This window comes from Pelecanus crispus, chromosome 1 (assembly GCF_030463565.1).
Source record: "Pelecanus crispus isolate bPelCri1 chromosome 1, bPelCri1.pri, whole genome shotgun sequence".
NCBI lineage: Eukaryota > Metazoa > Chordata > Aves > Pelecaniformes > Pelecanidae > Pelecanus > Pelecanus crispus.
The window spans coordinates 219099856-219244034 of record NC_134643.1 but is presented as its reverse complement, the minus strand read 5'-3'; the positions used below and the strand labels follow the sequence as shown (position 1 = coordinate 219244034).

Here is a 144179-nt window from a genome sequence, read left to right as displayed (position 1 = left end):
GCTCCCACGAACAGATTTTTGAAAGGGTTGGGGAACTTTCTCACCACTAATGTTTAACATGTGTTAAGATAAGGACAGTCAAATCTCTTCCTTTAGGCTATTTGTCCTGGAATCAGGAAAAAACTCTTTTCACTGATCACTGCACAGCTGGCATGTTAGGGATATTTTCCAGTATTTAGAAGCATCATCTACTGCTAGGTTTGATGAACTAGTAAAGGATGCCAAAACCTGTTCTCCCATTCATCAACATATACTGCTGTTAAGTAGTGTAAGAATTTTTTTTGTAGTGGTAGTAAGAAAAATTAAGAAAACAAGACAGTCCTACAAGGAAAGACAGCCCTGGTGTCTCCTCCTATGGAAGAGCCCCTTGTTTTGCACCAAGAATGCAAAAATTCATCTTATCTCTTGCAAACTGAGATTGCACAGATTCTTGCTGGCAACCCACAGCAAAGCATTGAAATCATCCTCTGTGTCATTCAGAAGCAAAAGAATCTGACTGGCAGCAAAGGAAGTTTCCTTTGTCTACTAGTGAAACATTCTGCCACGACATTTGCAGGAGGTTGCTCTATTATCAAAGTAAAAATTAATTCCTACACATTGTTAACAAAATAGATTGCCTTTTATTTTGCTTACAAACTACCAATTACATGATTCACAAGGAATTATTGTATATTGCAGTGTCTTTCCGTTCTGTATAAAAATAGCTTTTCATTCAGTGTTTCTTTCCAGACTCCCATGTTTTGAGCACTCAAGCCATCCAATATTCCCCAGTGATATGTAAGGATTTATAAACCTTCTGCTTTTCTGTGTTCTAAAATGCTCTTATACCAAATTTGAACAAAATCTGAAATTTAATGTCTCAGCCACTTGGGTAGCAGAGTTAGAGTTGGAATCTGTCCTTGACCTCCTCTGGGAACACAAAGATTTCCACACACTATCATCGTGCTTTTGCCTCTGAGCAATCTGGGCTGCACAAGACTTTGAGCTGAACCTGGATTGCCTGAAGGAGGTTGGGGCAGGTGAGGCAGGAGGAGTTAAAATGTCCAGAAAAACAAAGGTGAAATTTAAATGGACTACTTTGAGCAAAATCTAGGACTCCTCGTTAATAGAAAACCACAAAATGTCACAAAGACTCTATGCCTCAGGAATTGCCTAGCGGGGCAACAGTATGGTGCTCCTCAGCAGAAAATAACATTCCACTTCTTTCACCAACCCTGGCACATCTGGATGCATCATCATGAAGAATCAGAAAATCTACAATGAAATTCACACTAGCCCTGAATCACATCACTGATATGTTAACATCATTCGCAGTTTCCAGCCCCATGATAACTCTCCTTCTCAGGAGAGCAATAGGGAATTTCCATCAAAATATTTTTGATTAAGAAAAAATCAGTTTCTGCATAATCGAAGTTTTTTGTGAGAAGATTTTCATTTCTCACTGGAACCACTGATGTTGAACATGTTTTGAAATCTTTGGCTGCCTGAGCTGCTGCAGTATCTCTTGAAAGACGCAGTGCAGCTGATTTACCCTGCAGGCTGGATTATAGTGTTCATAATTTAGCAATGCCTCAGCTCATTCTGGAACATGATGGCGCGTCCCAGGACATGGATCTATCAGAATCAAAACTCTCTACCATCTCCTTTTTTCACCTGGAAAGTGTCCATCTGTTGAAAACCAGTAAAACAAATGACAAATAATCAAATATTAGTATCAATAATAAAATTTCAAATAAAAAATATCAAATTATTTGCATTTCTAGTGGAATTCATAATGAAGTCAATTGACTGAAACCTTAAAAACAAAACTGGGATTTTCTGAGGGAACAAAAAAAAACAAAATCAAGGCAAAATGCTACAAATATTCAAACACAACTCATGAACAAACTATTTAACTACAGTGAGATGTTACAGGTAAATATGCATTATAACCGGGTGCAGATTTTTTACAAAAATTATTGTACCATAGGATGAGATGCCATGGGTAAGGAGAATATTATGAAGCTAATGTGGCAGAGGGGAGACTGAAGCGGCTGCCTTCTTCTTCAGTATCCAAACCGCAATCAAAGCCTTTTCTTTGGAAGGTGATGAAATAAAATGGAATGAGTCTGAGGGAAAGGAGAGAGTTAGCAGGTTGGCAGCAAATCAAGACTGGGCAATAACCACAAATGGTCACAGGAGATAATTGCACAGACAGTGAGCTGTGGCCCCATCAAAGCACGTATTTGATGTATCGTCTCCACCTCTGACAGACCCAAGGGTCTTGTCCTTTGTACATTTTGGCAAAACTTGTATCACCAGCCATGTCAAAAAAGTAAAGGCAAGAACTGAATCTTTCCAACCTCTCTCATGAACCATCATAACAATATATTGCTCATATATACTTTTACAAACTTTATTGGCTTAAGCCACAGAACAAACCACAGAGACAACAGTATATATTTCTGCTTTCATTCCACAAGGGAGTAACTAGGGCTGAGAAAAGTGTAAAGAGTGAGATTTGTTGTATCTGTCTTTAAGATAACGATTCAATAAGACACTCAGCCATCTCCATTTAGGTGTCTACACCTGTGCAGTTGCTTGCACATAGATGTCTAGAGTCATTCGAGACACCTTAAGGTACTTTACCTGCTGGGTACCTCAGCTGTTTACTCAGCTGCTGGTTCAGAAGGGCACAGGTCTCCTATAAGTTATGCATCACATTTGCCAACCCCATGCAGATGTTTCAGATGCCCTAGAGCCCCTCAGAAACCATAGATGTTTATGAGTGGGCCACTGAATTGAGCCCTAGATGTTTAAATTCCCCTGATATCAATGGAGAGTGATTCCATAGTCAATGGCCCCTGAAGAGTGATTCAGCTGGCCAGCTACTGGGTGTCTGCTTTGAGGTGAAACAATTTACTTTCTGGGATCCACTGACTGTCTTGACTAGGGCTAGGTTTCAGTTCATCAGGATGTCCTCTGCTACTTGATACACCCTAGGGTGTCCGAGATGTGCACTGATATGATGCAGCATTTAAATATTTCTGGAACAGCAGCTGGAAGCAAGGTGGGAACAGTGGGACATCTCAAATGGTACTGGATACCTATGTATGAGCAGCTGAGATGAGCTCTTATGGTACATCCTGGGTGCTTAGAGACCAAGTTAACATGCAGACACTTGCCTGAAGATACCTAACTTTAAATGTCTTAGTCTGGAGCTATACCCCACCCAAAGGACCCTATTTAGTTTCCAGCAATCAGCGTTCAGTACCATTTGAGACTCTGCAACCTGGCCTCCAGCTGCCACTCTTGAAAGACATGTGTCTCCTACTGGCCTCATGTCAACCCTGCCAATGCCATGCAGCTGTCTCAGGTCCCTAGAGCATCTCTAATTACACTAAAAGCCTCCATCTGGTTAACTGAGTTGTGGAAATGTCTGTAATATGGTTGCCTACACTAACAGAGCTAACGATTCAAGGTTTCCTTCATAGCCAGTAAAGGAAAAACTGGGTTTAGGATACATTTCAGTTGACTTATTTTAAAGATTTACTTTAGAATGAGATATACCATACCCAGAGGAGCCAATTTCTCTCCATTCTTAACAAATGGAAGGGCACCAGCTCAGAAGCAGATACTTACACTCAGTCAGCTGAATCCCACCTCTTGGGAGTTACCCAAGCCCCAAAGGGAGCTCCAATGTGAATTCTGATCCACTGCAGAGACTCAGCCAAGTCACCAAGGTTTGATGGACCAGACTAGACCATGGGACTGTGAGCCCCAGTCAAGCAGCACAACTGGCAGTGGCTGGGTTTCAGTTATGAGGCAAGATCAAATTAAAACCTCCCTGCAAGAGGTTTAAGATGATGAGTTTTAACCTGCATTTGTGATGGAGTAAGAAAATAATCACAGCCATGTACACTTCAGTACACGGTCAGCCGAGGTATAGCAACTGTGCGCCTGAGCCCAGAGCTGCAATTCTTGCTTTAACCCACCATCACTGTTTTTCTGTTAATATTACTAAGCTTTACCAAGAGGTGCCATGGTAACAGGCACCTTGGAATTACTTCACAGATTATATAGCGTGTTTATGCAAAGTGTCCTGGCAGGTTTTCTGCTTTTAATATTCAAAGGATTACCTTCAACGTAGCCCATATATTTTCAAATCCTTAAATCCCTTGACACCTGGACACTTTGTATGTAGCTCCAAACATACCATAATTTTGCTCCCAGACTTCAGAAAATCATTTAAAAGTAGATCCGGCGTGAACAGCACAAGGCAGTTCTATCAATTCCTCTGGCAGAGAGGTTACAAGAGGCATCGAGACAAAGACACAGGAAGAAAAACAATCTGTAGTTACCCAAAAGAAAGAGTCTGGCTAAAGTAAGGCATCAAGTCAGCAAAGGAAAGTTAGTCTGCTGGTTTCATATGAGGATAAGGAATGCTGTTTCTAGCTATGCTAGGACACAGCAGGCAGCATTTCTCAGCTCTCCCCACCGCAGGGGAGCACACCACATGCCGAGGGATGCACCCCTCGCCTGCCCTATCCGCATCCATGGCTCTCCCTCCACAGCCCTCCCCTGGGCTGGGGGGCTCTGGAGGGCAGCAGGAATTACTGGAGCACAGCACCAACTGCTCCTGCCTGCCAGCCTGCTCCTGCCCACCTGGTGTTACTCCCTCTATGAGAGTGAGTCCCAATAAATTAGACAAAACTTTCCCCAGGAGGCTGTTACAAAAGCAATGATGATTTATGCAAGCCTAAAAAATAGGCACTTGGATACCATGGTGATTAGCACTGTGAAAGAAAAAAAAAACACAGTTTTTCTTCTCTCTTTTATCTGATTTGTGAATTCTCTAGGGAATGTACATTTTTGCATATGCATGTACCACATGGACAGGCAAGGGTAGAGGCACGGTCTTTCTGAAATCCCTGATGTTCACCTGAATTATGAACAGTATGGAAATTCAGAATAATCTCAGCCAGCCTTACTTCCACCTTTATTAAGTGTCACAAACGCAGTTCTGGAGTGACAGGCAATTTTCCTGCGCCAAATGCATTCAGTTGCCCAGACCTGCAAGGAAAGAGTAAATACTCTAATTTGTTAAGCCTTCTACCACTGCCTCTTCTCCTTAGCCCTGGCAATGACATTATCCTCCCCATTGGTTCATTGCCTCCTCTCACCATTGTTGCTATACCTACCTACCTGCTGCATCCAAGCCTGATTCCATTAGGTTTGGAATCACCTCCCAAATTTTCTTGTCCATCTTCCACACCTGTGCTACTTAAATCTCTCCCAAGGAACCAGCTTGGCCACCTTTCTACCTGCAAAACACAAGCTGTTTGCATCCAAACTCCAACAGCCTGTATTCATGAGGCTTTCCCCACTGCCTCACTTCACTCAGGGACAGGCCTGTCCTCTCCTAAAAGTGCTCACAGAGAAAGCAAAAGCCCCTTCGGTGGCCTGACTTTGCCCCTGCATGGAGCCTCTTTCCTTTCCCTTTCCTCACACCTATGCAATAGAGGACAATGGGCTTCATATGTGTCTGGACCACTGTTTGGTGGGCACAGAGAGCAGATTACAGCAATGCTAACTGCAAACCACCAGCACGGAGGAGTATAGTGTGTTGTTCATCTAGAGAAAATACATTTGCAGGGTGTATCTGCACAAAGGTCCTGATTTTAAAAGGTAAAAACCTACAGGTCAGAATTGGGTGATGCAGAGCTGCGTACAGCAGTGACACAGATTGGCTATAGGTACCTTTTTGTCATAATAAGAAAAGTGTTGCCAGTTGTTTGTACACAGCCAAACTTACCATAGGTGGTCAGCAGTATGCCTGGAGCCATCATGCCCCTTTTCCATTTCAGGGTAACTGGGGGGACTGCCCTGGAAAATATATAGAATCATAGAATCGTTTAGGTTGGAAAAGACCTTTAAGATCATCCATTAACCTAACATTACCAAGTCCACCACAAAACTAATTAAGGGTAGAGTAGCAATTTCATATTTCCTGGCTTGGTGGCTGGATTATTTATAATGAAAGTAAAAACTAGGAATCATTAAGATTGGAAAAGACCTCTAAGATCATCAGTCCATTCCTCAACCCAACACCACCATGCCCACTAAACCATGTCCCAAAGTGCTACATCTACCCGCTTTTTGAACACTTCCAGGGATAGTGACTCAACCACCTCTCTGGGCAGCCTGTTCCAATGCTTGATTACCCTTCCATGAAGAAATTTTTCCTAATATCCAATCTAAATCTCCCCTGGCGCAGCTTGAGCCCATTTCCTCTCATCCTATCGTTAACTACTTGGGAGAAGAGACCAACACCCACCTCACTACAACCTCCTTTCAGGGAGTTGTAGAGAGCGATAAGGTCTCCCCTCAGCCTCCTCTTCTCCAGGCTAAACAACCCCAGTTCATTCAGCCACTCCTCATAAGGCCTGTGCTCCAGACCCTTCACCAGCTTTGTTGCCCTTCTCTGGACACGCTCCAGCACCTCAATGTCTTTCTTGTATTGAGGGGCCCAAAACTGGACACAGTATTCCAGGTGCGGCCTCACCAGTGCACCTTTGCATATGAGAAAGGCTGGCTGAACACAACTGACTTGCTGCAATGCTCCTGCTGTCCCTACAGCAGAATGAACACATCCTAGGGAGCTGAATAAAAAACCAATTCCTGACCACCACCAATATCCAAACATGAAACGCTCAGGACAACTGGCACATGAAATAGTAGACTGATAAATAATCAAAGCAAAGCCATGGCGTTTCAATGGGAGTCAGTTGTGGAGTTTTTTTCCTTAGGGAAAACTGCTCATACCCCTTTGGAAAAGAAGAATGAACAGGTGAACTTCACCAGATGGGACTGTGGGATCTGAGAAATGAAAATGAAGGGGGAGACAAACAAGCTACTTTGATGATGATACGCAGCCGCACATATTTCTTTCTGGGACCCTATGCCTCTCAGCCATTGCCCCATCTCTTAATCTCCCCAGGCATCTCCAAATTTTGGTCCTTATTCTAGACCAAACCTAGAAAGTGCCCACAGCTGATGAACAGTCTTGATGTTGTAAGCTTCCTCCCCCTGCCACACAAGAGAATCATAGAATCAATAGAATCAAGAGAATCATAGAATGCTTTGGGTTGGAAGGGACCTTTAGAGGTCATCTAGCCCAACCCCCCTGCAGGGAGCAGGGACAGCTTTAACCAGATCAGGTTGCTCAGAGCCCCATCTAACCTGACCTTGAATGTTGCCAGGGATGGGGCCTCCACTACCTCTCTGGGCAACCTGTTCCAGTGCTTCACCACCCTCATTGTAAAAAAATTCTTCCTTATATCCAGCCTAAATCTACCTTCCTTTAGTTTAAAACCATTACTCCTTGTCCTGTCACAACAGGCCTCGCTAAAAAGATTCTCCCCATCCTTCCTATAGGCCCCCTTTAAGTATTGAAAGGCTGCAATAAGGTCTCCCCGCAGCCTTCTCTTCTCCAGGCTGAACAACCCCAACTCTCTCAGCCTGGCCTCATAGGAGAGGTGCTCCAGCCCTCAGATCATTTTTGTGGCCCTCCTCTGGACCCGCTCCAACAGGTCCATGTCCTTCTTGTGCTGAGGGCCCCAGAGCTGGATGCAGTACTCCAGATGAGGTCTCACCAGAGCAGAGTAGAGGGGCAGAATCACCTCCCTCCACCTGCTGGCCACGCTGCTTTTGATGCAGCCCAGGATACAGTTGGCCTTCTGGGCTGCAAGAGCACATTGCCGGTTCATGTCCAGGTTTTCATCCACCAGTGCCCCCAAGTCCTTCTCAGCAGGGCTGCTCTCAATCCCTTCGTCCCCCAGCCTGTACTGATATCGGGGGTCTGCCCCATGCCAGGTGCAGAACCTTGCACTTGGCCTTGTTGAACCTCATGAGGCTCACACAGGCCCACCTCTCCAGCTTGCCCAGGTCCCTCTGGATGACATCTTGTCCTTCTGGCGTGTCAACTGCACCACTCAGCTTGGTGTCGTCTGCAAACTTGCTGAGGGTGCACTCGATCCCACTGTCTATGTCATTGATGAAAATACTAAACAGCACTGGTCCCAGTACGGACCCCTGAGGGATTCCACTTGTCACCGGTCTCCATGTGAACATCAAGCCATTGACCCCTGCCCTCTGGATGCGACCATAATGTAACAATAAGTGTTGAATAAAGCCCAAGACATCTTGCAGGATAGACATTCAGATCCAAACACTTTGCCTTTCAACAGATTTTGCTTTCTTCATGCCCATTTTCTAGTTGTAAATATTCTATAAGGCATGACTTCGATTTTCAGTTTTCACAGCATTGATAAGTAGTTTCTCAAACCCTGGACTATGCACAGTCCATGCACAAATAACTCTGGTATTAGCAAAGGGATTTTATAAAAAAAGTAAAAGGCTAAGTAAATAAATAGCTCCTGGTTAAGAATCTGAACCTCTCATTGGCTTTAATGCAAACATTTCCCCTTGAGTGTGTATCCACTTGAATCATTTATCTCTCTGAGGAAGCATTTTTTTACAGTTAAATGGTCCTCAAAGGCACAAAACATGGCAATGATTTATACATGCATGCCTGTGTTCTATGTATATGACCATTGTCTAGGTATACATATTGGTTGGTGGTAGAACCAGAGCAGTTCTGAAGATCTTTTCCAGACCTGTTTTTCTGTGATTCTGTGAGAAGAGGCTAATTAGGAACCCATTTTCAGAGGCACTGAGCAGCTCCTGCTGTCACCCCAAAAATGGCTTGCTTAGAGATCAACTTCTCTGAAAATCCTGGTCTTGAGTCTTATCTCCCCAGGAGAAGTGTAATGGTTTACATTAAAGCCATTTAAAAACAATTTAGTGTTCTTATTTTTTGCTAAGCAATGGGTTATATTGTTTCAATTTGAGTTAGTAAGGATTTGACTGAAATTAGTGTGAGCTGTTCTTCTGTTTAATGAGTTCATTCCTATTACAAACATGCCTTTATTAGGTTCATGGATGTTTCTTGTATAATTCAGACCTTAGAGCCTCTAAAGGGCTCTACGATGCACAAAGAAAACATAATGCTTATCTTTATTTCCTGTTTTTTCTGCACTAAGTTACCCAACAGCACATTGACCTTATATAGCACTATTTCTGCAGTCTTTGGGCATCTCACAATGCACCTGGGAAGCAGAGAACAATTTCCTTTCCAATTTACCTACAGGGAAGTGAGCTGGAGAGCAGCCCAAAGCCCTCACCGTACCCGAGCTGGGTCATGCATTCAGCTCACCAGCCACTAACCCATGAACTGCTCTTTTCCTTTCGCCCTACAGCACTGTCTCTGTTCCACTTGACTTAGCCCTAAAGAAGACACAAAGTCTCTGACAAAACCATGGGGCCAGGACACCCACATATCTAGTTACCCCTAAGACTAAGGACAGACCAGAGCATCTCCTGCTCCCGCCATCCACCAGGGTTTTCTTCCAAAGAAAAGGGATATGGCATCCCTTGGTCTTGGCCTGACTTGCAGTCTGGAAACCATCCCAGGACCTTGAAGCAGGAAAGTGCTCTTGGGCACTGACAGCTTAGCTATAACCTAGAACCACTTGCACAAACCTATTTTTGGCAAACAGCTTCCCCCGTTTCTGTTCAATGTGCTCCATTAAGTCAGGTGCAGTGGCTGATGTTTTAAGGGGGCCTAAGTGCCAACGCAGTCTGAGCTATGAGAACTTCTCCTGTGGCTGCCAGACAGGTTATGTGAAAAACATCACAGCAGAAGAAATACATTAAGTGCAGCAGGGAGCAGGAAAGATGAATATGGAGTTGAAAATGAGAGGAAATGCTCCAGTGCCAGATTTTAAACTGCACACAGGGGCATTTAGTCTGCTTCTTTCTTATGCAAAACTCAAAAATATCTGTAGTGCTGATGTTTCAGGAAGCCTCAAAAAGAGACTTGGTGGTACAGGCATTCAGTGATTTGGTCTCTTTTCCTTTCACTAGGACTGGAGACCTTCTCAAAGAAAATCACACTTGATTTTTTAGGAGGAAAAGTGTTATACAAGAAAGGAGGTATGACACACCATCCAAAGCCACATATACATTATTTATATAAGTACTGTATGTTAGGGAGACCTCTTAGAATGGTATTTGGAATTAAAAACAATCTGTAATACTGTGAAGCACTAAAGCATTCATCTGGAGATGCAGTCAGGAGAGAAAATGAAGAGGGGGAATCTGTAGGCAGATTTCTGACAAAAACTGCTGTTTATATCCAAGCAAGGCTAGGAGGCAAGTGCCAAGATTCCTGCAAGATTTTCCAAACTTGGTGCCTGCAGTTTGGCTTCCACATCTATCATTTGGCACCTCTTTGGAAGTGCAGAGCACCATGGCTGCTCTCCCCGGGATTTGCAAGGATGCAGCACGCTGACAGTGCTGCGTCTGTGCTGGAAACCTCACCGGCCCCATGTGTCCCTCCATTGCTGTCTCACACAGATGTGTTTCATTTGGAAGTCAGGGCAGATGGCATGAATTCATTTATTTCTACCACGTAAACAGAAAACAAAACCCAAAACGGGATGTGGAAGAGGAGGTTGTAACTCTGCATCCTGATCCCAACATCCACACAAATACAGCTCAGTCCTGCAGGATGCTACCAGATGGAGACTATGGTAATTTTAAAGAAAAAAAATACAAATACCATTTTGTGAGGTGGGGGGTGTACATTTAAGTTTGCATTTGGCAGAGCAACAGACCTTATCTGTCTAAAATACACTACCTAGAGTGGCACTCCACAAAAATAAGCCTTTGCTTCTGCCTCCCCCACTGCCCACTCTTTTACTGGAGCTCAGAGCTTGCTTAGGGCTTTGGGCGGTGGAGCCATCCACCTCCTGTAGCATCCAGAAGAGGAGAATAATTTTTCCAACAGAAAGAGGAAATTCAAGGAGGTTGACAGGAACAAGGACACAGAAGTGAGGTTCCAACATCCACCATTTCACAGAAAAGACCAAAGACCGGTCAGTGACTGTCAGTGGGTGGGACAACAGCTTTAAGCCGTATTTTAGAGAAAAGCCTGACTTCACCCTGGTCCTGTGCAGGACATACCATTCCAAGCCACACTCTCACCCAGCTAACCCAGTGTTTTCCTTGGTTGTCCCACCCCAGTACTGACCAGCTCTGGAGCTGTTCAACCATCCATAGTATCTCTGTCAATCTAAAATAGGACACAAAGCCCTTCTGTTACCAACTCTTCCTGAGTAAGTTTTCACAGTGGATCATATCCATCTACATACACACAGACACTCATTTCTGTAATCTAATAGAGGTATCTTTCTCCCAAAGGCTAAAAAGCAAAATCCAAAACAGCATGAAGAAAGATTATTTCTATAATCAAACACTCAGGAGTGTCTCAGATGGTACATCCAGTACCTGGAGAAACATGTAGGCTGCACCTGCACTTGTCCTGATCCCATGCCTATGGTGATGACTTCAAGCTTGAATTCCCCAGCCATTTTCACCACTTGGCTCTTGGATCCAGCTCTCCCTGTCTCCTGCATGTGCTCCAGCTGGGCCACCAAAGGAAGCATCAACAATGGTCACGCTTACCTGTCCAGCCCCTGCTGAGACCCTCAACACAGACAGACAATGTCAGATCACACCTGCACCCCACATCCTCACCCCACAGCCCCCACAAAGCGCCTCCTCATAGCTTCACAATGCTCAGCCTCCCAACGTAGAGGATGGTGCCACCATTGCAAGCCCATGGTTTGTCACCTCAGGGACACACTGGATTCAGAGGGCACTTCTTTTGTGTATGGTCAGAGCAGAGGACATGCAGAATACAGTTCAGGCAGACCATTCATAACAGCCACATCTGTAAGGACACTGCAGGTTTGATAGGTTATGTAGTCAAAAACTGAAGGAGCAATCCCACTGAAGGACCAAGGGCAGTGGGGTGGGAAAGAGAAGTGGCACCATTGCCTCAGGCAGGAGGTGCTTCAAGGAGTCCTCAGCAGTGAAGCCCCACGCAGCTTTGCTTGGCCAAGCTTAATTTCTGTCCTTGTGTAAACAACGTTAACTCTTACCAGGAAAACAAAGGAGAAGGAGCGCTATACTATCCTCCTGGTCAGGTATACCAGTAATGAGCAGCCTTCCTGCAAGGGCAGACTGTGAGGACCCCATCAAGGAGCATCCCCTGGCATTGACAGCCTGCAGGGGCAAATCATGAGCTCATTGCATCTCCTGTACACAGCCATGAGCTACCTCCCTGGCACTGTACACAGCAGCCAGGCTTCCTCTGGACCAGCTTGCAAGTCTGGATACAGCCCCATTACCCTTGCTGCTCCAGGCCAGAGGAGGAGACCTGATTTTGCTATGTACTTGCTCTTGGGACAAACCCAAGCCTCTACTTAGAAACAGTAGTGGAGGGCAAGTGAGTCTGTCTTTGAGTTACTGGTCTTCCCAAGGGTGGCTGATGGTTTCACAAGCACGTGTTGAGTCCCACATAGACCCTTTGCTCATGGACACCATGCACAAGCCACAAACTCCAACAATGGTGTTTATCAATGCAACCATGATCCAGACAGCAATTCCCACTTGGCACTGGACATGCCAATGGATGTGCCATTATGCCAGAGACAGCATCAGCACCAGCTTCAAACTGCAGGGAACAAAGATTACTTTTCCCATGTGAAAACCTGTGGCATGCACAACTAAGGTATCCAGCCTTGCCTGCAGCAGCAGCCTTCCTCCTCCCCCAAGCTATGACTCTGACATGGCTCCTGCTCTCTGTGTCACCCATCCCATAATCTGAGCTCTTATCACTTACTGGCTCAGGGAGATCTTCCCAAATGCCCTTACAGGGCTCAGTCTTGGAAGCAAGATGAGGACAGTGAAGATGTGGACATACATATCAATGGCAAAGCAAAAATTATAGCCTCACCTCATTGCCTAAATGTGGAAAGGCAAGAGCATAATATAACAAAGAAAAACATGGTCAGCCTGATTAGGAAATATTTCATGTGACATAGTAAAATGAGCTGCTGGCAAAAAAGACTGTGAAAAAAAAGCCACTCAGAGACTGGTATGAACCAAATGGAGAAAGGAGATAGCTCCTGCCTCAGGTCTTAGTGCACAGTCAGCCTATATGTCAAAAAAGTCCTGAATCTCTGTATCACAATGTCTGTGACCTTGACTGCTCTGAGCCATAAAAAATCACAACAGCTCATGTCACACCCAGTTCCTTCCAGGGTACTCAGACATCTTCTGGACATCCACATCACCCTGAGGATTATCACACCTGAGCACCACAGAACCCCATCACTGTAAACCCCACAAGCATGCAAAACCCCAGTGCAGAAACAAGATTGTCTTGTCAAACTCTCACATACACTTTCATGCCCAGCGTGACAGTCGTGTGGCTGGGTCTATTTGACAGGTTGTACTGCACTTCTCACCACATTCAGCACCGATCCAGCCCTCTGACTGTACCCAGAGATAATGGGTACAACAAAGGGGGTCACCTGCATGGCTGCCCCCAAGCCAGCTTCTGCAGCTTTATGAGAAGAGAAAGCAGCATCGCTGCCTTCAAATGTGAAATTGATCTGACCTTGTGTCTCTAGTGGTATGATTGTACAGTGTTACATTATGATCAGAAGTGTAAAGACAGTGCCTGATTCAAAGATTTCTCCATTCAGGTGAGAGATGCTGGGATGCCCTCATTCGTACATGACGCTTCATGGTAAGACAGAGGCAGGAGCTGGGGGGTTGATATGACAACAGGGAAAAGCCCTTCTCCATCAGTGGCTTCTGCCCACAAAACCCACGGCCACCTTTCCTTTCCTTCCTTCCCTACACTGGGAACCTTCCATGAGGTGGAAAGGGCATTATACTTGTGTTGTGGAAGATATTTTGAGCTGCAAGGCTTTCAAGGTGCATGAAGAAACCCAGCTGTCTGAGCAGGTGAGGTTTGCAAAGCTGGGATTTGCAGAAATAATGTCAGTAAAAGCAGGAAAAGGAAAACAGTTTCTACTTTTAATTTGAACCCGTATGAAATGCAAACACTGGGATACAATGATGCTGATCTTAAAGGTCTTTTCCAACCTAGACGATTCTATGATTCTATGATTCTATGATTCATAAAAGATCACAAGGGAGCATGAAGGGGATTTAAGTTATCACTTGCCCTGACAAGGCATACCTCCGAATCCAAGCACAGCCCTTCTCATGGCAAAAGAGCACTTGGCCAGGGAGAGGGGGCCACTGAGAGCAGATCTGGGATGGCGTTGGGTCAGTCTGTGTTGGAGATGGGTCACAACTGAGCAGATTCATCATGCTGGTCATTAAAAATCACAGCAGGTTCTCAAAGCAACTGTTAAAACCCCACCTGCTGAAATTTCCTCTTTCACTCTCCTGGAGGCCTTTCCTAGTCCCCTAACCATCATCTGCCCTTCATCTTCATGCCATGAGTTTGGCAGCAGGCCGCAGACTGGCTTTTCCATCCAGTTCTGCTCTGTGTCCTTGAGATAGTCCCCCCAGGGGAGAACCAGCTCCAGACTTGGACAACCATGGCTTGATTTAGTTGCCCACACATAAGCACTGATTAGCATTTTTACATGCCCTGAGATACCTGGAGCATTCCTATGGGGCTGCTATATATATTACAAGACCAAACAGAGGCACGTGCCCTTCTGCAGTGGCAGAGCAAGGCTGGAGAGCAGACTCCAGGGAATGCCAGTGGCACTAGGTGCTCATGTTTAGGTGGCTGAATCACATCCCATGTCTGCATTGCTTATAATAGCTGCTTAGGTCCCCAGGCACATGTGGGCAGATGCATTTAAGACCCTGAATCCAGAGCCGATTCCAGCCTTCTTTGAGTGCCTCAGTTTCCCCATCTATACAGTTGGGAGCACCTTGGAGAATGAGATGAAAAAGATGTTATCAGACTGAAACAAAAGCAATCACAGTGTGGCCTGTCTCACTTTCTTCACTGGGTTTCCCTCCTTCCACCTTGTACCTGAGTAACACAGCAGGTCCCCTCTGTGTGCATGGGTCTGCTCCAAAGCCCTCTGGGCAGTTAATGGTGTCTCATGCAAACAAAGGTGATTTTGGTGATCAAGCTCATAAAGAACTGTCCTATTTACCATGTGTGTAGGAGAAATGTTAAGATCCCTCGCATAAACTGGAACAGCAAAGATTTCATTCAGATTTTTTTTTTTTCTCAAAGTATGACATTGTTCTTGCCTGTGGTTACCAGGGAGAACGTTCGCTGCTAAACTGTTGGGTTGATGAGACTATGAGATGATAACGAAGCTGCACTGAATTTCAGCACTACAAAATGGATTTCCTGTTGCTGCTAGCTTCTTGGCTGCTACCCTCCCATGGCATGTCTTCATCAAATGCTACACTGTTATACATGTAGTGCCAAAAATTCTTATCTTCTTCTTATATCTTGGTTTCTTCCATTATATTTCTGTTTACTAATTGGAGCTGCCTTATATATTTTAAAAGCAGTAAATAATCTCAAAAATGGGGTAGCTGCTTCCATACCCATCTCCAAGCTTGACCTCTGAGCTGCTTGCCCTTGCCTCCATTACCCCCATTATCCCTTATGTTCCTCTTCAACTGGGAGAGAAACTCATTTTACTCCTATCAGTCTCACTCTCCTAATAGGGCAGAAGATTTCTGTGTGCATTGGTATTTTCTGTATTCATCTAACTTCATTCAAGGAGCACTCTGCTTTTTTGGGTAAGGACTCAGACAGAAAACTGACTCCTTTAGTCAATGGTTTAAGCTCACAGCAGAGTAGATGCCACAGAGCATCTCCCCCTGTACTGAAATAAGAATCTCTCTGAACTGGAAGCAACTTTTTAAGAATAAAAGAAAGTTTCTTTTGCCACTGTTTGAATTTTTTTTTTTTCCTGACAATTTTTGTCCAGTTGTATTATCTCATCATAATTCTTAAAGCTTTGCAGCTTTCTAAGCCTAGGAGTCCCCTTTTTGGCTCTGTATAAAAGCAAATATAGACATCGACAGCTCTAAAGTAGTATTTCTGGGTAACGCTTTTGCCTAGCCATTTTCCACCCCAGAGGAAAATGTTTCTAAGCAAAGAGTGTTACAGCATGAGACACAAACTGTGATCTCTGGAATGAAATGTTACATTTTATTAAACTCAAATATAAAGCCTCCCTGTGCTGGCAACGAAATTATAATGTTCTAACCAAAAGGAGGTTTTAATAATTACTGTCAATTAATTAACAAATTGTAAATTAGATACTGTGAGCACCTGCCCACTGCTGTAAATTGTTTGCTTTTGAAACAGTCTAGACCTTCTTCCTCTAGGTAAAAGGATAATGAGACTTGATGGTATAGTCTCATTACAAGAAAAAGGAGGATCTAATAGAATAATTGCATGAAACCAGAGATGAATGTCATGGCAACAGCCACAAAGCAGGAAGCTGGGAGGTGCTGTCAGGGTCTACAGGTCACAGTCAGTCTTCAGTAAGAAAAGACCTCATGGCTGGGAGATGTGACACTGCGCTGGGATGAAATGAGGCTCTTCCATGCAGCGGAGGATGGTGGCTGTCAGCAAACTGCCCATACAGCAGAAAGGGCAGAGCTTGAAGACTCCTGCCAGGCATGGGGGACAGGCTCGGAGGCAGTAACTGGGTGGCTCAGGAGCAAAGCAATGAAACATCCTGCTGAACAGATGGGCAGGGAGCGCTGGGAACAGGCAGCCAAAGTGCAGTGTTGACAAGGGCTGGGGACTTCACAAGCAAATTTAAAAAAAAAATCTGAATTATGCTGCTGGATTATTACTCTACAATGTTTCCAGTTTCACTTGGAATTACATTGCTGCAGATACTTTGCCTAATGCCTCAAAAAAAAAAAAAAAAAAAAGCAGCAAATAAAATATTCTTCTGAGTAAAAAATTGCAGAAAAATCTATGATTTCCTTTATATAACCTGATGCACATCCTCACCTGAAACACTCTGTTCTTTTCCAGCTCTGTTATTGCAGAGAATGCAGTGGAAAGCAGAGCAACTGAGGACAAGCAATGCAAATGCTTAATGGCACGTAGGAAGAGATCTGAGAAGACTGGGATGGCTTGGTTAGGGAGAAGACAGTGTGTACACAACATGATGTAGATGAAATGACGACTCAGACTCGAGCAGGTAAATTGATCTCCAGAGTGCCATAAACTGGAACAAGGGAATGTCTGATGACATTTATGGAGCACATCTGAGGAATGGGCTGCTAGTGGTACAAAGCAAAATTAGTTAAAGCTAAATATCCTGGGAGAAACAGCTCATCAGGATTTTCATGTGCTATCAACCACACTTATATTAAATTATAAAATTAAAAATAGAAAGATAGAAGATAAAAATAGAAATAAATTTAAAGGAATTAAAAGTTAAAATAAATAATAAAATAAAAATAGAAGAAAAGAAATCTTACCCATTTAGGGTACAAGCCTCTCTCAGGATTAGAAGGCTAGGCAGAAATCAGTGTATTGAGCAATTATTTCCGTGTTCTCCAAGAATCGATTTCAGTGACAAAATTAAGGACTATTTTTCTTCCAGAAGAAAGTAATTACAACATGCAGGGTCACTACTATTAAAGTACACTGTCAAGCTTGGCTGTAGAAGACAATGCTGGGTAGTTAGCTGTGGTGCCATTTGAGATGTGGCTTTCAGTAGTCATTTTTCTGTACTGCCTGAGCTTCTCTGTGTACAATCCTTTTCTACACAAAAGCAGCTGAACACAGGATACCCACACAGGCATAGAAAAGAGCCCCTCATCCCAGGTGATTTCTTCAATTGTAATGAGATGTGCTCAAAACAACTGCTGCATAGCTCTGCTCTGCTATCTGGAAGCTCAGCAAGAGCAAATCTGCCCACACTCCTCCTTCGCCAGGGCACCAGGACTCCTAAAGACCTCACACTTCTGCCCCTGCAAATTGCAGTTGCTTCTCACATAGTGACAGCACTGCCCACCCCATGGACAGAACAACGTCCATCAGCCTTGTCATTGCTGTACTTCTGAGCTGTGACCTGTGTCATCGTACTTCCATGCACAGATGCGGTGGACGAGTGGCATCGTTCCTTAGGTTTCAGCTCCCAGGTAAAGCCTTTCTGACTTTTTGGATGGAGCCACTTCAGAAAGCCACCAGACTGCAATAAACAGTAGCAATAATAATAGTAAGAAAGCTAAAAGCAATTGTCATTGGAAATACAGCCTATCAGTGTATCAAAGTGCAAGCAGCAACACTCATCAAAGCAACAAGCAATCAAGATACTGATGCATAATGAGCTGCTGCTCATGACTCAGCCATAGACTGATAGATGGCTCTCAGCCCATTAGAAAATATGAAGATAAAAGCGCTTGTTTCAACCCCTGTGGAAGTGTTTTCTTACATAAAAGCAGATTTGTGCTAATGGAATTTATTTTACATTCACAATGGCCTGAGAGTACACATTTTCTGCAGCTAATCAGATGAGCAATATCTTGGCAAATCAGAGTCACCCAGTGCCTTGTGACAGACTAGGCACACTGCGCAGATCCAGACCTGGCTCTGCGTATTGGACATCCCAAAGTCCCCTGATGGCTCACTCTACATTTTGAGACTAGTTCCAAACCAAAATCAAGCAGAACTTGATTCTGATTTGGACTCAACACTCCTCTCTCATCACCTTTGGGTATGTTCAGATCCAGGGTTCTGGTTCAGGTCCATTTGAGAGAAAACATAAGGAAGGATTTATCGAGAGCTGCTATAGAGGAACTGGCAGCAAGACTGGCAGGATCCTTCTGCTGTCACTAAGCTTTGATGAGCTGGCAGGAAGCAAGCATAGCTGTGATCAAATGACAAAACAGAGAAGCTCCCTTTTTCTTTTAATAGCTGAATTTTGTATTATAGGCCTGAAAGGCACCCAAAGAACAGTTCTTCTCTGAAGTCCACTGCTTTAACTGATCATGCTGCTTTGTGTCAGCAGAGGCTGCAGTAGGGAGAAAAGTCCCATCTCACTTCATCCCATCCTACCAATCTTGTGCCACAGGGCTTTCAGGAATGGATGGTGTACAAATATTTGGAAGTCAACAGTTTACAGTTGGCTGTAAACCCCAAACTTGACCTTTCTGAGATAGGGCAAGCAATGCAGTGAGAGATGCTCTCAGGGCCTGTGTTGTGAGAGTTAATGCAGCTCCAGGAGCAGGGTGGCCCTTCCACCAGGGTTTTCCTTACTTCACTGGGAGCCACCAACTTGGCTGTGGAGCTCTTTAGGGGCTGCACAGGCTTTCTGAGCTCCAGTGCTCTTCCCCTCATCCTGGCCAAACTGGTCCTCCTCAGCCTTCATGCCTTCATGTCTTCTCTCGTCTGCCCATCTCAGCTCCTCTTCTGCTCTCCCAGTTCCTATCTCCTCTGACACACACCTGCTGCTTTTTGAGGGTCCTTCTCTCAGTAGCATGGAAAAAACACAGTTCTGTGGGCAGCACAGCAGCTAGCCTGGCTCCTGGATCCTGTCCTTAATTGGTGCTGCCATTTACCTGCCTTTGTTCTGCTGCATAACCATGCAACCACACCATAAAATCCCTTCTACAAATAAGAGGGTACCAGGTTCAATAGTCTGCCCACATGTGATGTTCTGGTCTCCCAAACTACAACTTAGAGGGTTTAATCTTAACTCCGAAGTACCTCCATACCCAGTCTCATCCTTCTGTTTCCTCTTCTTGCCTTTTAGATAATCTGATCACGGCCTCTTGGTGACCTCCTCTCTCACTGTCCTACATCTCCAGGTGATTGAGTAGTTAATTGTTATGCCGGAGGCTTCAGAAACCGCTTTTTGCTGTGTTAACCTCTGTGGCATCTCCTGCATTCATCACCTTACAGAGACAGTGCAGAGTCCCAGGGGCTGAAACCAGTGTCACCTTTTCTAGTCCAGCCATGAAGAGAGGCACCGCAGTGTGCAGAGGAGCACTTTTCTTTGAGCTTACCAGGCTTTTCAGAGCTGCTGCATACCGCATTAAGTACAACAAAATGTATAAAGAGAAGTCTAGCTTGACCTTATTTTTTCCCTTTCAGGTGATCTAACCTTCTCCTTGCCAGTGCTCCTCTCCCCCTTCTATATCTTCCTCTGCCTTGTCTTTTTAGATGTAAACTCTTTGGGGGTTGAGACTTGCCATCAAGGTGTGCCTGATCTTATGAAGGCTCTTGAGACATACTTGTGATTAAACAGTGCACCAGCCTGAGAAAATCATATAGTTTCTCACAAATGCTAAATAAAAAAGGGTCAGGGAGACAGCTCATACACCCGACCCTGGATCCTCCCCCCTGCTCAGCTATTGACTCTATCCCTGGTCCTGTTTTGGACATTCCCTGCTGTCTCCAAAACATATCTCCTGAAGACAGCCACCAAAATTTTGAGCCTGTTTTATAACGTGGTTCTTTCTCAGGATGCCATTACTTAGCCAGTGTGTCCTCCCGGGAGCCATGAGTCCTCAAAGAGTGAGAATTTGCAGTGGGGATGGGCGAGTTACACATCTAGGCTTAAACAAACATATTATATTCATTTAAATTTGTATGGAAATGGTCTACACAGAGGCAGACACTTGCAAAGTGGCTACTACGATGACAAGATATTCCTTACGCTAACAGAGCTCCTCATTCAGCACAACTCTTCCTGTGATGTGTTGTCATTGTTACCAGACAGTGGTGACACTGCTTTAAAGCTCCTGTCTTCAAACACACACAACTGCTGTCTGAGGGTGATAATAGCACAAATCAGATCACGTTTGATTACAGTAACTATCTTTAGCTCATTGCAAGGGCTACTAAAATCAGAAGTACTAGGAAATTCATAGACTTTGCATCATGGTATCCATGTAGCATTAGAGAGCTGCCTTCAGGTAAATATACAGACCTTAGCTGGCAATCCCACTCTTTCTGAAGGTTGTGGCAAATCTCTTACATGCTCTGAAGAACTAAGACACTCTGGATTAGTAGTAGGATAGTGCTATCTATTTTAGCAGTTGTAGAAAATATTCAGCAATTTGGATGAGAAAGAGAGGGTGAAAGGTCTCTGCGTATCAGAGTAACAAAAGTATCAATAATAGAGCAGATTGATCAGCTCATGAACAATGATTTCCAAAAATTACCAAAAGTGCCAAGGCAGATTAATCAGTTTTGTTTCACTCAAAGATGTTTCAGAAAGAACTTGATGTGAAGGCAACCATGTGAAGCCAGCAACACTTCTGGGAGCCTAGGAGAAAAATTGAGTGGTTTTTTTCAGGATGGGAAGGGAAAAAAGGACACATTATATTTATGCTGTATATGTTTCCATGTTGACTGCATGACTACATAACAGATGCAGATATGTGTGGTGGAAATTTTAGTACTGGCCTCCCCCAGGAGGTTCCTGTCTGTTTTGGCAACACATGCAACACGTTGCCACTGAAGTGTCCCCCACACCACTCCCATCGTTTTCTTTCCTTGAACAACACTAACCAGTTCTGGAGTCTTTTGCACTTACAGAGGCATTTCTGAACTGCCCATCACTGGACTATCTGGACTGCATGTTATCCATGCCATGGATGCCAAGCCAGGGTATGCTGAAGAGTATGTATTAGTTCAGACATTGCTCCACAGAAATAAAGGCCATTTTTGTGTACCTGCTTCCTTGTGGTGCACAGTTGGCATTAATATACTTGTTGGACCCAAGCTGGTCTCACACAATGCTCCTTGGCTTTTGAAACTGGGATCATGGTGCAGGCAGCCTAGGTGGAGGCAGCTGTTGGCTATAACACATGCCTGCATTTCAGATCCAATAACTCTGGAGTGCTGGGCTCATCTTCAAAGGTCTTCCTGACCTCCAGTGGTCACTAAGACCACCAAAGATACATTTTGAAGATGTTTCAGACCTAAAAATACGAGGTCAAGAGTTTGCAGGCGAGTGTGAATGTTAACACCTCTCTTCCAGCATGGCATTAAGTAAGAAACAATGCAAAATCACATTCTGCACTGTCACTTCCTTTGTCACTTCCTTTGTCACTTCTTTCTCATTTGATGGATCTTGTTTTGCGCTACGCAGTGGCATGTAGCAAGCATAAAAAGCCCCCAGTGAATACAGGCTGATTGATTAGGTAGAAGAAGAAGGTTATTACAAGGACTGGTAGAAGTTTAGGCTGTAACTGCTGTGTAGATGGCACCTGTCCCTGCAAAACAGTATGGGCAATAATAAGGAATAAATAAATGTATCTGCTAAACAAGATGGGCAGTTTGGGGTTGTTTGTGTCTCACAAAAATAAATGAAATGGTTTGGAAATAGCATGAAGAGATATGAAGATGGAAGACTGCTAATGAACTATGAGCTGCTTCTTAAATCACTTACCGGGGTCCTTCAGCTCTGGCAGCAAATTCAGTTGCCAGACTGAGCTCGAAAGGCAAGCTGAACTGCTTAGAAATAGCTATGATTAATCTCAAATGGGATTTTATCTAGTGGTCAGGGTAAGGGAAAGGGAAGCAGAACAACAGCTTTATGTTTCCTATCTGCAAGGCAAGTTGCTGTGTGAAAACTGAAAGGTAGAGCTGTGTGAAAATTGAAACTGGCAGAGCTATCTTGGCATGGTGAGTCCTAGGGACAAGTGAGCTTTCCTGCTGGCTCACCTTAATGAAGGATTCAGCCATGAATACAGAAGTCCAAAACCTTGGCAACCATATTCAGCAGAGATGTAGGCCTCCAGGCTTACCAAAGAGCCACCATGAGTTTGTGAAGCCTGAGGAGAAGGCAGAGCTCACGAGGAGTGTGAGTTCACCATCCATCAGCCTCCAGCACGTGATAAAGCACAGACTATCAGCTATCATGCACTAATCATTTCCATAATTATTAGGCGGGGGTGAATGTTCCTAATGCTTTCTTCCTGTGGGGCAATTATCTCTTGGAACTGGCTTGTTGCTTATACAGATAGTTTTATTTTTTGTAAGAAAAGGACTAACCTGTTTTGCGCTTAAATAAATGACATCTGCCATTCAGTATGCTAAGCACCAGCTGTGGAATGCAACAGATTTATGATTTACATAGATTTCTCTATTTCTTCAAAGTTAGTCACTGGCTGTGCAAAAAGGTAGCTCAGAATCCATTATTTTTTCAAATAATTCTTATAATTGGATTATTCCCAATGTGAATTACTCACTAAAAGGCTCCCTCCCTTGCATGAGAGTACATTTTTCTTCTGCTTACTGCCAATGAATAAGCCTCAGGAAAATGTATGAATCTTAAAGGGAGTGAAGGAAAATGAAAAAGAAGCTCTAGCCAGCTAGTTTGGATCCAGACTTGAAACAGCCTGAAATCCAAGCATGTTTGGATTCAGGATTTTCATGTGTGCTCATCCATTGTAGGCAGTATTCTTTTATTTGAAAAAGAAGAGAGTCAATTTGGACTAGAAAATGCCTTCTTGGAAACTATTTTTAAAATGACCCTTAAGGAAGAGTGACTTCTTGCTGTGCAATTTGCAAGATAAGTGCATTTGAAGCAATCCACTGATAAAACAGCATGATGAAAGGTGGCAGTGAGTGATTGACTTCACGCTAGCCTGTGTCAGAAGCAGCTCAGGTAACTATAAATATATTATTCTAGAAAAATAAATATGAGAGAATTAATTTGTAGAGACACCACTGCTTCTCCAGTTGTGCACATGCACACACAGCTGAGAAATACTGGAGACAAAGAGTCAAGAGAGGAAAACTCCCCCAGGGGAGAACTGTTCCCAAAAAACCTAGCCCAAGCCATCTCGCTTTGGGCAAGGTGGGAGCAGTCAATGAAGACATCACAAGAGACCAACAAAAATAAAGGCTGGTGCACATGGCTTCACATGCTCCAGCGCACTACATTGCTACCACGGGTGGGCTCCAGCCGTACAGCAGCTCTTGGGGCAGGGCAGCTTCCCAACTGGGCAAGCGACACTGGTTACAAGTGCTGTCAAAAATGGTGCACGGTTTACTGATCACGTCCTGTGTAGGAAACAGATAGACTCCACTTGTGGAAGACTTCCGTAAGGAATCAGCAGGGCCATTGCTGCTTCCCTCGGACAGGGAGGGAGTGCTGCTGCTCTCCAGCTGCCACAGCTGGGACTGCACCAGAACAGCAGGAGAGCCACTCATGCCACTCTTAAAACCAGAAAGCCACTTATCTAAACCTAAACTTCTATGCGGAGTGACTTCACCTCTTTGGGGATTTGTTTAGCCATACCACTTGCCTGGTGAGTTCCTTTAAGTGTTACTCATGCCATCGGGTGATCTGCAGAGGCGTCACAGCCCACAGCCCAGATCTAAAGAGCTGGGACACAGGATGGTCAGCCTTCACAGATGGAAGCTGTGGCTCCCACTTGTCTGCTATTATATAAGGAGACCATGATTTGATGTGTTTGGCTTTCATGCCTTGCTCACAAGGTCACACTTCCTTCTGAGTCAGTGAATTTCTGGAGCTGATTGATTTTTCTAAAGTGCAGCCTTGCACTAAGCAGGTTGGTTTGATTTTATTTATTTGGAACTTTTTTCCTATTTGGGAGTTGCCTCCATTCAAGCTGCATCCTGGTGACCTTTAAAAACACCGCACACTACGCAGAATGAGATATTTGTTTTTCCTCTCAACGCCTTAGTGGAGACAATCCCGTGTCATTTTTTTCCTCAGTGTCATTGCTGACCCTGACTCCTCATTCATGTCTCCAAGAGACCCCCTGTCAATACACCAAGTAAGGGCTGTCTGGGAAATCCAGCCAGTGAGCTGAACTCCCACAATTGAAGTTTTGTGTCCCCACAAATAATTGTCAGCACAATGCAGAGGTAAGGCTGGGGGAAGGAGCTCCTCCAGCTTGCCTGGCAGCTCAGAAATCTGTAGCAGCAATAGATCCTGAAAGATCAAAAGCTCTTTTCGTGCTTTTCAGGAATACCATCGTATGCTACGTGTGCCACACCTAAATGTAGCATTACCATCCCATCAAACAGTTGGACCCTACTGAATTTAAATTTTAAATCCACCAGGAGATATGCTGCTGAGTTACCACCTTATTAAGCCCGAAGTGTCATATTTCTGTCTTTGGCAGACAGAAGATTATCAAGTTTACAATTCCTTGGAGTTTCAGCCCAACATAGGAGGTATGAAGGCAACAGACAGCCCTGTGCACTAAACAGAGCTATGTAGTATGCCACAGACATGGAAAAAAAATCCCCTATGTCCAAAAGAATAAGGAAGTTCTACGCAGACAGTCCCAAAATTGTCATACAAGTTAGAGGAACACTTCTATTTGACTAATTTCCAGAATCAGAAAGCAAAGCTCTGATTCCACCCTGGAGGATTTGTTCAAAAGACAGAGAATGTCAAAATCAAACTGATTTACTAGATAGGAGATTAATGGGTAAAGACCATGGATAACAGATAGGGGAGTTAATCGATCAGACAAGGGGAAAAAAAACACTGCTGAAGGAATCCTTTCTTGTGCTGAGGACAGGAAGAAAGACAGGCCTTGCAGCTATTATTTTCTCCTTTAAGTACACATACTTCAGTGTCAAGATATGCGAGCAGGGTAGTTTTCAGCCATGGGCCTCTCCAGAGAACTGAAATCTGTTGTTAGGAGATGACTCTCAAACTCCTCCTTGAGTTTGTCTAACACAACAGAATATAGAACAAATAGAGCCATGTAAATTTTAACAGGAGACTAATTATATATGGCATCTTATAGCCCTGTGTGTGCATCAGCAATTTTCTCTTACAAATTCCTACTTTCAAACCCTTTCTGTGACTGCATTATATTTTTTATCACCTGTGGCTTTGCAGATTTGTGTGTGCTGATTCACCCTTATGTGTATATACATGTGTATATGCATACACACATATTTATAGAGGAAAACTTCACATTCATCATGCATGTACTGTGATGGAATAGTAACGAGTACATCATATTCCTGGAAACAACTTCCAAACATATATATGAATGATAAGAATGTGCCTGGGAGTAGTCAGCATGGATTTAGGAAGATGAAATCGTGCTTGACAAATCTGACAGCCTTCTATGATGCAACGACTAGCTTGGTGGATGGGGAGAAGGAGTTGACATTGTTTACTCTTGACTTTAGGTAGTCTTTCGACACTGTCTCTCATAACATCCTCATAGACAAACAGATGAAGTACAGGCTACATAAATGGATGGTGAGGTGGACTGAAAGCTGGCTGAACAACTGGGCTCTGACGGTTCTGATCAGCAACACAAAGTCCAACTGGAGGCCAGTCACTAGTGGCGTACCCCAGGGATTGGCACTGGGGATAATACTGTTTAACATCCTCATCAACGACCTGGGTGATGGGACAGGCTGCACCCTGAGCAAGTTTGCAGATGATGAAGTGGGAGGAGTTGTTGATAACACCAACAGCTGCACTGCCATTCATAGAGTGACCTTGAGAGGTTGGGGAAATGGGACAATAGAAACCTCATGAAGTTTAACACAGGGAAACAGAAAGTCCTGCCCTTGGGTGGGATAGTCCCAGACACCAGTACGTGCTGGGGGCCAGCTGGCTGGAAAGCACAGCACTCCTGAATGGTGACTAAATATTACACCCATAGTAAAGACAGAAAAGCTGAAGCAGAGCAAGGACAGCAAAAGGGCATCTGGAGACTCCAAAACAGGACGAGTCTCGACTCTCCTGCTTTAATACCTAGACAATTTCCCTCCATTAACTGGATATCAAACAGACTTCTATTTTTTCTTTAGATGTGTCATCTAATCAGTAAAAGAATGACAGTGACTGCTTAAAAATTATAAATCAGACTGGTAGGAACGAGAGGGTGACATGACCTGAATTTCTGCTGAATCTACTGGTGTCTCAAAGGGCCTTAATCCAGTATTGCCTCTCTTGCCATTAACTGGACTTTTGCTATTGCCTCTGTTCTGACCAGGCCACCTTAATTAGGAAAACAATCTTTTCTTCTTCCCTTTCCTATAGATGAAGACTGGTGTATATCAGAAGGGATATTTCACAAGGACACGGAAAGCATTCAGATTAATAACTTTATTTCTCTTAATGAGAATAACTGCTTTTGAACTGGATGGGTGCAATATACAATATCGATCTGAGATCATTTGGCTCTGCTTTCTATGGTATTGAGTTACTTAAGAGATTGCTATTATGGCTTAGATTAGAAAAACATTAACAGAGCTGAAACCATCCAAATGGCTAATTTCTTTTTGATATAACAATTGATTTTTCTGGAACCATCAAGAGTCCAGGTGTAACCTGCATGTTCCTAATTTTGTTTGCACCTCAGAGGGAGCTGGAACAAATCTTTGAGGAGTTTGCTGGATGAAAGTCTATCTTAAACATGAAAAATCAGCACAGCAAACTTTCAGTGAAATAAAATATACACAGACTCAAACACTTGACTTTTACTGGTGGAAGGACCCATATCATAAGTGTCTTTGAAAATCTCCCAGAAGTTGCTATGTTTGCTGGTGTAAACCCAGAATTAACAGGGTGTTAATGCTGCATATTCAAGCTTTAACTGCTCTCCTGTTCTGGTCCTCTGAGCTTTGTTTGTTATGATTCTGCATGTTTTCCTGTTTGCTTCACTCTCCAAGTTCCAGGAGAATCCACATTCCTTTACGAAAAAGCACAATGCTTAGGCACTAGAGCGCAGGGGCAATGCTAGGTTAGCCCTTACATTCACACCTTTGCCAGTATATGGAGCTCACTGGTTTGCATATCTCTTCCCCTAAAGCCCTTGCAGCCTGATGCTGCTCTGAATCACAGAGGGCTCAGCAAGCACAGAAGGGCTGGGCTTCGCTAACTCAGCCTTCGGATCGCAGGACTCAAGAGGTCCCTCAAACCATGATGCAGACGCTTAAAAAAGGAGGTCATGGAAGAAGAAATATCTATCTGAGCCAGTCAGAAGCACCTCCTCTACAAAGGCAGGCATCGTTCATACATAACCAGGTCAGGCCTGGTGGCTAAAGGTTGCAAAAGGGAGGGACTGTTTTTCTATGGATCTTCAGATCATCCAACATTCTGGTGCCTGGTCTGACTAGGACTTTTACGGTCATTAAAATGCTGTAGCTGTTTGTATTGTAAGAATTTATAGGAGCAACATGTCACCACATAAATAGTATTGTGTTTCCATGTATTTCTATTCCGAATGCATCTGACTTGTAAAAAGGCTTAAGAGTCCTTTAGGGACTTATCCTCGTTGGTTTTACAGAGAAATACAATGAGACATTTCATGCAACTCTTTTGAGTGTAGCTTTTTCTCAATACTGTGATATGGTCAATTAATTTTTAAAGCAGCCACTAATAGAGCTTGCCTGTAAACTAGATGTTAGTCTTAGGAGAATAAATAGTGACAGATTTTTTTCAATTAACCCAAGAGCAGCACAGCAATTAGTGTATCAGTATTTGCTGTTGTATTGCGTGTCCTCTGCTGTCTGAATCATTCTTCTGCTTTTCAGTTTGCATGTCTGCAAAAGATTTCCAAGCACTCGCTGCTCCAGATAATAAACAGAACATTAGCTCGGAAGGAAAAGCTGGATTGTATTCAAAGTTCCATGTCTGCTTTGTTGTGGTTGAGCCCCAGCCAGCAACTAAGCACCACACAGCCGCTCGCTCACCCTCCTCGCCCAGTGGGATGGGGGAAAGAATCAGAAGGGCAAAAGTAAGAAAGCTCATGGGTTGAGATAAGAACAGTTTAATAACTGAAATATTATAATAATATTTTTTAAAAATTATAATGAAAAGGAGAACAATGAGAGAGAGAGAAACAAAACCCAGGAAAACCAAGTGATGCAACCACTCACCACCCGCCGACCGATGCCCAGCCCACCCCTGAGCAGCGATCGCTGCCCCCCGGCCAACCCCCCCCAGTTTCTATACTGAGCATGACGTCACATGGTACGGAATAGCCCTTTGGCCAGTTTGGGTCAGCTGTCCTGGCTGTGCCCCTTCCCAGTTTCTTGTGCACCTGGCAGAGCATGGGAAGCTGAAAAGTCCTTGACTAGCATAAGCACTACTTAGCAACAACTAAAACATCAGTGTGTTAACAACATTATTCTCATACTAAATCCAAAACACAGCACTATGCCTGCTACTAGGAAGAAAATTAACTCCATCCCAGCTGAAACCAGGACAGTTGTTAAGCTCTCCTTTCGGTTTTCAGACATAGCTCACTAGTGGACATTATTATCTGCTGACATTTCTGAGTAAGAAGAATTTTTTAGTATAAAAGAATCCAAGAAGTAAGGGTGCTGGGTGAGAAAGCTACTGAGTAATGTATCCAATCCTCAATGCTATTGCCACTAGTATTACTGCAAAAGCACTTGCCTAGTTAGGGGCCTATCAGTTCAGAAGAAATAAAAAGAGCTTAATTCTGATCTTGAACATGAAATTTTGTACTAGCATAATTCTATCAATTTCATTCTTGTTACCCCTTACTTAGTGTACACCAGCATCAAGTAAATTATGAGAATGTTACTGTCGTGGTTTAGCCCCAGCCAGCAACTAAGCACCACGCAGCCACTTGCTCACTACCCCTACCCCGATGGTATTATTATTGTTATTATCATTATTATATTGTTATTATTATCATTACTATTTTACTTTATTTCAATTATTAAACTGTTCTTATCTCAACCCAGGAGTGTTTCTCGCTCTTACTCCCCCGATTCTCTCCCCCATCCCACCGGGGCAGGGGCAGTGAGCGAGCGGCTGCGTGGTGCTTAGCTGCTGGCTGGGGCTAAACCACGACAGTTACCTGCCATGTCTCATGCTATTTTGTGAATACTGCTAAATCACAGAGAAGAAGCTGAAGGAAATATGTCTATAGATACTATTTAGCTGGTGGTGCCTCTGTTGCATACACTACAAAGAATACAGTAGATATTATTGAAACTACATAGAGGAGAGGTTAATTATAAACCATTATAGCCACTAGTATACTAGTATTATGCAACTTTGAGACAAAAGTTTTTTAAACTCTTTTGCCTTTGGAAAAAAAATGCTTCCCTTTATGAAAAGTTCATGACAGTGATTTCAGAGCACATAAGAAAAACATGAAAAGAAACGTAAGCAGCAAATCTCAATTCCAAAGCTCTTGCTGAACATTGCCAGGACAGGTCCTAGGGTCTTAATCTAGACTTAAACATCCACAGTTTCAATATCTATATCTGAAATACTCCCCATAGGCTGTCCTTCTACTCAACAGGGAGAAAAAGTCACTTGCAAATTGTGACACATCTGGCATATTTTCAGTATCTATTTTAGAATGAGCTGAAGTGCCCATTAGTCTCCCATTGATTATTAAAGCAGATTAGATGATGAGATCATATGTGTAGGTGTCTCCATTTGGTCAGATGAGGCCCACCTTTTAATGCTATTTTTGAAAGGGGAATGTGGAGAAGTAACAGTAGCGAACTTGTTTGAATCTATACCACTGACTAACTCATTAGTATGGGGAGCAGTCTAAGTTGTCCTTCACCAGGGAGCATCAGTCAAAATATTTCTCTGTACAAACACAACGAGTTTTGGACAGTCTGTTCCACCAACCTACCATTCAACTTCTCCAGGCATACATACCTTCTGCCTCACTTATAATATACAGCTGGCAAGACGCTAATATGAGATGGAAGGGAGGTTTGCTGAATTTGTCTCAATTCTGTTCCAGGGTCAAGAACAGTCAAGACGAAAGACTTACAAATCCTAACACAGTTCATAAATGCAATTCAGTGGGTAAGAGTCAGCAATGGGCATGTAGCTTCAGGTACTTCCCATGTACACAAAAGCACTCCCTCAGGATTTTGATGGCCACCATATAAAACTACTGAGTAGCCTCAAACATCCAGCCCAACCACCTCTTACATTGTCCTGGAGATAACAGATGTAGGAAGAAGTCCTGTGACAGTGACAACATAAGGTTTAATATCGTGTGATTCTACTGGACTAGAAAAATGAGATTCCAGCTCTCCAGCAGGGAACTGATCAATTCCTTCTAACACTTTGACACTAACAATGTGGCATTGTAGATGGAATTTCTATTTTAGGCCTTTTTTCATGGGTTTCTAAAATGTGTTAGTTATAAATTATCACTCCCTCAATGGCTTGCACAGCTAGACGCAGGGTGGTTAAGGCAATCATATTACCAGCAGAGGACAAAATCTTAACAACTCTTAGAAATTTTCTGTAGGCTTTCCCTGTTCAAATATATGGCACAGTGTGACATGTTCAATGATCCCAGAGTTTCATCTCTTCTCCCTACTCTCCAGCTAAGAGTTACAGATGAGAAGTGACAAGGGAAAACTTGCCCCAGACTTGGCACCAGATCAGCAACCTACAGCCTGGCCCTTGCAGTGCTGTTGAAGAGCATCCAGCATACCCACAGAATGGTCAGTTCAACACAGCCAGAGCAGTCTCACTCTCACTAACACTGTTCACCTTTTGCTAGGAATGGTGCTGCCTTATTTTAAGCAGGTCCCTACATTTTATTCAGATAAGATTTAGCATAAAAGGACTCATTTTATTCTATTAACCAGAAGATTAAAATGGATTAAAATTGCAAAAATTGGAAGAGTTATACAGGATAAGTCCTGTGTGACCCACCCTGGAAGGTTCTTAGATATATGTCTTGTTTTTACTGTTATCTTGATCTCTCTTATCCTGGGAATACTGTGGAGGTAGAGACCAAGATCTCCAACTGCTTAATTTGGCGGGGGCCTCCAATTTCTATTAATTTTTCCTTTCTAAAAAGTACTAACCATTGATTTTCCACAGGAAAGACAACATGGGAGTAAGTAACATGGGTGATCAGTTCTTTTCCTCATCTCAAGCTTTGTTCACTATCATTTTGATCTTCTGCAACTTTGTATGGGAAAAGTGGTATAAATTTGCTTTTCAAGGAATATATCAGACTGTCCTTACCTGAAGCTGGAAATTAAATGTTTCAGTTCAGTCCCAGTTCCTACCTTCATCTCCGTCTAGTACATAATTAACCGAAGGGTGGGAGGAAGATTGAGAATAATGTGGAGGTGATTCACTTTCTACATACACTAGCAAAAATACTGCATGCATCGGTGGAATTACAGAAGAAATTAGTCTGAGATCACTCGTAAACAGATCCAGTCAGACATGATTGTTGCATGAATGCAAATGCATAAATTAATCTTTGCCAAAGGTTACTAGTAATTTATAGTTCTGGCTTTTTGGAAGCTCCAAGCACCACGTTATTTACTTGTATTGTTTATTGAACAAGTATGCTTAACAGGGCAGTCACAGTATCTAAACACTACCTTGTCTCTCAAATATATCTCGATTGACAAGCAACTCTGAGATGTCATAGGCCAAACACTGCCTTTGAAGTTGGAAAACATCTATTGATTGATGCTTGCCTGAAAAGCCATCATAGGGAACATGGAAGAAAGAATAATTGTCATAATATGCCTAATATTGAAATGTGATGTGTTTCTTTTTCATCATTTCCAAACCACAGTAAACTGAAAGATGCCTGATGACAAAGCATTTAAATATGGATAGACTTTTTCGACATGTGTGTGGTAATAACTGATGACTTTGATTTAAAGAACACTGTAAATAAGTAGAAGAGCTAAAAGAACTAAAAGAAATGCAAAATAAGTATGTTTGGATCCCTTTGATCCCTGTCAGTCACTGGGGAATTCCACAGTTCTGCCCTGTGTGGGGTGCTAATTAAGACAGTAGCTCTAATTATTCCTTGAATATGAAGCCATGTTGGAGTGTGATCTTTTCTATAGCTTAGGAGCTTAGCAAATCAAAACCATTATCTTACCAGGAGCTGGATGGAAGACCTATTTCATGGAAGCAGGAGTTTAGATTCAAAAGATGGCATTCTTCCCTCACACCCATAAATGCCTCAACTTTGTGCTGAGGAGGTCTTGTGCTTTCTTAAAGATAAGGAGAAACAAATTGTGATCATTTGTTAGCCCCATGAAGTCATGATGATCAGCCCTCTTCCAACGTGAGCAATTACACTGACCGTATTTCACTAGGATGCGAGGTCTGTCTCTGAATTTCCCCTCTGATCTCTATTTACTGTCTGCAAACACCTCCTTCCCTCCTCTCATTTGCCACATCCTTGACTTGATGGCCTTCAAGCCATAAGGCTGGAGGCTTTTCTTGACTGCCTCATTGTTTGCTTTGACTTCACTTAATTACAAACTCCATCATCACTAGAGTTGACTTTGCACTGAACTCTCACTTTATCCTTATTTTCTGATTTCTGTTACACCAAATTTGAATACTTTCTCCTGGTCTAGAGTCACACTTCGGGACACATTGGTTCTCTACTTTAGTGATCTCATCTCCTATCTCAAACATGGGTTTTACATTTCAGGTATGGCTGAGAGATCCATGCATGCAGTCACCGAACTTGCAGCTATCGGTGCAGAGGGTAAGACAATGGAGAACATCAGCAAGCTGTTGTGGGGCAGCACGAGGAAAAGTGTGAGGAAGATACACTAGAGACGCAGATACCATTGTCAAACAAAATTAAACTCCCTCACCCAAGTGAGAGGAAGGAGAGCTGGCAATACCCCAGTTATGTGGAAGTCCCTTGCCTATGCAGCCAAATTAAACCCTGTAAGTAAGGTTTTCCAGAGCATAACTTTTTGCCTGAAGAGACTGCATGTCCATTGTCGCACAGCCTCTCTGCTGTTTTTGCCAGCACTGACGGGAAGTTATGGGTCAGGAACCTTCACTGCTCCTGTCACAGCTGCTGTCGCATTAGTGAACACATCAGTGGCAAATGGAAGACAAAAATGATGTGCTGCTTTATGGAAAGTTTGTTGCCTTGTGCTAGATGAGGGCATGTCTTTGATGTGCTCATCTTCTCTGTCTCTTCTTTAATAGCAGGAGAAACATGCTGCTGGAAACACTGTCATAAATCTTCATGCAGTCGTTGGGGAATGAGAGCTGATGTCATGTTGAGCCAAATGTTTTCAGTCACATAAACAACAGGAGGAAAACTTAACTCAAGGCAAAGAATTGGATTCAACCCTGACACATATAGTGGCAATTCAATTATAGAATAGAATAGAATCGTTTAGGTTGGAAAAGACCTTTAAGATCATCCAGTCCAAACATTAACCTACACTACCAAGTCTACTCTAAGCCAATCAAGGGTAGACTAGACTAAACCATGTCCTGAATTAGCTGATGAGTTTTTAGGGTATTAGATAACGACAGATGGAAAGACCCAATTTCTACCATACTCAGTAGCACTGAGCTGGGTTCTTTGAGAATCGTATTTGCATTCAGTCTACACATTTAGATGTTTAAACATTTTTTTTTCCTTTCTTAACTGTCCCCTACTTGCCCCAGCTCATGTTCTTCCTACAGAGAGTTTGATACCCTTCCTCTTATCCCTGCACCTAGCATCCCTTCCACTCCTGTCTGGAAGATGAACATGGCACAACGCTACCTGGCAATCCCAGGCAAGGCAGCTCTTCAGCAGCAAACCCACCTCATCCCAACACAGCAAGCGGTCCTCTTGCTGCACACAGCGTCCCCAACTGCTCAGACTCTTGTATCTGCCAGGGCAAGCTGCCCAGCACTCACTGGGCTCTGCTGAAATCAGCAGGCTGTGAAGTACAATGAAACACAGGCCGGTTCCCACCATTCATGACATCAGGTGCACTGTGACTGGTATGATGTATTAATGGGAATTAGGAACAGATGAAATGACATTTACTTGATGCCCTCTGCAAGAGCGCTGGGGAAGCAGCCGTGGTGCATGGCACAGCTCTGCAGCCCCAACCTTATCACTTGGACCTTCTTTCTCACTTGCCATTGCTTTGCCCTCCCAGCTGCTACCTGAAAGCGTGGATCATCACAGATGCCCGGACAACAGCTCACCTCACTCCATGGGGTGTGCGATACAGGTCTGCGTTGCGGGTTATTCTAGGTCTGTTCCACAGGAGGACGCTCAGCAAAACCGTGCATGATCTGAGATCCTTGAAATACAATTTAAGAGGTTTGTACGTTGTCCTGGGCATTGGTGTGGGGTTGACTTTTACTTTGAATAAACTTCCAAGCCTACAAGGCAGGTATTATTGACTGATTTGCTCTGCCTATGAGCAAGGAGTGTGTGTGAGGGATGGGGGAACGGCGTGGGAGAAGGGGAGGCAGGGAGACTATGTAGAGTCCAAGGGAAAACAAGTGCCTCTACGCCACGTGTAACGTCAGCAACCTGGCATCAGCAATGTTCCTTAGACCAGTAATGGCTTCAAGATGGGGTGTATGCCCTGGTCTCTTAAAAAGAATTGAAATGGCGTGTTACCTTTCCTACAGTTTTATTTAAAAAGCCAAAAACGTTTGTTTCTTCCACCCTGGAGGTGTCTGCAGCCTCTCCGCAGCTTGCTTCTTGGTGCACAACGTGATGTAAAATAACATCTCAGGGACCAGCTGGGAGGGGCCACTTCCTCGATGGTTTTTGACTGTTCCAAAAATAATGGCTGCAAGCTGTGTATCCTCACAGGAGGCATTCCTGCCCATGCACCATTCACCTGCACACCATTCACTGCAGCAACGCAGGTCAACTCGGGAGTCTCAAAGTGCAACTTTTAAAAGCTTTCTGAAATTAAGTTTCTCCTGCAGTTCCCCCAGCACACCTTGGTGCCCACAAGGCATGCATGCAAGGTCAGCTCCCTCTGCCAGTAACCTCCACTCTTGATTTCTGCTTCCTGAGCAAGAGGCAGGAAGGGCAGAGCCCTGACACCCTCTCTGGGGGGCTTTGTCTTTCATTGCCCTCCTCCCTTTAACCAGACTAGAGCTGCACGTTTCAAAAAGCCAATTTTAAGACTGATGACGAAGTTTCGACCCACCTTGAGTGAAGGTAACAGAAAATGTGAAACCAAGGGGCTATTTATTTGTAGGACAGTCAAATTCAATCATGCAGGACACAGCCTCACTGACATGGATGTTTCCCATTGTAGCTAAGATTCAGAGGACTCTGCTATAATCTTTAAATTAAATGCAATTTTTTATACCAGAACACAATTATCCTATTAAACACATCCAATGAAAGAATAAGCCTACCACATGCCATACACATCTGTTTAAACTCTCATCCATCAGTCACATCCAGGAGGCACAATGAGCTCTTTGCCAACTAATTACAGACCAAATATCACTCTGGAATTACTCATGTACCAATTTTAAATAAGGAATGAACTCTGAGAAAATTGTGAGCAACCAGCACCTAAAACCAGTAAAGTCCACTGAATAAATCATTCCCAATTAATTTCTTGCTCAGCACTGTTACAGTGCCAGGGATGAGTAGCTGGAAATTGGAAATAATTAGTGAGGAACTTTAGGATAAAAGATTTTTTACCTAAAACCCATTTTGGAGTTTCTTAACCATGGGTCTATCCAGGGAGCAGGTCTTGCTAAGAACACTTTGAGGGAACTTTGACTTTTATTGCATTCTAATGTGATTTTAAAGCTCATTAAAGCAACTCCTTTTGTGCTGCCAGCAATGAAAGCCTTAATGTTAAGAGTCCCCTGGAGTCCACAGTACAGATAAGCATGGTTGTTTTTCACTAAGCTCAGCCTCTTAAGCTACCAGCTCACAGAATAAAACAGAAGCTTGCTGCCAGCAGCAACCTGGAAGCCAGATTTCTAGATAATGTGCTTGCAGCAAAGACATGGCCCTTTCTGTACAAAAATGCTTTAGTCACAGAAAATAAGCAGCTGTGTGTTCCATGCTGTCCAGGTTGTAACACAGAATATGTGCTGACCATTTCTTAAAATCACTTCTTCCACCTTTTCTTTACCAAGAGTTCAGATGAGAAACATCCAGGTAATGTTATAGTTGCTTATATATTTGCAATGCAATGATGAGTGCATGTTTTAAAAGCCATAATTAACTTTCAAATATAATTCCTTTTTAGAAAAAAAAAAACAAACCAAAAAACACACAACTCTCAGAGCCTCTGTACTTGATCAATGACTCCACATCAAATTTGTCCAATTTGCAAGTAAAATTGATTGCGTCTTATTCCTAACTGACAGCATATTCAGCAAAGGATCGGAAAGTCAAGTTGGTTGGTTTTTATTGACTTGCAAATCACCCACTAGTGATAACGATTTTGTGATACAAAACCTAAAATAGATTGCAATGCATTCTCCTGTAGTGTATGAATTTTCCATGGAAATTAACAGAATTAAACTTCAGGACTTGATTTACCAATTTAAAATATGTCAGCATAGGTGGACAGATCTGTTGAGTCAGCAAGGGTGTGTGTTAGGGTTTCTTTATCTGTAACTGCACTAAAATGAACAATTACCAGTTTAATTGTTGAATAAACAGCTGTCCAAATAACAATTCTGCATTTTAGGTGAAGCATATTATGAACACCTGAAAAATAGATTTAGCTAAAATTTAGGGAGAGAATTTTCGAAGGTGAAGTTGGAAAGTCTTACAGCTCTTGTTTCTCAATGAAAATCAGATATCTGCACTGACTTCCCCTGTAACTCCGTAAAACATTTCATCTTGCCTTTACTATTAGACCTGGCAACCAGTACTACTCTTTTAAACTTCACAGGTGCAAAGGAGTGCTTAATTCAGCAAGAACCTTAAATGGAAGCAACAAGATCTTTCTTTCATTGCACATGCTGCAAACTGGAGAAAGTGCCCTATCCCCACTGGTGGGGTTAGCCACACTGTGTTGGCTCTGGTCCAGTCTCAGAGTCAGGACATCTCACTCATCCTCAGGTATTCTGCGTGGGTAAAGACCACGTAGGCTCTGGGCAGTGCAACGACATCATCTGCACATGTTGGCACAGTCCCAGGCTTGCTTTTGACTGTGGCCAGCTAGCCCTTGACCTCAAAAAGACGTTCTCATGCGGTTTCTGGATCAGCTAATTTAAGAGAAATCACTTTGGATTCTTTCCTAGGAGGGGAGTGCATAGGAGACAACACATCCACCATAGTTAGAAGCAGCCTCAGGTCCCCAGCTGTTCCCCCTGCTCCCCCTGGACACAGTGCTGCTGGTGTGGAGAATCTCTTTAACAGCATTTCCCCTAAGATAGTGGACCTCTTCAGGACATGAATAGCTGGTGAAAGCTGCAATGATTTATTGGCTGTGCACAGCGGTGAGGAGATATTTTAGTTTGACCAATGGCTTTGGAGTGTCCTTCCCTGCCCATCATACCAGACTCCCATAATTTATATGTGACTCTAGAGACCACGATGCCCTGGATCCTGGACTTCTGACTGACTCCAACCCATGCTAGCATGTGTCAAGACAACCCTCGTATCCTTTCACTGTATGCTTTGCTGCCAGGCAATCCCCAAGAGCTGGATTTGGGAGCTACCTGTCACCAGAGCCACCCCAAGGAGGACCCTTTGTGTAACACATAGTCTTCAACAGGCATCTAGAGTGCAGCACAACAGCAGGGACGTTTTCTCTTCTCAGAGTTGCTCTTGACATCTCTGGAAATGTTCAGGGCAGACAAATGCACATCTTTTCCCACCAACTATTGGACAATAAACTTGCTATTGCTCCCTGATCGCTCTTCAGAGTTATGTTCCTGAGTGTGGAAAAGAGGCATTTAGATGTCTTCCAAGTGAAAAGATGCTCCAGTCAAATTTCATAAATGCAAATGTCAATGTTCCAGTAGTGAGCAATATCGCACAATGACTATCCCCAATGTAAAGCTAAGTGAGAAACAGTTTACAACCAGCGTTAGTGCTGCCTTTCCCAAAATCATCTTATAATTCCCAACAGGGCAGTTCTCATTATGACTGTATCGGAGTGATGCAGCTCATCTGGTCTGTTTGGATTGTGAAGTTCCCCAGGTGCACAGAGCCCTGCGTATGCCCCCTCTCAGTAGTTTAGCACCTATTTCTACTCAAGCCAGACCCAAAAATTAGGCGAAGGAGCACACAGACCCCTGAGAGGCCTGATCAGATCAGCACATGCTCTCACAGCGTGCCTAATGGCCCAACAGCCTCTTCATAAAGTACAGGTGTAACTACTTAAAACACAGGAGGAAAGAGAGCCAATGTCAGCGTATCGCTTACATTTTATATAGCAGCTTCGTGTTACTGCATTCACCTGGGGGGTGAGAGACCCTAAACATCTGTCCTGTTTAGGCTGGGAAAACCACTCTCTCATGAGGAGTGTTTTTTACTCAAAAAGGGACTCCCCTTTGGCTGAGCTGAACACAGATCTCCTACATCCTGGGCAACCTCATTAACCCTTCAGCTATGCTAAGAAAGGTCATCAATATCTCTTCTTTAACAAGACTAGTTCTTTTCCCATTACTGATTATGGAGGTATACATCACATGCACAAAACTTCAGCAGAACAGAAATAAATGTAAGACCCTGAACATAAGTGCGTAATAAGAAAGCATCTATTTTTCTTAATTGAGTAATAGGACCATTAGTGTTAATAACAGCATCGCTGTAGACATTAATACGTTAGGGTTTAAAATGTCTCTATACTAAATCACAAGGGTATTTTAGATTAAGATGTGCTCATCAGACAGTAAATCTTACAACTACTTGCACTTGTGACTGGTGCTCAGGATTGTAACAAAGGATGAATGTAAGTATTCTAATAGCTATTGCAATACAATATTCAGAGAACAGACTACACTACACAATGGAGTATATAACTATTGGTTGTATCCTACAAACTTATATGGAAAATGTATGGTTTAGGGATAAAAACAATATTCTTGAAAGCTTAGAAAGAGACAACTGATTGCCCAAGATGAGATCTCTGATACTTGTCATTGGGGAGTGTGAGCATAATAACTGCCAGGATTTTATTTGGTTAATGTGCTTGCTTGATGCTAGTGCTAAACCTGTATCTAGTTTTTACTGCACATGCACCTATTTTTTCATATTACCATAGGACTGCTAAGGACAAACCTAATTTTAAAAAAATTATTATCCTATAGCTTATCTATTAGCTACTAATTTCTAACAAAATGGCCAAGAAGAAAAGGAAAACTGGAGCCTCTCTAATGCTGCCTAGACTTTGTTCATTATGGGAGAAGAAATATGACTAATATTTCAATCTCCTGTCCTATTGAATCTGATTGTTCTTACTCAGTGTCTTGCTTCTATAATATATGAGATAAGCTAATCTGTTTATCACTACTGGAGGATCATCCTTGCAATAACTCTTACACTGAAAGTCATTTATATGCATAGATGTCTCAGTGTGCCTTCCCAATAACTCCTGGGCTATGGCCAACATACAAATATATAAGCTTCCCTTGCTCGTTTTGGCTGTCAACAAAGAAAAATGGCAGTAATGACCATTTAGAAAGAACTTGTTTTCATACATGCTATAAAGTTCATGGTCTGAGGGAATCAATAAAAACCTCCTTGCACCCTTTTATATTCGCAGGACTAGGGTGGGATTTTTTGGTTATTTCACTTTTTTGTTCTTTCTCTGCTATTAAACGCTTCAATTCCGAGTATGTCCCAGCATCTCAGCTCAAGTGGGATCCTAAGCTAACATAGAGATGACCCAAATAGATCAGAATCAGTCACCTGGAGAAAAAGTAGTTATATTTTTTTAAGAAAAAGAAAAATCATAAAGATACCTATGTGCACAAAGCTTCATCATGACTTTGGTAAACAAAGCATCTAAAGCTCCACATGTGGTCACAAAACTATGTCATTGCAAGAGTAACGGGGACTTGGTGAGACGGTGAGACTGGTCACACAACTGGACTGCTGCCACAGACAAATACAAGCTCTTCAGAAAGGACCAACAGGAACAGTGAGGATGAAGGTCACCCATGTGAAGGAGCAGCTCAGACACATGCAGGGACCTTCTCTACAGGATGGACAACAGCCAGGTTAGGTGTGGGAAAGAGGCCAGTAAGGGCAACATTGTGGTAGAAGTGTGTTACAGACCACCTGATCACAGTAAGAAAGTGGACAAGCCTTCTCTAAACAGCTCTGGATCACATGCCCTTGTTCCCACCAGGGACTTTAACCTCTCTGATACCTGCTAGAAGAGCAACATGGTGGGATGAAAGCAGTCCAGGAGATTTCTGGAGTGTGCTGAGGACAACTTCTTTATAGAGGTAGTGGATGGGCCAGTCAGGGGGGACACACAGATGGATCTGCTGCTCACTGCCACAGAAGGACTGGTTGGGGATGCAATGATCATTGGCATGCCTGGCTCTAGTTACCATGAGATAGCAGAGACCTGACAGGCTTCATCCAAGGGGGCTGGGAGATCTGGCCAATGCCACAGCCACAGTCATAGCCATCTTTGAAAGTCTCCAGAGATTAGGAGAGGTCCCTGATGACTGGCTAATGACAAATATATTGCACCTATCTTAAAAAAGGCCAAAAGGAAGATCTGGGGAACAGCAGGCCAGTCAGCTTCACTTCAGTCCCTGGGAATTCATGGAGCAAGTCCTCTTGGAGCAAGTCCTGTTTGAAGCCGTGTCGAGCCCAATGAAGGATAAGAAGATGAGTGGGAACAGTCAGTATGGACTGACCAAGGGTGAATCACACCTGACCAAACTGACTGCCTTCTAGGATAAAATGACTGGATCTGTGGATGAGGGGGAGCAGTGGATATCATTTACCTCAATTCTAGCAAGGCTTTCATCATTTTCTCCCACAAGTCTCATATCCACTGGGAGGAGCCACTGAAACTCTTGAGGGCACAGCTGTCATCTGGAGAGACCCAGACAGGCTGGAGGAAGGGACACACAGAACCTTATGAAATTAAAAAAAAAAACAAATTGCAAAGCATAAGTTCTGCTCCTTGAAGAATGAGCTGGAGACCAATGGGTTGGGAAGCAGCTCTGCTGAAAAGGCCTTAGGTGTCCTGGCAGATGACAAGCAAAGAGACCAATAGCCTCCTGGGTTGACTGAACAGGAGCAGAGCCAGAAGATCCAGGGAAGTGATCATCCCTCTCCTAGACAGAATCAGAATCACAGAATGCTTTGGGTTGGAAGGGGTCTTTAGAGGTCATCTAGCCCAAGCCCCCTGCAGGGAGCAGGGACAGCTTTAACCAGATCAGGGTGCTCAGAGCCCCGTCCAACCTGACCTTGAATGTTGCCAGGGATGGGGCCTCTACCACCTCTCTGGGCAACCCGTCCCAGTGTTTCACCACCCTCATTATAAAAAAATTCTTCCTTATATCCAGTCTAAATCTACCTTCCTTTAGTTTAAAACCATTACTCCTTGTCCTGTCACAACAGGCCTCGCTAAAAAGATTGTCCCCATCTTTCCTGTAGGCCCCCTTTAAGTACTGGCAGGCCGCAATAAGGTCTCCTCGCAGCCTTCCCTTCTGCAGGCTGAACAACGCCAACTCTCTCAGCCTGGCCTCATAGGAGAGGTGCTCCAGCCCTCAGATCATTTTTGTGGCCCTCCTCTGGACCCGCTCCAACAGGTCCATGTCCTTCTTGTGCTGAGGGCCCCAGAGCTGGATGCAGTGCTCCAGATGAGGTCTCACCAGAGCAGAGCAGAGGGGCAGAATCACCTCCCTCAACCTGCTGGCCATGCTGCTTTTGATGCAGCCCAGGATACGGTTGGCCTTCTGAGCTGCAAGCGCACATTGCCGGCACATGTCCAGGTTTTTATCCACCAGTACCCCCAAGTCCTTCTCCGCAGGGCTGCTCTCAATCCCTTCATCCCCCAGCCTGTATTGATATCAGGGGTTGCCCCGCCCCAGGTGCAGGACCTTGCACTTGGCCTTGTTGAACCTCATGAGGCTCACACAGGCCCACCTCTCCAGCTTGCCCAGGTCTCTTTGGATGACATCTTGTCCTTCTGGCGTGTCAACTGCACCACTCAGCTTGGTGTCATCTGCAAACTTGCTGAGGGTGCACTCAATCCCACTGTCTATGTCATTGATGAAGATATTAAACAGCACCGGTCCCAGTACGGACCCCTGAGGGATTCCACTTGTCACCGGTCTCCATGTGGACATCGAGCCATTGACCACGACCCTCTGGATGTGACCATCCAACCAATTCCTTATCCACCGAACAGTCCACCCATCAAATCCATATCTCCCCAATTTAGAGAGAAGGATGTTGTGGGGGACTGTGTCGAAGGCTTTACAGAAGTCCAAACAGATGACATTCATTGTTTTTCCCTTGTCCACTTATGCTGTCACTCCTTCATAGAAAGCCACTAGGTTGGTGCTACAAGATAGCACTTGTAGATCATATCTAAAACGTAGTGTCCAGTTTTGCACATACACACATCCCCGATACAAGAAAGACATTGATAAAGAGGAAAAAAATTCCCCATGAGGACAGCTAAGCCCTGGAACAGGCTGCTGAGAGAGGTTGTGCTGTCACTGTTCTTGGATTTTTTCAAATCCCAAATGAGAAACCCTGAGAAACCGGTCTGATGCCTGGGTGACCGTGCTTTGAGCAGGAGGTTGAACTACAGACTTCCCAAAGTGTCTTTCAACCTGAATAATTTTGTGATTTGAGTGAGATAGAGAGAACCTCAAATGATACACATCATACAGACTAATCCACCTGTAAACAACAAATTCATGCATATTATGATGATTTGCCTCAGCCCTTTTCATCCTTTTTCCCAGACTGCTCTTCTTCCGTGGCACTTGATTATCTCCTGTAGCCATGAGCCACCCCCAAACAAAAGAAAGTGAAAGATAATCACACCCAGCAACACTGAAGATGTACTTTACACTTTCAATCACAGTTATACATTCAGGAGTGTGTCTTCTGTGTTTTGTTGTTGCAGCTGGATTTTTTTTAATGTGTTTTTTTTTTTCCACTCCCTCCTCCACCACCTCAATTTCAAATCAATCTTTACAACATCAACCATTTAGCCAAGCAAATTTGTTCCACATCTATAGGCTTTTCCCAGAGTCAAGGCATAAGTTGAATAGTAATATGATGGTTATACATCAATAAATGCAGTGTTTGCCATTATGTCTGACTCTGACTGTATATGTATAATGAGTATTTCAATTATGCAGCAACTGGAATTTGAACCTTTTGCGTGTGTATATCAATTTAATGGTCTTTAGCATAGATGCTTCCAGCTTATGAGCAATATACACATTTGCAAAGGGACAGTTACAGTCACAGTTAAAGTTATGGCTGGTAGATGAACCATAGCTACTCTTGCATTGAAATTCTCAACACAAACTGTAGTAGCAATATATATAAGTAGGGGTTGCACAGAATATATCCTACTCTCCTTTATTTGTATTTAATCAGCATTCCTGAGGCTGACTTAAATCATGTCACACTTATACCTTCATAATGTGGAGGGAAAAAAAAAAAAAAAAACCAAAAAAACCTTGCTTCCACATTGGAAAATAAGACATTATTTTATATTCTTCCCTGCAAGCAGGAAGAAACCTTCCCGTCAATGGTTACAAAGGTTGCTGAGCTGCTCCTGCTGAAATCTTCTGGTTGAACTAATGAGGATATCAGCTGATCTTAGAGTTGCTCCTTGAAAGCCCTTGATGCAATCAGGACATAGGGCTTAAGCTGTGTTTTACTCCATGTTCTCTAGCAGTGGTGATGGCTACAAGCTGCACCTATATTAAATAAGCCCAAAGTGCGGCGTGTGTTGTTACATTGTCTCCACAGGCTCGAAGGAGGCAGAGAGAACCTGCAGACCCAATCTTCAGCTTTATTCTAAGAGCACACAATGAAAATTGTATAAATGTCACTTGTGTAATCCTACAATTACAGACCAGAGGCGCACTCAGTTAATTTACTGAAGGCTGAAAACTCCTATAAATTACAGCATCCAGTAGCTCCAAAGAAGCTAAAACAAGAGGGAGCGGTGGGACACAGGGAAGGCAGTCATCTTCTGCAGCAGAAGCCAGGCTGTTGTGCTGGGACGTAAGGATTGCCTTGCTATCCCTCCTGATGCATACCCTACGTTGGCACCTCAGAGCCAGACACACTGGTACTGTGTTCAAGTCTTCTGAGCAGATTATTCCACGTGAAAAAGGTACTGTGTCCAGATCTATGCAGAGATAAACTCCAAATGTTCTATACAGCCACATATTCAGATACAAAGTCCCTGAGCCTGCCTGTCTCTTTTGCACTGCTTAAGAATTTTTGTGTCGTTATTTATCCTGATATAAAGTGGATCTGAGAAAACTAGTCTCATGGGAATGGGGGAGAGCTCTCATTTGGTAATGCTTTCTATTCCAATAGAAAGAAATAGAACCTCTTTTCAAGGCACATGGTTTTTTCTCCTCCCATACATAGTAACACCTGCATTGGAACCCTATGAATGGATATTACTGATCCTTACCAAGTTGACATTCAAAGTGCATTTATCCCAAAGTGATGGCATTGGAAAGAAGATGCAACACATGTTCCATACTGCAAAATGCCAGTCTTTCTCATTTCAGGAGCTGAACACTGTTATGCCATAATTTATCTCATCAAGTATGAGCCTAACTGCTGCTGAGTTCATTTATTCTGCACAGCACCCATTTCAGAGTCAGCTTGGAGCAGCTACAGCCCGAGTTCAGACATCCCAAAATGAGACGATCAGTAGGCACCAGCATATCTTCAGGGAAGAGCAACTGCATGCTCATGTCAGGCTGTTAAAATTAGCAAGACTTAGGGCTTTTGAAATCTCAACTCTCTGCCTTTATTTGGTTCACTAGTTTAGTGTAATTCTGTACCAAGTGAGCCAGGGACACTGATCTCATCACTCCTGGGTGCTGCACAGCTCTGCTCACATTCTGATTGGAGAAAATAGGCTTTGGTCCAAATGTCCATGATGTTTGGATTACAGGGGATTTTTTTAAATTATTTCATAAATTGAATATTTTTTTTTACAGAAGGCTGACACTGTTTTACATTCAATGAAAGCTGTTTAAAATTTTGCATCCTTCATTTCCTGTCCAGAGCTGACTTTTTAAGCATAGACTTATTGATCTGCTTACTCAAGTGGAGCTTACTGATCAGTTTTCTCCTGAGTTATACTTTTTTAATAAATGCTTCTTGATTTTGTCCCCCAAAGAAACCCCTTTGCAGCTGAAAGAACAAAAGGGAGAGGCAGAAACAACATCATCCCTATTTCTTCATCCACTTTCTCTTTCACCACACTGGAGAGAATGTCAGCGTGAAGCAGGGCTGCCATTCAGCGGGACCTAGACGGGCTGGAGGAAGGGAACAACAGGAACCTCATGAAATTCAGCAAGGACAAATACAAAGTCCTGCCCTTAGGAAAAAGAGCCCCTGGCAACAACACAAGTAAAGGACTGGCAGGCTGGGGAGCAGCTCTGCAGAAAAGTCCTTGGGGGTCCTGGTAGGCTGCAAGCTGGGCACGGGCCAGCCATGCGTCCTGGCAGCAAAGACACCAACAGCCTCCTGGGCCATTTGAACAGGAGCAGAGCCAGAAGATCCAGGGAGGTTATTACCCCTCTCTGCTCAGCATTCGTTGGACCACGTTGGTACTACATCCAGTTTTGGGGTGATACAGGGAATATAGGGAAGACATTGATAAATTGGAGCAAATTCAGGGGACGGCACTGGTTGGCACTGGAGCACTTGACCTGTTAGGAGAGGATGGGGGAGCTGAGCTTGTTGTGCCTGGCAAAAGGAAGACTTCAGGGGGCCTAACAGCAGTCCCCAGTGTTTAATGGGAGGTCATGAAGGAGACAGAGCCAAGCTCTTCACTGCGGTGCACAGCAGGAGGATGACAGACAACAGCTGTAAACTGAAGCAAGAGAAGTTCACACCGGATATAAGGAAAAGCCTTCCCCATGGGGACAGACAAGTACTGGGACAGGTAAGCCAGAGAGACTGGACAGCCTCTGTTCTTCAAGGTTTTCAAGACGTGACTGGATAAAGCCCTGAGCAACCTGGTCTGATCTCATAGCTGACCTTGCTGTGAGCAGGAGGTTCAACTAGAGAGCGCCTGAGGTTCCTTCCAGCTTCCGTTACCCTGTGACCCTGTGATAACTCACATACATAGGCACAGACAAGGAATACTGGAACTGCCATATTTGATCAGAGGAATAATTTACCTAGTCCAGGACCTTTTTCCTAACATTCACAGGCTTCTGAGGAAGACACAAGAAGCCCTACTAGCTACTGTAAGGGAACAGAGGGCACCCAGGAGAAGTTTCCTGCAAATGATAAATACAATGTCAATAGACAGCCCAATCATCAGCCTCTGCCTCCTGAGATCTGTGAGATAAATGGCAGCAAAGTCACCAGGCAGACCTCTCATTAGCCCAGTGTTGTCAGTATGTGAGTTAGAGCCACCTGGAGTGCAGACTTTATGGCGTGAGCTAGAGCCGTTAAGTCATAAGTTTGAAACTCAAATTTGTCCTACAGTTATAACTGTGGTGTAACTGGGTATCAAGGCTGTGCCTATGTGCACACCTAGTGCACTTGAGTCATTAATTCCCTGGGTGTCCAGAAAATCCTGAGCTCATTATCTGAAGGGATGAGACAATGGACTGGCTTGAGACAACAGTCCGACCTGAGACAAGGTGATTTATTGCCCTCCTAGAGACCCTTGCAACTAAACTCTTGACTAACTCAATATCAGAGACTCTTCCTCGCAGCTCCTGCTTGTGCCTAGACCAATTTGTCTGTCCCAATGTGCCGAGTCACATCCTGGGGTGGTGAATCTGGCTATCCCAGAGACTTCCCAGGCAGTTCCTGCTACAGAACTGACCTAACTGTACATAGATAAGATGCTTTAGTGTACACTGAAGTAGTAACTGTGCCTGCAGGTGCAAAAATGGCCACTTGGGAGAGTCTTCTGCACATAGTTAAAATAGTCCCATATTTTGTACAATGTTTAAGATAATCATAGAATAGAACCATAGAATCATAGAATCATTTAGGTTGGAAAAGACCTTTAACATCATCAGGTCCAACCATTAACTTAACCCTGCCAAGTCCACCACTAAACCAATTCAGGGTAGAGTAATAATTAGTTTCATGTTTCCTGGCTTGGTGGCTGGATTAGTTTTTAATGAACATAAAACTAGGAATCACTAAGGTTGGAAAGGACCTCTAAGATCATCAGTCCAACCATCAACCCAACACCATCACGCCCACCATGTCCCAAAGTGCCACGTCTACCCGTTTTTTGAACACCTCCAGGGATGGTGACTCAACCACCTCTCTGGGCAGCCTGTTCCAGTGCTTGACAACTCTCTCAGTAAAGAAATTTCTCATAATATCCAATCTAAACCTCCCCTGATGCAACTTGAGGCCATTTCCTCTCATCATATTGCTAACTACTTGGGAGAAGAGACCAACACGCACCTCACTACAACCTCCTTTCAGGGAGCTGTAGAGAGTGATAAGGTCTCCCCTCAGCCTCCTCTTCTCCAGGCTAAACAACCCCAGTTCCCTCAGCCGCTCCTCATAAGGCCTGTGCTCCAGACCCTTCACCAGCCTTGTTGCCCTTGTCTGAACATGCTCCAGCACCTCAATGTCTTTCTTGTAGTGAGGGGCCCAAAACTGGACACAGTATTCCAGGTGCGGCCTCACCAGCGCCGAGTACAGGGGCACAATCACCTCCCTGCTCCTGCTGGCCACAGCATTCCTGATACAAGCCAGGATGCTGTTGGCCTTCTTGGCCACCTGGGCACACTGCTGGCTCATGTTCAGCCGGCTGTCAACCAGCACCCCCAGGTCTTTTTCTGCCAGGCAGCTTTCCAGGATCATTCTTGTGCTGGAGTGGTCCCATAGGACCATTAACCAAGTGGATACAGGAATTCAGCAGAACAGCAGCTTGGGGAGTCTCACCCAGTCCAGGTGAAGACATCATTACAAGCACACCTGCAATCTCCCAGTAAATTACTTATCTTTATCAGAGCCTGTTCATGAGTCCGGTGCATCTACTTCATCTTCTACTCTCCATGCTGTTCCCTCCATGCTGTTTATGCAGGACATGCTCTGGTGCAGGTGTAGATCCAGCTCCAGAGCTCCCAGTGAGGCTAAGCAGGCAGACAGCGTGGGGACAGCTGAAGGCACACTTTGCACATAATCTCTAGCTTGTGCTCTGGATGGACTGGGGGTGGTGGTGAGGAAGCATGCCCACAATGAAGCACCACAGTTTGTTCCTCTGTAAAGGATAGTGATGGTATTTTGAAGCTAAAAGGCAGCAATATGTACAGAAGTACCCAGATCATGGAATCACAGAATGGTTTTGGTTGGAAGGGACCTTTAAAGATCATCTAGTCCAACCCCCTGACATGGGCAGGGACATCTTTCACTAGATCAGGTTGTTCAAAGGCCCATCTAACCTAATCTTGGACACTTCCAATGACAGGGCATCCATAACTTCTCCAGGCAACCTGTTGCAGTGTCTCACCACCCTCATCACAGAACTTAACTTGTCAAAGCCTCTTCTGAAGCCTTCTCTTCAGCCTCACAGCGCAGGGGCAAGTCCTTCTTGCTACCTTTCTGTGTTTGAAACTACCAGCTCCCACACTGAAACAACCTACACACTGTTTTGCACCAGGAGGTGCTGGTCCATTATGATCCCAGTTAGACCAGAATTAAGACTAGACTAGAATAGAATAGACTAGACTATTTCAGTTGGAAGGGACCTACAAGGATCATCTAGTCCAACTGCCTGACCACTCCAGGGCTGACCAAAAGTTAAGGCATGTTGTTAAGAGCATTGTCCAAATGCCTCTGAAACACTGACAGGCTTGGGGCATCAACCCCCTCTGGAAGCCTGTTCCAGTGTTTGACCACCCCCTCGGTAAAGAAATGCTTCCTCAGGTCCAGTCTAAACCTCCCCTGGCGCGGCCTTGAACCACTCCCACGCGTCCTGTCACTGGATACCAGGGAGAAGAGATCAGCACCTCCCTCTCCACGTCCCCTCCTCAGGCAGCTGTAGAGAGCAATGAGGTTGCCCCTCAGCCTCTTTTTCTCCAAACTAGACAAACCCAAAGTCCTTAGCCACTCCTCACAGAACACTTCTTCCAGCTATTTCACCAGCTTTGCTGGCCTGTTCTGGACACATTCAAGGGCCTGAACACCCTTTTTAAATGGTGGGGCATTCAGACTCTGTAAAGTATCATTTAAGATGTTATTTATCAGAGCTAAGACTGTAAAGAAAGAGAATAGTACAGATAATCTTACACCCTTTGAGATACTGGGAACCCCGAGTGGTATAGCACCAAACAGCCCTCTGATCCACGCACAGCACACTGTGCAGATCCCATCCATAAAAGAGATTCTCCCATTTTGATCATTTGAGCTATTATAGGATTTTTTCACAAGGAAACAACTCTATTCATCATTTCTACTGTCAAACAGGAAGGATGTTTCCATGAGAAGTTCTTGCTGCACTTTTTAATAAAGGCAAGGCCACGCAGGTGGTGTAATCACTGATACCAACTGAGAACTGCCTGCAGGCTCCTCCATTACAGTGAACTGGCTATGTTAGGGATTCATGCAGCACAACACATGCTGAACGTGCAGCACAGTGCAAGCCACAGCCCTCCACATGGAGAGCCCCCCATTCACATCAGCTTGCTTTAAACATGAAGGCAAAACCTGACATCCCTGAGACAGACTTGCTCTTCAGTCCTCCCCACAAGTACCATGGCACGGACTACTAATGTCAGGAGGAAAGCACTGCGCTGCCAGTGCTCATTTATCTTTTATAGGCCTCTGTCTCCTTTGTACTGGAGCTTTCACTTGCATGAACATTCTCCTTTTTCTCTTGTGGGCTGGAAGGATTGTTTAACTGTGTCTGCTCTGGCATACAGAAACACGCCCCTGTGCAGCTTGTAGCTCTGCTACCAGACTTCTTTGAGCAGACTGGCATGAAATGTTTTGGTCAGATAGTTTAATTGTCATAAATTACAAATTCAGACACTGTCAACTACTAAAAGTGTCAAGTCCTGTTTCCATTTTTTTTTTTTAATGGGACATTTGGAATTTTCTGTTACAGAAACAAAGTTTTGAGACCTATGTTTTACCTAAATGTTCGTTTTCAACTGTTAAAAAAGAAAATGAACTGTTCCAAATGATATGGAATCTGTTTGGTTTTACTGTTGGGTTTTTTTTGCTTTGGATCAAGCCCAAGTAAATTAATTTTAGTGTTTTTCACTCAGGCCATGAATACAAAAAATCAGCTGTTTCCACAGTTCTGCCCCTCAGGACAATGAGAACAGTTTCCTTCTATAGCAGGAGTTGACCACCAAATTTTCACACTCCAGTTAACTCCTACCAGAGTTAAATGAAAATTGATTTTTCTCTCACTCCACTGCCTTGCCATGTTACTCTCCTGGATTTGCTTGGCAGCGTAAAGGAGCTCTTCAAATTTAGTTGCTATTCGTGACTTAGGACATTTTTTTATGATGCAACACTTACAGTTCTGCCTGCACAGTTGCTCTGGTTCAAGCCAGTTGCCTACCTGGCCTTCATGTCTGCAAAGCTAGAACACATACTTGGTCTTCGGTTGATATAAATTGAAATAACATTAGGTCTGTTTCTCAAGCAGACAGGGCTCTGCTGATGTGCTGGTCTCAGAGACCAGAAGGTATGAAGACCTCCTAGGCTAGGAAACACTTTGGAAAGTGTTTTCTGACAGATTCATGAAGAAATGGATGTTTTTAACCAATTTTGCCTATGTTGAATCTGCTATTCAAACCTGTTATTGATGTCTAACACAGGAGCAGCTATAGAAATGTTTGGCTCTAAAACAGCAACTAGGAAGTTCATTGCATCCTTTTGAATTGCTTGCTGTCTCTTAAAGCTGCCTCCTGGCTGCTGATGATCAGACTCACAGCTTATCTGCCCGCGTTGCTGATCTGCCCAAGGACCAGGCAGCGGCCATCATGTCCAGCCTCACAAATGCATCCCTAGAAACAACGATGTCCACAAGCCTCTCCTCGTGCCCCCAGTGTGTCAAAGGCTTCCTGAAGAAGGCAGATGCTAATTTCAGCCTACAAAAGAAGAGATCCTTCCTTTCCTCCCAAAAAGGGAGAGAGAGTAGAGAAGAAGGAAGCTAAAACTGTTAACTCTACGCTCCCTCCCACCACCAACCCAATTCCAAGGAAGGAAAGAGTCATGACTTTAAGCTAGTAAAAACTGTAGTAGGTTCTGCTTATCTATCTACCATTGAATAATGTGATTCTTGGTCCTGGTGGATAAAATCCCACTGACCCAAATGGGAAATATGGTCTTTGGTTAAGATACTGGTCCAGGCTTTAAGAGATTTCAGTTCAAGGCACATAACCATCCTGGCTGTGCCTAACTGATAGCCTGAGCCCATGCTCTCCTTGAATGCAAACTATTTCAATATGAAATTCACTCTCAGGTATCAGTTTCCATTACATTCTGAAATAAAAAAGGTTTAGCCTAGTCTGCTTGTTAGTGAAAGCCCATGCACATCCTTCCTCATCGTTTAGGTGCCTGTAAGTGCCCATGGCATTATTTGAGATGCAGGCTGCCAACCCACCATACGCAAAGCAGACAGCATGGTGCATAAGTGAGGATGCACCCTGCATTTTATCCTGCTCTCCAGGTGTTTCTGAGGACAAAAGGAATTGTTCAACTTCTCCATCTGTGTCTGCTGTCTGTAAACCTAGTCTTTAGCTCCTCTAGGGAGAAAATTGGCAGACGGGAGGGAAATATCTGATGTACTGCCAGCTGGGTACAATTCTGATTTAGGACTTACATTCCTAGACCCAGATTAACCTTTTTCTGAGCAAGTATCTTGTCTAGTTACAGAGGGAGATAATTTCAGATGGAACTTCTGTAATGTAAACAAATAGCAACCAAATGCTATCTCTCTATCAGGAACATGAGAATGGCCATTTAGAATTTTCAGCTGAATCATCCACATACACATACCTTTTCTGTTTTTCAAGAAAGCAATGTGCAAATAGCTAAAGGTATTTCAAAGGCATTTGAAATAAATAAAAAGGATTTGCCTTGGTTGAAAGCAGGTTTATAGAATAGCAGCCTGAGATCCTTGGAAGTCTAGGACCTCTTCCTCTCACCTTTGTAAATGTGAGTGACTCACATGAGCATTTGGACTACGCTTTGCTCTGACCTCTCTTTCAAATCATGATCATTTTGTTCGGAGTCAACAACAGGAGAAGCCCACCTTCTCTCCAGAGGGGTGATTTATAAAAGTAAACTTGCAACAGTGTTTGTTCTTTTTAATTGTTTTCTTCATGCTAAATTACACAAGTCTGCAAAGAAGATAGGAATCATTAAAACTCTGAGATGGAGGACAGGCAGTAGATTTAATCCCTTCCCATATCAAATTTCTGTACTGTATATTTCCTAAGTGATTCATGTCAGGTTATGAGCTTTACTTGTCAGGTTATCTGAGTCTCATCATCAGGAAATTTGTTACAGAAGTTTCATTTTCCACTCCTTAACTTAATCCTATTACAACTGGGATTGTTGCTGCTAGCCACGTCCACACATCAGCACTGAGATGAAGAGTTACTTTAAAATGTGGAAACTCAAATCATTTTATTACAACTCCCAGAGCAGCACAATTTCTAGGTGGGGTCTGTTCCATGGGGTGGTTCATCTCATGCACGGAGGGGATGGCACGCTAATGCTAGTTTACCTATGCCAGTTAATTAGTGTTCATCAAGTAGGATTGTGTAAGCAATTTCTCTGAGCATACAGGAGAGACTAGACCTGGCACAGAACATCTACAATCATAGCTAGCAAAATAAAGCAAAATTGCTTCTTTGCACTCCTTCTGGATATTTCAGAAATTCCCCATGGGCTTGTCATAGCTCTGAGGTATGATCTCACGTTAATAGTTTTGATTAAAGCAAAGGAGGAAAAGAAAAGGGGAATCAGAACAGAAATAATATTTCAGATCAAAACAATCCTTTCTTCAGCTTTATTTCAGTGTTCTGTATAATTTGTTTCCAACTGCTATTGAAACAGAGGGTGGCTGCTTTTCAACACCAAAGGTTAAATATATATATTGTGTGTATATATAGACCACATGCATAAATCTGTATTACACATATACCATTAAAACTGCAAAAACAAGCATACGCAAGTATCATAACACCAAATTTAAGGTTATCCGTGCTCACGTTGTGCATGTGTTATGACTCAGTCGTAAACAACATGATCACATGCTATTTTCTTTAAGACCTCTGTTCATTTAGTGCTTAAGTATGTACCTCTGTGGTTCACAGAAGTGTGGGTTAACCCCCAACTTGCAGTACTGTGATAAACTTGCAGCATCCTCTAGTCTGTTCATTATATAATATACAGATAACAGAGACAGCAAAGGCTTTGACCCAAGTTAATGCCCTGCCAAAATTCCCGCATTGCTTCAAGGTGTGGGAGTACCAGAGCTGCCTGCTCAGAAAGACCTGAACCATCCTGCCTTAAGTTTTCAAATTCAGCCATGAACAGAATTTCCAATTTGGAAAATTTCAGCCCAAATGATTAAACTGTAGGAAGGAAAAAGACTTCACACCAGCAAGTGACCAGATCCTAGCACTGGAGCCAGAAGGCCTCTGTGCTACTCTTGTCTTTGCCACTGAGCAACTACCAACCTCTGAGCCCTTGTTTCCTCAGTTGTTCTCTCCATAAATGGTACAAGCAAGCAGCATTTCCACTCTACTCCTGGTAAAAGGCCTCATCTGTTTCATAGAGCCATGCTCTGTCCTTCCTGATGTTCTGATTTTACTGTAAAGGAGTGTGAATTCCACCTCAAGCCCTCCCCAAGTCAGCTTTCCCTTGGCATCCCCTTGTCTGATCTTTTTGCTCTTTTGATCTTGAGCATCCTTTCCCCTCTCATAGACTCAGGCTGGAACTGATGATCTACCAAACATTCATTCAGAAGCAATTCTCCTGCCACACCAAAGCTGGGAGGTTTATCGCCAAATCATGGAATGGTTTAGGTTGGAAGGGACCTTTAAAGATCATCTAGTCCAACCCCCCGACATGGGCAGGGACATCTTTCCCTAGATCAAGTTGCTCAAAGGCCCATTCAACCTCACCTTGAACACCTCCAATGATGAATACCTTGAACACTTTGTAAGTTTTAATTAGAATTGTCTATTGTGGTAGGAGAGAGTTCAGTTTTGCATGTTACCTGTAGATACGGAGAAGCATTTAATTTCTGAGGAAGGAAACAGAGCTATCTTAAGGGAGTCTGAAACTCTGATTCAGCTCTAACCTTGTACTGGTGGCTGGGAGGCTTGTTTCTTCATGGTTGGATGTGTTCCTCATGTCCTTGGACATACATAGATGGTATTGACATGGAATTTGTTGTGCACCTTTCTCAAAGTAACCGCTTCATGTATGCTGTAAATTGACACAGCAGTTACCATGTGCTTCATAGCTTCAAGGTTCTCTTCACAACTCCAAAACCAGTATTTTTTCATTTTAGAAGGAGCTGAGATTGCAAATACATCACACAAGTCTGAGAACCAGAAAGGGCAGATGACTGTGCATTTGAGTTTCTAACACTCAAGCTTTAATTTGGCTTGGAGAGAGAAGCTAAAATAGCCTAAACCTGGTTATTAAGAAGACTTATCATTAGCTCCCATAAATCTTATCCCTTGCTGGGACAAACCTATTGCCCCTAACGTGAGAAACAGCAGAACAACCTCATCAGGGAGATGCCTTATATTTGCTGCATATCTGTTATCTCAAGACAGTAAAACTGTCAAAAAGGAGCATTATAATCTTAAATGGGATTGATTGCTGGGGAATCAGCATAATATTGGAGCGATGAACTTCTGCTCCTTTAGTAGAATAAAACTCAAGTCTGTAATATTTGCTTATTCATCCCCATTTACAATCACTGCAACAAACCAACCTGGAGGTCACTGATGCAGAAAGCCTTTGCTTGTCTGGTTTGTGTCCTCTTGGCCAGGAACAAAAGACTTTTTATTCATGCACTGTAACAAAGCAGGGGCCAAATTTCCTGTTGGGAAAAATGATTGGAACTTGAATGACATCAGCAGAGATTTGTTTCAACTGAATTTCAACTAGCATAATGCACTTTGGAGATTGCCACCATATGTGTTTAATAGTTTTGCAGTAAATCCACTCCTAATTTATAGCCATGCTAATAGGAACCAAATTTACCTAAATGTGTGTGTGTTCACATCATAAAGTCAGCAACTCCATAATTCAATTACCTACTGAGTAAGACTGGCTCCTGGGGACTGAAGGTCAGGCGTGGGCTCTCTTATTTTGGTGGCTTAGACACTTCATGTTTAATTAACATTTGTGTAAGATGACAGACCTCTTCAGTGTAAACTGCTGTACCTGCAACAGGGGAGCAAAATGACCTAATTTAACTCTGTTATGCAACGGCACATACAACTTGCTGCAGTCATTTCTGAAGTTCTGTGGCATTTTGCAGTTGGCTGTAGCGTGTCTAACCATTACGGCATTGCTGAGAAGACAAATGTCCTTACAGGCAAATGTAGTTAACAGCACGATGGCCTGCAGGGCAGATGGATGAAATGAGCATCTAGAAATGATCAGCTGCTACAGCAACATGTCTCCCTTGACACAGCCTCGCCAATCCAGGATGACTGTACCCTCTGCATGTTGAGGGAGCTCTAAATGAAGATGTCTTCACATCTCCACTTGTCTTGAAGCAAGCAGTATACCTTTCTGAAGCTCATCTGTTAAATTTTTTAAAGACCCAGCTGGATTTATATTAACTTGCAAAGAAATAAATTTGCTCTGTTTCCAGGCTCATAAATACTTGACCACTTTGTGAAAAGCTCTTAGTCCTGGTATAATCCATTCAAGCAAGAAGATCTGTGACAACACTGGTCTGCAAGCCATTCCCATGATACAGAGCGCTGTGGTTAAGTAGGTGCTGTTTGTGCCTACGTGGAAATGCATCGACATCTATGTGGTCTCAAAACACTAAAAGTGCAGTGTAATCCAAGGCAAAGTATTTTGGACTCCATCAGAATTTCTGACCAACTTCAGGAGCCATGAAAAACTATCTCCCTGGACGCTGCCTGCCATTTCTATAATAACTTGTAAATAAGATCACAGTGACTTTTATGAACTTGTGCCAGCTTCTCCACTACATCTGCGTCCTTCAGGATCTTTGCTAGGCAGGTGTACCGGGTCTGGCTGGGATGGAGTGAACTTTCTTCCTAACAGCCCGTATGGAGCTATGCTTCAGATTTGTGGCTGAAATGGTGTTGATAACACACCGATGTTTTAGCTGTTGTTGAACAGAGCTTGCACAGCACCAAGGTTTTCTCTCTTTCCTACTCTGCCCACCCCACCCAGCAAGTAGGCAGGGGTTGGGCACGGGGCTGGGAGGGGACCCAGCCAGGACAGCTGACCCCAGCTGACCAAAGGGATATTCCATACCATATGATGTCATGCTCAGCAGTGAAAGCTCAGGGAAAGGAGGAGGAAGGGGGCATGTTTGTGGTTATGGCATTTGTCCTCCCAAGGAAGTGTTACGAATGCTGAGGCACTCCTTGCCAAGAAGCGGTTAAACATCTGCCCGCCAATGGGAAGTAGTGAATAAATTCCTTTTTTTTCTTTCACTTTGCCTGTGTATGCAGCTCTTGCTCTCCCCATTAAACTGTCATTACCTCAAACCACAAGTCTCCTCACCTTCCTTCTGTTTTCTCCCCATCCCACGAGAGAGGGGAGGAAGCGAGCAACTGGGTAGGTGTCTAGCTGTCAGCCAGGATCAACCCACAACAGTCCTTTTTCAAGAGCAGCATGGGGCTCGAGATAACAGTTTTGATTTGAGCATGCTATAGCAGTTATAGTTGTTGACTGGCAGGGTCCTGTGCTGGTCACGGAGCTTGCTTGCTTTACTGTATATTAGAGTCCAGAGCTTGTCAGTGGCTGCATTTGCTGTTTGCTGTGGTGCTTATCACTTTGCTCCACTGTGCCTGGACACATTTTGATAAAAGCAATGGCCATGTGCCAGGGCTGGCATATGGCCCTGGCATTGATGCTGTTCTTATGCTGTGTGAGCTACCTTGCGGAGAGAATGAGGAATTACACCTCCCTCTGCTCCTCCGGGACGGATGTGTCCATCTAGGCTGCATGGGCTCCCAAGTTTCTTGTACAACCTTATGTATGCTGTTTGATCGTATTATCTAATGTTGTTGGCTTGTTGGGTGTGTGGAACCTGGCTTGGTCCTGGCATATGAGCATAAGAGTAAACAACTTGTTGGTGAGGTGACAGAGAAATGTGTCCCAAGGTGGCCAATCAGTGGTGGCAGGGTTTGTGGGATGATTTGGACAGGTGCCTAGGGCAGTTATCACCTGCAATAGTCTGTGATTTTACACCTGAACAGGCATATAATCCTGATGAATTTGCACACCACTTGAAGGAAGGGTACCTTGCCTAACCCAGTGAGACCCAGGGACTTCTAGCAATGTTTTGGGGCTTGGCCTATGCCTACTGAGCCTCCATCCAGCAGCATCAGAGGAAGCAGGATGAGGAAGTGACAGTCACCAAGGAGGGGGAAAACACTTGGGCCCTAAACTCTGAGGTTTTAAAGAAGCTGCAAGATCTGTGGAAAAATTACAGCTACAAATCTGGCAAGCTGATTGCTGCCTGGTTGCTCCAATGTTGGGATACTGGGGTCTACTGTCAGCAGTTAGATGGCAAGCAGCTGGGATTACTAAGTAGGGACACCAGGATGGACAACGTGATTGGAAAGGGAACTGGAACCCACAGCCTTTGGACATGGTTTCTGTTGACTGTGAAAGCCAATTACACCCTCATGGATGATCTGGTATGCTGCCTGGGCAAGTGGACGACCACTGAGGAAGGTATCCAACACTTGAGGGAACTAGCGATGGTGGAGGCAGTTTATAGCAAGTTGGAAACAACCAGGTTGCCAAAGACCTGGATGCCATTCAATGCACCCAGTCCACGTGGCAGAAGATGGTACGTAACCCACCGGTGTCCTATGCCAATGCCCTGGTGCTGATGCACTGGCCGGACTCTGAGCCACTAACTGTGGAGTGACTGTCCCAAGGGCTCCAGGGGTTCAAAGAGGACCTCTCCACCTCCCCCCCAACATGGGCCTACATCTTGGCTGTCAGGGGTGCCCCATGGAGTCGGCTTCCCCCTGCCAGAGGGAAAGAGGGCACCAGGTGCACACCAGGCCACCCTGTGGTTCCTCCTGCACAACCAGGAGGGGGACATGAAGAAGTGGAACAAAGTGCCCACCTCAAATCTAGAAGCCCACATACATGGACTGCAGGGAAGACTGCCGCTAAGAAAGACCCATCCAAGAAGGCTGATGCTCCAATTGCCCTGAGATAGTGGAAGACTGCAATGCCCCAGACACAGAAGAAGGGCTGAGAACACCTCTCCTTCTGGCCTTGGTGAAGAAACTTCTGGTCTGAAACCACAGGACTCAGATAGTGAATACTCCAACCAGGAATAGAGGGTCCCTGTCTCTGGCCAGGCAGAGGAAAGGGACAACCAGATTTACTGGCCGATGTTGATTCGATGGCCTGGCACATGGGATCCACAGGAGTAGAAGGCTTTGGTGGACACTGGTGCATAGTGTACCCTAACGCCATCAGAGTACAAGGGAGCAGAACCCACGTGGATTTCTGGAGTGACCTAGACTGGGAATGTAAGGGTGAGTTATCGGTAGCCTGGTGAGCCCATGAAACATCGGGACATCTAGGGAGAGATGCAACATACAGATGGGCTCATGATCAAGGGGTGGACCTGACCACTGAAGCTAACACACAGGTGGTAGATGGCAGCGCTACAGAGGGCAGAGAGAAGGTAATTCAGAAAGAAAGGCAACCCAGCACTGAAGTCTTCTTTCCCTAACTAATTTCCGTACTAGAATTTTATTGCCTTCAGCCACATGCAGAATCCACGTATTGAGATTTCACAATGGTGAAATGTAGTACTTCTCAGTACGGGATTACAACGAACAAGCAACAGCTTCTGCTGATACAAGTCAGCATGGCTCCTTTGATTACAGCAACTTCATAGACTTAGACAAGACTTAATTGAATACATCTGGGATCATGCATTTTATTTCACTATCCTATTTTTTCCTTCCCCACTGGGGTCTCAAACAATGTTATTCAAAACACTGACAAGGGCAAAAGTCAACAGAGTGTCATTAATACCAACCACAGCTTCAAAGTCTGCTTGTCCACTGTCCCATACTCCATCTAAATTAAATTTGGTAAGATTTATCTGAGCCTGATGTAACTAAATTAATCATGCAGAGCACTGACCTATCCTACCCCAGGCTCCTGTGCCCCACCCTGCATGGTTATTTCAAAGGTAATCTAATTTGCTGCAAATGTGCTTATCTAGCTGGAAAGCAGACTGTGAGAGGTACTTCAGAAGGAAGAAAGCTTTCCAGAAAGCATGGCTCAGTGAATTCCTTTGTATGAAGAATATAGAATCTATTTTATTGTTGTTGTTGATCTGCACTGGAATTATTCACCCGCTCCCTGCTCTTTGTCTCAATATATTTCTGAAGCGCAGTTAAGCTCCTATGCTCCAGTCAGTTCAAAATTGAGTGTAATGCACCAGCCCTTTCCTCTGGGCTTTCCTTAAAGAGCTTAAGCAACTCTGGAGAGCTGCTGGGTAACAACATCCTGCCTGCAAGGTACCTTTGGCAAATGAGAGTGAAATTCTAACAGAGGTTTGCTAGCAAACTGCTGAAGCACAATAGCCCATTGAGTAGCCAGCAGTGGTATAGCCTGCCTTTGTAACACAGAAGAGCGCCAGAATACAACACTTTGACCTGAGTAGCAATGGGAAAAGAAACTTACACTGTGGAAGCCTCATGTTGCTCAATATATACAATCCCAGCCAGTGCTGAAATGATTAGAGGACAATACTATGTTTAATAGCAAGTGTCTTCTAGACACCAGCTGTCTTCTGTCCCACTCCAGGCTGTTGGACCTCACTCACCTTTGCCTCCCAAGCTGTATCTTGCACTTTGGCTTTGTCTCAGCAGTGCGGTGAGGGAGGCACCAGAGCCAGTTCTGCCTCCCGTGGCACAACCCCCAGCAATACTCCCCTCTTACCCCATGAGGTGTAGGAGAGCAGGGTCGGGGTGGGTATGCAGGTGTACATTGGGGCAGGGATGATAGATGGAATGGTCCCAACACCAGGTAGAGGATGAGTTGGGAGAGGATGAGGGACTTGTGCTACACTCAAGACATTTGGCCACTTTGTATCATGGCAAACTTCACAGATTGTGTCCCAGCAGAGATTTTAGCATGTATGAAGGCAACCTTCTCCAAAAGTCCATGTCTGACCTCTTTCCCCAAGGCTCAGTGGTGCTGCAACACTTGGTGGTGGCATGATGCTCCCTTTTTCCAGTTTCAGGACTGAAGTGGAGTCCTCAAGGACTCAAGGAGACACGCATCACCTACCACTGCTACCGAAGTTCCCTGTCACCTTGAGTATCGTTTTCCATGCCGGTTCACTTAGCAGCAGGACTGCTACAAAACTACCCAAATGACCAGAAAGAGCTCCAGAGGAGCAGGGCGGGCATCATGAAAAAGACAATACTGGAACTATCTTTTAGCAGAGAACATGATATTTCCAGACTTCAACAAAAGCTGTGTGACCAGCATCTGACCACCAGAGACTGCCAAGAGTCTGACAGCAGAGAACAGAGTAACAAGGGATGGACTCTGCCTGAGCATCCATGGAAATAAAACCTACGAGGCCCTTGCCCATCAGCCCCAGCTTTGACTTAACGGCGTGTAAACAATCACTTGGACACTTTTACCATCTTAAACTCCTCGTTCTCTTATACTCTGTTCCATTTGTTGAGATTAAATAGTACCTTGCTTTGCTGTAGCTGTCTGTATTTTATTTGATACTGGCACAGACCCCAGAAGAGGTTTAAGGGCTGAAATCAGGCACCTGTGCTCACTAGCACAGCCAATGTAGAGGTTGCCATAGCCCAGGCCTCCTCTAAGGGTGGGAGACTCAGAAATATTCAGAAACGAGAGAGCAGAGAGAGGGCATTCGGTACTCAACACCTCTGAAAATCCAGCAGCAGTTTAGGTTTCTAAATGCAGTTCAGGGGAGACCTAGCTTTGAAAATCGTTGGTTCACCTGAACTCAGGAAAGGAACTTGCTACTGATTCAGTGGGAAAATCAACCCTAGGCTGGGAAAGATCTCAAACAGAGAGAAAAAAGGAGGTATGTGTTCTTGTTGTTTGCAGGAGTGGACTCAAGACAGATGGTCCTTTCCAGCCCCACATACCAATGACTAGATAACACCACCATCGACAATACTAAAACTTTGATCTGAATCCTGAAGCCAAGGGAGACAACAGGGAGCTCCCATGAAGGATGCCAGATAGTGAAAAATACATACTGTATGAAAAACAGGGAGGGATGTTAAAAAATTAGTTATCTTGTCTCATTATTTTCCCTTTCCAACCACCTCATTCATGTCAACATTTTTCTATCAGGGGTCCACATCTGCTCCTTACTTTCATCTGTCTGAGAGGAGTGCCTTCTACCCTACGCATCTTTGCAGAGGATGGCAGCACGAAGCAACCCCTGCTGCAGGCCCTCATCCAGATGGGCAAACAGACAACATAGAGATGGGCTACTTGTGTGCATGCAAAAGCTGTAGGATGGCTGGCTGAGAGCATAGGAATAGCTGCCCTCCACCGTATTTGTATAAACGACAATAAATAAAACAGGGTGGAAGGGTGAGTTGATCAGAAGACACAGTCCCATCGTCAGACCCTGTCTGGCTGTATGCTGCTGCCCTCCTACGGCAAGCTGCGACAGCCGCCCTTACCTCCAGAGCAGCTCTCTGTATTACTAAGATGAACCGAGTTCAGTTGCTGGTACCGGCTGCCAGAAATTACAGCTTCCAAACACCCAGTTAGCCAGTTCACTGCCTGTCTGAAGTAGAAAATCAGCACCCTGGGGCGTTCAGCCTTTCTGTCCTGCGAGGGAAGCCTTTGTGGTTGGAAAGGACTACGTGCCGCTCAAGGAGCAATTGCCATCCTGAGCCTGCGTGTGACATCGTTAGTGCTGAACAATAACGTCCCTGCAGAGAGGGTGCAGATCCAGGGCTCTTCTCCCTTAGTGACAGCTTTTTGTTGCTATTGTCAGGGTTTTTCTCTAATGTCTGTATCTTGGCAACACAGGACTTGGAAACTCAGTGCTTTTAAATGAGGCTAGGCTTGTTCGAGCATTTCTGCTGAATCCTGTATCTGTTACTACAGCAGGACTGTGAAGTTAAACCTCAGCACAGGTACCAGGCGCTTGCTCTCCTGCAAGCTCCCTTCCAGTGAGTTCCTCGGCTGCTTGCCTTCTTTATCACCCTGGGTCAGACAACTGCCGCTGGTAGCAGTGCTTCCTCCCCCAAATATCCCATACACATCTCACTTCCACCTTCGTTCTCATCCTAGAAGTCCTCTGAATGAAAGCCATGCCCTGAAAAAGGAAATGCTCCTGAATGGATTAAGATTCCCCCAACTGGCTCTTGCGAACAGAAGGAAACAAGGCAGGACCAAAGCTCCACGTGAGTCCACTGAAACACCAGCCCCTTCCACTGAACGGAGACGAGCAGTGCACGAAGGCTGAAGCCAACCCAACAGCAGAAGGGACCTTCAATTAACTGAGAATCGAGGGGGGTTTATTGCCAAGGAGACTTTTCTGCTCTGAAAGCCTGAGTTTTTCTGTGCTCAGCTTAAAGCATTGCAGCATACTAGCTGTGAGAGAAGCAGGCCCCTGGGAAAAGCACAGAGGGGCGAGTTCAGACAACCCACAGCTGCTGGCGATGGCTGAAAAATGCATCTTTTTTACTCACAGATGTCCTACATAATGGCTCTCAAACTTTACTATTTCAGTTAGAACTTCTTCTAATAAGTACCACTAGCAATCTTCTTTTTTGGTCTGCACTTTTATTTTAAGCTGTAACTTCAGCATCCCTGGACTTCTACAGTGAAACAGATGTCTGAGAGAGCCTAATGTATTTTATTGTAACTAGCACAAACTGAAAAGCAAGAATTCAATTTTTCAAAAATATTCTGAGGCTGTGAAATCTGCATTTTGCTCTGATAGGGAGTAAAATCAAAACAGGTTGCAGTTTGAAAGCTTCAGAGTTCAAAATCACAAGTATCCAGAGTTAGTTTCCAGAACTGGAGCCAGGGCTGGTTTTGCATTTAAAGTTGGGGATATTTGGACATAGGCAGAGCCAGGCTTAGAGAGGTTCACCTATGGCAGTTGTCTGAGGTTAGAATAAGTGCAGGACAGAGAATAAGGTGACACCAGGCATCAGGAGCAGTTCACATCACCCAAATACAGCTGGGAGAAAATAGGGCCCCTTAGACTCTGCACAGTCCTCTCCATCACAAATCTTAATTCTAACTCTGTATGCAGGCACGAAAGTTCATATGAAAGAGAAATTCAGGGCTGTTTTCTTTTCCCAAAGTTTTCTTTTTCCATTTCTGGGCTGTGTCAGAGCACTGCTGCTCTCAGAGCCCTTGGACCACTGACACAGGCCTCTCTGGATATCCCTTCTCTGTACATTTTCCAAGCAAGATCAGTCCGCAGCTTTTTCTCCTACGTCCTCCTCTACCCACCGTTTTCTGTGGGTGTTTTAACTCTACCTGTTCATCTTGACTCTCCACAGGCATCGACACCTTTTACACACCACCGCAGCGCCAGACCGCCCGCTGCCGCCACTGCCCTAAAATCCCAACCGACGCAGATTGATTCGCCGCAGCTGATTTGCTACAGATCAGCCTCTTGCACGTCACCCAGCCATAGCAAGCTACGACAAACGCTTGTGCTCTGGAGCAGCCGGGCTGCTGACAGCGATTTGGGCTTATAAACGACGAGGAAAGGCACGGGGCCCCTCGCTGACAGAGGAACATGGCGACCGCGGGCGCTGTCGCTCCTCCCATCCGCATGGCGGCGCAGCGGCGCCGCCGCCCTCAGCCGCCGCGGCGCGGCGGGGACTACAGTACCCAGCATGCCCCGGGGGCTCCGCCGGAAATAGATCACGGCGGCGCTTGCGCAGCGGAGACAGCGCGGGCCGGAAGCGGCGGGCCCGTGCCGCCATGAGGGGCGCTGGGCCCGGCGCCGCGCTCCTCGCCCGGGCCGGCGGCTCCCGCTGGGGCCCGCTCCCGCTCCGGGCCCTGCTGCCTCCGCTTCCCCGGAGAGGTGAGAGGCGGCGGAGGGCCGTGCTCGGCTCCCTGCCGGGAGCGAAAGCGGCAGGAGGGGGCGCAGGGCTGCCTGCTGTGGTGGCGGGTAACCTGGGCCTCGGCGCCGGTTGAGCTGCAGTGAGGCCGCGCAGGGCGTTTGGCGGGCTGGGCTGGCTGCCCGAGAGCCGTCGTGCGGGCCTGGCCCTGGGGCAGTGTGCGAGGGAGCGCAACACGCCTTCCTTTGCGGCTGAAACAAGCCCGAGGCAAGGGGGGTGCTACATGGGCACGAGCAGTCGGGTCGGTGGCTTACGGGGACTAGCGGAGGATGTTTGAGGCGGGAGGAGCGATGGGGGTTAGCCAAGGGGTGCAGAAAGTCGTTACAAAAGGGTGTCTCGGGTACGCTCTGAGAACAGCTTTGGGCTGAGAGCCGTGCCTCAAAGCTGGTGAAGGGTGTGGAGCACAAGGCTTGTGAGGAGCGGCTGAGGGAACTGGGGTGGTTAAGCATGGAGAAGAGGAGGCTGAGGGGAGATTATATCGCTGTCTACAACTCCCTGAAAGGAGGTTGTAGTGAGGTGGGTGTTGGTCTCTTCTCCCAAGCAGTTAGCGACAGGACAAGAGGAAATGGGCTCAAGCTGCACCAGGGGAGGTTTAGATTGGATATTAGGAAAAATTTCTTCATGGAAAGAGTGGTCAAGCATTGGAACAGGCTGCCCAGGGAAATGGTTGAGTCCCCATCACTGGAGGTCTTTAAAAAATGTGTAGATGTGGTGCTTAGAGACATGGTTTAGTGATGGACTTAGCAGTGTTGGGTTTGCGGTTGGACTTGATGATCTTAAGGGTCTTTTCCAACCTAAATGATTCTATGATCAAGTCAATACAAGGGTGAAGTGATAGGAAAAAGAGCAGCATGCCTAGGCAACCAAAAGCTTTGCGCTATACTGTTAACTTTTCTGAGTGAATATCTCTACAACATATATGTTCAATCTAATGGGGGGAAAAAAAAACCCCTGCTTTGTCCATTTAGAGGACAGAGCTGTGTGTTTAAAAACTGTTACGGCTCAGTGAAAAAAGAATGTTTTATTCCACAGTAAATTTTAGAGTTATTTTAAATCATTTGTACGTAGTATTCAGTGTTCATGCACTTAAACACAAATCTTTCCTCTCTCTCTTTAATCTTAAATGTGATACAGTCTTTGTTTTGGATGCTACGGCTGGCTTAGTTATTATCACTTCTTTAGAGTAGATACAAGGTAGCACGTAACTTGATTTATGTAGCAGTGGCACAACATAACTTCCCTGTTGTTTAAATGATATAAAGCTTTTGAGTAAAGGTCTAGATAAGATACAGAACAACATTTGCTTAAGGCAGAGAGCAAGCAGTGAGAAAGGTTTCAAATAAGCATGGATTTAGAAGTAACAGGGCTTTTTAGATAACAAAGAATCTATCAGAATGGAATCTGTAACATGCAAGGCCCCACAAAGATAAGATGAGGGGGGAAAATACACTTGAAATAAAGTAGGCAAAGCAGTGAAACATCTTGTGGGAAGGCATTCACATAATAAAGAGGGCGGATCTTTAACTAATACCTATCTCTGAGGTACTGGGTACAAACATTGTATTGCTTTGTTGCCCAATTACTTCCCTGGTGAACCAACAAATTCATTTTGAATGTTAGATTTGCATAAGTTTCTAAAAAAAAATCTGTAGCTTTATCTTTACACATGGCACTGTCCCTGCTGGAAAGGATAGTGATAGAAGAAAGTGTAAAAAGAATGTGATTGAGGTATTCTGCAAAGAACCAAATGAATTATGTTAGCTGTAACCAGCAGAAATTGGCAGTGTGTTAGAACTGCTGATGTTTTAAAAGTAGGAAAATTATTTAGGTGATGTTTCTCAAATATTACAAACCAATAGGTTGTGGTGTTTTATTTTTGGTGTATCAGGATGTTTGTCTGTTGCACAGCTTCTGAGTTACACAAATGCAATTAAGATCGATTTATGAGTCCTAGTTGGTATAGATTTCCTATGGAAAAGGGGTTGATAGTTTCTGATGTGTGCTGTAACCAAGCTATCAAAAGGTCCCAGCTTTTTGTTGCAACTTCCATGTAGCTTTGCTATGGCGAAAGAAATTAAAATTAGCGTATTGCATGATAGACCAAATCAGTTAAGTTTAAAGCACATGTTGTTGCTTCCAGGTTTTGCTGCCACACTCATTAGGAAGTCATATGATGTCAGAAGAGTTGAAATCACTCCCCTGGAGCAGAGGAAGGTAACTTTTGATACCCATGCTTTAGTGCAGGATCTGGAAGCCCATGGTAAGTGCTATCTGATAAATAATTCAAAGAAAAACTTTTAGTTTAAGTACTAAAACTTGAGTGCTATCAATTTTCCTGAGGTACCAATACTTTGTGTTATAAAATGTTTTGGCAGCCTCTCAAGAAGGCAGGTGAAGGAGGGGCAGCTGATGCTGTTTGATGCCTCTGTGACCATACAAATAACTGTTACGTTAGATTTACTTTATTTGTAGCTATAGGCAAGTTTATATAGTGTCTTCCAGCTGAGGAACATAATACAGTTAACAAATGTAAAGTAACAATAAACAGTTAAAGAACTGTTTTCTAGCAAAAATGAAGCTTTAATAGAAGTTCATCTACTAGCCTGCTAATAGTAACTTAAGGGGTTTTTCCAACTGGAAGTATTTGCAGCAGTATAGTGCTGTGATACATTCTTAATACCCGCACTTTGATTTTGTGAGTGTGGCTGGCTGAAGTTAGATAAAAGGCCCATCTAGCCCTCGGTCCTCTCTCCTGACAGCAGCTGTGAGTCAGTGCCTGCAGAAGAGCATTAAAATGGGGCAGATGGATGTGACATGTCCTCTTGTACTTTCTAAGCCTCCAGTTGCTTTCACCCTGGAGATATTTTGGGTCAGGTGCGAGTTTTAGTAACCTTCAATGGAAATCTTTTCACAAGCTTATTCAGTCTCTGAACCACTATAAACTGATTAGTACCCAAAACATCCTTTCTCATGGAGTTTCAGACATCCACTCGTCTTGTTTATGCAGAATCTGGCTTCTACGAGATTAATTTTATGCCTGCTCAGCTCTTTTGTGGGAAGGGGGAATGAACATTTGATCTTTCATGTCACTCGTGATTACGTGAACATGTAAGAGTCCCAGCATGTTGAATTTTTCCTTCAGCAGTAGCTTCTCCATACTTTTGATCATTCATGATGCCATTCTGTGAATCTTTTCCACTTCTATCGCATCCTGTTTCAAAGGGGAGGGAAGAGAGCTGCTGGCACTGTTTGACAACTGAATGCTCTGTGGATTTCCACAGTGACATGATCATAGAATCATAGAATCATCTAGGTTGGAAAAGACCTTTAAGATCATCCAGTCCAACCATTAACCTACACTACCAAGCACACTCTAGACTAATCAAGGGTAGACCAGACTAAACCATATCCCGAAGTGCCACATCTACCCGTTTTTTAAACGCCTCCAGGGATGGGGACTCCACCACCTCTCTGGGCAGCCTGTTCCAATGCCTGACCACCCTTTCCGTAAAGAAATTTTTCCTAATTTCCAGTCTAAACCTCCCCTGGCGCAGCTTAAGCCCATTTCCTCTTGTCCTATCGCTAGCTACTTGGGAGAAGAGACCAACACCCACCTCACTACAACCTCCTTTCAGGTAGTTGTAGAGAGCGATAAGGTCTCCCCTCAGCCTCCTCTTTTCCAGGCTAAACAACCCCAGTTCCCTCAGCCGCTCCTCATAAGGCCTGTGCTCCAGACCCTTCACCAGCTTCGTTGCCCGCCTCTGAACACGCTCCAGCACCTCAATGTCTTTCTTGTAGTGAGGGGCCCAAAACTGGACACAGTATTCCAGGTGCGGCCTCACCAGCGCCGAGTACAGGGGGACAATCACCTCCCTGCTCCTGCTGGCCACAGCATTCCTGATACAAGCCAGGATGCTGTTGGCCTTCTTGGCCACCTGGGCACACTGCTGGCTCATGTTCAGCCGGCTATCTACTAACACCCCCAGGTCCTTTTCGGCCAGGCAGCTTTCCAGCCACTCCTCCCCAAGCCTGTAGCGTTGCATGGGGTTGTTGTGACCCAAGTGCAGGACCCGGCACTTGGCCTTGTTGAACCTCATACAGTTGGCCACGGCCCATCGATCCAGTCTGTCCAGGTCCCTCTGCAGGGCCATCCTACCCTCCAGCAGATCGACACTCCCACCCAATTTGGTGTCGTCTGCAAACTTACTGAGGGTGCACTCGATCCCCTCATCCAGATCATTGATAAAGATATTGAACAAGACTGGCCCTAAAACAGAGCCCTGGGGAACACCGCTCGTGACCGGCCGCCAACTGGACTTAACACCATTTATCACTACTCTCTGGGCTCGGCCACCCAACCAGTTCTTTACCCAGCGAAGAGTATGCCTGTCTAAGCCGTGAGCTGCCAGCTTCTCGAGGAGGATATTATGCGAGACGGTGTCAAAAGCTTTGCTAAAGTCGAGGTAGATGACATCCACAGCCCTTCCATCATCTACCAGGCGGGTCACCAGGTCATAGAAGGAGATCAGGTTGGTCAAGCAGGACCTGCCTTTTGTGAACCCATGCTGGCTGGGCCTGATCCCCTGGTTGACCTGTACTTGCCTGTGGAGTTCGCTCAAGATGAACCTCTCCATAATCTTCCCCGGCACCGAGGTCAGGCTGACAGGCCTGTAGTTCCCCGGGTCCTCCTTCCGGCCCTTCTTGTAGATGGGCGTCACATTGGCAAGCCTCCAGTCATCAGGGACCTCCCCTGTTAACCATGACTGCTGATAGATGATGGAAAGTGGCTTGGCAAGCTCCTCTGCCAGCTCCCTCAGTACTCTTGGGTGGATCCCATCCGGCCCCATAGACTTGTGAGCGTCCAGGTGGCATAGCAGGTCATTAACTGCTTCCTCCTGGACTATGAGGGCGTTGCATCTGTTTTTTTCTCTGCTTCTTTTCTTAGTAATTCCTGAGGGTTTGGTTTGTTTTATTGATCCCTACTAAGGATTGAACTGATCTCTTCATCATACTAGCAATTACCTTTTAAAATACCAAGATTCCTCCTAAGTGATGGTTGGAACTTTATCCAATCTGAGGTTAGGATTTTTTCCACTATTGGGTCTAATGATAATATGTATTAGTAGTTAGAAGACTCCTAATAGTCCACTAACGATGTTTATTTTTTCATGCGTGTCAGACTTGGCAGCCTGTAGTTCCCTGCATCTCTTCTGGAACTGTTTTTAAAAACTGGCGTTGTATTTGCCATTTCCCAGTCCTTGGGTAGCCGAAGCAGGCTGTGATGTCACTTGTCCTCAGTACTACTTCAGCTATTTCTTCTTCGAGTTCCTTTGGAACTCATGGGGTGAAGTCTGTCTGGTGCTGGTACACTGTGTTGTTACTCAGTTTAATTTGTTCCATAACTTCTCAGTACTACAGTAACAGGGCTCTATAGGTGAAACCTATATGTGTCACAGAAGTGGGAGAGGCATTTTGTTTTTTCTCAAACTTGCTGCAGGCAATTTTCAGGCTCTGTTCTCTTGCTTATAGGAATTTCTTCATGCAACAAGGACAGTTCCTGCTATAGAGGAGAAACAAAATAAGGAATTGGCAAAAAACTAAGTAACCCTGAACTGTTCAGGGTTCAGTTCAGAGGAACTGAGGCAACACTATCGCACCTCTTAGTGGAAAGAAACTGTCATAAAGCATGCATAGCTTTTTGAGTAATGTAAACCAGTGGTGCAGCTTGACAGTAGCAGTATTTCAGAAGGGAGCAGTGGCATATTTCTCTACATAATTTGCCCTGAAAGCATTTTCCAACAAAAAGTTAATTGATCCCACTTTATAAAATGGGTCAATTGAAATACAGCATCTCAGTGGGACTGCTGGAAATAAATCCTTAGGGCCAAAGCCCTCAGCACTAGATCAGATATGGTGAAAATGACAGCTGGGTGGTTTGTTTTTTTTTTTTTTTTACTGTTCACCGCACATCATCTTTAATGCTTCAAAATTGCACCAAGCTATGGACAAAGTGTCATTTTTATCATCAGAAAGCAAAAATCCCAGTTTGAATTAATTCTGCAGGCAATGGATGCAGCAGTTGTTTTAAAACCAGTTTTGCATGTGTTCATATCTGTGCAGAACAATTTCAATATTTGCAGACTTACTTTTTAATTCTGCTGTTCTATAGGATGCATGCTTTGTAGCTCAAGGTAAGTTTGGTTTTAACAGAATTTGCGTAAGTTCATTACAAAGTAAAATTTTGCTGGTAATTTTTATAATGCACGAACAGTTTAATGATGTACAGAAATTTGGTCCTCCTGTCAGCTGCATGCACAGACTATTTCAGTATATGAAAAGTTAATGTGCTTCAGATTTTTGCATCGTTAAGTCTGTGTTTTTTCTGGTTAAAAGTCACAGTGACTGGCTCCTCGCTGTCAGTTTTCAGTAACTGTGTGAATTCCCATTTGCCACTGCAGTTAGGTACAGCACTTGAGTGTCCCAGTTTATGTACCTCTTGCTCTTCTCTTCATCCAGCTTCCTAATACTGCCTGAACTTGTCATCCTTCAACTGTCTTCCAGGCTTTGGGAAGGAGCAAGCGGAGACCATCGTATCGGCATTAATAACCCTGTCAAATGTCAGCTTAGACACAGTCTATAAGGATATGGTTACACAGGCTCAGCAGGTAAAAAGTAATCTATGGTGTATGTATCCAGCATTGCATAGCTATAATGGCTCATATTTGCGTATTTAAAAGACAAGTGAGCAAATCACTGTAGTACTATAAACACTTCACTGAGATAGGTTTTCCTAAGTTTCAAGGTGGTATTAAGAATAGTCACATCTTAAACGTTTCGTCTCATAGGAGTGTTTTCCAAAGGCAGCTGCAATATATAAACGTAATGCAGAGATTGCTTCATTTGCTACTGAAAAGCTCTGTGGCAAAACCAGACTTTTAACCGTGCTTTACAATGGTTGAGAGCAGAAGAGAGATTCAAGGTGGGGTTCCTTAGACATAACAAGACCACCTAAAATATCAGAAAATTGACGGTATTCTTACTAAACTTTAGTAAAGACATGAAGTCTGTTCTGAGACACACTGTATTTGTCCTATTTTCCTATTCAGAAACTAAAAACTACTACTAAAACTATTTCATGATTTTATTCTGCATTTCAGTCTCTAAAGCTACATCTATAGTAAAAGCTAAACATGGCGAGGGTGTGGGCACAAACACGACCACACGTCTGTCCAGAGCCACTGCGGTGCCTTGGTTTCATTTCGACCTGTGCCACCTCTCGGTCTCCCTGACCTGGGCACAATTTATGTGAACGTATAGGGCCAGGAACTGTTCCCACCGGGCGGGGTGGACAAAGCCATCCTGGTTTAGCAGGAAGAGATTTTGGCCATCTGGACATAATCTGTGGCGTGACATGTGCCCTTGGGGACGGAGGTGGGCTCTGAATTATTTAGTTGTTGGTATAAACTGAGCTGTTTGTGCTGGGCAGGTCAGCACCTCAGCCTGCACTCCAGCAAAGCATCGAGGTGCCTCCTTGGCTTAGAGAGTCAAGTTCATGTTTGTGGGCATATCTGGAGGCACTGGATCAGTTGAGTAGCGTGGCTGGTTTTTCTGTTGATAATACAGGTGGTGACAAGTTTCGTTTTAACAAATTGCCAAAGTAAAAAGAACTTCAGTTTTTGTTGTAGGCTAGACATCTGGGCCAGGATAGTAAAGCTCTGATGTGCAGTAATGGTTTTAATAATTACTCAGGAAGGCTGTGCAAGCTGAAATTACATGCCATTCTTCTTCAATGAGTTAATGCAATTAAGCATTCGTTGCTATTTTATTTAAACTGCTGAGCCTTACTTCCAACAGATTTGGCATTTATTCTTAATAAAAGTTGTGTAACTTTTTTCCTATAAAACTCAGAAGACAGGAACTTATGTCACTCTGGGTTTTTTTTCATCAAAATGGAAACCTTTCTTTTTGGAGATCCTGTTATATGTAAAGAAAGTCAGTATCCCAAATATAATTTGCATGAAATTGTGTTAGGCAGAAACACTGGTTTTTATAGTGTAGTCAGTGTTGAGGCTGAATGTTTTAAAATGGGATAAGGAAAATTAGCTCCTCAGTGTAAATGCAACTGATGTTCTCCCAGAAATTGTTAAAACTTCATTGTGTTCAATGGAGTAAAGTCAGACTTCAGTGGAAGCTGGGTCAGGACGTATTTTAAGGAATTTAGTTCAACATAGGATCTGAGAAATACTGTTTGCTTGTATTCTGAATGAGAGCTCTTTGTTTTGCTGGCTCTCGGCTTTAAAAGCAGAATCCCACAGAAGTATGTCATTTTCTGTGCTAAATAGTAGGATAACTTCCTTATGCTAACTAAAGGAGTATTGCTTTCAAGATTCTAAAATACAAAGTTTCTTCCTTTCTTTTCTTTTCTTTTCTTTTTTTTTTTGACTCTGTTGGTCATAAATAGCAGTTGAATTCTGAACTTGTTAGTCCAAACACCAGGAAGGCTTTTTTTGTTGCTTTCCAGCAATGTTTTAGTAGCGTGCCTCACACTTTTGACGCTGAGAGTATGGTATGATATTCATATCATTAAGTCTTTGGCTTTTGATGACTTTGTGGGCAAGAAATGGAAGTGCTTACATAGGAACTGGATGCAAAGCACCAATTAGTGCTTCATTGGCTACTGAACGTTCATTGAAAGTGGAAGTGAATGAAGGACTAACCTGTAGTTTTGGGTCTGTTTCATTTCATAGCTACTTGGACTAATACCTTGGGCTTTTTTGCTTAAATTCAGAGTTAGTGTATTAAAGCAACAGAAAAAGCACAAAATAAAAACTTCTTGAGTGTTTCAAACAAATTGCAGCTATAAAATTCTGTGTTTCTGTCACATTATGTTGGAGAGTCTCCCCATTTTTGTGCTTTGCAGTAGCTAATTTCATAATTTCAGACCTAAAAATCTTTACTTTCCTTTACTTGCCAGAAAGTGTGCAACTTAATCAATGGCATGTTTTATTGTTTCTAAGGAAATAACTTTACAGCAGATAATGGCGCATTTGGACTCCATTCGAAAAGATATGGTCATCCTAGAGAAAAGTGAATTTGCAAACTTGAGAGCAGAGAATGAGGTACTAATACTTTTAATTAAGCACTTAAGTTTTAATATATGTTGCATTACACCTGTTGCACATTTTTGTGAACAAAATATGAATGTAAAAGTAATTATGGATACTTTTATCAGTCAGAGTGTTTGTTGATTACAACTTCTGTGATCACATGAAAATTATTTCACGTGATAAGACTTGCTCAGTTCTTCTGTAAAGGAAAAAAAAATCTACACATCTTAGAATCATCTTCTGTATTTCTATTTAACGGCAATTCTGGTAGAGTCTTGTCACCATTAACCATACAATGCAGGGGGAGTAGTCAGCTGTTTCTTTGCAGCAATTTAATTAATCTGGTGATTGAGACACGTTTTGCTTTTGCTTGACAGCATTTTGGTATTTTTCTGCGGTCTTTAGTCTCAGAATAACAAGATCATCATCGTTACAAAATAATCCCTTTATTTTGAGGAAAATTCCCAGCAGATTATATATGGCTATACAAATTGAACACACCAGTTAGGATATTTAATCAAGAACAAATTGCCTCACTGGGAGAAAAATTATGGAAGACTAATTGCGTGCATGTGGTGGTAACATTTACATGACTGATTAACTTGGTCAGCAGTTTCCTGAATTTGTAAAATCGTTTTTTATTTTCCTCCTCTGCCCCTAGAAAATGAAAATTGAATTAGATCAAGTTAAACAGCAACTAATGGTAAGTAAGCAGCAAGTACCTACACACTCCTATTGGGGAAAGTGAATAGTTATTTTCATAATCTTTATTTGCTTTAAAGAATGAAACCGGTAAAATCCGAGCTGACAGCAAGCTAGACATAAACCTGGAAAGGAGCAGAGTGACAGATATGGTAAGCTGGTCTGTGAAGATACCATTATCAGTTCTGTGTCTTGTTTTCTGTTACTACAATTTAATTTATCTTTTATCCACAGTTTACAGATCAGGAGAGGAAACTGATGGAAGCAACTACAGAGTTTCATAAAAAAGTAAGTATTGAACAAAGCTCATTTGGTATTGAGCAGGATACAGTTACGTGTTGCATGTTATGTAAACCCCAAACGTTTGTGGAAGTTAATAGACTTTTGAATGCGGCAAAGCAAGAGGCTGGGCTGTGTCACTCAGGTCTGTTGTACGTCTCTATTGCCTTGGTCTGGGGGATTTGCACTGAACGCCGCTCAGGCAGGAGGCACGCAACCCTTGTCCTCGCTTCCTGAGCACTATCCAAGCTGTTACGGGTGGCGGGTGCCCTGTCGTGCTGCCCTTCCCAGTGTTAACGGATGAGCTGACCAGCTCTACCAGCGGGGTGGTTCAGGCGCCTGCTGCCGAGCACGTGTTTCAGGGGCTGGAAGTCCTCAAAGCTGCTAGCGGGTGCTGGAGTCTAAGAGGTTGAAGATGGACGTGTCCCATCTTCAGCGTCTCCTTCCTTTTCTGGCTATGCCTTGTGAATGCTTAAACCTTGTTATGTAAAAATTTAAGGATACTATCTATGCGCCGTAGAATGCCTCCATCAGGAGGCACTGGCATATCAGGGACAAAAGTCTGTATGATCTGAGTTTTCTCTCGCCCTCTAATATTCTTCCTGGATCGTATTAAATGCTGTTCTGTGTCTTCTAAGCTCTGTTACCAGTTACTTATTTTTCTTCAGTGATAGGTTGGAAATTTGTTTCTCTCTGTTGTTGCTGGTATTCTTGTTTGGCTTTGCAGAGCTGAAAGGGCTAGAGATCATTGTCAAATATGTGCTATCTTTTAATGTTTCAGGATTCAAGTACCAACAGTCTTATCTCAGAAATCAGTAATAAAATTGACACTGAAATAGCTTCCTTAAAAACACTCATGGAGTCAAATAAGCTCGATACAATACGTTATTTGGCAGGTATGTAAATGCAAGGAGGTGAGTACCAGTATTGTATTTTGGATGTATAAAATTTTATTCAAGAATATATGCGAAGTGAATTCAAGAAGTCAGTTGTGCAGCAGCAGCAAAGTGGGACTGGGGGGGATGGGACCCTCCCTAATTGGAAGAAATGGGACAAAGAATACAGAAGATGTGGGAACATGCAGACACTTCTGCAGTTGGACTAGGATTGCACCCAGAACTGCAATTAGGAGGAACATGGACATGTTTTTTTAATTTTTTTTTTTAAAGAGTAGGAAAGAAGCCTAAATACCTTGTCTAGTTTGATAGTACCTCTGCTTGCTGCAGGGCAGCCATTTATGTGGCAGAGTTGCTCCCAACGGTTCTCCTGAGCTTATTTAAGTTACCCTGAAAGTTTGTTGATATTCAGGACTTAGTCTGAGTTACCAGTTCTGCCTCCTCTTCAGTCCTCCACAGACACATAGTTCAGTGTGGCAGTACTGGTACTTTCCCCTGCCAAGCAGGACAAATTTCAGTCTGACTTGAGATTGTCTTCTCAATATGTACATAACCAGTGATTTTTTTTATTGTATTGGAGCTGGATTACATATGGAAGTGAGAACATATTACGCATTGCATATGGAAGTGAGAACAAGTTCAGAGGGAAACATAATTAGCTTTATTCTAACACTAATTGAAACAGCAGCATAACAGATGTGAAAGACAACTCATCAGGCTTCAGAGGTGCTGCCTAGATATCCTAATGTTGTGTCAGATATGTGCATTGTTAGTTCATTGTCATTTTGTCCAGCGGGGAATTGTTTTAATTACATCTAATGCAAGACCTGATACAGCCATCTCTCCCGTAATACAATATCCAGTAGGTGGGTGACAACAGGAAGAGTTCCTGTAGCCTGTCATAGTTACTCAGATGTGTCCCTGAAAACACAGTTCCTCAGGCTGCTGAATTTGACCTCCCATCTCGCCACCTGGGCAGTGCTACTGTGCAGGATGTTATATCTATGACAAGTTATTGTCTTCTGCAATTATTCTATTACACCTGCAGCAATTCAGGAAGTTCAGGAGGCTGTGCTCTACAGTTATCATTCTTCCATCTGTTTGCAGTTAATTTCCTGTATGTAGAAGTTGATGCAATTTAGTATTTGGCTAATTATTTCCTTTCTCTTTGTCTCTGTTTCCTTTTTTTTTTTTTTAACAGCTTCAGTATTCACTTGCTTAGCAATAGCACTGGGATTTTACAGGTTCTGGAAATAGATCTAAATGGAATGACTGCATCAAATACAGATGGAGGAAAGGCCACCCAGGCAACATCAGTTAGACGATCGTGTTTGCACTGTAGAAAACCTTGGTACCTTTTTGTTTTGATTTTGTTACTGTGTACTAAAAATGTTTTCTGAATATGTAACACTAAAGATCAAAATAATAGGGGGGGGAAGTGGGCAAATAGTAATGTTTCATTGTCCCCTATTGAATACTGTATTTATTTCAAAGGACTTACCATGCTACATCAGAAAGTGTTTCCTGATGTGTTTTTAGAATTAATTTTGTTTTCGTTTGGAATATTCTCTAAGGAATGTTCTCACTCTCAGCTCCTCTTGAAATGGAAATATTAAACATTTGATATGCCCTTGAAATGGGAATACTGTTCCCAAGTTAGTATTCCCAATATGGGAATACTAATGCCAGATTCCAACAGATCTACTCTGATCCAAGTAAATTAATCTTAAATATAGGATCTGGATTTTTTGCCTTCAGTGTGTTCCTCTCTTTTCTAACAGATTGAAGCCTGGCCCTTTTTTTTATTATCATTATTATTATTATATAAATACACACTCCAAGGCCTTTACTAAAGAATCTTTGTTTTTTCTTGGAAACTGGTTTACATAAATTTAAAATCTCATGTAGAACAAAAATGTCTCCGTAGATTTTTTTTTTTTTTAGTATCTCTTGCAATTTCCATAGCCCCAGAGGTCAACAGAATGGGAGAACTTCTCTCTTTGTCTTTCCAAGGGCAAATGCCTCCATGCTCAGCAGCTGTGTACAGCCCTGGGGCAGATAAGTGCTCTTAACTCCTCCCTTCAAGTAGTGCAGAGTATTTCCAGTAAACCCTTGTCAATATTCTGGGCATAGGATCTGGCCTGTATCACAGAAAAACTCAGCATCTCAGTGGTGCCAGTGTGGTGGTGGTGATCATCCCATCTCCACACTCCTCTGGGCTGTTCTGTAATCCTGTGGGACACACTGACTCCCCTAACTTCTGGTGAGGACCCCTCCACCTTCTGCGAGGACTTCACAACTCTTGTTGCAGAGGTGGGACATAGCAGGTGGATGCCTTCCAAAACTGAAGCAGCTACATCTTGTTTTGTACAAATGCATATGCTTGGTTTGATTCTTTTAATAAAAATAATAATTAAAAAAAATCCTTCCTGGATTAAACTTTTAAGTAAAAGTAGGCCCTTTATGGGCTAAAGAGTATTTAGTACTGATTTGTGGCAATTTTTTTTATTGCACTTTTATTCTGTTTACAGTTGAACTTGCTGGCATCCCACCAATTCTTACATTCTTTGCATTAAATTATTTATCGTCTTCATTTAAGAAAATAAAATTAATTTCTTATATTTGCTATCTGACTATCTGAGAGACTTGAATATAAACAGGCACAGTGCTATATATTGGGAGTTGAGGCTGCTTTTTCTGTTGTCTGTCTGTCAAAAAGGCATGGGTGCTAGCAGCAAGGATCTCGGCAGGTGGCCAGCAGCCACTTGTGTCTGTTGTAACTTCCATGTACAAATCCATCTTTGTGTAAGCTATAACCATAGACTCATTCAGGTTGGAAAAGACCCTTAAGATCATTGAGTCCAAGTGCTCACCCAACACTGCCAAGTCCACCACTAAACCATGTCCCTAAGCACCACATAGGCACACCTTTTAAATACCGGGGATGGGGATTCAACTGCTTCCCTGGGCAGCCTTTTCCAATGCTTGACAACCCTTTCTGTGAAGAAATTTTTCCTAATATCCAATCTAAGCCTTCCCCTGGTGCAACTTGAGGCTGTTTCCTCTTGTCCTGTTGCTTGTTACTTGGGAGAAGAGACCAACACCCACCTCGCTACAACCTCCTTTCAGGTAGTTGTAGAGAGCGATAAGGTCTCCCCTCAGCCTCCTCCAGACTAAACCCCGGTTCCCTCAGCGGCTCCTCACAAGACCTGTGCTCCACACCCTTCCCCAGCTTCATTGCCCTTTTTTGGATGTGGAATGACTCAGGCTGATCTTTTGCACTGTTCCTACATGACAATTTAGCACCAGTGGTGATGTAGGAAATAGCTCATCTACTGCAGCTTCTCACTGCCATCATCCTCTACACACTGAAGTGGGCTCTAGAGGCTGGATTTCCCCTCTTTAGCTCTTATAAGGCTTATGCTGTTACTCAGCCTGCCTCTCCCTCCATCTGTGCACACAAAAACAAATTGAGGAGGTAAGGTGCTTTCCCCCTGCCCCCTCCTAAGGCAGTACGACAAAATAGATTAGTAGATGGGGATGCTTTTCTCAGACCTACGAGGGCCTATGATATTGCTGCAGTTAACTCCTGAAATGTCACTTTATAATTTGCAAAACTGTTGCTAAACTACTACCTGGACAGGAAGAGAAGTCTTTCTGCCCTTTTTTTTTAAATAGAAAGTGCTGCTGCTGTGATTCAGAAATATTTTCTATCCCAGAGAACTACAGAACTAAAAAAATACTTCAGTGAAATGCAGAGAATCACAACTCATCTGTGGAGCTGGGCTATGCAAACGCTTTGCATTGTCTAGAATATTGCCATGCTGCCTCCTCCGTCTGCCTGCCCTTCATCGAGGTTCATTCCTCAGCGCAGCCTCACAAACACTCCTCCAGGGCTGCAGGCTGGTTTCTTCTTTACTTTCTTTTTTTCTTTGCAAGACTTAGAGGTGGTCTCAGCTTCCTGCAACAAAGGACATTGCATTAAATAGCAGTCACTTAAACCTGCTACCTCTGTTGTGGTTTAACCCCAGTTGGCCACCGAGCACCACACAGCCGCTCGCTCACGCTCCCTGCCCCGGTGGGATGGGGGAGACAATCAGAAAAAAAAAAAGTAAAACCCGTGGGTTGAGATAAAGGCAGTTTAATAGGACAGCAGAGGAAGAGAAAATAATAATAATAATAATAATATACAAAACAAGTGATGCACAATGCAATTGCTCACCCCCCTGCTGACTGATGCCCAGCCAGTCTCTGAGCAGCAATCACTGCTCCCCAGCCAACCCCCCACAGTTTCTATACTGAGCATGACATCATATGGTATGGAATAGCCCTTTCAGCAGTTTGGGTCAGCTGTCCTGGCTGTGCCCCCTCCCAGCTTCTTGTGCACCTGGCAGAGCATGGGAAGCTGAAAAGTCCTTGACCAGTGTCAGCACTGCTTAGCAACAACTAAACCATCAGTGTGTTATCAGCATTCTTCTCGTACTAAATCCAAAACACCACACTATGCCAGCTACTAAGAAGAAAATTAACTATCCCAGCCAAAACCAGGACAACCTCATAAGACAGGATTTAAAAATCTATGGCTTTGAGTAAGCACAGAACATTGTGTTCAAACTGAAGCTGAGGGCAGAGCGTAGTCCCCAGGCATGGGATGGCAGTCACAGCAGGATAAGATTTGAAGGCCCCTTGGTTGTAGCTGTCACTCAGAGCAGCAGTTTTCGAAAACAAACCTGCCTCGATAGAAGTTGTCTCCAGTCCCAGCTAGTTAACCTAATGCCCAACTTACTTAAGAATGCTGCTGGTAAAAAAACCTGACTACAGCCATGTTTCCATGCTAGAAATGGGGCACTCCATGCCATAGCTGTCCTACATTTTTAAACCTGCCAGGGGAGTAGAATGGTTAATGTCTTAAAGTGAGCTGTGAGAGCAGAAAGTGGCTTTTCTTTCAAAGGCGGCGGCACCTGGCTGGCCTGAGGGTCTCAGCAGCGTGGAAAAGATCAGTCCCAAGGATAAAGTGGGAAACAAACAGCTGTAGGAGCATCACGGCGTGCATATGGTGGCAGGGAAAGCTGACACAGGCTAAAGGAAAGGGAAAAAAGGCACAGGAGGGCAGGAAAGGTTCAGAAACAATCCTGCAAGGGAGGGCAGGAGGAAGAAAGTGGGGAAGGGGAGAGCTGGAAAGACCTGTGCAGTGTGGTTGTGCCAGACCGCATCACACTGCTCAGGCACACGCGGGCGGGTTTCAACGTAAGCTGTGAAGCCAACACCCTGCGCAAGTGTGTGACAGCCACCGTAGCCACCCGAAGGCCTCGCTGCCTTGCAATGCAGCAATTGCATGCCATCTGGCCACGCTGCACGCACAGCCACGCCACGTTAGCCTGGGATCAATGATGGCAACAGAAGGACTAAAATTCTTGGGACGGAAATTCCTCTGTCCTTCTCCAGGGATGTGCAGCAGGGTGCAGTCCACAGCTCCTGCTCCCAGCTGCCTGGGGGGTGGCATCACCTCTGCTCTCAAGGGGGCCTGAAATGCCCTGGACGTTTCAATGGCCAAATCCACACACAGCTTAAATGGTAACAAAATTGAGCTCTAAATGCTTGTTTGCTGCTCAGAGCATCTGTCAAGCGTTCTTCCCCATCACACTCAGAAAAGGACCATCATCTAGTAGGGACACTCCAAGCACATGGACCTCATTCAAACCTAGCTGAAGGCAGTGGTAACATTACCCCTTTTGACCAGCAACCCAATTTGGCCTCCAAGAAATATGTAAATGTTTCATGTGAAGCACAGGCCAGCTCCCCGCTCTTGCATGATTGCCCTAATAATCGGCTTACAAAGGTGTTTTTCTCTCACTCACTCCCTCTGGACCAATGAATATTGCATTACAGTGGTCACGCTGCACAGCTGCAAGCAGGGCAGGGAATATGGCTCCATCTCAGAAGAGCAGACATCGTGCTGGTTAGAGCATCCCCCCAGGGTGGGTCTTCTGTGCTCCTCTAGGCAGAGGAAGGAGCTAACTCCGAGTCACCCACACCATCAGTGACTAGAGTCCTCGCCTGGCCCTACAAGCAGTCACACGGTCAAGGCAGTGCAATGGTCGAGGGAGTTAAGCGAAGCACCAAGAGCAGCAACGAACAGCCCAGGCTGGCAGGGCCATGAGCCTTTTCCAGTGGCTGTACCCCTGGAAGAATCAGCAATGTTACTGCACACCAGTTCCCACAACCCGTAGCAGGAGGAATTGAGATGCCTCACCCAAGGCTGCCGAGGGTGACAAAGATCTGAAAAACAGGGTCTTGACTGTCACATCAGTTTGTGGGAGTTATGTAGTAGGGAAAGGTCTGAAATGCCAGCTCTCCTGTCCCCAAAGTTAGCATGTGAACTTCTGAACTATCCTCAAGATTTGATTTTAAAAAAAAAGCTACAGTTTTTCTGTCTTTGCCTGCTAAGCCAATCGATAGTTCATACCTGCATTTTCTTTGCTGCCAGCAGGTTTGATAATTAAGATGGCAGCAGATGATATACAAGAACATGCACTGAAATCAGCCACTGCACGCAGCAATACAGTACTGTACTGCGGTACTCAACAAACTCACTTCCCAGTCTGGTGTAAAAGGGAGGAAAACAAACCAGTTCTGAAGCAGAAGAAATCTCCCACAACATGTGCTGCAGTTGCTACAAACCATGCCAGCTGGGGGCGAGGGGCTGGCACATCAGGCTGATACCTGATGTGAGCAGCCAGAAAGGCAGCCTGGTTAGAAGGGAAAATTACTGAACAGAAGAAACTGCCTGCTGAAAAATGCTGACAGAGCGTATGTCTGCCAGCCTGGGAACTGTGAGGCTGGGAACCAGAAACATCCCTGAAAAGTGCAGCTGGCCTCTGAAATACAGCTGTGGTACCTAAGAACCAGAGGCATCCTGGGATACCACCCATAACCACAAAAACAAGAGGCCGTAAAGGCAACTTATTGTTTAAAAAGGTGGAAAACAGTCTGGAAAAATAAAAATTGGTCTGAAAGAATAGAAACCTCATCACCTATTGGCTGTTCAGGTGAAAAGTAGAAAATTAGAAATAGAACCATCAGCACCTGTTGGCTGCTTACAGTAGCGGTGTCCTACACTCTCTTATGTCTCTATGATATAAAAAGGTCTTAATCCAAAATCGAGCCTCTCTCCCTGATAACTTCCCGTGCTGCACATATGTTTCCTTTCCTAAACAGGCTGAATTCTCCACACAAACTTTCTACAAGATCTTGGACTCTCACCAGGGACTCCTGGCTGACTCCAGACTCTGACACAGATCCTCTTTGAAGTGAGACTGTTATTTTCTTGGTCCCTCCTCTGGGCCCACTTCTGGGGTTCAGTTTGTCCTCCCCTCTTTTGGGGATGGTTGGGTCCCCCCCAGGATCTGTTTGCCCTCTCCTCTGGGATGGTTTGGCATCTTCTGAAATCTGTCTAATTCACTTCATGCCAATATGATATATCCTTCTAGGTAATCAATCATCAGTGTATCAGCTGTTACACTGTTGATAAGTTTCCTTCACTAATGCTGAGTTTGTAGTAACCTGTAATAGCATATACCTGGTAATTGCTATACTATTGATTAGTGCTTTCATAGAATCATAGAATCGTTTAGGTTGGGAAAGACCTTTAAGATCATCCAGTCCAACCATTAACCTACACTACCAAGTCCACTCTAAACCAATCAAGGGTAGACTAGACTAAACCATGTCCCAAAGTGCCACATCTACCCGTTTTTTGAACACCTCCAGGCATGGTGACTTCACCACATCTCTGGGCAGCCTCTTCCAATGCTTGACTACCCTTTCCGTAAAGAAATTTTTCCTAATATCCAACCTAAACCTCCCCTGGCACAGCTTGAGCCCATTTCCTCTCATCCTATCGCTAACTACTTGGGAGAAGAGACCAACACCCACCTCACTACAACCTCCTTTCAGGGAGTTGTAGAGAGCGATAAGGTCTCCCCTCAGCCTCCTCTTCTCCAGGCTAAACAACCCCAGTTCCCTCAGCCGCTCCTCATAAGGCCTGTGCTCCAGACCCTTCCCCAGCCTTGTTGCCCTTCTCTGGACACGCTCCAGCACCTCAATGTCTTTCTTGTAGTGAGGGGCCCAAAACTGGACACAGTATTCCAGGTGCGGCCTCAGCAGCGCCGAGTACAGGGGCACAATCACCTCCCTGCTCCTGCTGGCCACACTATTCCTGATACAAGCCAGGATGCTTACTATTGATTGTTACCATACTATTGATTGATACTGTATTATTGATTGCTAATAGTATTTTGTAATAGCTTGATATACATATATTTATATCCACTTTATTAATCATAGGTATACTTGCTAGTGGTGATTTTGTGGCAGTATACTTGCTGGTGATGGTTTTTGTGGTATTTGTGGCAATTGGTAATAGAGAAATTTAGAGGATAAAAGCCTCTGCATCCTTGTGTATTACAGAATCCTACAAAGCCAGGGTTGCGATCTCAATGCCCCCACAGGCCCAGTAACCCTTTCGGTGGTGACACGACCTCTCCTGAAGCGCCAGTCCAGTCTCAGCTACCAGCTACCAGCCAAGATGGACCGTCAGTCACTGCACATGCAGCGTGGAAGTACTCAGGGATCAGTCCACTCCCTGTTGTTAATATGAAGATGAAGAATATCAGTGCTTCTCTGCCAGGGTACAAAGAGAAACTGATATCCTTTCACAGCAGAGACACTGTCAGGACGTGACAAAGGCTACTGCTTACTTCAGTGTGCCAAGCTAAAAGCTGCTAGCACATTTACCCCAGCATTTCCTAGCACCATGCCTGGGAAGCTTAGTGAGAACAGATGTGCGCAAGCAACGGGCAGTAGCCTCTGTCTCACATCTTGGGGGAGTTCATGTGGCACTCACCAAGGGGAGAGCAGGGGGGACGGGGGTTTTCTCCAGGCTCTTTCTAAGGTGGCTTATCTCAGCGCGGTAGTCATCCAGCTGGCTCTCCAGCTTCTCCCGCCTGACTCGCTCGTATTCCAGCTGGGCCTCCAGCTCCCTCACAGCCCTGCCAAAAGCAAAGGAGACAAGCAGAGCATGAAGTGCATAATCCAAACCTGCCCTGGCTGCTCCACGTGTTCCTGTGCCTTTAGAATCATAGAATCATAGAATCGTTTAGGTTGGAAAAGACCTTTAAGGTCATCCAGTCCAACCATTAACCCACACTACCAAGTCCACTCTAAACCAATCAAGGGTAGACTAGACTAAACCATGTCCCGAAGTGCCACATCTACCCGTTTTTTGAACACTTCCAGGGATGGTGACTCCACCACCTCTCTGGGCAGCCTGTTCCAATTCTTGACTACCCTTTCCGTAAAGAAATTTTTCCTAATTTCCAACCTAAACCTCCCCTGGCGCAGCTTAAGCCCATTTCCTAAGGATTTTTTTTTGCTAAGGATTTTTTTTTTCCTTTGCTAAGGAACAGGTCAGTCGCAGCAGAAAGCAGTGCAGTACTCCTCACTCCAGCTGTGCTGGTGTGAGCTACAGGGTGCTCCTGGCTCAAGACTCTTTGAAACAGCTGGTTTTCCTTCTTCGCCATCAGCTGTGCTCAGCGCAATCCGACCACGAGATGGAGGTGTCTTCCCACACGCTGAGCCAGACGCTGGGCTCTTGGGTAGGCCATAACCCAGGCCCGTCTCCAGCTGCGGAGCAGGAGGAAGTGCCCAAGAAGCAACAAGGTTAGCATGAAGCAGAGAAAAAGCATAAAACTGGGATTCTGGAGGGGTCAGGGGCAGCTTTTTCGTTTACATCTGGTACCTCTACATCCTTCCTATTGATTGGCTTAGCCACAGATGAGAAATACTCAAATGACAGCCTACATGACACTTACTAAAGGGAAGCTGAAGCACCGGCTGATACACAGTTGCTCCAGATCTCATCAGTCACACCCACAATGGCTCCTAAATTAATTGAGAATCCTGGAACTGGTTAGCTGAGACGTAATTCACATATATTCTTATTATAACAGCAACTGACCTCAGCAACTGAGTCATCTGGAGTTGAGCTGGCTCTCTTCTGTATCAGGATGAATTAGCACAGCTACAAAGACGGAAGATTGGTAAAAGGAAAAGGGAGTCGTCTGCCCCGTGGATTCAAACAGCGCTGCAGGAAAGCTCTCAGCAACACCCACCGCATTTCCCAGGCTGAAGTATTCCTGACTCACACAGCCCAAAGCTACCCAGCTGTATCAGCCTTACCAACACTGCGAGAATGGCCTGTGCTTATGCCGGGAAATCAGTGCTCAGGGGGGACAGGCTGACTGCTTGCACACTTCAGATTAATGAGACACAGCTCTAAAACTGTGTGGCACATGCATGGTGGAAATTTTTTCCATGCAGCCTGGTCAAAGCGCTGCACAGAGGTTCACAGCAGGCTTCTTACAGCCAGAAAACATGGACTAAAGCAGAAATGTTCAAAATCTGCTACAGTAGCCTTCCCAAGTGGCAACTCCTGCTATTCATCTAGCAAAATGGTGTTGTCACTAAATATTTTAAAATAATGAGGTTTTCTGGCATATGATACAAGCATCTTGGAGTTTATCCACAGGTAGGTACCCTGTGAAGGTACGCTGAGAAGTGTTATTTCCATTTCAAAAGGCCACTGTGGAGCTAGGGATGCTCTCTGGCCTCCACAGATGAGAGAGACCCCTCAGAGATCCTCACAATTTTTCTAGTTTAGCCACACATGCCACAGAAAGCAAAATCTCTTGAAGAGCCTTATCAGAGCCCTCTAATACACACTGCTAGCTTTTGAGTAGCTGCTCTATCCAAAATGCACTCCAATTTCTGCCATTAGCCAACAGTCACTTTTCCATCATTGCAAACACAATGCTCTGACCTTCCAGTGTAGGCATCAACATCTGAGCTGGTCACCCTCCTCCTTTAAAGCCAGGAGAGACACTCCTAGAAGTGATGAATCTCATCCTGAAGTACATGTCTAATTATGCCCTGGAAGTGCCTACATCTCTCCAAAAAGTCTAAAAAGGAGCTCAAGGTAACTAACTCGGATGCAGATATCTACATTGCAGACATATCAAGTTAAGGAAGATGGACTTTCAGCCTGGGCTGAGTCAAGGGGTGATCTGGAACTAAAAAAAATCCTGACCTCAGTTTCTTGGCTCATATAAAGTTGTAAAACAAACTATTTAATTCCAATCTGTGACACCTATTATCTGCTCCAGATATACACAGACTGGTGAGTCTGCTGTCTTCCTGATGGCATACAAGCCCTCCGGATACAGTCTCCTCTCAGTGACCAAATAAAGATAGTGGTTTGGGGTGGCCCAAACACATAAGGGATGTGGTGTTCTAGAGAGACTGAGAACAGTGGGTAGCTAAATCTTCAATAGGTAGAGGTAGAGACAGGGCTGTCTTTTGGATGCTGCATTATTGTTTAAGCTCTAAATCTTTGATAGACAGAAGGGCTTTTCTTTGAAACTTAGACAGTCTACCCATCAAATCACCTGACCAATCTAACAACCCTTTTAATGGGGACCCTGAGAATTAGACAGACGTTATGAGAAGTGCTTCATGTGCAAGGGCAGGTTTGCTGAAATTTCTTTTTTCTGCGGTCTGGATATGAGCTAATGCTTTCTTGAGCATAGAAATATATTGCCCTTGACACAGGAATGTAGCAGGTGATTGAATAATTTCTGCTGTATATGCCCTTCCAACCATGCCATGCTAAGACTAATGCCTTTTTTCAGATTTTTTAAACTGCATACATGTATTTGGCATCCTCAGTGCGAACAAAACAGCCAGGACTTATCAGACCTACTGCACATATGCTTCAGGAAAACCTGAAGGCTGAACAGACAATCTTGCACAAGAAGGGTGGACCCATCAAACACTTGTCTTGTGCTGCAGGGCTGATCCTGGTGGTAGAAATCTAGAAATGGTCAGACAAATTGCTAAAGTCCGTTTCTTTTTGGCCTGGCTAAAGTTGGTAAGTAGAAAGGACAGAATGGCCAAAACAACTTGAGTGTAAGTTAGACTTAAAGAAGGCTTTAAAATGGGCCTCACAAAGTTAAACATTAGCAGGGCAAGTTAACCTTACTTCTCAATTTCCCTTTCTTCTTTTTTCATCTTCTTCTCCTCTTCAGTTATTCCTCCCAGCTGTCTATAGTTGCTGTAGGCAATTTCTAGAAGTTGCTGAAGTTCTTGAATCTTGCGATAGGCCCTTACTGTAAGACAGAGTTCTCCAGGTCGGTAAAATGCATGGAGAAGGCAGTCATGCTGGAATCCAATAGTCTGGAAAATAGTCTTACAAATATAGAGCAGAAATCACACTGCTCAGCAAATACTGAGCTACACCTGACACCCACACAGCAGACAGATCTCAAAACCAAGTAGCAATCCAATATGGTTTCACCAACATGGATTAAAACAGTTTAACAGTTATGTTCTGATTGCCCTCTGCTTTGCTTTCTAATTCTCCACAACTTGTTTGAATGCTTAGTGGTACAAATATTCTGTCAGCTATCTCATATTACAACAAAAGTCACAGCAGTTGGCAGAAATTGTGCAGCTAGGACTATAATGTCTTGAGACCAACTTTTTTAAATAAGGAGTGAGATGGGAGGACAGTGCTTACTGCGTGCGTTCCTTTTCTCTGCTTTATCCAGGGTTAAATCTTCTTTGCTATCTGTACTCCCTTCCACACCATGTCTTTCAAAAAATTTTATGTTGTTTGCATCTAGTTCTTCATCACTAGAGTTACTGTCTCCGGTTCTTTGTGTCAAAAGTTCCACAGCTGCCAGTTGAGCAAATCTGCACAGAGAACAGTTAACCTACACTGAAATATCCCCACCATCGGGAAAAATGCAGCCACACTCCCTGCATGTGATAGAAGCTCTCTGAAACTCTTCATGTTCCCGTTTATTGGAGGGGGTTTCAGGATTAAAGCACTGGTACACAAACTGTGAGCAGCTAATCTGCTTTTTGTAGTATTCTGATGGCATGAGCTCTGCCTCAAGGAAATCTTATGACAATGACTCCCACATCAGAGGTATCTTTTCTTTTGCAGGTTTTCTTAATTGAATCTCATCAGAAACTGTATTTTTTTATTAATGCAAAAATCAGCTGGCCTTTGCTAGTTGTCATTTACTTTGTACAGCTGGAGCATACTTTCCTTTTGCAGATCAGCTAGTTTTCATATTTCATGTCTGACCTTGCTAAAAAAAGAATTAAATTAAATTAAATTAAGTGAAAATTAAAACCTTTTATAGCTACAATACAGCTTTACTTATCACTCAGAGCTGGAATTCATGGGCCTGATCTGTTCTTGCTCCATCACTGAAAATCAGGATTAATTACAACAAAGCTGACATGATACTGATATATAAATAGTAAGTAAATAAATGACAGAGCTACAGGATATGTACTGCTACCTCTTGGCTACATCCTTTGGAGTCTCTCCAGCATCATTTGTAATGTCACAGTCAGCTCCCATTTCAATCAACCACTGTAAGCAATGGATGTGCCCCTGTCCAGCAGCTAAGGGAAGGAAGGTGCACACAAGTCAGTTATATGCAACTGAAGTGTTTCAAACCTAAAATGTCCCCTGCTTGTCATTATTTGACATGCCAGAGTTTGGGTTGACTAACACACCACAGGGGACATGCCACTTCAAGACGTTCAAGTCACATGGGTACACGCAGTTTTGGGGAAGATCATGCAATGTGGTTTTGTGCCTCGTTCTAGTTCCAGAAATTTACTGGCAACCCTTCCCTTCCTAAACTAAACTTCCCCAGTCTCATCTGCTGAGCATGAGACACACAAATAATGCTGCCTCACACTCTCTTGCAGTAAGGCCTGGATGTCATATATTTGCAGCAAAGCAGTGTCGCCTCTCTCCAGCTCTGGGCTCCCATACATCAGACACAGCCGGTTGTCCCGGTCTGTGGTGTGCGGTGCTGTTTCTCAGAGAAGGAGAGAAGCCAGGGCTTTGTGCTGGAGCTATAGGTACATAATTTCTTGGGTCAGACACTCAAGGCAACACTTCTCAGCTGCAGCCTAACGCAACAGCTTTGCCTAGTCATATGATCTGGCATGGCTGCTGCTCATACCACGTGGTGCCAGGAATGATGTCTCACATATGGAAGACAGTATTTGGCATGTCTAGCTGAAACCTGTAATCTGTTTTTCTCAAGGAAGAATAAATCCATTTCTTGACAGCACCCCCTTTGGATGTTTGCCATATTTCTTTTCTTACTGAGATAAGGAAATGAAATTACAGTCAGACATAGTGTTTCCCCATAACACCAACATTGCATGTAAAGATTGGGGATGAAACGATTGGAGGTTAGCACCATTCCGAGAAAAGAGGGTGGGAAAGAATGTAGAAAACACTTTTAAAATAAATACATATCAATTTTGATAATGACAACTTTAATTATATTTTTTAAAATTCTACCATTAATATCTATTAAAAAAAAGTGCAAAGTAGTGTTAAAAGCATGTTACAAGAATACGTCCCTCTTTCTTTCCTCTTGTATTCTTTCAGACATTACTATGACACCCTCAAACACAAAAGGACCATTTTTCTGTAATGCTAGCACTCCACTAAATATCAAAGTGTTAGATACCAGAAGTTTACCTTCTTTTACAGCGTACTACCACATGACTTTGTTTTGGTTTTAACAACACATCTCCACAGTACTGATATGTTCATTAAATAAAGACCCACGCCACAATACAGATCATTCTTACAGCTAGCTAGCCAGTGTTTCTAAAAGTCATATCTTGCCTGATAAAAAAAAAACAAACCAAAACTATTTAGTTTTCAGTTTAGATGTAGTTTTCTCTTTAATATAAGCTCTTCTTTCTTGACTTCAGCTTGGTTATTTGGTTTTTAAAGTGACACTTACACCCACACACATCACAAAATATTTTTCAGGGTTGCCCTTTCGAGCCCTCAGGAAACGAGAGGTTGTTTTTCATGAAGTTGATCTAATGGGCAGCCACTTGAAAAACTAAGTATATAAGTCAGCAACAAACAGTAACAAGCTGAAACACAGATCATAATTACTGACCTTTGTGCATGAGAGTGGATCCTTTATCATCCCGCTCATTAATATTGATTACTCCACTTCTTACTAATCTTCTAAGCACTAACAAGTCCCCTTTGAAAGCAGCGCCATGGGCAGGGAAAGCTAAAACTGAAAATGAAATGCACACGTTTCCAAACAGATACCAGTAATTCCACTAAACATGCTGATATTTGTCACCCACTGCTTGCCTCTCATAGCAACTTAGGCATGGGCACTTCATAGCTGTAGCTAGCCAAGTTGATGCACCCTTGATCAGTTAAAATGCAGTTGCATATCTAGCACTGTTCATCATAGACTTGATTAAACATGTCTTGGTTATGGCTACAGGCATCTTATACAGTTAAGAGATTAATTTCATAAACCTGAAATAACAAGTATCCATTTGTTTTATGGCTGGTGTTGTATTACTGGTGGTAACGGGAGTCATTTGCCTATTTTGAATTTCATTTGCATATTTTGAATTTCATAGTCTAACCAAATATATAAACTACTTTATTTCTTGCTTAAAAACTACCCATACAGACAATTTGATTTTTCTAGTTATTTTTATAGAAAGGGAGTACTGACATATATACATATATGTATAATGACAAAAGACTAGCAGGTAAGGGCAGTAAGTGCCTGGAAAAAGTAGAGGGGTGAAGGTGCAGTTCTCATATCCTTGCTCTGCTGCAGGTTCTCCTTAGAGACCTTGCCACATCCTTTGGCTGTTCTGACTGCAGTAGTATAGAATCATAGAATTGTTTAGGTTGGAAAAGACCTTTAAGATCATCCAGTCCAACCATTAACCTACACTACCAAGTCCACTCTAAACCAATCAAGGGTAGACTAGACTAAACCATGTCCCCAAGTGCCACATCTACCCGTTTTTTGAACACTTCCAGGGATGGTGACTCCACCACCTCTCTGGGCAGCCTCTTCCAATCCTTGACCACTCTTTCAGCAAAGAAATTTTTCCTAATATCCAACATAAACCTCCCCTGGCACAGCTTGAGCCCATTTCTTCTCATCCTATCGCTAGCTACGTGGGAGAAGAGACCAACACCCACCTCACTACAACCTCCTTTCAGGGAGTTGTAGAGAGCGATAAGGTCTCCCCTCAGCCTCCTCTTCTCCAGGCTAAACAACCCCAGTTCCCTCAGCCGCTCCTCATAAGGCCTGTGCTCCAGACCCTTCACCAGCTTCATAGCCCTTCTCTGAACACGCTCCAGCACCTCAATGTCTTTCGTGTAGTGAGGGGCCCAAAACTGGACACAGTATTCCAGGTGTGGCCTCACCAGCGCCGAGTACAGGGGCACAATCACCTCCCTGCTCCCGCTGGCCACACTATTCCTGATACAAGCCAGGATGCTGTTGGCCTTCTTGGCCACCTGGGCACACTGCTGGCTCATGTTCAGCCAACTGTCGACCAACACCCCCAGGTCCTTTTCGGCCAGGCAGCTTTCCAGCCACTCCTCCCCAAGCCTGTAGCGTTGCATGGGGTTGTTGTGACCCATGTGCAGGACCCGGCACTTGGCCTTGTTGAACCTCATACAGCTGGCCTCGGCCCATCGGTCCAGCCTGTCCAGGTCCCTCTGCAGGGCCATCCTACCCTCCAGCAGATTGACGCTCCCACTCATCTTGGTGTCATCTGCAAACTTACTGAGGGTGCACTCAATCCCCTCATCCAGATCATTGATAAAGATATTAAACAAGGCTGGCCCCAAAACGGAGCCCTGGGGAACACCGCTCGTGACCGGCCGCCAACTGGACTTAACTCCATTTACCACTATTCTCTGGGCTCTGACACCCAACCAGTTTTTTATGCAGCGAAGACTATGCCCATCCAAGCCATGAGCTGCCAGCTTCCCAAGGAGAATATTATGGGAGACTGTGTCAAAGGCTTTACTAAAGTCCAGGTAAATGGCATCCACAGCCTTTCCATCATCTACCAGGCGGGTCACCAGGTCATAAAAGGAGATTAAAAAAAGTAAAAGTATTGCTGGTTAGTAAGTAACCTTAATTTCAGTGGGATATTTCCAGGCTAAGTTGCTATTCAATGCAAGTAAGGGACTCTGAGCAGGCAAATCTGAAAACTCATGAAAATTATACAGCTCGTCTGGATGTCTACTGGAGTCTAATTGCATGGATAAGTTGTTTCATAGTGCGACATAGGGTGACATGTTTTATTTTAATAATTGGTAAACCTAAGATGTTTATAAAATCACTTTGTATATCCCAGTCTTAGCTATCAGTAAGTACTGAAAAGAACAGCTCTTCCTTATATTGGTAATTTAAATGCTATACTTCTGCTCATACAATTTTTCCGAATTAAGCATTTCTATAGAATTACAATGCCTATTTTAACAGTATCTTGATCCATACTCACCTTCCTGTGTCTCTGGGTGCTCCTCCTCTTTTTCCACACTGTCAATATATTGCAGAATATTATCTTTATAGAACCGTTCAGCCAAGTCCCTTGGAGTCTCTCCTTGGTCATTCCTGGCTTTCAGTGTGTGCATGACACTGGCCATTTTACTGACCAAGAACTTAAAGCAATGCAAATGTCCTTCCATTGCTGCCAGATGAGCTATAGAACAAGGTGAAACAAAGTATATTAGAGCAGAGCACTGCTGCCCACCAAGAAAGCAGTGTTCTCACGACTAGTTAGATCCAGCTCATCTACCAGCACCTGAGCCATCCAACACAGCACAACAAGTGGGAGCAGCCTCAGTTGGATAGGGGATGCTGAGCTCCTATCCAGGACAGAGTTCAACTCTATGCAAAGGAGGTAAAAGAGTCAAGGATAGGATCTGCAAAGATTCCCTGGCCGAGCTGATTGCAGGAGACGACATGACACTGCCACGAGACCTTTGCGCACTAGCTAGGAGAGTGTGCCACGGGGGTCTCATCTTCCCCATGAACACAAATCTCACTCCTCAGCAGCTGTGTGACTTCGCTATCCTAGGGATACTCATTACAGAGGGCCAGCAAGGGGTGTCCTTGATTAGGAGTTGAGGCCATTTCTGCTTTAGTCTCACCTCTACTGTGCCACTACAAACAAGTTTTGTCACGCATCTGCATCTCAGTTACCCCACCTATAAAATGAGGGCAGTGACATTTGCTTTACTGGGTAAAGTATTTGAAGGTACATCCCATGGCAGAGGCTTCTATTCACAGTACTTGTGTCATACATTTCTTTTCCTTCAACTGCTGTGGACAGTTGCTGCGTGCAGGAGCTTCTCCGCCTCACCATGGCAGCGACTGCTCCTCTGTGGGGGTCAAGTCCCCTGTCCTTTAGGCTATGCTGAGGTTTAGTTACTTAATACTACTAGAGTGCTGGGCCTATAACAAAGAAAGAAGTACAAAACACATGCTCATTATTTTGAAATTATTTGTATTCTCTAGTCCCATTAATGGGAAGGAGTTGCCAAATAAGTGCTTATTATGCGTTATCACTCCATGAAAATGCTCTGTAAAAGTTGGCTGATGTTCTACAGGTAAAAGGATTAGTTTGTCTCCAGGCGAGATTCTCATTATCTTCACAGCTAATAAACAATGTACCCAGGACCAAAAAAGCCCCATGTAACTTAAGTTAATTTTTGGCACATGCAAGTTCTCTATTGCAAACCATCCACAGCTTTCCAGAGTGTAATTGCTTTAAAAGGTGATGGATATTGGTTTTATGGCAAGATGACAATACTTAGGTACAGATGATTGCTAAAATGTAATGCGACAGAATCTGAGCTTCACTGAATGCAGGGCAGTTTTTCCCGTTGTCTTAATTTTATTCAGTGAGTTACTCAGGGAGAAGTGAAAAGAAGAGGTACCTTCTTAAAAGTAAGTACAGATTACTAGTCAGCTGGTTTAAAAACTGGCTCAACCCTTATGAATCCACTTTCAGGTGCCTAAAATCTCAGGGATAAAACTTCACCTTTTGGGATGAAACTTTTTTTTTTTTTTTTTTATCAGATGTCTGTCCCATGCAGAAAGCGGTCAGAAAAGCTTAACATTTTCTGCAAAGATGGCAAGGGGGAAATAGATTAAACAGTTGTATTCTGTCCATGTCTTTTTGCACAGTTTCAGTGGGACGCTGTGGAAGACATATAAAGGAACTTTTCATAGGTGGCTTTTAACCTGTGTGTTTCCTAGTAGCTAGTGCCCAACACGTAACTGTGCCGTATGAGCCTCAGGCGTGCTGAGCACTTGCAGTTCAGACTAAAGCCAAAGAGTACTGTGATATTAATACAAAATATGCAGCTTAATGCTGAGAACTTTGAAAAACCTTGTCTCGGGCATCACAAATAGGCAGTGGGTAGTTGGTGTTGGTGCCCAACTTCTCTGTGTTTCATCTCGCCTTTTATAAAATCAGGCTAACACTATTCGCTCTTCTCAAAGTGGAGAGTGAAAAAACAGTGTCTGTGAAAACTTCAGATGTTGTGCTACAATTAAATTAATATTGTATTTAGAACAGGTTTAACTAATGAGCAATACATGAAACAGGGATACAGCCAAAAACCAAATACAGAGAGAAAACAAAATGTTGAATTAATGAGCACAGCACATTCTGTACACAGAATGAGCCACAGTTCTTCCCCAAAATCAGCATGCTGTAGGTAATTAAAGCCCCTACTATAACACACACATGCAAAAGCCTCAGCCTAGTGTTAGCTGTAGGGCATTGTAACCTCAGTAAATTTCTTTCAGTATACTGTTAGGAAAAATTATAGCACTGTCCAGCTAATCTTGAAGCTGAAATATGTAAAGATGATTTAAGTTCACTTCGCTGTTTCAGAAGCTGAGGAAAAGCCGGTCTGTACACCACACCACTTTATTAATCTTTTACTAGCAATGTTCCAAAGCATTTTCTTTCCTTTGGATGATAATATGATCAAATGAAACAGAACAAAGGCTGGAGGATCAAGCTTCTGTAGATGCTAAAATAACAACAAAACCAATTTTCTACTAACCAGAGCGTTTAAGTAGAACTGTGGTGGCATCTGCCACCTCTCCATAGAAGTCTGTTAGCAGGGAAGTGCTCCCAAATGCAAATAAAGCTACCTTCTACGCTGCCTCCAGGGTGCCTAACACCATGACCCCCTATTGCTAACACATGAGACGTCCCGCTGGGATGCAAGAGCCTCACATCCTTTAACAAGACCCAGGTTTGCAGAAGAGAACATAGATATCAGTTTACTAGGTAAGTGGTACTTAACAGAGGGTAAAGATTTTAAGAAGGAATTTAAAAAGATAACTCTAAACAAATTATAGAGGAAAAAAATATGCTATTTGGAACAAATAATGTGACAAACCGTAAGAAGGAAAATGCTGAAAGGGAAAGGATGCAATGAGAACACGGTTTGAACAATACCTTTCAACTGACAGAGGATATTGAGGCAGTGGCATGGTAGACAGAGGGACACTGGAGAAACTATGAATAAAACACTGCCCATTTTTTGCGCTAAAGCAACCACGCTCGTGATTATGAAAAGAGGACAGATTACAGATAATACAGAATACCGGTATTCCAGAAATCAAGATGAAGAAATCACAGGTAAATGAGAACAAGGGTTTTATCAGATCAGTTAAGAAACAGTGGAATACAAAAACCTGCATATGATTGTGCCAGAATCTGATCACACTGGCAGAGCCATTAAAGCCTGGCACAAATTCAAAAAGGAGCATATAGCCGCTGAAACTGCCTCCTGCTCCACCTACCCTTCTCCTCCTGTGACCTCCGTTGGCACATGCATGAGATGCTGCCCACCTACACAGCGCTCTCAGCCAGGCTCAGCTTGCTCCCTATTCCAGCACCCATGAGCTCTGATCCTTGCCAGCAGCAGTAGGAGGTGAATAGGATACTGTCACCAACAGATAAATACTCTGGATTTTACAAATTCCCCCATCATTATAAAAATGGAATAACTGTGTTGATTGCGTGGAATCAAATAGCAAATGCTGCTGCTGTGCATTACTTATAATTCGCTACAATTATCATATCACACAATAACTGTAAACCAAAGGTTAAAAGAATGTATGATTTATCCTGATATACCTGGAAGATTTCCGTTGTTATCCACATCATCTATACATGCTCCCCATCTAACAAGAAGCTGCAAACACCCCAAGCGACCATGAAAAGCAGCATAATGAACAGGCTTCCAGTCATTCCTGTCTGAAACATTTACATTCTAAAATGAAAGCAGCAGGTTAATTCTTTCATTTATGAATCTTAAGACACAAGACAAATTTTATAAATAGGAATCAGCTGTTCATCGTGTTAAATTATTAAAATAAAATCAAATAGCTTTTTTCAAAGTTCATACCATGTATGCAGTTCCCATTCCAAGATAGGTTTCTTGGAAAAACACTTTTCACAGGTTCTTGGTTTTATTTAAATAATACACATGTAAAAGATGCATTTTTAGACATACTTCTATCACTGCATTGGTCATTATTCCTTAAATATGCATCTGGGTTTTTTTTTAAGTTTATGTCTCCTTCACTATAGAAGATTTGTACAATTGCAAAAAATCACAACCACCACAGGGCCAGATCTTCCTTTGATGGCATCCTCCATGGAACATGGTTTACTCATATTATTGATTTGCTCTAGATTTTTTGGATCATTTCCTTTATGTATCTTACAATAAAAAAATTGAGATTTACCCTAAAAATAAAGTCACCAACAAGAACATACAAACAGTAATTCATCTAGGGTCCTAAATCTCTGTTTAATTTAGGGAGAGTTCTATTTGGAAATAGGTACCAGACTTTGGCTCTGGCTGGGGAACTGCAGGTAAAAGTCTCTCACCGCTCCACTTCGCAGTATGGTTTGTAAGGTGTAAGACTGCCCATGGGCTGCAGCTAAGTGGGACGGAGTGCACCCACGATCATCTTCAGCTTCTGCGTTTGCTCCATTTATTAATAAAGCCTAAAAGAAATGCAAAGCAGAAGTTCAGTTCACAAGCTGAAAAAGCCAAAATTGCCTAGCAGGGTGACTTGAGATGATCAGCAGGGTAACTCTGGGCTGACCTCAAGGCAATGACACTACACGAAATAAATCTGTTTGCACACGTAGTGCAAATGAGTGTGCTGGTTTTGACAAGAGTGACTCGATTCCAGATGTAAAGGCATCAGGATGAGATACTCAGAGATACTCATAGCTCCACTAGGAGCTCTTTCAGCTGATCTTCATAATGAACTTGTCCAAACTGAAGGTCTACCCTACTTACTTTAGCTTGAGAGTGAATATTTATACATACCTGCATGCAAGCATCCTGACCTCGGATAGCTGCGAGGTGAGCCGCTGTCCAGCCTCTGACAGTTACGTGTTTTGTATCAGCTCCATGCCAGAGCAACCAGTGAAGGCACTGCTCAACCAAAACCAAAGTTTTTTATTTAACTATTCTTATCATGTATCTGAAGCACATTTTAACTATAATTTATCAATCGATGTTACATTTCAAAACAGTATTGGAATATTTCTTTATGGAAATATGACATCGCAGAGCACACTTGTGCATTAGGAAGTTACAGGTAAGTTATACTTTCCAGGTTTCACCCAAGGGTACGAAAAGTGCAAATAACCTACTAATTCAGAGCCTAGCATTGATTTTACAGTATGGCTTCTTAATTTTACTCTTCCAGATTTAAAATGTAATCTGTGAGAGTATTCACATGGCATGAGGTAAAAGCATTGGAAAAAAACAACGCAAACACTTGAATTCCAGCTAAAATTACTGGCAGAAAAAATACCATGAACCAAATTTAAAGCCTCGTTTAATTTATTAGGTTCCTTAGGTGTACACAATCCCATCCCTCTTCTCATCCTTCCACAGCTTAGTTTTGCTTATTCACCTTTTTCCAGCAGATATTATTGCTTGCAATGGAAAGCTTTATGGACTATCCAAAAAAACCTAGAGGACCAGTTAAAACCTTTTATTATGTATTATGATGATTTATTATCTTCTTTTAGGCCAGCCTGCAGCTCTGGCTCTGTCACCGTTTCCACGAAGGATCTTAGCGACAAATAGATGACAGATAATTCAATAAAGTCTAATATTGATTGCAAAGTAGGAGAGTCAAATGAAAAATGGCAGAATTTACAGAGGCAGAAAAGGGTGGGTAAGCAATCTGTTTTTAGGGTTGACAGCATGATGATCAGCATTTTCTTGACAGTTTCTGCACCTTCCAGTAACAGCACTGCACTTACTATTTCTTGAGTTTAGCAAAAACTTTACACTCTTTCCTTTGAACATGAATTTTTATATGGTTATTCATGGCTTTGCTGCTTCAAGGTTAGATTGTTGTAAAGATTGTACAAGGAGGCTGCAACAGGAAGGTGAATGTTGTGCAGAATACAGCAGCTCAGTCCTCCTGGAAGTTCAAAACACTCATGCAAGCACCTGCTGATTTCTCCATCAATATTCAACAAGTTTTTTATTAAAATAAAAGGTATTAGGACTATTTCTATAGAGAATGAGGCACGGGACAGGACATCAGTAAACAGAATGAATACATTTTCATGTCCCTTCTCACCTGTTTCAATCACCTGCAGAACATTTTACACATCTTACAGGATGTTCTAGATGTCCCAAGAGAAGGGAAAAACAGAATAGGGACAAAAGAAGGTCACGAGTCTGGAAGGGAGATCATAGGGTACACTTTGCTCAGAGTAAAAAAATCACTGATTTTGTAAAATCTGGCAACATTGACTATACAAACTGCCTGGGGCTGCAGGAAGGCAAAATGAAAACCTAAAATCCTGTATTTCTGTTCTTGGTGAATATATTTAATGAGAAAATCAGGCAGAGATTATTGATTTAGCTTGATCAAAGCTAGGAATTTTGTGTCCAGCCTCTCCCAAAGAAGGAAAACATTAACCTATAAAAACCTTGCTGTGTCTGAACACCAATATAATGTTTTACCTCCAGACTTCCAGAGTGTGCAGCACAATGCAACGGTGTGAATTTGTGGACTAAATCCACCTCATTAATACCAGCTCCACTTTTTATCATTGATGCAAGCTGTTCTACATCACCAGCTTTTACTGCCTCATGTGCACTAGTATGATTTTGCTTCTTCTTGACAGCTAGTGAGGAATAATAAAAGGGCATTAGTCAGTTCAGTAACATTTAAGAGATAGAAAATAAGCGATGAATCAAAGAAACATCAGGGTGTCAGCTTCACAGGAACCAACCAAAACGTTGGGAGTAACCTATGAGACTGAGATTCGTATCAGCAGGAATCCTAAGTCACTTCTGTTTGTCAGAAACAGAGCAATATGCAAAAACCTGAGACAGCCATACCTCCTCCAGCCCCAGAAAAGGGCCCAAGAGAGTAAGACCCAGAAGAAAGATGACAAGAAGCACAGGAAGGAGAGCTCCTCCATCTATGTATGCAAATGCTGGAGCACGTCCACCCCAACGCTGGCTCTCTTCCAAAACTGTGGGCATCACAAATTCTTTCATTAATCACATTTTCAGGTATGACACCAGGGAGGCTTTGCACTTGGGCAAACAAGCTCTCAGCCATCGCTTCCCAGGTGCTCCACATGGCCACGCTCCTGCTGCTGCTGCCTAAGGACTTGGCACAGCACTGCGTACCACACTGGAGGGCACCGGAGCCTTCACCAGGTGAGCATACCATGTACCTGCTCTTGACGGAGCTACAGGGATCAGCTGCAGGACAAGCTGATGTCAAAACTAAAGCTGCTGTAGAAAAACAGTTCTTTATACATCATGTTAGTAATCCCGCATTGCTGTCTTTCTAGAACTACAGCATTGCTCTGTCACAGCTCCCCATTAGCAGCCTGATATTTTGCTCCCACCAAAGTCAGTAACATTTTCATTGACTTCAGTGGCACATGTAGCAGCAGTGGAGTCAGGGAAAAAAAAAAATCCATCACCAGGCCATGGGATCAAATAACCTGTCTTCTCCTTCAGGGCTTTCCACCGACTAACTATGTGACTGGAAACAATGGGAGTTAGATACCCAATCCCCCTTGCAACATCTTGATATCTTGCCAAAACTTGTAAACAGAAATAAGTGGTGTAAGTAGATCTAATGGCTGAGGGGGCTAACTCCAGATAGTCAAGCATAAAGGGAACCTAAACCAATTAGTAATCACCTTCTAGAGTAGTCATCATTCCAGTAGCACAATGCACTAACACCGTTTCATTAGATTTCACGCTGTTAGGAGTCTTGAAGAGGTGGGCTGCTGTTTTGCAAGTCAAGCGAGCATGAAAATGCAAGTCTTAAGGTATTAGTGCCTCAGCTTCTCTGCCTGTGGAGAAGAAACGGTAGTACTAATTAAAACTGTTATGCAATTTGAGATAAAAGAATCAAAGAATATAAATGAGAGGTTGCATGACAATCTTTGTGATGTGTAAAAAAAGCACTAAATATGATGAAAAACAACAGCCTTCACAGTTCACCAGTGCCTATTTTCATGTAATCTGAAGCGTGATAGTAGTGCTCAGGCAGATCTGGGGTTGCTACAGAGAGGAAAAGCGGGCTGAAGCTGTTTCAGTAATCCCGGCTGACAGTAACACACCCTGTGCTGTAACACACCACTTGGTCTCGTGGCTGCGGATCACTCCACTTCCACCTCCCCCAGCCCAGCAGGCTGTATCGCTGCCCTGCACAACGCGGCTTCAGTTTGGAACTGGGACTCCATCCTGCAAAATTCTGCGTGAACAAACAGCAGCAGCACAGAAACACGGAATAACTCAGGTTGGAAGGGACCTCAGGAGGTCATCTAGTTCATGTTTCCAAAGAATATTTAAGCATGCTTTGTGGTTTGAGGGTTTTTTTTAAAGAAACAGTATCACTAGGAGATAATTTTCCCACAAGGGAGCCATTTCTCATTATGCCGAGTGAGGCTTGCAGACTTCAGCGCAATTATACAGACTTACAGCAGAGGAAGATCTGGCCAATCGCGCTATTTGCCAAACTACTTACGTGTTTAACACAATGTTCCAGTGCAGCAAGTTCAAGGTAATCCATTTTTTTGTTTGTTTTTATCCAGAAGAAAAGCAAACGGCAAGGCCCACCGGCAGAGCGGATTTTGTCTCCCTCTGGAAACCTACAGCTGCACGGAGATGGACACCAAGCGCTGCTGCGTGGCTTCTTGGTGCAGGCCACCGCCAACGAGCCGAAGGCAGCTGCCCTGGGACTGAAGTTCAGCAAACAGCTGTTAACGCGAATTCTGCGCAAAATACGTTGATTTTAAGCGCGAAGGACAGGTTCCATGATTTCAGCGCAATTTTTTATTGGAACTGTCATCAAACGCTCATTGGACATTCTGAAAGTCCTTTGTAGAAAAACTTCAGGAAGTATTTTGAGATGAGCACCCGGCCTGAAATCGTTACAGACGTTAAGCGCAGAATACGGCTCGGCACGGGGGGGCACAATTTTAGACTTTCAGGTATTTCCGTAAGGCACAAAGGCAGCGCTGCGCGGCGCGTCCTGGCAGCCGCTCAAGGGGCCGAGGGGAGGCTGCCGGCCCCGGCCGGCTGCGGGCCCCGTGCGGGGGTAACGCGGCCGCCCTGGGCGGCGCAGGCCCGGCCGGCTGACGGGGGGCAGGGCCGCTGTGCCGCCTTGCCCCGCGCGTTGGGCCAGTGCCGAGCCATCTCGGTACTTTTGCGGCGGTGCCGCCGCAGCCCCATGTCACAGACTGAGGATTTCGGGGGAGATAAATCGGGAGCCGAGGGAGCGCCGCGGCGCCGCCGCCCCGGGGGCTTTCCCCGCACGGTGCCGGCGGGGCAGGCGTCGCCGTGGGGCCGCAGGTACCGGCTGCCGCCGGGCCTCGGGGAAGGGAAGGGGGAAGGAGGAGCGCGGGCGAGGCAGTCTCACCGGCCGGGGGCGGAGGCGGCGCGGTGGCGGCGCTGGCACGGCGGCCCCTCGCAGCAGGAGCGGCCGGGGCCCCGCCGCGCTCGCCGGGAGCCTGCCTCGCTCGCCGCACCCGCACCCGGGCCCTCCTCCTCCTCCTCCTCCTCCTCCTCCTCCTCTTCCTCCTCCCTCTCTCCGCGCCCGACGCCGCAGAGGGGTTGCCATGGGCACGGCGTGCGCTTCCCCCGGGCCCGCCGTCCCCGGGGGGAGGAGGCGGCGGCGGGAGGAAAATGGCGGGCGGGGCGGCGGCCAGGGGCGGCCGCGGCGCCTCGGGGGGCGAGGGCAGAGCGCGGGCCCGGGGCGGCGGAGCCCGCTGCCCCCCGGGGGGGAGGGAGGGAACGGGGGGGGAGGGGGGCGCTGCCCGGCAGCGGAGGCGGGGCTCGTCCCGGTGAGCTGCGGTACAGGTGCCTGGGGATGGCTGTAGCGCACGAGGGGGAGGGTGGCAGGAGGGAACTTGCATTGCCGGGTGGTGCTTTTTAGCACCTTCTTGACACCTTTTTTGGCAGCCCCGGGCAAGCGTCCCCGCGGCATTCCCCAGGGAGAAGCGTAACAAATCAGTATCTCATCTCTGAAACCATCCGTGAAGTACTGACCAAGAGGCGTTGAACCTGTTTGTGCTCTCTGCGGGGTAAGCAGACTCCAGGCACGATTTGGACGCGCTTAACCCTCTCCCTGCGCTACGGTGTTCACAGGGTACGAGGGGGATGGTTTTCCCCTGCAGTTACACAGTCCCGCTCCTCACCCCCCTTAGCCGAAACCAGCCGGCGCCCTGGCTCCTTTGATGGGGTGAAAGCAAGCACCCTGCGTTCCGGAGCCCTGCTTGCAGGCCGGATGAGCCCCCCCGGCAGCTCCAGGTGTGCACTGATAATTACCTGCACCAAGCAGGGTCCATTTACAGTGCAACTGTCCTTGTCATTAGAAAGCGGCCATAAATCCTCCCGCTGCAACTTATTATAGTTTGCTCTATCCCTACTCGACGGAATAATTTGTTCCCTTTTTCTAACAGCCTTCTACATATTTAAAGACACCACATCTCTGCTCAGTCTCCTCTGAATTTCCATTTGGATGATCTAAGAGAAGTTTACAGTATTCCAGGACACAAAGTGTCAATGGGGCCAAGCCTACATCCCCTGTTCCAAAAAGTTGCAACAAGTAACAGGGGAGCAACTCCCTTCGGCACAGCCAGCAACCGCACACACCACCACATGCACAGACCTACCCCTGAGCAATCTCCTAACTATTTGTTCCTCTAGACTTTCTCCAATTGAAAGGTATTTTTAAGGTTGACATGTAGAACAGGGCTCGCTCACAACTACAGCTACAACCTTAATACGAGAGTCAAGGAATTATTCACATCTTAAAAGCTGCTTGAAGCCTGGCCGTGAAGATGGGACGAGGTATTGCAGCCAACAGCAAAATCACCTTCACAGCTGATTATTTCTACTTATGTCATACACTAAGGGTGAATTCTGATCTCCCAAGTATCCTCACTACAAGAATACACTAGGACTGTGACACTGCTCTTTGACCTGTAGTGCTTATGTCTTGCTCCCAGCAGCTTTAAAAACATGCACTAGCATGGCAGAGTGCATAAAACATAGAATGCACATTGTCCTAAGACACACAACTGTATTATTTATTTCCAATCCCACAAACATGCCAGCCACACAAACCCATTACTGAAAGGAAGAGACCCACACTCAAATATATGCTTAATTTTATTTATTACATTTAAGAAATATTAACATCTCAGGATATCTGGTTTACCATCTAAGTCCAGTCATAAGCAACAACAAAAAAAAAAAGTTAACCATGTTTCAAATGAGCATTCTTACATTCATTCCCCCCTGTAACGTAAAGAAAAGTTTGTTCAGCTGTATTAAATTCTTAAGTGTTCGACTAACAGAAAAAAAAAAATCATTAAAAATGTCTTAACTACCAGGCATCCTGGTTTGTTAATTGTTCGCTGGCACTTGTGTTCACAATCAAGCACTCCAGTTGGTTTGTTAAATTTTCCCCTTCTACCCAGAACTGTCTTTTTGGGTGGGTTTTTTTGGTTTTCTTTTTTTTTTTATTCGTTTTAAATCTCTGGATACGTAAGTTTGTTCAAATAAGTTTAAAAAGAAAAGAAATCTAGGGTTGTCAGTCTGAGAAGTTCCTGCACTGCTTCCCTTGATAACCCACCTATGGGATAACTGAAGGAAGTTATTTTCTTTCACTTTTCTGAATCTTACTGAGCAAAAGTTCTTTTTATTCCATTTAAACTGAAAAAAGTACAGAAACACTGTCTTTGTTCGATGGTGTGCATAAACATTACACTCCGTATATAGCAAAAATATCTTTTATTTATAATTTACATTTCCACAAGTGAAAATTGTACATTTTTACATATACTGTTTCATTCCATTAAATTTTCACGCATCTACAGAACTTTCACACAATGATACCTGAAACTGTGCAGGCAATAAGAAATTCAAATACAAAAATGTATTTATTAACCAAACAGTAGTTGAGGCCCTGCCTCAGTTGAACAATTTTATTTCATATAAAAAGTATTTGCCTTCTAGAGTTAACACAGCAGCTCTTCTGTAAAAAAAAATTCATACCTCAGTTTATTTAAACCGACTCTTCGGGTTCTGTTTTAATATCTGTAGATGCAGGTGTGCTCTCTTCTGCACAGGCAGTAGGGGTATCATCAGGTTCTTCTTTGACCTTAGGTGAGTCACAGGACTCCTGTGTTTCTTGTTTAACAATGTTCAACATTATATTTAGTGGATTTTCTACAGGAGTCTTGCTGGGAGATGGTGTGCAATCAAATGATGATGTCTGCAAAGGGAAAGTCAATGTAGCATTAATACACATTAAAATAACCATTTTTAGCTTCTTATCCCTTTTTTTCAAAATGCAAACATGTTGATAGTCAGGCACTCAAAATCCAAACTTCTACTTTATCAAGATCGTAAGACGACAAATTTATTCTTTAATAGCATTACGTTTTCACCATTACCTTTGAAAAGGTATCATCCAAGCAGTGATGAAGTGCTTAATGCATTACCATAAACTTTCCCCACCATCCCCAGAGGGGAACTGTAACTCCCAAAGCATTAAAAATGTAACACACAGCAACACCTATTTACTCCGTTTTTGCAAATTCCTAAGATTATGCAGGTTACTCAACAAAATGCATGACACATTTTCAAACCATGGTTTTGCTTTAGTTGTGTATGACACACAAGCTGTCACGGTACATCACAACAAGAAATACATCTTAGCTAATTCTGTATTATAACCTTGCCATGCCCAAGGCCTTCAGGTCTTTGGCTAGTCATAGGCAAGAGAAACAGCACATTCTGAACACATCTGCTCCCTGCAAGGTCAGAGATCAAGCAAACAAACCGAAAGCAAAATGCTTCAAAAAGACATGAAGGATTCACTTACGTTTTGGTAATCTTCATAGCAAGATGGATGGTAAATCTGAAAAAGAATTGTTATAGATTTAAATATATAAACTATAGCTGGATCACTGCTTATGAACAGAATAGTGTCAATTATACATATCACACAATTTGTCTAGAAAAACAATGGCATGAACAGGCCAAGTATGGTGTCAAATATAACCAGGAAAACATTTTGTGTATGTTTATTTAGGAAAAGTTACCATACAGAAGCCTGGCAAGCACTGGGAATTACAGAAGCCTGTAAGCGTTGGAAATTATTTGTGTACAACTGCTTACAGAAATAAATGAACCAATATCTACACCATATACAGAGACATTCATTCTTCTTTTAGCACTGCAGTATAAGGAAAGGCAAGTGAGCCTATACTAATGATACCAGGACTTGATGCATTTCCAAAGGTTTAGATATTTATGTACTTGGAAGCCAGTAAAACTAACCAGGGGAATCCTTCAGGAGAGAAAAAGCACTTGGCTCTCCCAATTTTTTTGCTATAATTCTTTGGGTTTTTTTTACTATAAATAAGTATCACATGTAAATAAGATCAGATTACCTTTTCATCTACTCTGATAGCATTCTTCAGGTGCCACTCTTCCTCTTCCTCATCCCAATACTGTTCAAATTGCTCTTGGCAAATTTCACAGCTCTGAAAAGTTATTGGAGTAACAGAGATAAATGAGGTTATTGCAACAATTTACTGAACACATGAACGTCGAGAGCCTAGTGACAGTCAAACAAGGTTCTTTTAAATTAAGATAAATACATTAAGACTACATCACGATCTTTCCTCCACACTTTAAAAATAACTTTCGAAAACTTTAATTAAAAAATATTTGAGTACAGTTTGCAGACTGAGCAACAATCATCATCTGGCCTTGAAGAATGTCGTCACTTGAGAAATGTAAGCTTTGCCCTTTTTGATAGGAAGTCTCTGCAAAACACTTTGTAACAATCTAATGCTGTTTTACTGTCATGTAAGACAAACCAGTACAGGAATTTAATTAATTTAATTATGACATTATCTTCACTCTTCCCCTTAACCTGGAGTCTCAAACTAAAAAGGCAGAACTTTTAGATGAAGTATTAACATTTTTAGTACTTCTGTGCAAAATAATCAGCTCGGTGAACAAAGCACAAAAGGTACTTTTTAAAATTAAAACAAAGGCCTTCATGGCTTGATAGTTTCTAGAAGCTTAGCATGTAAAACTGAATGGTAACTCTACCAACATTTATATTTCATTACTACACCAATTCATCTATCGAAATACAGATCCATTGGTTACTTTAAGATTGAGATATTTCTTTGTCCTAATGCGTATCTTCTACTGAAAAAGAAATTGCTCTGTAAAAGTATCAAAAACCCAGTAAACCCAATCATTATTTGAATGACAAAGGACCATTTCCAATTCGCTTGCTCTATTTACTCTTTCTGTGGAAGCATTCAGTAAATTAACACACTTTCCCCATTTCAATTTTGCTAAAGTAACGGAATACCAGTGGGTGTAGGTTTTTTTGAACTACAGGTGATTTATATTGCTATCTGCCACTGGGAAACAACCATTACACACACAAATACACCACCTGTGAAGTGGCTGCACAGGGGTCCAAGAACAAGACTTCAGTCCACATACAGCCTGCTGTATGAAAGAATGCTGTAAAATTCTTTGAAGTATTAGCTCATTCTCAGTGTCTGGGCTAATAAAGGCAAGCTGAAACTTACCTCAACTGCTCCAGCTGGTCCAGCAGGGACACTCTGAAATTCCTTCTCTTTCGCAGCTTCTTGTGTCTTCAACACAACCTCTTCATGAGCTTTTTCAAAAAACTGGCTTTTTGCACGCTCCTCTAGATCAGCTATTTCTTCAAATTCAATCCAGTCCTAAGAAAAAAGTTTTCATTCACACTCAAGATGCTGACAAATAGCCAGAAATGTTTAAAAAATACATCTCAGGAAAAAAAAAAGAAAAAAAGACATCCCAAAAGTACCATATTTAATAAATCTCACATCATTAAACTGAAATGCTCCTCACATGCAGCATTAGCACAGCGCATGCTTTCTCACAATGCAACACTTCAAAAAAGCTTTTTCCAGAAAAAATGCTATCCTTCCATTTCTACTCCATTCTCACTGCGATCAAAACAGTACCCAATAGCTTCAAACCGTTTATTGTTCATCATATAATTGCCTTTTGTGTTTTGACAGGCATTTGAGAACTACTTGAAGTATCTGAGACATCATTGTTTACCAAAGGCCAACTCCTGTGATGATGTAACTCTCAAATGCAATCCTACAGCACATACCCAAGTAAAACACAGAACCCGGCCTGTAATTTATCAAGACGCATACTGCATTACTTACTGTTAAACTGTAGTACCATCTTCTGTGTGTAATTTTTCTGCTAACATCTTTTTCTGTCCGGTTCTGACGATAATGCCAATCTAAATGATCCGCATAAACATCTGTCTGTGAAGTAGTGAATCTCATTCCACATGAGTAACACTGAATTCCAGTGTACAGTCGATTTATAACACTATCATAACGCCTACAAAAAGAGGAAAAAGAAGTCTCAACATTCCTTTGAAAAGAAACAGGTAAGAAGTTTATCAGTAAGTTGCCTCATGCCCACAAGAGTAGAGGAAAAACAAGAATCTACTGCAAGGTTAAAGCATGCAATATATCTAAATTCTTCCTGATTCATAACACAGCTGAAACATTCCAATAACAAACAGTGGGCTCATATTAACTATTCACTAGAAACACACTAGTGTCGTGTTTCATGCCTACTAGCTTCATCACCTAATAGTGCATAAAACAGTAATGCTTGCATTTGGCTCGGCTATGCAAACTATCTCAAAGGTGGTAAAATTAGTAGTAACAAAAGGAAGAAACACTGACTGCAATACATATCACAACCTTGCTGATTAGGCAGCAACATGCAACTTGCGTGAGGGTAGTTCTCAGGTTAATTTTCCTCCTTTTTGCTCCCTCAAGTTCTCCAAGGCTAACATCAAAAACTGCAGGTCCTCTTGGTCACAAAGTAACAAAAAAGCTTTTAAAAGCTCTCAGCTGTCTTGGATTAACTATCTAGATACTACCACATCATTATTCTTACTGCGCTGTAAACTCATTCTACTATACGCACTGTCTAAGTTCTTCAACTGTGAAGTTAGTGAGGTCTGGAACATTTTGATCTTCATTCTGGTCATCATCTTCCTCTTCAGCAGCTGGCTGGGATGATGTTTCATTCACTTCTAGAAAGCATAAAGATATCATTTTATCAAATTTCACTACATCATCAGAAAGAAATTACGTGCTCCTGAAAGTTATTTTTCTTCAAATATTAGTAAATACGATCTGACTATGCTAAAATACAAGTGTGCAATAGCTAAGTCAGTCATCTTCTAACGTCATTTAAAAAAAAGCACACAAGATACTGTAAGTTACTCAAAATTTGAATTTAGGGGAACAGTATTTCACTTCAGTCTTTTGCACTAAAATTCAGTCTTCAGAAACCAAGACGAAACTGATTATAATCGAGAACAAGTCACGGAGGCACAGCACCAAAGACAAAACTGACTGTTCTGGGTAGCTGAAGCGTACAAATTAAACAAGATACTAAGAATTTACTCCATCACATACACTACATTCCTTCCCAAAACCAAAGTTCAGTTTAAAAAAACATGCAGGAGTTCACAAAAGTTCTTATACTTAGCTTTACAGTTCAGCTGTGGATAAACTGAGTAGTTAGAACATAATGGATTTACGTACGTGCTGAAGTGGAATCAGTTTTTGACAGTTTGAGGATCCCTGTCGACAGCAGTTTAGCAAACAATTCATTGACATCAAGCTGTCCAAGGTGGTTATCAGGATATGAATGTGGAAGGGCTCCTAGGGAAAAACATTGACATGCAAGGAGACAAAAGGTTAGCATCAGAAATTTACTTTGCTTTTATAAGCATAATTCACAACACACTTTCACTTCTGCCTCCTGTTTCTTCCTTTTTTTATTCCAAATTATTTATCAACTCCCTTTGCTTTATGTCTAGACTGTGGCTAATTTCTTCCCTTGCAACAGCTTCCTTCATAATATATACTGAAGGGCTACCTAAGCTGGCTGCCCATACGCAGATTTCTACTGGATGCTCTTTATTAAAATGTAGTTATTTTCCTCATTTTATGCTTGAATATTTCACCAGGACCAATCTACTTCATCACCTACTTTAACCATTTACGACTCTTTAGAAGCTTTTCATTACTAACCATCCATATACTGGGAATGTTTACATACCCTGGCAAACACAAACCAGACTTAAGACTGGTACCTTCCAGAAAAGCAGACTAAAGGTTTTTGGGGTTTTTTTTAAGCACAACTACATAGCAAAACCACATGGTTAATGAAAACTAATGAAAGCCTTCACTGTTTGAGGGAAACTCCTAAAGAGATGAAGGTGCTACAGAAACCACATCTATGACCACCTCACTGAGGCGGCTTCCCTTAGTCCACACAGACATAGTACACCAGGACACTGCAAAATGGTAGTTTCTGTGGCCACTAACAGGTAGAACAATCCAAAATAAATAAAAGGAAGTTAATTATTTTGTTACACACCTGCAGGGTTCTGAACAAAACTTCCAGGATTTGGCAAGTACTGCTGACCTTGGCCATAAGGCCCTGGTTGAGCAGACATGAGAGAAACCTGTAAAAGTAAACATTGAAGTATTTTTTATATAATAATGTTATTATAAACTTAATTTTTAAATTTTATGATTAACTTCTAGACATTTCTCAATAATCACATATATGTATGAAACTCCTTCCAGGAGTGACCCATGTCAGTTTGTTACTGAAAGGTCCATGAATGACTACGAAACATTTCCCTCATTTTCCTTTCCCACTAGAAAAATTTCAGAACACATACTAATTTTTGCCTAATATTTAAGTTAAAAAAACCTTCTTCTACTTATCGAGGCTTCAATCACAATTTCCACACACAGTACTTCCTTTTAAATTGTTCCTGTTCACCAAAACAAAGCTCATCAGAAAGAAATTTGAGAAACTCTTAAATGTCTATTAACAAATGCCACTATTAATTCTTATCTAAGAGTTGAATCCACTATACGAAACACATCTTCAAAGCAGGATTTTTCAGCAAACCAGCTCAGTAAGCTTCAGATAGAAAAACAGGTTTTGTAACACACTTGTAATAAAAATATGTTTTTTTTCCCCAATTGACTGCTTTCTGGATTTACCAAAAAAAAGTTTAAATTGTTTAAAATTTTATCCCATTAGAGGTTAGCAGGACATATTACCTGCTTTTGTTCAATCAGTTAACCCCTCATGTTCAATTATTATCCCCCAAATGAAACATGCCCTCTAAAATCTCTGATCTACTGAAAGAAATGACATCATTTTCACCGATGTACAGTATCATTTTCCCCTTTTGAAGAGAGCACTTCCAACAGGCAACAGCAAAGACAACCGAACTCATAAAGCATGCTGGTGCCGAGGTAATTTTAGGAGTTGAACTGTAGTTCAACAACGTCCATATCTTCCTCAATTCCCCCACGTTATGGGTATCTCTTTAACACTGGCTTGTTACCAGTACTAACAGCTGTGAAAAGACAACAGAATTATTTTGGTCCATTCCAATTCTACACCTCTTAGAAAAATTAACTGTGTATATTCACTCACGTTATCTTTCATGCTTTATATAGAATTCACTTTTGTGCAAGTTTAATGAAAACATCACAGGCTTCCAATTACCTAGTTTTGTTCTCAAGTTAAAAATACTAATTTCACTGTCATATTCTGAGCTACAAAGTGATTGTAAAGATCCACTATTTAGTTCTTAAAAAAAGATTCTTAAAAAATAGCAATGCATGTCCCTCTTAAATTGGCTAGAAACTATTGAAGGAGGATGACTTTTTTAGCTTGAAACTGGCTCCCACTCTGCCAGCTCTTCAGAAAAATCCTCCTTTTTTAAAGGAAGAAAAACTGCTAATTCTTTACACAAAAAGACTTCTGCAAACAACCCATGTAACGCAATCAATTCTTACCTGATTACTTCCCATTGGCATATTATTGAAGTTCCCATATTGAGGACCCTGAAGACTTTTTTCATCAAAGTAATGTCCAGCTGCTCTCAATGGGAAATTCTGTGCTCCTGGGCCAGCTGGCCCATTGAAATTTGGTCCAGGTGAACCATCAAATATATCAGGCCTCTGGAACTGCATCCCATGAGATGGTCCATTGTAGCCCTGGCCAGGATGTTCGACAAACGGACCACCTTGTCCGTATGGTGACATTTCTAGTCTTGAGGCAGGATGGTTAGCTACATTTTCAAAACGTGCACCTTGAAGGCCAAGGGGCAAGTCAAATCTAGAGGCTGGCTGGTGAGGTCCATCAAATCTTTGAGGTATGGCTGTATCAAATCGTGGTTGTGCCTGTTGGCCAGGCGCCCTTTCAAATCTTGGACCAGGCTGTCCATGAATTCCATCAAATCTTTGCAAGAGAGACAACTGTCCAGGCTGACCATCAAATCCAGCTGCGTGACAACCATCAAATCTTGGACCAGCCCGACCCAGAGGACCATCAAATCTAAGTCCACCAGCTCCCTGGTGTACTGGTCCATCAATCAACCTAGGACCTACACCTGGCTGACCATGTGGTCCTTCCAATCTGAGCCCACCACCTGATGGTCCATGTGGCCCCTCAAATCTGAGCCCACCACCTGATGGTCCATGTGGCCCCATAGGCTGACCATGTGGCCCCTCAAATCTGAGGCCACCTCCAGGTTGACCATGGGGCCCCAATGGCTGTAAATGTGGCCCTTCAAACCTGAGGCCACCCCCTGGTTGACCATGAGGCCCCAAGGGCTGACCATGGGGTCCCTCAAACCTGAGACCACCCCCTGGTTGACCTCGAGGCCCCATAGGTTGACCATGAGGTCCCTCAAACCTGAGGCCACCTGAAGGCTGACCACGAGGACCCTCAAACCTGAGACCAACTCCAGGTCCTTCAAATCTAGGACCACCTACAGGCTGCCCTGCAGGCCCCTCAAACCGCAAAGGCCCACCTATCTGCCCAAGAGGTCCCTCAAACCTCAGTGGACCTCCTCCACCAACCTGTCCTGGGGGTCCTTCAAACCTCAAGGCCCCTGCCAGCTGCCCTGGTGGCCCATCAAATCTCAGGGCTCCAGCTCCCCCTGCTCCTGCCAGTGGTCCATCAAACTGAGATGCACCTGCCCCCACCAAAGGCCCCTCAAATCTCATAGCAGCCTGTCCAGGTGGCCCATCAATTCTGGAACTTGAACCAGCAGCAGGACCATCAACAAAAGGACTTCCTTGTCCATCTACCCCAACCCTTGCAGCCGCCTGTCTAGGTGATCCATCAAATAGAGGTCTGTCTTCCATGAGTGCACTTATCCTCTGCTTTGCTTCAATGCCTCCAAATCTTGATCCGGGACTTTCTGGAAACGGTGCTTTCTCTGGATCTTCATACCTAGTTCTTTTGAAACGTTCACTGAATGGTGATCTTGGTTCCTCTCGAACACCTAAAAAAACCAGAACAAACCAGATAACCACTCACTAAAATGTTGCCAATTATTTCACAGCTGTAAAATAAAGCAAAAACACGTACCAGCTTGCCCAAGAAGCTGTCTGTCTTCACGATTATCAAATCTGCAGATTGCATCACCATCTATTTTCTGGAACTCCGTCGTGCTTTTCCCCTGTTGTCTGAGAGCATCTCTAAATTCATCTGATTCTCCCCAGCTGTCGTAAGGATCAAAGTTCTTAGACCCTCTTGCTCCTTTAGCAGCATTTTGTTCCTCCAGTCTTCGTCTACTCTCAAGCGGTGAGAGGTTATCAGCAAAAGGTCTATTAGTGCCACTGACAGGAGAGTGTCGTCTTGATCTTTCTCCAAATGGTTCTTTTCTGTCAAACTGTACTCCACGCTTGGCTTTTGATTGCTCACATTCTATTCCAGAAAGCAATGCATCAGGCAAATGATAATCCAAAATATCATCAGGATCCAACAGATCAAGCCTTGACAATGAATGCTGAACTTGCGTTCTTTTTAGTTTAGCCTTATGTTCATAATACGTTAATTCTGCATCCGATAGAAGAGGTTTCTTTTTCAAACCACATTTTTCCTCTGTAGGGCTATCCCAGACATTACATCTGTGCTTTCCTTCTTGATACTGGAACAGCTGTCGGATCTGATGAGCTACCATGAGGAACTCATCTTGTGTTATTTCACCAGATGTTAAGCGTTCATTGGCCTACAATATAAAGTTAAAGTTTAGACTTCTAAAAAGAACAGAAAAGCATACACTACCCAGGACACTTCTATGAAGACAGATTTATTAACATTACCTTCTTAAGTAATTCTCTCTTGCTTGCAGATGTCAGTTCTTTGGGAATCTGTAAATTAGCATCCACACTTAACCGGTGTTGCTGCTTTGGTGCTCGGGGTGATAAAATTCCTTTACCAGCAGGCCAGTTTTCCCGGTGTCTTTGGTGAGGGGATTTACCAAGCGCTTGGTGTTCTTCACTCTGTTGTGAGCTGAAAGCAAGAATACATTTAAAATACAGATTAATTCTTTATTCAGGACATAACTGTTATATTCCTATTAGAACTAATCATAGCAAAACATCAGTATCACCTTAGAATCTAAGTGCGCATAACTTCCATATCTCACCAGTAGAAATAAGTTAAACTTAGCATTTTTAACAATCTGAACATTGCCTCCCAAAGCTGACTATAACGAAGTCAGCAGTAGAATTTCCACTGACTTCAAACAGAAGTTGTTTAAAAAAAAATAGTAACTTACTTTTTATTTTCTTCCCAACCAGATTTCCACCGCTTGCCTGATTTGGATCCTTGCCAGTTTTCTGCATTCTCCTTTGGATCAGGAGAAGCTTTTGCAGAATGCTGGCTCGCTGTTTCTTGGGGCCTGTCTTCTTGGGCTTTTTTCACTCTCCTTGGATCTCGCACCTCTTGTTTAACATTTCTCTTACTAGAATTTCTTTCATCTCTTGCTGCTTGTGTGCTTTCTTCAACATGAGACTGCTTAGGACCTATCTGACGTATCTTTCCAATTTTAGGAGTTGATGAAGTGGGAGATAAACTCCTAAGTCTTCTTTTGGGTGATCTCCTCTCTCGCCTTTTTGGAGAATGTGTAGATGGTGACCGTGCCTTAGGAGAGCGTGATCGTGACCGTTTTCTACTACTTGATCTCCCTTGTTTTCCACCCTGTTTTTCTGACTCCTCTGTAGTCGTGTCTTGTTTCTGAACAGCACCATTAATTACTTTATTTCTGCTGCCTACTGGTCTATGTTCACATGTCTTATGTTCCTCTTTTTCTTTTTTCTCTGTACTTCTCCTCTTTTCTTTCACCTCCTCCTCTTTGCCATCTGACTTATCTTGAAGATGTCTTTTTAGTCTTGGATCTCGCTTACTTATTTCAGATACTTTTGTGCTTTCACTTTCCTGGGTTTTAGTATCTTTAGTATTGGGCAGCTTGTTTTTTAAAGGGGATGGTGATTTAGATTTTGCTTCCGACTGGTCAAGTTCTTTCTTCTGCGTTTTCTCACTTGCTTTCAATTTTTCTTGCTTTGTTGAGTTTTGTTTTTCGGCCTGTGTTGTTTTGTTTGCCTTGGTATCAGACTGACTGGTCGTGTTTGGTGGAAATTCTTTCCTATGAGATTGATCTTTAGCATGAGAAGAATGTTGAGCCATCCTATTAAGTCGAGGATCCCTGTTTACTATTTTGATATCATGAAGTGGAGGACTTGGGGATGGCTTGTTTTTTTCGGATTGCGCAGCAGTCTGATGAGGTGGTTTAACTGTCATATGAGGTGTAGGAGACATGTGTTGCTTGGAAGGTGCTGGAACTGAAGCTATAGAAGATGATCCTTGCTGAACACTAAGAGATACAGCCTGAAATAGGAAAAAATCCAGCATTAATCTGCATAACACAACTCCTACCCAGAAATGGTCACATTTTGTCTCGAAACCAAAACCATAAATAGCAATGTCTCTGAAGTTATGAGATTCAGCCATTTAACTGAAAATGATGCATTAATTGCTAATTACAAGCTTTAAAATAATGCAGTACCATTACAAAAAAATCGAATTCAAATATAATGCAAAATCAGTACTACAAAGTCAATACTGCAAAATACGTAACTTAGGCACATGTTCTGGTTACAGCGCTAGTTTTTCTATACATACCACATGCTCAATGCAACTAAGCTGCCAAGTATCTGATACAATTTTTGTATTTCTACACTTCAAAGATCCTTTAATTTTGGTATCATCACTTGTCAACATAGCAATTGTTGACTTCCAATTACAAATAACAAGACAGCTTAACCACCATCTTCAGATGGTGGCATCAAACCAACCTGACCTAATGAGGGAACTGACTATTTCCAACAATCAGGCTTCCTTGTTTCGTAAGACCTAATGTGTTTGAAAAAGCCTGGCTTGCTGTGACCCACAAGAGGTGGAAGATGAAGATCATAACGCAGGCATCATTTTGGAGAGAAGTTAAAAACCCAAGAACTTCATTTTCTTTTACCTCTATTTTGAGTGCAATTCTGAAGTTTTTTAGGTAACAAACACTGTTCAGGAACCCAACATCAACTTGCATTGCTCTAATCCTAAAATAGCTACACTTGCCTAACATGAGGAAAAAATAATGCACTGCAGTTACCAGTACAGCTAAGTACTGTCCAAAAGAAAGTGAGACCCAACTATAAAAGTTTAACTATCTTACTCACCAACTGTGCTTTAGTCTGTTCCAGCTCCAGCTCTAATTTTTTTTGCTGAAGTTCTAACAACTGCTTTTGCTTTGCAAGCAATTGCTGCCTTATCAGTTGCTCCTGTGTCAAATTCTTTTGTATTTCAGGAACAGCTGGAGGAGTAGAGGCACCAGAAGTGACAGCAGAGGTAGGTGCAGTAGATTCCTCTGGCTAAAAACAGAATAAAAAAAGTTAAATTTGAAATCCTGATGGAATCAACTAACTCCATCTCCTTTAACTGCTATCATGAGCCAGTACTGGGAATTGGTTTGTATAGCCGTTATAAATTGCATTTTCAATGCAAAATATAACTGAAGCAATTTAAAACTTTTGCCCCACTAGAATTTGCCTGCTGTGACAGGTGTATGTCATTTAATATAAATTCATCAGTGTTCAAAAATCTAGAATACAGTTTTGAAATATAAAAACCAAATCCATCAAATATTCTGAATTTGGGAACTCCTCTTACCTGTCTACAAAAGTCAGATACTTCATTCTTAATACACTAAATTGTCAAAAAGCAGCACACAAACAATGAAAACTACACGTATTACCATCTGTTCATACAGTAGGCATAAAAACTTACCGATTTATTTAAAAACTTAGGATTCACATGGATGCTAGAAGTATTCACATTTGGGGGCAGAGGTTTAATTGGCCAAGCAGGATCTAATGAGTTGACTCTGACATCAAGTGCATATAGTTTCTTCAAAGGAAAAATATCATCCCATGTGGAGCGTAATTTAAATAAACTTTTCCTAGTATTTTCATCCACCTAAAACAATAAAACAATTCTATGGCTTGTTAAGTTAATATAAAACAATTTCTTAAACTTTTCTGTAGAACTTAAGATTTCATTTATTTCCTATTTCTATCAACAGTTTGCCATTTTAACACATTGAACTTGCTATACAGAATTTATAAGCAGTGCAGATCATACATCTATACCAACGGAATCAGTAACAGGAGCTCAAATGTGGAATTGTTGTTTCAAGGCCATTTGAAGGTTTTATTGTGTATTACCATTCTCTGACAATTTTCTTTCAACTTTTCCAATACCAAAATTCTCATTTTACTTGCCCAATTTCTGTGGAAAAAATACAGTAACAAAAATATTGAAAGGCAACAGCCTTTGAGACAATACATCATTCAAGTGTTTGTGCTGAATGGAATATAACAACGACAAACAAATCAGAAAACAACAGACTTTGTGAACAGAAAAGGTGTTTTGCTCAGCTGTTTAGTCACTGAAGGATTTTTTTTTTTTCCAACAAATGCAACAAAAGGGGTATTAGCTAAAATGAAGTCAATTACATTTCAGTTCAGCTGCAAAATTAGACCCATCTGTGAGCCACAGATCAACCGTACTTGTAGGACTGGTGCCCATTTTCTCTCTTCACAAACAGTTAGTTTGGATTATCTCAAGACAGGTAAGTTAGAAATTTACAGTAAAGCAAAATTTAGTTCATCTCATAACTCAAGTAGTTCAATTAAACAATAAATAAAAAAAAATTGAGGACAAAATATATGCAGCTGTCTTAATGTCAATATGCCAACTCAATCATTAAGCAATGACTATGTAGATGGCTTTTGCTGCACTTTTATTTTTAACATGTTACAGCAAGACATAGAATAGTCTGGAAAGTTTGGAGGTTCTTTCAGGGAGGAGCAGGAACTTCAACAAAAATAATTCATACTTAGCTACTAGTGGAGTGCCCCTATACAACTTTCAATGAGAGGGTATGAAGTTCACTGCAAAAGGTGCAGAAATGACTGAGCAAAAGTTTCTGACTTCATCAAGTGTCTAAGATAACCTTAGTGACCATTTACTGATAAAACAAAATTTGTAACAATGTCAGTGCTGGAATTCTACTTGCATCTTTTAACACGACCAATTAAGCTACTAGAAGTGATTGCCACTTTACACATTTAATTAATACATGTTAATTAAATAGTTCTAGTTAGCCTAGTGGACAGTTAACCTATAAAACTCTGAAAATTAGTTATTATCCAGAGCTTCAGCTGCAACATTAAATGCAACTCAGTAAAAGAACATTCAGAATTTAATTAATTCAGAAAAAACAAGTAAGCATCTACCTATCTCTACTCTACACACAGGAGTTTAAGTCTTCTATGGTCATTATTACAATCTATTCCTTATTTCATCGTGCATTTTACATCTGAAAACCATATATAAACCGTACTGGGATCTCAGATCTTTGCTGATACATAATGATAGATAAAGATGCAAAAGCTCCATTTATCTCATTTATATAAGATGCCACTTTCTTGTAGCATACAGGAAACCACAGAAGTTAACCCTTCACTTCTGATCCAACTTAAACCCATTCAAGTCCAGCCTTTCAAAAACTGGACTTTCATTTGCTTTTCTCACTGAGGAATAAGCACAATTACTTCGCTGGGTTTAAAGATTAAGAGCAAAAAATAAAAGATATGGCAGCAGTTTTCAATGTTGAATTAAACTAAAATGCATACTTGTAATGTAATATAGCAACACATTCTAAGACCCTTTCCCCCCAGCATTTTTGTCAAATCACAGAGCACCAGGAGAGAATCATGTGCCAGTGCTATTCACTCTTCACAGTTTAAGCACTCATTTTGCGCATCACAAATTAAGTAAACCAGACAAATCTAACTACAGGAGAGAGAAGCTCTGAGAAATCCACAAGAATTGATTCTCAGTCTGTTCTTGGTATAAAGACTAACTTCAAAATAAACCAACAATTCATAATGAATTGCTCTACACATTACAGAAAGTCCATCCAGGTGAGCAATTGGTAACCAAAATACTGGTAGTAAAATCTTGCCTGGATAGGAAAATTACAGACATTTATGAACCAAATTAAATTAAGTAATACTTTGCATCTTTCAGCTAACATGTAACTTACATGCTTGACAGCAGCAGGAATAATCTTCCACCGAACAGTTACAGTACTGAGATTTATAAAAAAGAATCAATTTGTATAGTTCACCACCCAAGAAAACCCAAAACTGAAAGCATGTATTTATTTTACCAGGAACAAATTTTGCTTAGAATACAGAACTTTTCTGAAAGTGTATATACCTTTTCAAATACACAAATAAAGGTTGCAACTAGGTTTTTAGTAAATGCAGTAAGATACTCTCTTCCCACATTCTTGACAATGGAATCCATAAGGTACATAACAGGGAGCTTCTCTGATGCGGGAGCCTGGAGTAATAAGAAGAAACTGAGAAGTTTAGTACAACAAAAACATATTTTAAACTTTTTAAATAAAGGGATTACCAATCCCAGAAATACAGACCTCTCTTTTTGGTTGCCACTACAAACACCAAGGGATTTGGCTTGGGATTTTTTGTTTATACAAAAACTTAATCTGGAAAATCGATACTCAGTTCAAAGTATAACGCAGTGGGTCTATCACACAAAAAAGGAACACCTTAGGTTATTCTGTTTGCTTATCAAAGCTTTTGAAAAAGGGAAAAAAAAAAAGAAGAAAAAAGAAGCCCACAAGACAGTATTGCCGCTAGTGTACTGAGTGTAACCTTTCAAAACCAACTTGAGAAAGTAACTTTAAGTTAGCAGGAAACCATCGTTAGCACTTCAAGGAACTTCTAAAAAATAGTTTAACTCAAACCTCCTGAATGCTTGTTTTTCTGGATTTCACAGAACACAAATCAGACTTCTGGCAAATAGCCCAAATTAGTGAACTTCTGTAGCCGTAGATTTTATGTCGAGTATCACAGTCTTTTCATAAACTACATGCAGAACAGGTCGCAACTATTTCATTGTAATCCAAACAGACGGAGCAAGGAGTCCCATTCTCTCTTGGCACTTGTAGATAGTGACAGTTCAGATTTCCAGAGTGCATGCAAAAATGCACAGTCAGAACAAAGTTCAAAATCCAGACAAAACTCAATCAGCTAGTCGACTGGGTAAATGCACAGACATATTCAGGAACTGCAACCACGATTTTCACAGAACGGAGTCTTCAAGCTCTGGACACATCTTTGCTACAAGAGGAGGCTTGGTTTTTGTTGTTTGGTTTTTTTGTTTTGGTTTTTTAAATCCATTTTCAAAACTTGTAGCAAGTTTGTGCGATAGAAGTGTGGTGATGCTGGACCGCTACCGTGACTTCTAATGTACACAAAGCACTACCGGCCCAAATTAAGGTGATTTTAATGCCCACCATTGGCTTTCACAAAGCAGAAGGCACAGCAAAGTTCCACAAAACATCAGCAAGTACACAGACTTGTTGAAGAGGACAACATGAAAGACAACACCACAAGCCGTGTGTTGACTGTGATCCCCTAAGAAGGGCATCCACTCGTAATAAGTCCCATTCACCATCCGGTAAGCTCAGGATAAAACCAGAATAACTTCACTCACTGCTCACTTTAAACAGGACAGGCTACTAGGTTAATTAGGCACCTTACTTCGCAGCCCCATTGTCCAGACAAGTGTGTGGAAGTGCTCTTGCTTTACAATTTTAGCTTTAATTCCTTCCCCTTTCAGGTGGTTCACAGAAGGGCACCAAGTCAACAATACTTTTATATGGGTAAATCACAATGTTTCCTTGCCCTTAAATGTGTATTAATTTACCACAACCTGAAACTTAATATTGAAGAGGGCAAAATTCTTTGTTAGTTGGGGGCGGAGTGGGGGAGAGGGGGAGCATCACTGCCTTTGAGCATATTGAAAAAAGTAAAAACAGGCAGGTGGTGTATTTAGTACATAAAAAGACAGAAAAATGCAGTTAAGTTAGCTAAAACGAATTGCAGCACATCAAAAGCCTACCTTACACTATGATGTAATACTGAGCTGTACACAAGCTAATATGCAACAGTGTTAGAATAAAGGCATTGCTCTAGTCTGAGAAATCGAAGAGTGGGGGTCTACAGCTACTTAAAATATCTGTGGAATACTGGTTTCTTCTTTAAAGCAGTCTGCGCAATGGCACACTAGAAGGACTAAGTTCTGAATGCCTGCCTTTATAAAAAAATGACAGTGCACCATTTCTGACTTTTAAAGTCAGCTGTTACAGAAACAAAGAGCTGTCTCAGAAGTACCTATGCCCAAGAGCTACAGACATAGCATGTTACATTCTTCCATCTCACCAATGTATGGAAGTAGCTCACTGTACTCAGCTAAGCTTCAAGTTTGAGACACTAGGGAATCATTTAGTAGCAAAGGCACTGTAACAAGTTTAACTGTCACTTTCATTATGCATCAGACTGTTAGAAGTAATCATACATGGAATCACTGTAATCTAGTAACGAAGCTTCCTTCAAACTATGGCACAGAATTAGCAGCTTATCAGTGTACCCTGCTTCAAATATAAGCTACTCGGGTGTCACGTTTTAAGAATCATGACTTAAATATGGTTGAATATTTAAGTCCTCTCTTCTGGAAATGTTTATTATGTCAAGGTATCTAGCACATATTCCAATAACCACAAAAGGGAATCCCAGACTTGAATGGATTTTGTTTTCAGGCGGTCTATACAGTATCCCCTAGCAAGAAAGATGCCCACATGACACTAACCAAAAGGTAGGGAGGCGCCGCATAATCACCAGAACACAGAACACTAACTCTGAGCTCATCAGCATAATATTAAAGACTTCATTACAGAATTCCCACTGTTCCTTCAAATAACGTAGGAAAGCTATTGTTGGAAATGTGTGGCTCTTTTTTATTAGTTTCCTAAAAGATTTCAAGTTTAAAATCATATCTGGCAATTGAACCCCAAGTCACAAACTTGTGCAAAAAATTTGTTTTAAAAAAAACAACCTTGTATACAAAATGGGTCTTGGAAACAAATTCTGCACTATACAATGGTAAATAAAAAGACAAATACATATTTCACACTTTTTATTTACAAATTTTATAATACCAGTCACACATTTCAGAACCATTTATTAAATTGTAAAGCAGACCACTCAAATTTTACACTAAACAAACTGTCTCCAGGCAACACTTTTTAAAAGTGGCTTAGTAAAGGAGATCACTTTCCCAGAAACAACTAAAAACTTGCCTTGAATAAACCACAGTCACAAACAGTAACTAGGCAAAACTAACCATTGATACAGGATTTAAGACATCTTTAAAAAAAAACACACTTCAGGGCAGGCTCTGAATCACCCAGAAATGAAAAAAAAAAAAAATTTGACAGCATTGATATTTATCACAAATCATTTTATACACATCCACTGCCCTTTAGGAGATATAATGGTGAGATCTATTAGATTATGAGGTCACCTCCCCAAGGAATGGCAAAACTCAGCCACTGGCAGCATTTAAAACTAGACTGGAAAAGCTCTGTGGAACACTAAAAAGCCATCCTGCATTGATAGAAAGATAGATTAAATAACTTAAGAGATCATTCCCTCCCCATCATTAGATAGTACAATTCTCACCATTATAAACCATGATTTAAAGCCAAAGAAAAAAAAGCCTTTGAACACCTGAGATCAGAGGGAGCAAGGGAAACGACGGGGGAGGGGTGACTGGCATGAAGGGGCAGGGGAGGGGATTGAAAGAAGAACCCTTTTCTTACAAAATGCTCTTGTGAAAAAAGTGCTGTAAACCCCCATCCATGTGCTGTAGCTGACTGATGTCAGCAACTGCCTGGGTTGGGCTCAAAGGGAGCCTCCTCTTTCCCTTCTTTTTATATCATGTGCCTTTCAGACGCCATGTTAGGATCCTACAGGCTGCTGCAGTTTCTACAGTCAGGGAGAATTTCTTCTTCCCCATCCTCAACCAATAAACTTCTCTAGCCAAAATAAATTAAATATGCACACAACACTAGCATTACTCAGGGCACAGATCACCTGAAATCCAAACAGATTATCCCAAGCCCACAGAATTTTCTCTGATCAGGCAAAGCAAAACAACCCCCATCACCACCACACACACTTCTCTATCCGGAGCAGATGATCACCTTTCACCCACAAACTTTGCTGTAAGATAAGGGTGCCCACCCCCCCAAAAATTAGTATCTCACAGGGACCACACTGGGAAAAGAGCCTTAACTGATACTTAAAAAGTCATTATATTTAGCCCTTAAGAAGTGGACAATTTGCGTGCTGTAAACTTAACCTTATTTTCACTCCTTTAAACTACCCCCCCCAAAAAAAAACAACCCTCCACCAAATCTACCGGTCAGGCCCTCTCTACTGATCGCAATATTCATCTACTATCGAAATCGCTAAATGCAAGGGTTTAGACACCAGATTCGAGACACTGAATGCTGGGTCCATGTAGGGGGAAAACCCAGCTACAAGGGCGAGGTGCTGCTGCCCAGTCACTGCCAGGCCGCCATGTTGTGTCTGATATTTACACGGGGCTTAAATCGCGAGCCACACTGCCCTCCCAGAGCTTTTGGTGGGGCGAGTCCCAAACCCTCCCCTCCTACGACCAGGGGGTGGTGCGGGGGCTGTTCCCCTCCCTCGAGTCCCCTGCTCCCTATGGGGTGGAGGGTAGAAGCAGCAGCCTTAAGCTTAGCCATGAAAGGAGCCCCCGACGTCTCGCCCCGTGCTCCCTGGTCCCGCCTGAGCCACGCTTCCCTCCGCCTGCTTCCCCCGCCCCGAGCCCCGGCTCCTGGGCCTCTCCCCGCTGCCCCGGCCGGGGCGCTCCCCACCCCCACCCCCCCCCCCCCGAGTCCCCGGCACCCTCTGCTCCGTCCAAATCCTGCTATCCTTGCTCGCCCCCTAATTAGCCAACCCCCCCCTACCTCCACGTCTCCTGAACCCCTCTGCCTCGCCGCCCGCCCGCCCCAAGCCCAGCTCTACCCACCCCGCCACTGGCCTCCTCACCCCATCCGGCCCGCTGCCTCCCCCCGAGCGTCGCCCTCTCTCTCTCGCCCTTTCCCGTCTCTCAGGCCTCTCGCCCCAGGCTCCGCTGCCTCTCCCTGGCCCCCTGCCCTCCTCCTGCCCGCCCGCACCCGCCGCTGCCCGGCTCCGCCCGCGCCCCTCCGCAGGCCGTCTCCCCCACGCCCTTCCTCCTAGCCCCCGAGGCCGCCCTAGCCCGCTGCCCCGGCCGGTCCCCCCAGCAGTATAGGTAGGAGTAGTAGTCGGTGGAATATAAAAACCTTGGCGATTTGCGCCTCGATCAGGGAGACGATGTCCTTGGCGAAGGGCACGTTCTCCTCGGCCAGGATGGTCAGCATGTTGATGTGCGGCTTGCTGTTGAACGTCAGGTCCTCCAGCGACGACTGGTAATCGCGGCACGCGTCCTCCCGGGCCTCGCTGCTACCAGCGCTGCTCTCCGGGGCCGACATGCTTCTCCGACCGGGGCCCGCACCAGGACCCGACCCACCGACCGAGAGCCCCCTCCCCGCGATCCCCTGCCGCCGCCGCCGCCGAGCGATGCCGCCCCCCCCGCCGCTGCCGCTGGGCTCCTCTACCGCATCCTCCGGGCTGCGGCTCCCGCTGGCTGTGGTGCTGCCGTCGGTGCTGCTGCTCCTTCAGCCGCCGCCGACTCAGTCTCAACGCTCACAAAATGGCGGCGGCGGCTACGGTTCGCAAACCTCTTCCTCCAACCGTTGCGTCATGTGAAATTGTTCTAAGGAAAGGGGCCGGCGGTTTGGAAAGCCCCTTTTGTTCCCTGACTGCGCCCTGATTGGCTGACGCCCCGGCTGCTCAGCTCACGATTGGCTGAACCATCAGCACAGCGGCTCCTGATTGGCTAGGACCGCCCTTCGCCTCCTCTGATTGGCTCCTGCGCTAAAGCCCCGCTCTCGCCCCGGCCTCCCGACTTGCGATTGGTGGCCTTTCCCGACACCCTGCTCCTGGCCCGCCGTTCCTCTTCCTACCGCCTTCCCTCACCGCCCCGAGCTGCGATTGGCGCCCCTGCGCAATCCCGCCTTTCCACCGAGCCCTGGATTGTCACTGCGCCGCGCCGCGCCGCCCCCCGCCTTTTATTGGCTCAGCCGTTGGCGTGGTAACGCCGTGGCACCCCCCCCCCCCCGCCGCCCCGCCCCCCGCTTGCTATTGGCTCAGCCGTTGGCTTGGCAACGCCGTTGGCCACCGCCCCTGGGCGGGCCTGGGGCCTGGCGGCGGGCCTTGCCGGCCGGCTGCGGTCCGCCGCCTCACCGCCTCATACGGGCCCACCGGGGAACGGCCCCTCGGCGCCGGGAGAGCGGGGAGCCGTGGCTGCCGGCGGTCCCGTACCAGAGAAACCACTCGCTCCAGCGAAGCGAGTCGTACCAGTATGGGCCGCAGCGCTCACGTAGGCCCGTCAGCGAAACGCGGCCTTGTCGCCTTCCGGGGTGGCTGTGCCACGAGGAGCCGGGAGCGCCGGTGTGGCCCGGGGGTGCCAGCACGGTGCTTGGTGCCAGTTGGTCCAGGACACAGGATTTTCCCTACCTGAGCGGCATTCATTTGCCACACCCGAGTGACCCTGGCCTCCCTGCGTCTCTGATGCCCGTCTGTCTGGCACCTTTTGACTGGTCACCCCTCACAGCAGTGGTTTTAGGTCTAAACAGAGCCAGGAGCAGCGTTTCACCTTCTCACTACACTAGCAGGAGAGAGCTAATATAGTCAAAAGTAACAAAACCTGCTCTTGGTCATGAGGTTTGCCCAAAGGTACCTCTTGGAAGTTAACTTGCTTGCAAAGCATTTTAAGGTATAGCCATTCCTTCCCCCCACTGCATATTACTTATTAACTGTGGAGAACTGTTGGCATTTGAAAGCAGGCCATGGGTGAATGCTTCATTAAAATACACTTTGAAAAACTGATATATTTTTTAAAATGCAAATTTTATATGTATCTTTTTTTTTAAATATATTTATATATTCTGCATTATAGCAGAAAGATAGCAAAAATGGAGACCTGGCAAGTTTCTGGTAAAAATTGCTGTTTGCCATTTTATGTGGATAAAAATATATTTTAGTTTCTACATTCATATTTGTATCCCCTTTCTGAAAAATGTGACCTTCAAAACAGGGAAGGGGGGACAGGAAACACAACAGCATCTTTTACTTGCCCGTTGAATTGTATATTCATGTTTGTTCCTGTAAGCCTCGAAATGCCGTACTTTGTACACACCATGGTGCCTTTACAGTGTGTCACCACAAGATAAGAAAATGAAACTAAAGTTTCTGTCTCCGGCCGACCAAAGCTGGGACTGCAAGACTTTCTTGGTGTAAATATTAGCCAGCTATTTGAAGACACACTGTCCATGAAGAATATTAATTATGTACCAGGAATCCAGCCATAATGTAAACCCAGTTTATTTGGCAAAAACAGTACATATTGTTCTGCTCCTAAGGGAGGAATGTGGGGGTGGGGAATTCTAGCTCCTCTCCAAACGACTATATTTGTAAGTTAGAATGCTCGTTCGCACTAATTACAGGAGCAAACCCAATAATGTGAGCAAAACTGCCTTGATGAGGACATCATGTCGTCCAAGGCCACCCTCAAAAACAGATTCGCCGTTCACTAAGCAGCAAAGGACAGAGCCTGATGCGAGGTGAAGCCGTTTGCTGCACTCCAGAACACACCCGGCTCCCTGTGAGACCCCCGTGCTGATGAGTTGTGGGAACGCTCCACACTCTAAGCGATTCTTGCAACAGCTCATTAAGAGTGGCACAGAAATGCCCGTTGAATCTGTCCTTGGGGTCTCTAATGTTTATTATTACGGGAATTATGTCATACCGGCAATTTGTGTGGAGTGTGGATTTATCTATGCCTGCAAAAGTACGCTTCATACATGAGTTCTTGAAACCACCTCCTATCAAAAGCATAGCTTTGCTGAAATCATTAGTTAGAAATGCTTCTGCTACAACTGTGTCCCACTTCTTCTAATCCCAGTTGACATAGCTGCCAGTTAAAGTTCATTGTTTTTTTTTTTTTTTACAGACGCAGCTAGGGCTTTTGCTGGTATAAAACACCCTGAAAAGCCTCTAGACTAGACCTACATGTAGCACACTTGGCTTGAGAATCACCAGCAACTGATAATTAAAGAAGTTTTGCTGGATAGTTGTGAAACTATAGTACTATATGAGAAAATATATAAAGGTAAGACATCTTTCAAGAATTTATTACATTCCAAAACATCCGTAGTTGTACTTGAAAATACTCATACTTGTGTTTATGCTTGAGATGACTTTTCTTGGGAAGTTTAATAAAATTCCTTTCAACTGTTTTATACCTAGGCAAGGATAGAAAAAATGTTCTTGCTGCCTTTCATTCTGGAAAAGTAAAAAAAATTAATTGAAAATGCATCCTTTTTGACATGTTTGGAAAAGAAAAACACAGACACTAAGGAAACAAACAGTGTAGATTTGTAAATATTGGTTTAATGAGATGTAAATAAATTACCTCTCTGTACATGGGCTGAAGTCCTTTGTTCTCCAGCCGAGATTCACTTAAGGAAGCAGACAGTGTTTCTCTGTGGTTCCTCCCAAAGGGCAAAAAGCTTTACGCTCTCATCAAGCCTCCAAAGCAGCTCCGCTGTCATCGGCCTCGTGCTCTTCAGTAGCTGATTTGTAGAACAGCCTCGATGAGAAAGTTTGCCAATGTAGCTACAGTAGAAGAGCCGGTAAACCCTCCTAGAGACAGGATCCAGTTTAAATTACTTTAATAACTATGTAGTGCTTACACCAGAACTGCAAAGAGTATTTTGCCATTGAAACTACAGCTGCAGGTTTTCGCCAGCAAAGCTGTATTGATTGGCAAATGTTGTTATAGTCCTGGTATTGCTAAATCAGCAAAACTTTTAAATATAAACCAGGCCTCTGTCATTTGCCAGTCAGATTGCTCCTTGTCTAGGTTACAGAGTTCTCATACAGCTTCCCTCACTTTTATTCACATTTAGAGTTGTACTTTGTGACCTCTGACCAAATAACCATAAGCTTTTTATAACTGGATTATCTCCCGTTTAGAGCTAAGCACCTAGGTTACTCCGAATGCAGAGAGCCTAGTTTTGTTTGTAAGGTCAAAATGTAGGAAACACTGGAATTACAGACTCGGCAAAGAACAAAAATTTGCAGTTTGCTCTTCCGGTGTCTGGTGGTGAACAAGGCTGAATTGGAGATACATGATGAAGGAACCATCTACTAATATTTCCGTACTTATGACATTCTGCATATTGTAACTTTTCTAATATGGTTTGGGTTTCACAGCCTCAGAAATTCTTAAGACAAACAGAATATAGGTAGGTTGATAATTAGGAAAAATTCAAATACTGACATGCTGAAAAATAGGTACTAACCTATATTGCCCTTCAAAGCTGTGCAAGATAGTCCTGGCAGCTTGTCATTTCTGTAACATTTTCATTGTGATGAGTTCATCTTCACAAGCAGACAGACAGACTGCAAACGGCAACAAGCCAGGATCAAAGGCTAATGGTAGATAGGGGAGAAGCTGTTGAATCCACATATTCCTGCCTTTGTCAATCCACACTAAATACGGTGGCATAAAAAACAGATCTCTGAAATATTTTGGACAATATTGTCAAACCCAGTGTTTGATATGTGAATATAACACCCAAAGATGTGACAGTAGGCATTTGGGAACCACATGTTTATTTACACTGACTCCAACCAGCTGGGCTACCGGTAAAATCCTGACCGCAGCAGCTTGTGTTCCTGGTGCAAAAGTCTTGCCAAGTTCCCACAAAAGCTTGTGTAACCTTTTGAAATCCTGTGTTGTCATGGCTAGATTGTTAACCGCTACCCGAGTTTACATGCCACCAACTCACCTTCTGAAATGACATCTTGGTGGGTCTTGGGAGATTGAAGGGCTCAAAACCCAGATACATTTTACTCTGGCATTTTTGTGTCATCTTCAGCTACCCAGGCAGAGATTTATTACTGTTCTGTGTTACCTGTGACTGGGCAGCGTTTTGCTGGGCAAGGTTCTGGGTTGCTACAGAAACTGTCTCTGCAGATCCATTCAATCAAGCAAGGCTGTAGTGACAAGACTCGTGCTTTCAGCAGGAACATAAATAATTCACATTTTTGCTGGGCTGCTCTCTGTGCCTTCCCTACAAGCAGACTGGCAGCTCAAAGGAAGGCAGCTGTGATTAGCTGGAGCTCATACCTAGAGAGTTAAAGGTATGTTTACTAAAGTATATTATATTTTCAAAGTGTTTTGCTTCAGAGCCTGATTTTTTTGGAGAGGGGCAACAACAGCAAGCCTCTCTGTCAACCGTTTTTCAGAAAGATAATGGCAGAGACTCTTCATTTGACTAAACCTGCTCCTATCACATCACATCACACTCCACCAGTTGTCCCTCGCTGCAGTACAGCCGCCAAGGAGGCAGCTGGTTTTCTGACTGATAAAGCACACAGTCACGTACCACTATGGAGTTAACCTGGAAAAGATCCCCTGGTGTTTCAGTTTTGCCTGGCCATCCCTACCCATGGGTAGCAGTGGCCGTTGGCACAGATATCACTGAGTAACTACAGCGGTGAAGGACTCACAACGTTTAGGCTCTGTTTATGCACGGTGCTGGAACTGCTCATTAAAACTTGACATTAAGCTGTATAACTACTAAAATAACTCTTCGATATACAAATTCAAGAGGATTCCCTCTGTAGGAGTTGTAAACTCTTCTCACTCTGACTTTTCCTGTCTATGCAAACTCTCAGTCCAGTATTTAGTCCATCCCCCTCTCAGCCACGCTTCTGCTGTTCAGGTCTGGGAGTTCAACTCTTCCTTCCACAACACCACCCACTTCTACAACAATTTTCAATGAGTATGGGATGGTCAATGACTATGGGATAAATGTCAATGCATATGGGACAGATGGGATAGTCCGCAGCAGTGTTTGGGCGGGCCAAGTTCTCGTCCACCTTTAGCAAGTCAATCACCCAAGAACCTTTTGAGTAAATTCCATGTAGTGAAATAGTGTTTAGGTTTTGTTTGTGTTTAATATGACTGCAGCTAGCCTGGCCTCTGCTCAAGTCATGGACTGACCTTTTTGTTGTGTTACAGTGTGGTCTGGTAAGCAGCACACTGTATGGTATGTAATCCATGTAAAAATAAAGAAGTCCTTCAGCACTTACATATCATTTGTCTTCTTTAGTGGTCAGCTGCATCTGCTGGAGGTTGTGGGTGCCAGATCATTATGATGGGAGCTGTCACCCAAATTACAGCCCCTCCTGCCTCCCCTGTCCCCATCACAGCTGTGTCTGGCTGCAGGATATTCTGTATTTTCATGCTTCTGTGCGTTGCACCAGCTTACTAAATGTTTTGAAGTTGGTGTGGAAGAATGTATCTGCTTTTCCTAGATCCCTTTTTAGAAATGTGTCTAGCCTGCCAACTCTGTGGAGTAAACTATAAAGAGACTGAAAAGCTCTGGACTTCTGGTTGTGGTCTCCACTCCGAACAGTGATGGCACATGGATCCAGATCAGGGTAAAGACCTATTCCAGCCATACCCGTGCATCTGCCATTTCTGCCACAGAAAGCAGTGGCAGGGCATGAGGGGTGATGGAAGGTGTGTTGTGGTCCATTTTACTTCCCAGATCCTTTTGGGAAAACCAACTGCTCCCCAGCTCCTCCTCATCCTATATCTGTTCTGTGTGCCTGATCCTTCATGCTTTAGTGTAGAACTTTGCGCTAGTCCCCCCTGAGTTTCAGTCTTCAAAACATTGCTCCGGTTGCCAAGTTTGTTTTGATTTTGAATCCCATCATCTGTTATATTGGTTTAGTCTAGTCTACCCCTAATTGGTTTAGTGTGGACTTGGTAATGTTAGGTTAATGGTTGGACTGGATGATCTTAAAGGTCTTTTCCAACCTAAATGATTCTATGATTCTATATTGCAGCCTTTACAGTTTTGCACTATTGGCAAATTTCATACATGTGTTTTATATCCTATCATTCAGGAAAACATTGAACAAACTAGGATAGAGCCCAGTAGCCACCTTTCTGCACTGACAATGTATGAAACCTGATTTCTGCTCACCCTGTAGGAGTGTCAGCTAGTTTGTTTATGAGAATGCACCACAAGACAAAAATTTCACTGAAGTCCAGATATCTGATATCTACTGCTTTTTGCTTATTTCTGAGTCTTGTTAGCTTATCATAGAAAGAAATTAAATTGCAGTTTCTACCTGACGTAATTTCTGCCTGATGAATCGTGGTAGCTGCTACTCCTCTCCTTGTTATTTTCCAAATGCTTACAAAGAACTTTTTATCTGCTCCAAATTGAAGGAACTGAAGACAGCTGGTCTTTAATTTGTTAGTTCTGAATACCAAACCCATCAGATCCTGCTTCTTATTGATGGTACTAAAGTCACACACCTTACATTAACCCACTAGAAATGCTGGAAGTGATTTACATAATGAATTTACAGCCTGCACAACTGCATGCTTACAGTGAGCGAGGATCTAACTAGCAGAGAAGCATCTGATCTTTGCACTAACACTGTAAAAATCAGTTGGAAAAAAAAGGCAATGTGAACACCAAGCTCTGAAAAGGAAGAGCTGTTCCTTTACATGTTTATGGAAGCAGACCAGAGACAGACCCCCACAGGGGCATCGCTCTGTTCTGCCTGTGAATCTCTGATAAATATTTTCAGACTACAGTTACACAACCAGTTTTGCACCAACCCTATAGAAGCTTCAACTGCTTTGCTTATGGGACTGTTATGTGAGACAAAAACCCCACTCGAGTGGACAACTTTAGTGCTTTTTTTTCCCTCTCCAAGTGGCTTCTTACCCATACAAGGATTTCTATTGGTTTGATAAGATTTTTTTCAGATAAGTTTATATTGCCAATTTCTAATGTCTTTGTTACCTACTGTGGAAAAAATAAATAAATAGAAATGTTGGCAAAGATTTTCCAGGGATTTTTAAAAAATATATATTTGGGGTTTTGTTTTTTTTTTTTACTTAAAAGCAAAGCTTCAGATTTTCTTTAACAAAAGCACACTGTCCACCAGAAAATGCATGGTTTGACTGTGAGGTGCAAAGTAGTTTTCCCTGAAACCAGTAGATAAGATGGGTGGTGGTCTTTTTTTCTGGCTCTTTGGTTAGATTAGAAGGAAGCTCCATGAATTGAATTTGATACTGTTCCTCTGGGCATTTTTCTGGGAAGAAATGTTGTGATTCTTGGCTAAAAATCTCTTCTCACTTGCCTGGAAGTGCCAATTTTGGGGGTTCAGCTTACACTACTAGACCAATGATAGCTTCTTATTGTGGTGAAAAATCTTTTTGTGTGTACTGTATCGCAAAAGGTTTCCAGCATTTCTCTTGAGAAGAGCAAATCTAGGCTCAGGATGGAATTTTAACTCTGACTGACTTAACACAGCTGTGTTCCAGCAACATTAACACTCACAGAACCTCGAGTAGGGGCCAAAACAGGCACCCTGTCTTGTCCCACTCCCATGCTGGATGGCTTGCACTGCTATGCATCTCCCTACCAACACATCTCTTCCCTCGCTAATTTTCAGTCTGGACAAGAAAACCCATGCAGAGGTCAGAAAACAATTATTTCTGGAGTGACCTAAGCTTTTGTTGTCACTAATTAAAATTGTTGCTAGCTCAACTGCAGAAACGCTTCCAAGAAACCCATCTCCTTATCCCACCCTGGACAGCCCTCCTGTATAAAAGAATGTAAAAAAATATAAAGACACATAGCGGGCTGGACTCTGTGGCCGCTCACACCAGAATAACCATATAGAGGGTGGGGGGACTGCGGCATTATCAGCACATGATCTCTTGTTATCCGGAATCTTCCCTTATTCTTCAAACAGGATTTTCCTGTTACTGTGTGTGGGCTGGAAGGTTTAACTACAGTCTGACTCTTCCTACTGCTATGATTGTAATTGTCTCCTGGGAATCTTTATGGATATTGAGCAAGGAGACATAAACCTGCTCGGTAGAGCAGTATCAGTGCTCTGCAAACCCAATCTTTCCAGGGGATGGCTGTCATCATCACAAAACAGCCAAGCGAGCAACTCCCCCCCTCAACCCTTTACACTAAAGAACAGTTTTTGACGTAAGCCTATTTTGTATCTCCTAAGAAGATTAAAAGAATTAAAGAGAAACCAAGTGACCTGTTTAGTCCATTTAATATTAAGCGTATGACACATATCTTCATCTTATGCAGGGCCAGAATAGGCAGAAGGACATGATTATACACCTTTTATGCTGCTCTTGAGGACTTCCAAGTTGGAATGCCCTGCGTGCATCCATCTCCAGAGGATCCCCAAAGCTATGTAGTTGCATACACATGCCACCATCCACAGTTCTTGGAAAAAAACATCCTATTTTGGTTATAGCAGAGTAATTATTTCAATATATGAAGAGGGGAGCTATCCTGGCTGTGCTGCAAAGGTTTTGAGGAGGTGGAAAGTGCCTGGGGGTGGGTGGGATGGGGCATGTGAAGCCATGGCCTCCCGCAGCCCCTGCCCAAGGGCTCCTGCACAAGGGCCAGGTGAACCAGCACTTCTTCATCAGCGGTCTGAGTAGATCCCGCTGATCACATCAGTGCAACGGTGGCACGTTGGTGTAGGGGACACAGAGGGGACAGGGAATATGGCCTTGAAAGAGGGGCCCTGCAGCGGATCTGTGCCTGACAGCCTGCTCTCCAAGGCTGCAAGACAAAATGATAAAAGCACGATGACTTCTTCACATACTGGTGGTGCCTAAAGCCCTCACCTTTCCAGCTGAGCCCCAGTAATGCCGAACTGAAATGTAATCTTTTTAAGGACTCCATAGACACTACAGTAAAACAATTCACTGTCTGACCTAAGCGGGGATGTTTAAAGTACTCACAATGTTCTTCTTCAAGGCCATCATAAAAGTCCTGGGCTAATTCCCAAGTGCTTTTACAGTCCATTTGCCTGAGTTGCTAGCAGGGAAAAAAAATCCAACTACAGTTCATCTGCACGCTGTAGGAACGTACAGCTGCCTAATATCCCTGTCCGTTTGCAGCACTGTGTTTGTCCAGAAAGTACTTACAGTAAATATTGTCAATCATAAACAATCTGTAATGAATTACCAAACTGTTCTCTTTACATTGGGAGCAGCTGGTGTATTGGGATATACCGTGAGAATCCCTGCCTGGAGATGTGCCAAGTGAGATAGGAATTGGGACAGGTTATGAGCCTGGTCATGATCAGTTCTTGCTTTGAGTTGGGTTTACATGAGACAATACCGTGTTTCGGTAGCTTGGTGTCATTTTAAATATATTTAGACAAAGGGTGAAAGACGTATTTCTGTGTCTAATTAACCACTTCAGTGCTGTGAAAGGAGCCAGAATCTAGCCCCCTATTAAAACCAACCCTTGATCATCCAGATAGATATATATATATATGCTCTGTATTTTATATGATTTAGGCTGAAATTTCAGTTAAGGCAGTAAATTAGCAGATTCAAATTATCCAGTCACCAAGTTAATAGGGCAGATAACCAGAATATGTACACACTGTTGAGCTGATGAACTGCAGCAGAACTCAGCAGTGAGCAGGCATATTAGTAGGTTGCTTAAATAAAATCTTTTTAGATTCTCTCTATCTGCTTTTTCTTCCTGGTAGCAGAAATTCTGACTTCTCCTTTTGCCCTTTCCCCCCATCGCTGCTTCTGTCACAGGAATAAGGAAGTACACAGGTACCTATTTGTTTTGCTCATCCTATGTGAAACACTGCAAAAATTACACACTAGCGTATAAATAAGTAGAGGGGCAGCAAATATGCTTTGTTCAAGCTCTGCATCTGTTATAAAGGGCCCCAAAAGCATTGAAAAGGAGAAAAATCAGACTCATATAGCCCAAGAAGTTAGCTCCACCAAGGTGCCTTATGAGTCTTTCTCCTTTGCCTTGCCCATGTATTGCTCTTTACCTCTGTACTCAGCTTGTGTAAATGTGAATGATCAGGATAGCAACTTGATGCTTCCAGGCCAAAGTTTAGCAATGGGTTTAAATTCAGATCACTATGTTTTGCAATTTACTCCTGCCTTGCAAATGTGCAAATCAATACACTAAGCATAGGGCAGCAGAATGCCGTTTTCAGCAGTTAACTAAGGAATTCACATTATAATCCTGCAAGCCACCTAAAGGCAGGCAAATTCATTTGGAAGATAGTAAACATATATAATGATATTAGCACTCTGGTAGAGTCGTCAGATCTTTGAGGTGGACCCACCTCCAGTTTTCCCTTGAAACAAATGTCCCAAAACACAAGGCTCTTAACTCTAGAAATCAGATTTTATTAGAACTTAAAGGAATACTTTTTTTAAAAATAGAGAACACTTCAAGTGAGGCAGAACAGAAACCAGAGGTTTCTAAATTAACTCCTTGTAGGACAGGTTCTTTCTTTTAAATGCTTCTCTCTGTCCCACCCTACCCTTAAGATGGTTCACCCAACTCATTGTGCTTAACAGCACCAAAGAAAAGCATCTCGCCCCCTTTCCACGGGTCCAGCCGTGGCTGCAGCATCCAAGACGAGACGGGCAGCCTTCCTCCCTGGTGCCAAACAACACCCTGTGTGTTTTATTAGGCATCATGTTCCAGGGAACATGATACATAGTAAAAATGAGCAGAACAGGTACTACCCCTGCAGGCTGAAAAAGGAGGCCCGATGGCTGTGGCTGGTTTGCCCTGCAGCAGTTGGTTAGATGCTCTGCGAAATTGCCTACTTTGTCCTGTTTCAAACCGGCTGCGTATCCAGGTAGGTGTTCATTATAGGTGAATACAGTTGGCAATCGTGTGTCTTGTGTTGACTTACGCAGGTGAACGAAGGCACGCTAGCAAATCCATAGCGGATAAGCATATTTGTAATTTATAAACAGCTACATCCTCAGTATTGCAAGACAGATAACTATCATGGTCTTTGTTATCGGGGACGTTACAGCCTGTGTAATGTAAGGGATGTAGGTAGTCGCTCTGGAGACAGACACAAGAGGCTGGTGACTTCACACCAGAGCTTCTGTATGCCTTCAGAGTTTGTCACCCAGGTTGCAGTCTGATGAAGTAAACACGTCTTCTGTATGTGTGGGTTGCATAAAAGGGAAGAGTGCACAAACACGGATCTCACAAAGCACATTACCTAATTTACTTACAGTTTCACCAAACTGATTAGAAACAAAGCAATGCTCTGTATTTTATATGATTTAGGCTGCAATTTCAGTTAAGTCAATAAATTAGCAGATTCAAATTATCCAGTCACCGAGTTAACACGGCAGACAACCAGATTACATAATGAAAGAAGTAATTCTTTTTTTTAACCTTATCTTAGAATTTAACAAAGGTCTCATTTGCTTTTAAACAGAAAACCCCAGCTACTATTTATCTAATATTTTATTGACGTAGTTAACATGTCACTGGAGGACCCTGTCATTACTGGCCACAGGCGGCTGTTGAATATTAAGTGTATATTTTGTTCTTAGGCCAGTTAAATGATCCAAGCAGACAAGAACTGTATCCGTGTTCAGCTCAGCAAAGTACAGCTACACAAATGCCTGTGCCACATCTTCTTTAAATCTCCCTGTTAATACATGTTTGCAGTTTTATGTTGTTCTTTGCCATCACTATGCAATAACACAGAATCTTTTTGATTTAACATGTAGATAGATGACGGCTGAATCATCTCCAACAGCAGTTTTCAAATAGCACTGGCTTTCTCACTGAGAAGAACATACCAGTAACAGAGTGCTTTCCATTTTTAGCAACTAAAAAAGATTCAGTTCACCCTCCTCCTCTCTAACTGTGGCTTAATGACACAATAAATCCAACATTAGGGTCCTTACTATCCAACCAGATATGCCCTAAACTGCTGTCCAAGTGCAGATCCAGCTTTCACTCATGCTGTCAGTTAAAATTTCTTTAAAAGTTTTCTTTATTTTGTACTGACACACTGTCTCTCTGTGCCATTGTCACTTTATGTCAGATCAGATATCAGCTACCAGCTGTTACAAAACTCCTGTGAACTCCATACCATAGATACTTAACAATTCAATGGAAATGTGGTCACGTGCTCACACCTAACTGGAACCAAACCCATGTGTTTGGGGATCCAGTAGTGCACGGATCCGACAATAAAAATGATGGAAGCAGCCTGACACTGCACACTAAAAATAAGGCATGCTTTCGCTGAGAAAAAGTTTGAAATAAAAAGGACAGGCAGCTGTTTAATTTCTTAGGATCTGCCTCCTTAAAGTCACTCGGATTTTACCAAACTGGGTGTTCTTCCAGAAGGGTGAAAGGCAGAGTGTGTAAGGGGGTCTTGACTGAGAAAACTTAGCCCTGGCTTCTGGCTGAGATTGCAAATGCAAGACCTACATCAGTATCAATTTTGTTTAATAAAAATAATTAAAATTTCTTCAGCACAGTATCTCCTTATATCCCTTCTTTTCTTGTCAATCACTGTCATGTTCTCAGCATTTTTAAAGCACTCCAGATTTTTACTCTGAAGGAACAGAAGAAGTAATAAGAGCTCACAGCTCATCTTGTTAGCTTTTGACCTAAAAAACACAAGGCTGTTTGGCATTTTATAAGGGGACATTCCACTCATAGCTAAACAATTAAAGTTTTCTTGTTCCAGTTACCAATGGGCTTTTAAAAGCCTCCCATGTTCTTCTCTCCATGTGTGAGTGAATATTCAGGCTTGGGAAGACGTGGTGTGCTATTAATTTTGGGTGTAGTGTTTCAGGGAACAGTGAGGAGAAGAAGGAGAGAAGTGGCATCATCACTGCAAAGTCAGTTCTTGGTCTGCTGGCTGCTTGTGTTTGGTTAGATGTCTGAAAGACACAATCGCTCTGTGCACTGCTGAGCATCTCCACTGCTTTAAGATTGATCTGTGTGTATTAAAAAAGTGGCGTTTCTCATGCACTCAGGTTTTGCACCGTTGACTTGTCTTGGAAGACTGACATGTCTGGCCCAAGCCCTCCATGACCAATCAGCAGAAGGGCAATGACTGATATTTTTGTGTGCTGTTGTACCAATATGTACTTCCTTCCTTTGTCATAGAAGCTGCAGCATGTGTTGATTCAGTAGAAAAACAAACCCTGTAATAACCACAAAGACTTCTAATCATTACAGTCCCAGCTGGTTTTAATGCTTGCCTTAGTTCAACTCAGTAGAATGACTGAAGCTTAAATGGCATGTGCATAGATGTTCTTACTATGGTAAATCTCTTCGCCTTGGCTTCTCACAGGACAAAACATCTTAGCACTGCTGCAAGGCAGAGACAAGACATCTTGAAAGAGTCAGGAAAGAGTAGAGCTTGTTTTGCTGATAAGAAGCTGCTTTTTGAAACCGAAGTAGCCTCTCCTCAGAGCGTGCGTTCTCTTCAAACATGTCACAATTTCCCGGTTGCTAAAGTCTGTCCTGTCAATTTGTTCCATGTTGATTTTGGCAGAAAGTTCATCCAAATCAAGTAGGTGGTGACAAATTCCTGAAAGTAAGATCCCACTGGGAAAGCTGAGCATAGCCATTAAAATGTTCCACAAGAAAACCCATCATGTTGCATCTGTATTTTCCTTGTCAAAGATTTTGCAAAATTCTGTGTCTTGACAAAGCAACTGTATATTGTCAATATCCAAAGGCACTGTATTTCAAATCTGGAAAATTGTTGGCTCTTTTACCCACTGATGTCATTTGGCTTGTTCCATCTTCTTTCCTCCTTCTCTGTGGGATAATATCTAAAAAAGACCTGGTTCTAGGAAGGCATGATGGTGCTACAACTGGCGTATAGATTATGCATGAGTTCACACTGTACCAGCTGGGTCCAGTGATAGCCAAGTGACTTATGACACTGTCCAAGAAACAAGCAGGAATGTCTCAGTGGCAGAAAGGAATTAATAACAACATAGCTCTGTGGTCTCCAGCTTTTTGTCAGCACACCCATCAGACTGCAAAGCCACTGAAAGTGTAGCTCTTCAGCCAAGACATTGTTTTCCAGAGTCAAAGTTAAACTAAACTAAGCCACTGTGAAAAAGAAAGACCAACCAACCTGCTCTACCTAAGACCCTGCTATATTCTGTTGAGAAAGGAAAAAATACCCAACTGTGCAAACCTGATGAAAGAATTTATGTCCTGTTTTCAGACACCTACTCCATTTCAGCCCTTGAAGAGTCAGATGTCACACTGCTGAGATTTCAGTGGCATGAGGAGCTCGCTCAAAAGGCAGCGAAATACAATCCAGTGGAGGATTGCAGTATCTACTTTCCAGCTGAATCCAGAACTTCTTGGGCCTCTGGACTCATTACACTATGGGAGGTGAGTCAGGTGCCTTGGCATGCAGTAAATGCAAGTAATTAATCCCCCAAATCAAGAATTCATTCATTTAAATCAAACTACACACAGCTCATTTTTTAGCAATTTCTTATAATTCAGATCAGCAGTGATGATGCCCTAAGAAAGGGCAGTAATTCATCCAAGACTGATAAAACTAAGACTAGTTCAAGTAAAAACTGTTGTCTGGTATCATCAAACCAAATCCCAGGGGACAGATAGCAAACAAGAAAGAGCCTGTATAGGGAAGGCTAAAGGGTTAGAGATGACTCAGTATTTCACTGCATCATTGCAAACAGGAAGAGGCTATTTCATAAATCATGGGTCATTTCCATAACCTGAAAGCCCATATGTATACTAACAGGTCATTACAGCAAGGAATCACACACAAGATTTTCCATATTATTAACCTCAAGCAGAGCTCAAGCACTGAGCACGCTTACAGTCTGCAGAAAGCTCGGTACAGTCTAGTGTAGAATGGAAACTGTTCCGGAAGAGCCACAGCATATGCTGGTGTGACAAATACACCCCCTGTCTGCAATAACTTTGTCTTACCCTCCTGACCCCGTTCCTCTAATCCTTTAATCATTCTTGTGGCATTTCTCTGCATTCAAATACATCAAACACCCTTCTTGCACCGTGGACAGTTTTGGAAACTGGTTCAAGAGGCTTGATCCCTGCAGAGAAGGAGGGTGCAAATCCTACTCATTATGTGTTATTGCCTGTGTTTGTGGAAGGGAAAGCCAGGTTATCTGCTGTTTGTAGCCACTATGGAAGATGCCTCCTTAGTCTTGTCCTTGAGTTGGTCACTAGTTTGCTCTATTTCTGCAAACAGAGAGGAATTTTACCTGCTCTAGCAGATACTAAGGCCTCATCTGTGCTATACTTCTGAAATAGTTCAAAAGTAAGACTGATGGTACTCAGGTTTTTTTTTTTTAAATTAAAGAACTTCAGATAGGAATTCCATTTTGAAAGCATAAGTTCTGAGTGGTAAAATAACTGAAATCAAGGACAGGAAATTTTGAATTTTTGTTCAAACCTTTTAAAACTACTTAAATATGTGTAGGAGAATTCTCAACGGAACATCTAGTACAGAATATAAATCACTGTATATTAGAACATGATAAATTTTCCATCATCACTTACTACTACCTTTTATTATGTACAGCTTCCTAGCTGCTCTCCATTCAACAACAGCCTAAACTACTTCTACTTGTGCAATTGCTCCCATGTGGAATTATTCTGATTTCAGAAAAATTAATGACTATCTACTAATTGTGTAAGTAACTGTCACACTTTATGCCATTGGATGTGAAATCAGATCCATAAAATCTATTGCCTACAGACCTTTAAAGATGAGGCAGAGTATTACCCAGTATTAGTAAAACCAGCCTGTAGACACAGTGGGCAAGATGTATCTAAGCTAGATGTGTAGGTTAGAAGTCTAACTTTGAGCTACTCTAGCCTCTGCTCCCTCTGTAGTCAAGTGAAAGGAACAGACATCTCAAGAGACAAATTAGTCTCCCTGTAACACAAGCACGAGAACTGAGCCCATTCCTGCATAATAGCTACTCACATAATTAACTGTGTAGTCATTAACTGTCACACATAGTGGGACTCCACATGAGAATAATTATACATGCACAAATAATGTTTGGGATCAGGCTTTTGCTAGATTGTGTTCTGCAAAATTCCATTCCTAAATTAGGGTAAGAGGCATTGGATAGATCAACCTTGGGATGTATGCAGTCCTCTCTGCGGAGTGTAAGGAAAGCCTCAGTGCAGACTGGGCATCCGTTAGATGTCTGAAGTTTGGTGAGATGAATTCCATTCGCTATTAGTGTCTTAAATCTCAATCCCTAATAAATGCTAGAATACTGACAACTTATTCACAGAGTTATTTCTTTCAAATACTTTGGTCCTAGACTGAAGTAGTTCCCGATCGACAACAACAGTATCTCAAACGTGTCTTCCGAAATTTAAGTATAATGTTTGGTTATTCTCATCTGGAAGAATAATGTCAAAGCAAAATAAACAGCGAGGAAAAGCTCAAATGAAAGTCTTTGTTAAGTACTTAATTTCTTATAATTACTAACTAAAGATAACTGGAGGATTAGGAAATAAAGGAAGCACTAAGGCCATCACGCTCAGTGTTCAGCCTGTGAAGTGTTTAAACATTAAAGCAATGTATAAACGGTCCTACAGCCACCCTCTGCTGGCAGAGCCCCACAAGTACAGCGGAGCAGCAGCTGGAGCAGCCTCTCCAATTTCAAAGCTAGCAGAGATCAACACCTCTGTCGTGCATTTGGCAGCACCATGTAGTATTTGGATACCCTGAAGACTTCAGTTGGAGGTGTGACCTGCGTGGTGGGGAGCTTGGGAGACAGAGGGACAGCAAGCCTCTCCCTGCCCGTTAGCATTGCAGGGTGCCAGGGGTTCTGCAGTGGGGGAACATTGCCTTTATAAGCACATGCGTGCATTTTATTTAAAATAAAACGCAAATCTAATGCTCCTGCTTTGAAAATCAGGGCTCCTTTTATGATTTTTACTGTTTTCTAAAGAAAGAACACAAAGCCACTCTATGTCTTGGACTTCAAAAAGTGAACATATTCAGTAATGCCACAAAACTGGATATGTAAATGGATATGAGTAGTTAAAACTGATATTACAAGAAGGTTCAAGAAGTTACATTTTATCTACAGATGGCTTCCAAGATAATCCTTGTTAAAGTGGGAGTGGTAGTCAGCTACATTTATTGCTGCATTAAAAAGGGGAGAACCCTACAGAAGCGTTAAGCATTTGAAGCTCCTCTTTAAAGTGTCAACTAATTTTCCAAGGGATTTTAGACATAATACTGTAGGCATAACATTGTAATAAGGGTTGGGTTTGCTCAGCCTGCTGAAAAGTTTTTTGCGCTATTGTAGTTTCGTGGTGACTGGTTGTTTCCCGGCAATACTGGGGTTCTGCATCTTCACTGGGTATCCTGCAAAATGGCACTTCTGTCTTTGAGGTATCTGAGGCAACTGGCTGTAGAGATCTATTTATCCTCAGGTATCATCAGTCTAGGAAATGGAAGGTGCTACTTTAAATTTTTAAAATGCAAAGGTTAAAAAAATATGAAACTCAGCACATTAAGAGCACTTTTCATCTACTTTTTAAGTGTTATTTTCCCCATCAGAGACTCAGTGGGAACCAGAAGGAAGATTATCTCCCAGAGATAAGAGATGCCAAAGTAGAGTAACAGCAGCCAGATATTCACACAGATGTCCTCAAGTGCAAAACATGGTCCTGAGGTGTAAATGATTTGCCCACTGAATGTACCAGGAGAGGATCCAGGTCCTCTGAAGTTTGAGCTCAATAAGTCTTGTGATTTATGACCTAATTTTAACATTTGGTATTAAAATATTCCTGACCTATCTAATGTGGAAACATGAAGCTGTAATATAAAACATGAAAGAAATGTCTACTAAGAAACATAATTCATGTGTCTTTGCATAAAAACGGTCATCTTTGTACAAAGTGGAGAAATGTAATGGACTGTAAGTTACACTGAATATGTAGGCATTCTCTGGGGTTTATTTAGCTGCAACATCTAGTAAAAAACAAATGGAAATGGATCAAACATGTTCTTCCCATCAA

General features: G+C 43.3%; 3 protein-coding genes and 1 long non-coding RNA gene across 19 annotated transcripts; 1 reads left to right on the top strand and 3 right to left on the bottom strand.

The window, feature by feature from the left end:
• Positions 1–65001: 65001 nt before the first annotated feature.
• On the top strand, positions 65002–83670 carry CCDC90B (coiled-coil domain containing 90B). 9 transcript variants are annotated; one of them, XR_012832001.1, is made up of 11 exons: positions 65002–65104; positions 67282–67401; positions 71703–71806; positions 74159–74260; positions 74910–74951; positions 75031–75102; positions 75185–75238; positions 76011–76125; positions 77327–77476; positions 78139–78438; positions 82616–82636. XR_012832001.1 is itself a non-coding variant. In XM_075728011.1 (9 exons), the coding sequence occupies exons 1-9, from the start codon at positions 65002–65004 to the stop codon at positions 82843–82845; spliced, it is 942 nt and encodes a 313-aa protein (XP_075584126.1). In that variant the 3' UTR covers positions 82846–83335. The 9 variants fall into 9 exon arrangements, 6 of the variants coding, with proteins under 6 accessions (XP_075584126.1, XP_075584129.1, XP_075584127.1 ...); XR_012832002.1 differs by lacking the exons at positions 78139–78438; positions 82616–82636 and adding an exon at positions 83344–83670; XR_012832000.1 differs by lacking the exon at positions 82616–82636 and having other exon boundaries at positions 78139–78763.
• Positions 79805–101347, bottom strand: ANKRD42 (ankyrin repeat domain 42). 2 transcript variants are annotated; one of them, XM_075728009.1, is made up of 12 exons: positions 101329–101347; positions 100127–100290; positions 98462–98569; positions 98011–98130; positions 97252–97387; positions 93586–93786; positions 91200–91325; positions 89556–89661; positions 88760–88935; positions 88223–88349; positions 85031–85175; positions 79805–80086 (listed from the first exon to the last, which is right to left on the bottom strand). In XM_075728009.1, the coding sequence occupies exons 1-12, from the start codon at positions 101345–101347 to the stop codon at positions 79991–79993; spliced, it is 1524 nt and encodes a 507-aa protein (XP_075584124.1). In that variant the 3' UTR covers positions 79805–79990. The 2 variants fall into 2 exon arrangements, with proteins under 2 accessions (XP_075584124.1, XP_075584123.1); XM_075728008.1 differs by lacking the exon at positions 101329–101347 and having other exon boundaries at positions 100127–100315.
• Positions 101348–105416: 4069 nt separating this feature from the next.
• On the bottom strand, positions 105417–125661 carry PCF11 (PCF11 cleavage and polyadenylation factor subunit). 7 transcript variants are annotated; one of them, XM_075727536.1, is made up of 16 exons: positions 125445–125661; positions 120440–120565; positions 117941–118129; positions 117334–117525; positions 115380–116488; positions 114922–115111; positions 114185–114827; positions 112603–114098; positions 111155–111242; positions 110314–110433; positions 109688–109796; positions 108904–109087; positions 108268–108423; positions 107101–107193; positions 106530–106565; positions 105417–105917 (listed from the first exon to the last, which is right to left on the bottom strand). In XM_075727536.1, the coding sequence occupies exons 1-16, from the start codon at positions 125631–125633 to the stop codon at positions 105708–105710; spliced, it is 5130 nt and encodes a 1709-aa protein (XP_075583651.1). In that variant the 5' UTR covers positions 125634–125661; the 3' UTR covers positions 105417–105707. The 7 variants fall into 7 exon arrangements, with proteins under 7 accessions (XP_075583651.1, XP_075583652.1, XP_075583654.1 ...); XM_075727537.1 differs by having other exon boundaries at positions 109688–109793; XM_075727539.1 differs by having other exon boundaries at positions 112603–114100; positions 114358–114827.
• A 3024-nt stretch (positions 125662–128685) lies between these two features.
• Positions 128686–130824, bottom strand: LOC142597188 (uncharacterized). The gene is made up of 3 exons (XR_012832004.1): positions 130059–130824; positions 129570–129699; positions 128686–128907 (listed from the first exon to the last, which is right to left on the bottom strand). It is a non-coding gene; the product is annotated as an uncharacterized LOC142597188 (long non-coding RNA).
• Positions 130825–144179: the final 13355 nt, after the last annotated feature.

Bases quoted from the DNA above. Each gene is read 5' to 3' on its own strand.
- CCDC90B (XM_075728011.1), top strand. From the start codon at position 65,002: ATGAGGGGCGCTGGGCCCGGCGCCGCGCTCCTCGCCCGGGCCGGCGGC. The intron at 74,952-75,030 runs GTAAGTAAGCAG...TTTGCTTTAAAG, and splicing joins AAGTTAAACAGCAACTAATG to AATGAAACCGGTAAAATCCG. The intron at 76,126-82,615 runs GTATGTAAATGC...TGCTGCCAGCAG, and splicing joins TACAATACGTTATTTGGCAG to GTTTGATAATTAAGATGGCA.
- PCF11 (XM_075727536.1), bottom strand. From the start codon at position 125,633: ATGTCGGCCCCGGAGAGCAGCGCTGGTAGCAGCGAGGCCCGGGAGGAC. The intron at 115,112-115,379 runs GTAAGTTACTAT...TCTTGCTTTCAG, and splicing joins GGTTGGGAAGAAAATAAAAA to CTCACAACAGAGTGAAGAAC. The intron at 110,434-111,154 runs GTGTGTAACAAA...GTTTTTCCCTAG, and splicing joins TTTTGTTCAGAACCCTGCAG to GAGCCCTTCCACATTCATAT.
- ANKRD42 (XM_075728008.1), bottom strand. From the start codon at position 100,315: ATGCCCTTTTATTATTCCTCACTAGCTGTCAAGAAGAAGCAAAATCAT. The intron at 98,131-98,461 runs GTATGTATAAAT...CATTTCTTTTAG, and splicing joins GTCAGGATGCTTGCATGCAG to GCTTTATTAATAAATGGAGC. The intron at 88,936-89,555 runs GTAGCAGTACAT...TTCTCTGTGCAG, and splicing joins CCAAAGGATGTAGCCAAGAG to ATTTGCTCAACTGGCAGCTG.